At 48.6% G+C, this 144,179-nt stretch overlaps 2 protein-coding genes and 1 pseudogene across 2 annotated transcripts; all 3 read left to right on the forward strand.

The window, feature by feature from the left end:
* The first annotated feature begins 44,585 nt into the window (after nt 1–44,585).
* Nucleotides 44,586–103,542, forward strand: LOC144126209 (uncharacterized). The gene is made up of 4 exons (XM_077660236.1): nt 44,586–44,822; nt 44,914–45,582; nt 103,012–103,194; nt 103,531–103,542. Exons 1-4 carry the CDS (start codon nt 44,586–44,588, stop codon nt 103,540–103,542), a joined length of 1,101 nt encoding a protein of 366 aa, XP_077516362.1.
* A 942-nt stretch (nt 103,543–104,484) lies between these two features.
* Nucleotides 104,485–109,890, forward strand: LOC144126212 (uncharacterized). Its single transcript, XM_077660252.1, has 4 exons — nt 104,485–104,677; nt 107,907–108,043; nt 108,735–108,865; nt 109,830–109,890. Exons 1-3 carry the CDS (start codon nt 104,485–104,487, stop codon nt 108,834–108,836), a joined length of 432 nt encoding a protein of 143 aa, XP_077516378.1. The 3' UTR covers nt 108,837–108,865; nt 109,830–109,890.
* A 104-nt stretch (nt 109,891–109,994) lies between these two features.
* On the forward strand, nt 109,995–110,637 carry LOC144126217 (uncharacterized; annotated as a pseudogene).
* The last annotated feature ends 33,542 nt before the right edge of the window (nt 110,638–144,179 follow it).

Consider the following 144,179-nt stretch of genomic DNA (forward strand, 5'->3'; position numbering starts at 1 on the left):
CTCGGCAACGTTAGACTTTAATCAACGTAATGATAAGACAGCCTTCGTAAAAGATGTTCTACAATAGATCATCTTCACACTATCAATCAGGTGATAGAGAAATGTGCAGAGCATAACCAACCCCTTTGATTAGGACAAAGCATATGACGCAGTGGAAACATCAGCAGTCATGCAGGCATTGCGAAATTAATGTGTAGAAGAGACTTTGTGAAAATAGCGAAAGGTACCTATAGCAACTACAAAACTGCCATAGTCGTCCATAAAATGAGCAATAAAATTTCACTGAAGAAGGGCGTTAGGCAGGGAAACACTATCGCGCCAATTCAATTCACCGCCTGTTTACAAGAGGTATTCCAAGGCCTGAATTGGGAACAGTTGAAGATAAGTAATAATAGAGAGTACCAAAATAATCTGCAATTCGCTGATGATATTGACTTGCTGAGTCACTGAGGAACTGCAATGCATGATCATTGAGTTAGACAAGCAGAGCAGAACGGTGGGTCTAAAAATTAACACGCAGAAATCCAAAATAATGTTCAACAGCCAAGCAAGGCAACAGAAGTTCACAATTCGCAGCGAGTTGCTCGAAGTGGTAAGGGAATACGTCTACTTATATCAGGCACAGACCGCTGATCCGTACCATGAGAGGCAAGTAACTAGAAGAGCAAGAATAGGGTAGAGAGCATATGGCAGGTTCTCTCAGATCACGAATAGCAATTTACCAATATCAGTCAAGAGAAAAGTATACAAGACATACATGACTTGTATGTTACCAGCACTCACATACGGGGCAGAAACGGAGAATCTGACGAAAAGAGCTCAGCTTAAGTTAAGGACGACGCAGCGAGCTATGGAAATAAAAAGAACTCTAACGTTAAGAGACCCGAAGAGAGCGGAGTGGGTGTGGGAACAAACGCGGAGTTAGCGACATCCTAGTCAACACCAAGAGGAATAAATGGGCCTGGACAGGGCATGCTTTGGGAAGGCAAGATAACCACTAGCCCTTAAAGATAACTGAGTTAGTTCCAAGAGAAGGCAAGTGTAGCAGGGACATTAGAAAGTTAGGTGGGTGGATGAGTTTAATAAGTTTGCGGGGATACGGTGGGCGGAGCTGGCAAAGGAGAGGGCTAATTGTAGAGACATGGGAGAGGCCCTTTCCCTGCAGTGGGCGTAGTTAGGCTGATTATGATTATGCATTGTCCCTATATGGTATGCTTGAGTCTTAACTTTCTAGAATGCCCGAGCACCTTCAATCGGATTATCATATAGATTTACACTAATCCGCCCGCCGCTGTAGCTCAGAGGTTATAGCGCTTGGCTGCGGACCCTAAAAGCGCGGGTTCTATCCTGGCCGCGGCGGTAGAATTTAGATGAATGCGAAATTCGAGAGGCTTGTGCACTGTCCGATGTCAGTGCACGTTAAAGAACCGCAGGTGGTCAAAACTTCCGGAGCCCTTCACTATGGCGTCCATCATAGCATGAGTCGCTTTGGCATGAGTGCCCCGCCGCGGTGGCTCAGTGGTTAGGGCGCTCGACTACTGATCCGTAGTTCCCGGGTTCGAACCCGACCGCCGCGGCTGCGTTTTTATGGAGGAAAAACGCTAAGGCGCCCGTGTGCTGTGCGATGTCAGTGCACGTTAAAGATCCCCAGGTGGTCGAAATTATTCCGGAGCCCTCCACTACGGCACCTCCCTCTTTCTTTCACTCCCTCCTTTATCCCTTCCCTTACGGCGCGGTTCAGGTGTCCAACGATATATGAGACGGATACTGCGCCATTTCCTTTCCCCCCAAAACCATTTATTACTATTATTATTACTGCGCCATTTCCTTTCCCCCCAAAACCAATAATTATTATTATTATTGGTGCAGCACCAAAAGTCTAAAAGGTTGCCGAAGTTTCTGGGGTGGTGCTATATTAAAAAAATTCGACAGCCTTTTGAAGTTTTCGGCTGGGCTAACTTCTAAATTTTGGGTGTTCATCTGACACGTGCCATGGTTGGCAGGTTAAAACTCGGGTGCGCAGGTTGCCGCCTGGCAATTGGGCTGGTTGTAATGACGTCAGTATGCCACCTGACCTCTCTCGACTGGTCAGGAGATATCGTTATGTAGAAACCGCAAATTGCAAGAATAGAATTTAAATGCTAACGCAACAAAAAGGATAATAAAATACATGTTCGTCAATTCTACTTCCATTAATTCGAAAATGTGGATCATTTGAACAGCCCTTCTGGTCCCCTCAAAGGTATTCGCACACTATTAACGCGTAAGCCTTTCTTGGTTCATGAGTGGCGTGGACGGTAGTTTAGACGGAGGTTTGTGGACGGAAGTTGTTAGCGCAAACTCTCAATCATAAGTTGTCGATAATAAGCTGTACCGTTCATGAGCAACATATAAGTAGTCATATGAAAAAAGAAAACACGAGAAATAAAGATAAAAATAAAAAACTAAAGTGTAAAAAATAAAAAGAAAACCGAAAATAATATAAGGAAAGTAAAAGGCAAAATAGTTAAAAAGCGGAGCAAAAAAAATAGAACACGGAAAGGCTTTCATATTTCCGCTCTCAAGCAGACTTAAGTACAATCCTGTAATTTTGTATGGAGCGGCACTCGTTAAATCGAATGAGTTTTGCCGCGACTCAGCTAATTCGGACGGACGGCGGAGCTCTCATGGCACAGGGGCAGAGTTACTGCGCACAACACGCAAAAGGTGTCGTGGTGTTGGTGTTGAGTGAGCGATTCAGAATCGTGGCCGCTAGAGCACGACTGGCGTTTTGGCAGAACCGAAATCAAGAAGCCTCCTACCGTCCGCTATGGTCACCAGTCGAGGAGGAACGGCGGGAATCATTTTAGTCTTGTGCGGCGCTCCGCCATTTTTTCAGTGTTTGGATACTAGCCTAGTCTCAGCGTTCTTAGTATCATCGCGAAACTGCAACTGTTTTAAACTACGTCATGCGCGTATGCACACAAGGGGAAGCTTCTGTTCTTGCGGGATGAGTGGAACACGGTTTTTACCCTAAGTGTTCGACAGAACTGTAATGTGTTGGTTCATCCTACAGCGTCTGCACGCTGCACCATTTGGCGGAACTAAAAATAATTCTAAGGGCACTTACGTTTTCTTACGTGGAGGAAATGTGAAAGCGAGTGTTTCGAGGAAGGAAAGGTTTGGATTATGAGGGTTTAACGTCCCAAAGCGACTCAGGCTATGAGGGACGCCGTAGTGAAGGGCTTCGCAAATTTCGACCCCCTGGGGTTCTTTAACGCGCACTGAAATCGCACAGTACACAGGCTTCTAGAATTTCGCCACCATCAAAATGCGACCGCCGCGGTCGGATTTGAACCCGCGTCTTTCGGGCCAGCAGCCGAGCGCCATAACCATTCAGGCACCGCGACGGCTGAGGAAGGAAAGGACGCAGTAGATCTAAAATCTCAACATCACGGTGGTTACCTCAATCGCGCCTTCAATCATGTGACTGAAGATGCATATGTCATCGGTCTGAACCCCTGCTGCAAGCGTCTTACTTCATATCTCGAGTCCCTGGTAGACACCTCAACCGCACCGAAAGGGAAAATGCAGTCTCAGAAAGCATGTAATTGAAGCTGGATATGTAATTAGCTTGGTTTGATCATAGAAGGTTGTGGCCAAGCAATACACCAGGGTGGCCACATTCTGCTCTGGTGAGAGAGAGCGTAGTCGGTTCTGGTCACCGAGATCAGGCCACACTCCAGGCCTGGTTATGCAATTCCATCGACACGCGGATTTTTTTTTGAAACCCGGTGGAGAATTGCGTATCACCAGGATTCTAACCCCTGTCCTCTTGCACGCGAGGCGGATGCTGTACCTCTACGCCACCGCTGGCTTCCCCTGGTATCATGAATGCCTTCTTCCGCAAACGTGAAAACAGGAAGTGGACCTAGAAGAACCCCAATGGTGAGACTAAAAATGAAATCGACTTCATACTATGTGCTAAACCTGGCATCATTCAGGATGTGGCCGTCGTCGGCAAGGTGCGTTGTAGCAACCACAGAATGATAAGGTCCCGAATTAGCTTAGATTTGAAGAGGGAACGGAAGAAGATAGTGAAGAGGAAGACCATTAACGAGTTAGTAGTAAGAGGGAAAGTACAGGAGTTTAGGATAGCGTTGCAAAACAGATATTCGGCTTTAACTGAGGACGACGATCTTGATGTTCATACAATGAAGGTTAATCTTACATCAATAATTACTGAGTGCGCAGTAGAAGTAGGCGGTAGGACAGTTCGACAGGATACCCGAAGGCTATCTCAGGTGATGAAAGATCTGATTAAGAAGCGCCAAAGCATGAGGGCGTCTAACCCTACCGACATAATAGAACTAACAGAGCTATCAAAGTTAATAAATAAGCGCAAAGTAGCCGACATAAGGAAGTTTAATATGAAGAGAATCGTGCATGCTCTAAAGAACTGAGGTAGCCTATAAGCAGTGCAGAGGAAACTAGGCACAGGTAAAAACCAGATGTATGCATTAAGTGGCAAGCAGGGCAATGTCATTAGCAATATGGATAAGATAGTTAACGTAGCCGAACAGTTCAACACAGATCTGTAGAGTAGCCAATGTAATGAGAGTGTTAATGAGAAAGACAGCAGCGCACAGCAATGCGTCATCCCGCCAGTAACAAAAAATGAAGTAAAGAAAGCCTTAGGAGCAATGAAAAATAAAAAAAAGCAGCTGGGGAGGATAAGGTAACAGCAGATCTGTTGAAGTATGGAGGAGACATCATGTTAGAAAAACTAGCCACCCTGTATACCCAATGCCTTACGACCTCGACTGTACCAGAAGCTTGGAAGAATGCAAAAATTATCTTAATTCATAAGAAGGGAGACGCGAAGGACTTGAAAAATTACAGGTCGATCAGCTTACAGTCCGTTGCCTACAAAATATTTACTAATGTAATCGCTAGTAGAGTCAGGGCAACGTTAGACTTTAATCAACCAAATGATCAGGCAGGCTTTCGTAAAAGATATTCCACAATAGATCATATTCACACTATCAATCAGATAATAGAGAAATGCGCAGAATATAACCAACCTCTATATATATAGCTTTCATTGATTACGAGAAAGCATTCGACTCAGTGGAAACTTATCAGTCATACAGGCATTGCGTAATCAGGGGGCCGAAGAGCCTTATGTTAAAATACTGGAAGATATTTACAGCAAATGCACAGCTACTATAGTCCTGCATAAACTTAGCAACAAAATTCCACACAGTAAGGGCGTCAGGCAAGGGGGCACGATCTCGCCAATGCTATTCACCGCCTGTTTACAGGAGGTATTCCGAGGTCTGAATAGGGAACAGTTGAGAATAAGAACAAATGAAGAATACCTAAATAATCTGCGATTCGCTGATGACATTGCCTTGCTGAGTCACTCAGGAGGTGAACTGCAAATTATGATCAATGAGTTAGACAGGTAGAGCAGAACGATGGGTCTAAAATTTAACGTGCAGAAAACCAAGGTAATGTTCAACAGTCTAGCAAGGGAACAACAGTTCACAATTGGCATCGAGAGCCTGGAAGTTGTGAAGCAATACGACTACTTAGGGCAGGTAGTGACAGCTCATCCGGATCATGAGAGGGAGATACCTAGAAGAATTAGAATGGGGTGGAGTGCATATGGCAGGTTCTCGCAGATCATGAGTGGCAGTTTACCAATTTCCCTCAAGAGAAAAGTGTATAATAGCTTTATCTACCCGGTACTCTCCTACGGGACAGAAACGTGGAGGCTAACGAAAAAAGTTCAGCTGAATTTACGGGCAACGCAGCGAGCCATGGAACGAAAAATGATAGGTGTAACGTTAAGAGACCGGAAGCGGGCAGAGTGGGTGAGAGAACCAACGCGGTTTAAAGACATCCTTGTCGAAATCAAGAGAAAGAAATGGGCTTGGGCAGGGCATGTAATGCGAAGTCAAGATAACCGCTGGTCCTTAAGGGCAACGGAGTGGATTCCAAGAGAGAGTAAGCCTAGCAGGGGGCGGCAGAAGGTTAGGTGGGCGGATGAGATTAAGAAGTTTGCATGCAAAAGGTGGATGCAGCTAGCAAAGGACAGGGTTAATTGGAGAGACATGGGAGAGGCCCTTGACCTGCAGTGGGTGTAGTAAGGCTGATGATGATGATGCAATTGGCCCGAACTCCTCTCGCATGTTAGCCTCATCATGGCTGAAACGGTTAAGCTATATGCAAAGACAAATGCTGTGGCACCACCTAGAAGGAGGCGTGTCAAACAGTTGCTCAAAAAAATTGTAGAACGCTTAAGCTCCGCCTTTAAGACGGGTACGCGACACCGGGTTGCAGCGCTGCCAGAAATCCCACACAATGCCATCGCCCGTTCGGCGCGACGCCTTGCCCGTGCAGTCCAACGTCAAAACTTAATAGAAAAACAAAACAGATGCAGCCAACAGTGTTTAAAATCATCGTTAAAAATGCAAAATGTGTCTTGGGCTTGCTTTTTACGGGTGTTTGTGTTTTATGCCCAGATTTCAAGACAATAAAATTGTTGCAGCAACAGCGAGTGCCCGCGGTGGCCAAGGCAATACACAAAACTGCTGTTGGTGATGAGAGCAGCTGTCGCAGTTCTTTTAAGGAAGCAATTTGAATAAAAAATGTCGGAGCTCGGCGAATGAACCGAATATCCAACTTTAATTTTAAACCACTCACTTCAGCCACCTCTTGTACAGCAGCGGGTACATAGCCTCAACGACTGCTCCACCCTTGGGCTCCACCGTGTAGCTGCGTCGCTGCTCCTTTGAGCTTTCGCTCCTTTGGTGAAAAGAGGTGCCTTTGCTGAAAAGACCTTCGGGAAATGCCGTGTGACAGGGGTATGGAAGACGTGCGTTCGAATTCCCCGTATCTTCACAAAATTTGTTATATGGAGTTTCACGTGTTACAACGACAACAACGCCAGAAAACGCCGACACCAGCTTTTCTGCTGCACGAGCTCCTCGACGCTATGGCGTTAGTACTTTGGCGTATGTAGTCGGGAATACTGCCACCACACTGATGCCAACCAGTGATGATATCGCTGTGACTTAGTCTGAACCTGCCATATTTGTTGCTCAAAACAGCGTCGTCGCTTCGGCGGATGCAGTTTTGCACACCCCCTCCTCCCCCGCCACACTTCTCTTTCCACCATTCTTCCTCGCTCCTGTCTGCTCGTTACAGCGATTGCGACTCAACTCAGGAGTGGCGTCATCAATCTATAAATTCTGCGTCATTCTGTCACGTCCTCTCGCACGCAGGCGGCCCCTTTTATATTCACATCTAGATCCCAATTTTCTTTTCTTACTTTTGTTTTAATGTGACATGAGTCATGATGTCATATGCTCGATGACGTCATATACCCGTTAGAACTTTGCGGACACTTCCGGCGTCAACATCGCCATATAATGCTTTCGCATTCAAAGCGTGTTATTAAGTCGGAAATTTGTCACCCTAAGCAATCAGCGATTACCGATTATATCAAGACATAAAAGTTCGTGGGTGGGAGACACTTTGTCATCGCTATGGTTTACACTCGGTTAATAAGAACAATTTCTTCGGTCCTGTGAGTAGGGCGCAGGGAATTACGATGTCATTCACCAGCTTAGTGGTTAACAATATCTATCCTTTTTGTGATGTTCATTAACATTTATAATACAAAGCCAGCGATGGAACCTTTGAAGCGACAGCACTTATACGTCCAGTTTCTTGTCTGCGAAATAAAAAAAACAAATATTGCCGCGACTGGGATTTGAATACGCTGTGGCGCGAAAAGATAGGCTTCGCTGGCCAGTCGTCCAGAAAGCAATGCTATCGACGTAGCTGATCACGTCTCGTATTAAATTGCAACGCACTCTCGCGCTGTGCATTGCACACCGTAAAAATCACGAAACACATCAGCGTAACCTCAATAAAAGCTTAACCTCAGCCTATTATCGTCTACAGACGTACCAGCGACCAGCAAAGAAAAACCGTGAACAAATAAGGCTAAACGTGTCGTTCAGCACGTGTACTCATTATTAACTATGGTGAAACCCTACCATTTTCTCTACTGGAAAAACAATAACTACCAGCTAAAGGTTCGCAGAATCGGTCTAAGTTAGTTTATACTGCACATTTTGAAGCACAGCGGTCTTTGCACATTACTCACACTCTACAAATCGATCGTTTCTGAATAAGACCACATACCGTTAAAGATAACGGCTGTGCGTTATTCCACGACTAGGGGGCCGTTGCGGAAAAACAGCAGAGCTGCTTGGGTTACTTCAACTCAGCGATTCAAAGTATCTGCTAGTTTTCTAATTATCTTCAAGTATATTTGCTTAGAAAAAGTTGATTTCACGTTGACAATGTGAACGAGCGGTAACGAGAGGCAAGAGCGACGAATACAGAACAGTGATAATTGACAAGTGTCCACGTCAAACCTGAGAACGAGAACATCACTCAAAACAAAATGCCTGCGCTATTTTTACGCATTTCGCTAGACATGAAAACTATATACATAGAGCATAATGAAGAGAGGAGTGATAAACATGAAAGTATATACACCGAACAGATAGTTGGAACGAGCACATATATAGTGATTGACAGCAAAAACATATGTAATGTGTTTAGGTGCATATATACTATACAGTGAATAAACGTGATTGGCTGTGTTTTTGACGCGCACTGTCTGATCACAATAAGCGATAGTACGTCAGAATTACGGCCCGGCTACACGAACCAGATAGGCCAAAAAACGACCATTGCACGCCCGTTCGAAACACACTAAAGGCAAGACCACTGTCGACGGAGCTCTTCCTCCCCAAGGAAAAGTAGCTCTTCCAAAAGGAAGCTTAAAAGCCCCCACGAAGGCGCCCCATGATGCAGAAAAAGAGCAAGGCGACAGTGTTCTAACACAACCACTTCACCGCTGTCGCACTAGAGCGCAAAAGCACCAGCAACATTCACCAGACAGGCAAAGTGGCCTCGAAGACAACGACTGCTCGCGAAAAAATCGTCGCACTTCCATAACTCAAAATCCGGCATGTACCGGCCTCCATAAAGCACGGGCCACAGCAGATTCTTGATCCACGCGGCGGTTTGACTACTGGAGAGGGCAGGTAGGACACTTCGCTGTCCTGTACAACACCTCAGCCTTTCAGGCGGTCTCGAGGAGGCGAAACCCTTTTTTCCAGGCGACACCATCAGTTTGAGACAATGCTTACGCAGTCTACTAATGCAGGTGCCGCAGTGATCTCATAATTTTTTGGTGTAGTCAGGGATCCCTTGCACATATGACTTCTATGCATGTATCACATTCAAAGCTGTTGAAGTTCATGGGAACAATAAGTAAATAAGTAATGTGGCAAGTTCTGTGAGATATGCAATTGGTGTTAAGCTTATCGCCCTCTACACAGCCATTGGATATGGCTTTCCATCACCATATTTAATAACTGAATGAAAAATCAATTGAATAAGTCAACCCCTTGGTATAGCGCTCGATCAGGCGGAAGGTTTTAAGCAGCTGTCTGGTGTGAAATGCAGTTGCAATTGGATGCTGTAGTTCTGGTCTTGTAAGACATAAGTTAGGAGCCAATGCTCAAACATGCCGCCGATGTTATGCCTGTTTGATGGCTTTCTTGAGACCAAGGATTTTCTGGTAGCCTAGCCGTTCGCTGTCTTTGTTGCACCTGCATTATTAGCGTGTTTTGGAGCTGTGCGATTGCAACTGTGGATTTCCAGAAAATGTGCAACTTGTGAGCTGTGTAGCTGAGCAAGGTTATGCATTTTTCTTGTGCTGTGTAGCACCTCCATCTTAAAAGAAGTCATAACCGCAAGGTTTAAGTTGCTTTAACAATAGGTGAGGGTTTGAATCACATTAAAGAGTTTCAGCTCTCAGTTTCACTATTTTGTTCCGTGATGTGGGGAAAAAATTAGGGAGTGTATTCTTTTTTCGTCCTGAGACAGGACCAACATGCTGCGGGCGCCATGAAAAGTGACCTGTGAATTCAGCCTCAAGGTCATGAGCAATAATTCAAGTAGAACTTTTTGCTCGGCTAGTTGGTGCATGTTACTAAGAAAAGAAGCGCCAACAGAGACAAGACGTAAGAACGTAAAAAAGTTCTACTTGAATACCTTTCTTATACAGTGGGCCCTTCGTTACGTGTTTCCTCTCCTACGGCACAACAGTCTGCCCTCGTCGCAAACATCACAAGGTCAACCTGCCGTGCCAGGTACATTGCGTTCTGTCTCAAGAAGGGCCTGGTTTCAGGTGAATTCATCGCTCTTTTCGGCGCCGTTCGGCCTTCCTACAGCCACGTCAAGCGGATGTGTAGGATCTTACGATCGGAATTGTGGAGGCAAGTGCGGCTCTATGACGACTGTCTACGTGTCGCATGTCACACTGGAAACCCTGAATGGATCGCCGAGAAAACGTTCCGTGCATACAGGAAGCTCGCAGCTCAGGCTGTAGAATTCTGGTGGTGCCATATGCTGAATAACACACCTAAGGCACCTGACCAGAAGGACTGCAGTGCTGAAGTGAAGGTACTGGGGCAGGCGCAAGTCACGGAAGAAGTGAGCCGATTTCTGGTGAAGGGACCGAAGTTTAGCCTTGCACCTATGACTGTGGCTCACGAGCTTCTGTCATTGAACAGGCGTGTGTCTGGGAACGCTTCGCCGGAGAACCGTGAGAGATGGTTGTTGGACGGAGTAGACGCTCTGTCAAGGACAGCTTCGGAAAAATCCCCAGGGGGCCAAAAGGAGTTCAACACCGTCGTCACTTTTTTCAAGGACAGAGGCCTGCGGTTATTACAAGCAGAAAAAGAAGGAGGTTTTGTGGTGGTACCACCGGGATGCCACAAAGAAAAGTCCTGCTCTGCAGTGGAAAAGAATTTCGCTGTGACAAGTCTCAAGCCGGGAAAAGTGAGATCTCGAGCAGTCACCCTCGGTAGGAACCTGGATTTGGAAAATATTGCAAATGCTATAAGTAAGTGCAAGGAAAAGACTAAGCATGTTTTTCACTGCCAAGACTCATAAGGTAGATGTACCGTTCCATTGCATTGTGAGCGAGCGCGAGTCTTGGTAACGCCTTATTAGCCAATTACTCCTAGAACATCTGAATTCACTTGTTGTAGAGGATCCCTTTGCAACGAAGGAGTCAACTGATGTAATAGACTTTCTTCAGACTTGTGGAGCTATAGGCAGCGTTTTCTCGGTCGATGTTAAGGATCTTTTTATTCTATTCCCCTAAAAAGAATAATTCCTAGCCATTCAGTCTTGTATCGAGAAAAAAGGTGCGGTGTCATTTCAAAATCCAGAGGGAATGTCAAAAGATAGTTTTCAAATGTTGTTGGAATTCTACCTAAGTGCCACGGTGGTCGAATTTGAAAATCGGGTCTACATTCAAAAGAAAGGTAATTGCATAGGTTTTTGTGTGGTGCCTATTTTAAGTAACATTTTTCTCTCAGCCGTTGATGAACTTTTGGACGCTGTTCTGAACAAAGGGAAAGTTCTGAAGGTATTTAGGTATGTCGATGATTTTCTAGTCTTAAACAAACAGGAGCCAGCGACATACCCTGACACCAGGAATGATATTCTAGAAGTATTTAGACAGCAAAACCATGGATTGGAATTTACCTGTGAACATCACGAAGGCAAAAAGTTGCAGTAAGCACTTGTCCGTGTGACTTCTTACGTCTTGTCTCTGTTGGCGATTCTTTTCTTAGTAGCAATAATTTAAGCTCCAAAATTTGCAGTGCAGCTTGGTACTTAGAACACGTTTTCATAACCTTCGCTCCTGTCTGGGACATGAGTGATAGTGTTGGATATTTTTTAAAATATTGAATGCTCTTTTTGCTACCGCAATAATGATATTGCAGGTTTTCCCTTTCTAGCCACATTTTGAACTTTAGATAAACTTATTTGGCTCCTTCTCTAGTCACTTGCGGTAACTTTCTTCTTGTTTTATCTTTACACTGTTTGTGGCACCTGTGCTTCTTCCATCTGCCATGCTATGATAAATGAATTAATCATTTCCTTCTTTTTGGCCTCCAGGCGGTCGAGCAGTGTTGGTGGCTGCATGCACGTTGCCTTCTCTTCAGTACTACGGCTGGGAAGGCTACGTCGCGGCCACTCGGGAGATCATCGCAACCACAGGCAAAATCATTAGGAACTAAGCGTTGCAAAAGGCAAATAGAGCAGTGGTGCCTCTGCATTGATTTCAGGACACTTGTTAATATACTTATAGGCTTAACAACATTCAAGCTGCTTGGTTTGTTCATGCAGGCTATGCGCAGTGCCTCGCATTCGAGTGCTGGGCTCCCCGGACGTGAGTGTGGTGGCCGTTAGTCCGGATGTGTTTGTCATCTTCCAGTTGTTGGACAAGCTGTCGCACCACGGTTGGACCCTCAGCCAACTGCAATACCCCTCGGGCTTCCACGTGTGTGTCATGCTGCCGTATGCGGCTGAAAATGTGACCAATCAGTTTGTCTCCGACTTGCACGAGTGCAATGCAGACGTCATGCGGGCATTCCGCTTGCCCAGCAGAGGAAGGGTGAGATGCAGCAGCTTTTGTTTATTTGAGCTTAATGCAACGTCCGCTGGTGACCAATTGCAAGGTCTACGGCAGAAAGTTAGAACTGCCTTCACTTTTGTACTGCTGTACACATACTTTCTTCCTTCATCGCCCTTAAAAGTCACTGCCGCATATGTGGCTATAGCTATCTCTTTTCTTTCACCAAGCACGGAAACAAAAGAAAGTGCATGCCATGGAACAATAGCGCAGACGGTTCTATTCGTATGCTTTAGGTATTGAAACCTGTCATCAGCGGATGTCTACTTTGCACTGAACTTCCTCTGCACCTCATGCACTTCTGTTCATTTTGTGCAGAAAAAGGAATCAGGGCCCATATCCCAACTTGGGTCTCTTTCGCAAACTTCTCTTTTCGTGACACCTCATTGGCCGAAAGGGACATTTGCAAAAACGACTCTAGCCAGGACACGAGCCGTCAATTTTTTTGTGGTGAAGGAAATGAGTGACCAAGTGTTTTCTATCTTCAAAAATATATATGCATCATTGTTTGTGAGTGCAAACTTTACATTAGCTATAACATGCAGACATTGCTAATCAAGTTGATTAAAATTTGAGTTAATTGGCTGCATAAAATTTAGCGTGATTATCTTGGTAACTGATGGCTGCCGCAGCTAGCAGTTTATTTAGTTATTTATAGGTACTTTACAGGCCTCCAGAGAGGCATTGTGTAAGAGGGGTCAAATACAGAAGTTTCGCTAAATAGGTAAGAAAAAAAACATAGTAAAGTAGATCAAAACACAAAAACAGGTGAGTCCAGATACGTATCGCAATACACAAAACGTGATAAAAGTAAAAAAACAACTATGCGTCATGTCACAAAAATAAGGGAAATGCACAAAAAGGTATACAAAGGCAAAAGAAAGTATATCAGGCATACATGAGGAAAGCTGCGTATCAACAGAACTAAAGAGTCAATAGTCTCAAGCAGCTGTAAACGAAGTTATATGAATCGTGACTATATTAATGACGTGTTAAGCGTTATCAATGAAGTGCTTGAGTAGTTGTTTGCGAAAAATGTCATGATTACCCTGCGGGCCAATGCAGTACGGAAGATCGTTCCAGAGACGGATGGCACACGGGAGTGATGAGGAGTTTAAAGCATGTGTGTTGCCTTAAATGCGGGCTTAGCTGTAGTTATTATGTAATCTATGTGATAAGTAGGAGGGACGTTGCAGATGTGCTGGCGGCGAATCAGTGGCATGGAAGTGTTTGTGAAAGATAGATAAAAGGGCAAGGTCGCGAGGAATTTGCAAAGAGTGGAGTGAAATTTAGATCTTTAGTTGGGATACACTTGACTGATAGCAGTAATTTTGCGAAATGAAACGACAAGCCCTTTTCCGGACAGCTTCCAACTTCTCTGTTAGATATTTCTGATGAGGTGACCAGATGGACGAAGCGTACTCTAGCTGCGGTCTGACAAAAGTAATGTAGGCTTGTTTACGTACGTGAGGGGTAATGCATTTCAGGTTACGGCGAAGGAAACCTAGTGACCAGGAAGCATTAGCGAAAATGGTGGTTATGTGTTCAGCCCAAGAAAGATTTGGTGAAAGATGGACGCTTAGATACTTATGCTGCGTAGTCCGAGCCAATGTATCGTTATTAATGTGGTAGGGAAAATCCGAATTGACTGATTTTTGGCTAGAAGAAATTATCTTACACATAGAAATGTTTAAAGTCATTAGCCAGGTTTTACACCAGTCGTTAATGCGATTGAGGCCACTTTGATGTGCAAGGTGATTGCTCATAAATTCTTTTTATTGGTCTTTAATTAATGCTGCCGTCAGCAAATATGCGTATTCAAGATAAGATGTTTACTGGCAGGTGAATAATGTAAATAAAGAATAGCAATGGACCGAGGACGCTTCCTTGCTGCACGCCCGATGTAACGTCGGCGAGAGGAGAGGAATAATTATTAACAACGGTGAGTTGCTGGCGATTAGAAAAAAAATTACGAACCCATGGGCAGAGTTAAAGAATCTAATTTGAGCGCAGAAAGTCGGATTAGCCGGAAATGTGCTACCCGATCAAATGCTTTGGCAGAGACCAAAAAGATGCAATCAGTTTGTAAGTTACTGTTCATGTTGAAGTGTTCATGTTGAATAACTGCGTCTCATAGGAAAAGCCTTTTCTGAAACCATGCTGCTTAGTGAAAAAAATGATTAGATTCCAGGCGATTGTAGATATCTGATACGAAAATATGTTCAAGCATCTTGCAACAAATGCAGGTAAGTGAGACGGGGCTGTAGTGTTTGTGCGAGTGTTTGTTGCAGGTTCTGAAAACCGGTACAACCTTTCCTATTTTCCAATCGGTGGGGAGCTCACCTGTAGATATTGACTGCACAAAGATATGAAGTAAGATGATGCTGGAGACAGAAATGGTACTTTTAGTAGTTTTGAATTAATTTCATCAACACCATGGAAGAGGATACTTTAAAGTTATCAGGTGTACTATGCCATCGAGTGTTATGTCAACTGGTGCTGTGTAGGGGTAATCAAAATCTGGTACATAAGGGATGATAGAATTATCTTCTTCGGTGAAAACAGATGCGAAAAACGAGTTAAATGCTCTAGGACAGTCAGCATCTGAGTAGGGGGTGTTGTTAATGTCATGTATTGAGATATAATTACTGACGCTGTTCTGACGGATTGTTTTCCGGAACTTGCTTGGATTATTCTTAAGTAGCGCAGGAAGGTCTCTTGAAAAATATTCATTTTTAGCGTCACAAAGGGAGGAACAATATAGGTTTAGGTAGGTTTTATATTTGCCCCACGCGCATGGCGTACATTCGTGCTTTGCATTTCTGTGCAATCGTTTTTTTCTTATTTCTCATGCGTTGAAGCTTTCTTGTAAACCAGAGGTTAGATTTGTCATTTGATAGCGTGACAAGTGGAACATGTTTGCCTACTACAGCATTTCCCAATCAATTTAATCCAAACGCCAGAATATTTAATCTGAGTGCCATTAAATTTAATTCAGGTGCAACACAAATTATTCTAAGCGCCAAAGCGTTTAATCCAAACACCAGCGAATTTAATCCTCATGCATTCTCACACTGGACCCCTCCAACTTAAAACGCTGTCTACAAATCCCAGACGCGTTATTGATCAGTTATTACTGACGAAGCATTAGACACCCAATGAGCAAGTAATAATAACAACTTTTTTAATCATGAAAAATAAGGGCCGGGTATTTATACCACCCACCACATCAACGGAATTACGGGGTGAGCGCGAAGCATATTGCAGATATTCATCTGCGGTGTCCTGCAACTCGCATCATCATGTCACAACCTTTGTTATCCTGATAAGATGAGCGACTCACTCTAAGGTTATGACTAAGATAAACTCCCTGTGATCAGGCGATAGTCAACTCACACGACTTCGCATCACTTGCAACGTCCCACATTCTCAACCAAAGTAATGAGGGGTATGGAACGAGACATGTCGAATGTAATGACGCTATTACTTCGACACACTTTAGCTAGCACATTCACTGTGTTCCTACATGACACTAATACACTGCACAAAGATGTGCAATTCTTCCCGCCTTATAAAATCACGTGACTTTCAGGAAAGGAGAGGCACTTTCGTCACCCAACATCATTGGTATCGGATTTCTCCAGACAATACGGCTGTTATTTGCACACAGCTATTTCGTTGAGTCCACTCTCCAGTCTCACGCGACATGCAGTATAATGCATCACATCAAGTCGCTATTGCAATGTTATTGCTGTCGCTAACTCTAAATGCTTTCACTGCGTGATTACAAGTTGTGTCGTCACAAGGAGCCTACTTTCATCATGACGGGACGTTATGGCAACCCTGCAGGGGGTTGCAAGTGATGCGAAGTCGTGTGAGTTGACTATCGCCTGATCACAGGGAGTTTATCTTAGTCATAACCTTAGAGTGAGTCGCTCATCTTATCAGGATAACAAAGGTGTGACATGATCATGCGAGCTGCAGGACACCGCCGATACATAATTGCAATATGCTTCGCGCTCACCCTGTACTTCGGTTGATGTGGTTGGTGGTATAAATACCCGGGCCCTATTTGTTATGATTAAAAAAAGTTGTTATTACTTGCTCATTGGGTGTCTAATGCTTCGTCAGTAACAACTCATCGATAACGCGTCTGGGATTTGTAGACCGCGTTTTAAGTTTGAGGGGTCTAGTGTGAGAATGCATGAAGATTAAATTCGCGGGCGTTTGGATTAAATGCTTTGGCGCTTGGATAAATTTCGGTGGCACCTGGATTAAATTCAATGGCACTCAGAGAAAATATTCTGGCGTTTGGATTAAATTGAGCGGGCAATACTGTATTTCTGCGAGCTTGTCTTTGAAAAGAATTCAGGTAACTTCTACTGACCTGTCTTCAAAAGAGGGCATCAAGAGTTTATCAAACAACGCTTGAAGTTCATCATTTATTCTATTGTAATCTCCTCTGTTATAGTCGCGAATCCTTTTCCTCGGAATGCCAGTGAACGGGATTGGAATGTTAATTGTCAGTTGAAGTAAATTGTGGTCGCTCAAACTGTCTAAGAATCTTATGTCACACACTGTGTCAGGGGCTGATGTAAAGATGAGGTCTAATGCATTAGAACAACGGGTGGGTTGGGTAACTAGTTGAAGTAGGTTGAAATCTAAAGTCAAATTTGTGAAGCTCGGTGAAGCAGTACAAGGGGATGAAAGCCTTGCCCTGTCGATCTGTGGAAAATTAAATCTTCGAGTAGATAAGTTACATCAACCTGGAACAGCTTAAATGCCCTCCTAAGGCTTAAACGTGGTTTATCTGCAAATGAGTCATTGGAGTTCGGTGCGCGGTAACAGTTGCCCATTAAAAGTTTGATGGAGGAAATAATGCAAGCTGTCCAAATGAACTCAAGATCGGAATCGGTATATATAGGAAATCATGCGAGCGATTTTTTTATTACTGAGAGTACGCCCCCGCCTCGCTTATGAATGCAATAACGCCTGCATATATCATATGAGTTGGAGCCAGAATGAACTTCGCTGTCTTTTATATCAAGATATAGCCATGTTTCGGTGAAAGCTAAAATATCGGAGTCACTGTCTTCGAGAAAAGATGAGGCATGAGCGCTCTTGGATAAGATACTTCGGATATTAGTCAATGATAGTGACAAAGGGGAAGATATGACAGGTGTAGTTTTTTTGTAAATGCGCGTACTATTGCCTCGTATGAGCTACTGATCTAACTGCACGACAGCATCAGTAGCGACATTGTAGATGTACGTTTTTGAGCCCATGCGCAGTTTATCAACTGATAACTTATACTTCAATTTATGCTGCTTTGCGAAATCGTTCAGCTTTGCCCTTGCCTTGCGTGTTGTAAGCGAAAAATCCTCACGGACTGCAAAATCTTTTCCCTTAAGTTTAGGCCCTGATGACACGATAAGTGCTTTGCCCTTAAAAAAGGTCAACTTTGCATTTATTGGTCTCCACTTTTCAGCTATATATTTCTCCAGCCATTGAACCCGCTCAAACGGATGACTGGTAGCGGTAATTTCTTTTCCGTGAAGAAGTTTATTATTTTCTAAGACATTGCCCAGTCTTCATCTGATTCATCTTATATTCCGAAGAATAGACGGCTTGAACGCCGCATCCTATTTTCCATATCGTCACACCTTGACGCAATGGCTGTCAGCTGATTCGAGACGCACACTATGTCGGCATTTTTTCTTCCTCTGTTGAACTACGTGATGCGATGGCTGCTTCTAAGGTCTCTACCTTAGCACTAAGTAGCCGCATTTCGTTTTCAATTTCTGCCCCTTTTTCTTTGGCACCTTTTATCTCCTCCAGTTGGAGAGCACAACAGTCTTCAAGTTTACGGATCGTTTCAAGGGCCTCGGCAAATGTGTCAGCTTCGCCTTTAGACATGGGACCGGGGTTGGATTCGGTTGGTTTATGGGGTTTAACGTCCCAAAGCGACTCAGGCTATGAGAGACGCCGTAGTGAAGGGCTCCGGAAATTTCTACCACCTGGTGTTCTTTACCGTGCACTGACATTGCACAGCACACGGGCCTCTAGGATTTCGCCTCCATCGAAACCCGGGTCTTTCGGGCCAGCAGCCGAGCGCCATAACCACTCAGCCACCGCGGAGGCTGGGGTTGGATTCAACGTCACCAGAGAGCATTAGCAAGATTTTGCACAAGCCGGAAAAAAGACACTAAAAACGGGAACATTCGCTTTAACATGTCTTCAAGAGCAGGTGGGCAAGACACCGCCAAAAGACAGCAATTGTTACTCTTAACACAAGTCGCGTTGTTCAAGTAACTAACCTGCAACATCAAGCAGCGTGAGTGCATCATCCCAGATGCGATGTAGTGCCCAAAGTGTGCGCTTGCTGGGTTGCTCTTATACTGCGCGCCAACCGCCTCGACGCTGGGGTTGTAGATTCGGGTTGCTAGACCAAAGGGTAGCAATCTTCCAGAAGTGGCGCGTTTCGACTGGAATTCGGAAAAACCTGTAGCAGGTACGGTGACGGGAGGTGGCCTGGGTGAAGGAGCCATGAACTGACCATCCAGGTGAGAGTGACCTGCAACACCAAGCAGCGTGAGTGCATCATCTCAGTTGCGATGTCGTGCCCCTACATATTTTTTTTTTCTTTTGGCCCTCCGTATTTTGATGGATTTTTTACTCGTTTTCTGAAAAAGATGGTTTAAAACAGGGTTATGAGCAGTATATATTATATGAGGATTTTCTGGCATGAACATAGATCAGGTCTGACGTAATAAGAGCTCTTCTTAGTGTACCTGGCTGTTTCTTTAAAGGAGAGGCACACAAAAATTTCATTTCAATGGAGGTGCACTGTTCACTGAGTAGATTGGAATTTTGGTACTGCATTGCGAATTTTGCCCACCTACATCAGGAAATACATAAAGGCTCATAACCACTGACGAACAGCTTTACTCATCAGTACTGGCATCATATTAGGTATTATATATATTTATGCCTGCCCCATACTGTATTGTATTAAATATTGGATGTCACATTGGTGCCAATTAACTGCGAGTGCTGAGCGTCAGACACTGCGGAAGGATAAATTCTTACGCTGGTTGCTGTTAGATGCCGTACCTAACAACTTTTTTAGCTGCCGTGGTTTTTTCTATATCTGGCCGCAAAAATGTTTAAGCCAATAATGTTTGTTTTGCTGCACGCTGCAATTTATGGAAGAGCTCAAAGCATCCCTGATTGTTCTGTAATTGAAGAACAGGCATGTGCCTACATTGATGCCTTCTACAGCGTGCGTTATTTTCCATCAAGCTAACCTGGCACTAGTTTATTCTTGGTGTGCCTTCACCTGTTAGTATTAGTCTCACCCCAAGTGGCAAGAAGAAGAGTACATTACCAGAAAGTTTCTACCCTTCAATACAATGACCATCTTTTCAGCATGCGTGTCCAACCACAGACACCACATGGTGATGCCTCTCATTTCTGAACTGTTTAATTTTTTTCATTTCTAAAGCGATAGCTGCTCTAGTCGTATTCAAAGCAGCCAGTGGCAAGCTGCACTCGAACTGATGCTGCACACTCGCGGCACCATCGCGGAACTTTATGAAACTAGCGCAGGCGGTGCAGCCAAATCGAAGAGAACTTGGCTCGCACAAAATACTTGAAATTAAAAATAAATCACCATTTTCAGTCATCACGACAGCTCAAAAATGTTCGCATAAGCCACTCATACCATGACCGCTGCCTACATGACACATTCTAAAACCCGAAATTTGGCGCAGTTTAGTTGATAAATCTTTGCAAAAGCGCACTTTGCTTTCGCCTCAAGATTCAGGCGGAAGCAAAAGTCACATTGTATTCAATCGTGCGAGCAGTCGTTTTATTAAAGTAGTAAACACGCTTGCAAAAACTTCACCTTTAAAGCCTTCGAACAGGTTTTACAAGAGCTGAAAGCGTATTTTGCTTGCTTGCCGCTGCAGCCAAGCATAATGTTGCCAACGCCAGTTGAAAATTCAAAATAGGCTTTTGGGGAAACGAAGTGGCGCAGTATTTGTCTCACATCTTGATGGACGCCTGAACCACACCGTAAGGGAAGGGATAAAGGAGGGACTGAAATAAGAAAGGAAGAAAAATGTGCTGTAGTGGAGGGCCCCGGAATAATGTCGACCGCCTGGGGATTTTGAAGCGAAAAGCTTCAATACGCCAGTCAACAAAGCGCTTCGCGCGAGCTGGCGTATGTCGGAGCACAAAAGACGTCACGCACCGCGCAGGTGGCCGCCGCCGACTCTCTCTCTCTCTCGCTCCATAGTGACTACTTCACATGCGCCACTAGTAGCACTGAGACACAGGTGTTCCCCCGCTCTCTTTCTTATTTCCCTCTCTCCTTTATCCTTTACATTACGGCACGGTAGGGGTGTCCACCGATATATGTTCCATTTCCTTTCCTCAAAAACCAAACAAAACAATTGAGCCAATGGCGTTCATAGAGTTCTTTGGCGTTCATAACTTTGTAAAGGACGTTCATTTTCACGGAAGGAAAGGCGCACACCGGCTCCGTGGCTCAGTGGAGACCTCAATCTCGCTTCCAAATACGTGGCTTGGTGTTCAACTGCAGAAAGCCTGCTTTGATTGCGTTCCGCACACTGGATATGCAGCGCACTCTCCCTACCACCCTGGGAGCTGGCATGCAGCGCTAATGCATTCTGGCCACATCTCGCTCTCTCACCACCCCCACATGTACCAAAACACGAATGAGGCGTCCGCATATCCAGGGAGCCAGTTATGCGCCTTTCCATTACTCAAAGCCATCGCCGTCTACAACATTGTCAACGGCAACTACAATGAACACAGTGAACGCCGAAATCTTTCGCTTAGTATATCCTGGATTATCTGAGCTAATTGACATTAATCTTTTAACGTGCACTGACATCGCACAGCACACGGGCGCCTTTGCGTTTGGCCTCCATCGAAACGCGGCCGGCGCGGCTGGGTTCGAACTTGGGTACTTCGGATCAGTAGCCGAGCGCCCTAAACAATCAGCCACCGCGCCGGGAGCCTAATGACATTGAAAGTAGGTTTTTTGGAGAAAGGAAATGACGCAGTATCTGGTTCACATCTCGGTGCACACCTGAACCACGCCGTTAGCGAAGGGATAAAGGAAGGACTCAATGTGGAAAGGAACCAAGGGGTGCCGTAGTAGAGTGCCCTGGAATAATTTAGACCGCCTGGGGATTTTTAACGTGCACTGACATCGCACAGCACACGACCGCCTTTTCGTTTCCCCTCCATCGAGCCTAATGCTCTAATGCTGTGTTTCTACCGCACAGTATTAGGTTGTAGTGCCGGAAAGGACAACACATAGCAAGCGAAACGGGACAGGCGCATCCCTTTTCTCTTGCCATGCGTTTTCCTTTTCGGCGCTAGAACCCTTTTCTGGATACTTGCAACAACTAGCCCCCCAAAAAGTATTACTCAGTTTAAGAAGGGGTTCGTTGTCCAGATAAGCATCGGTAAGGTCGTCACCAGGGGCACGGGAAGTGAGTGCGCGCACGCCTGCGTCTGCAGCCTCGTTTCCTGGTAGGCCTTGGCAGCCCGGAGTTCAGACTAAGTAGCGTAGCGTAGAAAATCTGTCCTGTGTCGCGTTACGAAGTATTCCACGTGCTGTGAGGGAGACCCAACCAAGCTTGTAATTTCGTCAAGCCCCTCGCGAGTCGGATAGGATACATTGTGCCTGAGGGTGAGAGGCCGCCTGGACGATGGCCACCTCCTCAGCGTGAGTTGCGCTGAGCCAGTCCACCTGTCTTTAATGGTGCATGACTGCCGCCGCGTACCACCCCCTCCTGGAGCCCTGCAGCGGTGCGGGCCAGCGACCTCCGAATGAAAGACGCCGTGTTTCTCGCCATAATCGCGGTTGGCGGCGTCCGCCCGCGCCTGCCGTCGGTCATTGTGGTCTCATTTTCGCAGGAAGGGGTTGAACGTGAATGACGCATCTCCACAATACCGGCGCTCGTGTCCTTTCTTCGGTGTGATAGCTGTGTTGAATGTATATCTTGTCGAAAAGGCGACGACCGAACAAATTCTTCTAAAATTTAAACACGTCGTCAATCACTAAAAAGACTCACCGCAATTACCCGAACCCTCTCAAAGGGCTGGGGAAAGCAAGTCAGCGTCTTCTGCTGAGGCTCTTCAAATATACACTGCTGTGCCCGGCAGTACTGACACACTTCGTCCCCTCCTTTTCTGGCCTCTGCTAATACTGTACGGAGGTGGCTGACATTTACCATATGGTGTGGATATGCCAGAGCAATCCGTCCCTCAGCCCTCCCCCCCCCCCCCCCCAAACCCAACCCGACAGGACTAAGAGCCTACCCTGCTCTGCTGCCACGACCTCCCAGCAAAAGGCCATGGTCCGGCGTACCCGAGCAGCGGAATAGAGTCAAATGAAATCTCGGAATAGGAGCCTCACCTAGTTCTGTGAGGGAGGTGGCACACTAGGGGCCACCTCCGAAACAATTTATCTCTCTGTATATGTAATAAATGATTTTCGCCATCACCACCAGCAGTGTTAAGCACTAAAAATGGCTTTTGTCACCTCGCACATGGCTTCGTTACTTTGCCCGTCTGCGGGTATAAGTTTTTTTTCCTGGTTGCTGTCTCGCCGGGCCCCCGGATCCCATCCCGGCTTCCCCGGAGGTCCCGCCAGCTGAGCCGCTGTCCGGCGCCGCATCTCTGCCGTGGCTGCCCGGGTGAATGGCCCTATCAAGGTAGTCCCTGCTCCAGCTCAGCGCCAGACCAAGGCGCAGTGATTCCCGTTCAGTGTGCCGGAACCTGTTCTGGTCGACACTTTCATCGACACCATCGAGGAGGTTGTTAGAGTCGGGGGCTGCAGTATCTGCAGCACCTTGGTGGCCTTCGTTTCCTGGTTGCAGTATCGCCGATGGCACAGGCTGTTATAAAGATGGTGGCGAGGGGCTCTAGGCTTCTTGTAGGAAAAGAAGTGCCACTGCAGCAGATGGGAGCTCCAGTGGTTTGCGTGACAGTCAACCGTTTAACCCTGAACGACAGCAACGAGAACCTCGCCGCTGCGCTTTCAGCCTACGGGAAAGTACGCTCCGTGACGGAGGTGGACGTCTAGTCGAAGAGTCACGTCCAGAACCGGACGCGGCTGGTAAAGCTCGAGATGACACGGTCGCCGCCTAATTTCCTGGTGTCCGGAATGGGCGTCATGCACGAGTACCGAAGAATGAAGAGGGTCAAATCCTGGTGTGGCGGTGAGGGATACCTCAGCGCTGCGCGCTCGGCGGTGCGGCTGTTACGGCCACATCGCCTCGAGCTACCGCATGGCGTCCAAGCGCAGCGGCGGCGGGCAACCGACGTCGGACTGTATCCTGCCGAGGTCCTATGCGGCGGCTGCCAAGACGCCCCAGGAGCCTGGTGATCAGCCGAGGCAGGTGGAGACTCCTCAGGCGGCTGGCGGTCCTGACGAGCTCGGAAAGGATGCGGTGGGGGACGACAAGTCGTCCAAAATCACGTTTGGGGCCGCCTCCGACGTGGGTTCCTCTGTCACCTTCGACGACGAGTCGCCGAAAGAGGAGTCCGTCGACGGGTCCGACTCGGGGGTGTATACCTCGGAGCCGCCCGAGTCCAAGACAGCCCCGCCCCATCGTCGCAGGCGCACACAGGACAGCACCACCAGCCCGACGTGCGCCGGTCGGCGCTGGCGCCTCACGCCGCCTGCGCCAACCTGGAGTCCCTGATGAACGCCGCGTGTAAACTACGCCCGCCAGGCCCCATCCTCCTGGACAAGGAAGGCCCCTAGTCAGGTGCTACGGTCACAAGGCACCCTGGCACTGCGAAGCCGACACGCCTGAGTGCGGGCCGCGCTGTCAAGGCAGATGGGAAAAAGCGGCAGCTCTCCGCCACATATAGCAGCGCATCTTCCTCGGGCGTCTCCGCGTCCTATGAGAAAGTGCGGAGGGCCGAAGACGGCGCCGAGACGAACTTCTTGGATACCGGCACGTCATCATGATGGCGTAGCTCTCAAGGCTTCTCAGCCGCTCACTCCTTCTCCTGTGCTTGGCTGTGGCGCTGCTTTGTTGGTGCCACTGATAGCCACTGCCTATTGCCCCCGAGTTAACGGCTGCTCCGGCGTTGCCGCGCTGCTGGTGAACGGTGAACTGCGCATGTGTTGGGAGGTGTGCCAGTGCGTGTGTGACTGTGCTTTCGTTGGCATTGCTATGCGCGCTACAAAAACTCTCTCCCAGCCCGCAACTCTCAGCGCCGTCGTGCTGCCGTCACCCTGCTTCCAGATGGAGCCCCGACCCCGAGGTCCGTCTCTAACCCGAGAAGCCCCTAAACGCTGGTGTGTGGTCCCGCACACGGACGTTACCGCATGGACTCTACCGTGAGTCCATAGCCTTTCTTCTTGTTTTGCGGTTTAAGTAGGCCAGATTTTGTCTTACTGTTTTCGTTCCTTTCGTTCCCATTATGTAGGCGGTTTCATTTCGTTAACAGACTAACGATGTTGTGGAGTGGGCGTGGTTTTTCTCACGCCAGCCTACAGAGCACGTGGGCATTGCACTTATGGTGTCGATGGTTGTGTGATCGCAGTGAACGTTTTCCTGAATGGGTGAAGGACTCGTACCGTCAGCGTGTACGCGCCTGTAACGCGTAGTTTGACGAATTTTTTGAGTCCATTGCGTCGCAATTCCTTGATGACGTGCCCCACGTGGTGCTCGCTGACTTCAATTGCGTCCTAGACTCAATGCGTGACATCAGGGGGCCGGGCCAAGGTGCTGCGAATTACTATGGCAAGGAATTAGGCAAGCTAGTACGACAACTTTCCTTGCTAGACGCGTGGGTCGCGCTTCACTGCCACCAGTTCCTGGTCACGCTGTCAGCGGCCAGGGAGCTAATAGGTTTGACGAAGTCTACCTTCCCTGCGCTATGGCTCCGTGCCTGTCTGAGTGCGAGGTAATTCCTTTACTGCAGGGCGTTCGTAGTTTAAGTGACCACAGCCCAGTCGCACCACGGGCCCCCTTACGTGGCGCATGGATGTTGCCGTATTGTGCGATGAGCAGTGCCTTTCGGAAATTTGTGTCGAGTAGTCGACATCGATTGCTGGGGTAAAGGACTTTACTCCATTACCTTGGGACTCGTTGAAGGCCTTCTGGAGAGGCGTTCTCATACGCGCAGGGAAGGTGCGACGCGTTCGCGTTACCTCTGCGCCGAATATTGTTTTACGCCGTCTGCGCATTGTGAGTGAAGGAGGGACTCTCGCGATCGCGGATCTTTGGAGACATTGCGCGCGCGGTATCACCGAACTATGGAGGAGAGAGCTCGCGTTTGAAGCGTATGGCGGTGGTTCGCGTTTACCGCTGGAAGACTCCGCGAACTCTGCTACGCGCGCTCTCTGGGTCGGAAGGGCGCTGGACGGCCACGAATTGACGAGATGCTCCAAAAAAATGTTCCGACTTCGTTGGCATCTTCGTAAATTCAGCGTGTTTTTGGCTCCCACTTTGCGGAACCTTTCGTGTCGCGTGGGCTCGGTGAGCAGAAGGGTTACGAGATGGCGGTCACAGCTCTCTTCCTCGGCTCTCTGGGGAGGCCCGCAACTCGCTTTGCGCTCCGGCCACATGGATGGATGGATGGATGGATGGATGGATGGATGGATGGATGGATGGATGGATGGATGGATGGATGGATGGATGGATGGATGGATGGATGGATGGATGGATGGATACGACTGAACCCTTTAAATCGGGCGGTGTCTCAAGCCATCTAGCCATGACTTATGAAATTTTAATCTTCTCTTGATTTTAGCCACCAATCAGATAACATTCGCTTGGTTACTTCTACCAGCTTAAAAACTACTTTCCCTTCACTGTCCTTTAACCCCAATGCGTTGGATAAATCAGCCAAGCTGCTTTCCACTGTAGGGCGAAGACCTTTAAAGAAAAGTATCAAGTGTTCAGTCGTTTCCTCCTCCTCTCCGAACGCAACGAACAACGTGTCTATGTCGTGGTACCTGACTCTATATGTCTTAGTCCGCAAAACTACCGTCCTGGCCTCAACCAAAAAAAAGCTTCCCCTACAATTATCATAGATATTTTCTTTGGCAATTTCCTGCTTAAAAATCCTGTATGTTCCCAGTGCTCATTTCTTCAGCATTCCTGTTTTCCGCAGAGCCCTCTCTGTTTTTATTAACCGATAATTTCTGATTTTCCTCCTACTGCTGTCCAGATATTTGCTTGTCAATTTTCTAGCTCGCTTTTTCCATTTCGTATCAACATTCCTTATAAACAGGTATCTTAAAACTTCCCTAGCCCACTGCTTTCCCCCCGTTTTTCTCAATCGCTCTTCGAATGCTATCTTACTACTAGCTTCTCAGCTCTCGAACGACGCCCATCTCATACCACCTTGTACCCCCTAATTTGGAGTATTGCCATGTGCTCCCAAAGCTAGCCTCCCTAAGCCACGTTGTTTAATTTCTACCCTGGCTTGAACATCTGGTCTCATGCACTGGATCGCAATACCGAAAGTCAGGTTAGGATCCATCATCATCATCATCATCATCATCATCATCAGCCGTACTACACCCACTGCAGGGCAAAGGCCTCTCCCATGTCTCTCCAATTAACCCTATCCTTTGCCAGCTGCATCCACCCTTTGCCTGCAAACTTCTTAATCTCATCCGCCCATCTAACCTTCTGCCGCCCCCTGCTACGCTTACTTACTGCAGCGATGGCGTAGAGGTAGAACATCCGCCTCGCGTGCAAGAGGACCGGGGTTCAAATCCTGGTGCCGCGCAATTCTCCACCGGGTTTAAAAAAAAAAAAAATCCGCGTGTCGATGGAATTGCATAACCAGGCCTGGAGTGCGGCCTTATCTCGGTGACCAGAACCGACAACGCACTCTCTCACCAGAGCAGGATTTGGCCACCCTGGTGTAGTACTTGGCCACAACCTTCTATGATCAAACCAATTAGGATCCATCACCCCTTTCCAGATCCCTCTTACTACTTCGGACCTATTGCAATTTCACAGTGCCCTATTTTTCATGACAGCTGCATTCCTACTAGCTTTATTCATCACATATTTTTCATGCTCTGTCAGATACTCAGCACCTTTATTTATCCACACCCCCAGATACTTGTACTCATACACTACTTCTAGCGTGAACTCCTGTATCCTATGCTCGCCGACCTCATCATTAAATATCATGACAGTAGATTTTTCCTTACTAAACTTGAAACCTAATCTATCTCCCTCTGTACCACATATGTCTACCAACTTCTGTAAATCTTCCTTGTTGTCAGCCATTAGGTACAGCGCTCCTCGAGGGCGATGAATCAAACAACCGCTCCAGGGCCAGACGGTTGAGTAGCTGGCTTTTACAGCACGTTTTTCGACGTTCTAGGAGGACTGACGCTTTCCGTAGCGAACAGCCTGCTCGAATCCCTGCAGAAACCTGTCTCCTTGCTGTTGAAGGAGGGCATGCAACCATCGTGTCCTGCCTCTTTGAGGTCAATAGCCCTCCTCAACAGTGACTATTGGTTGGTGGCCACGCTTCTAGTCCGATGGATGATGCATCATCTAGAGGAGCTGATAAGGCCGTACTGCAGTTTTTCGCTGCGCCTGGCAGATCCATTTTCGCCTCGCTCACACCCACGAGGGATGTCATCGTTTATGCCTGCGAGAAGCAGGTTAACGGTACGTGTCTTCGTATACTTCGATCAGGCCAAAGCGTTCGATAGCGTAGAGCACTGTTATCTCTGTGCTGTGGTGCGCTGCTTTTATGCTTTTGAAAGTCAGACGACTTTGCTGCCGCCATTCAAAGTTTTCATAGCGGTCTGACAAGCCAGCTCTTGTTGAGCGGTGCTTTCGCCGATGAGTTTTGCGTAAAACGGGGAGTACGGCAGGCCTGCCCGCTTTCGCCGGCACTCTTTGTACTGTCGCTCGACCCACTGTTGCGCAGGATGGTTTTGGATAGGCGGATCCGAGAATAACCTATGGTCAGTTAGCAAATCATTGTAATCTCCGCATAGATTTGGGCCCACAGGCCGAACGGCTGTCCCCTTTCTGCAGGGCGGTGGCCGGCATGAAGGTGGTACTAAACGCCGACCTTCCAGATGACAAGGTTGCTGATACCGCGGCCTCGAGGATCATCGAGATGGTGGCCTGCAGTCGACTAACGCCCGATGAGCAGCGAACGTCAGCCGCTGCGAAATGGATGCGTATGGTAGATAGCCAGATTACCAAAAGAAGGGCTGGATTTTGAGTGGCATAGGCGGTCTGGAGTTCTCCCCACGCGCCAGCGCCTAGCCGCATGGGGAATTGTTCCGAATGAACAGTGCGCAAACTGCGGAGCCCCGAGTCGCTAAGTTATGTATTTCACGCAAGTGTTGCAGCGCGCAACATGTGGTGCTTCGTGCAGCGAAAAGAGCAATAAACTTTTCTTTGCATAGATTTGGTGTAGAGGCGGGCAAACGCACCGCACATAGTTCCCTTAGCCCGTCTTTCATATACTTTATAGGTTATTTGGCTTCTTTGTACAGTGTTTACTGCATTGTTACCTCACACGGTCGCTCGGCCCGCGTTAGACAGGAATAGCCTTTTCTTTGTGCGTGCGTGCGTGCGTGCGTGCGTGTGTGTGTGTGTGTGTGTGTGTGTGTGTGTGTGTGTGTGTGTGTGTGTGTGTGTGTGTGTGTGTGTGTGTGTGTGTGTGTGTGTGTGTGTGTGTGTGCGTGCGTGCGTGCGTGCGCGTGTGTGTGTGTGTGTGTGTGTGTGTGTGTGTGTGTGTGTGTGTGTGTGTGTGTGTGTGTGTGTGTGTGTGTGTGTGTGTGTGTGTGTGTGTGTGTGTGTGTGTGTGTGTGTGGCACCACGCGCGCTAGGCAATATGTTTTTTTATATGTTTTTTTACTTCCTCATCTCGATGGCACTTTGTATTTGACTTGTACCTGAACGTCACCCCTTCGATGTCCGTCTTGAATGTTTGGAAGTCCATAAACTTCTCTTTGTGTACCTGCTGTGCGTTATTCGTCAATTAGGCGGTTATTTGTAGATACCTTCCGTTCGCTGCGAACAGTGTCCTGTCTAAACGGTGCTATGTCGGTAGGCGGGTGATAGGTTAGAGAAGGTCGGAACCATACAGTTTTTAAAATTTAGGTGGAGGGAAAGCTAGGAACGCTGCATTTCAGCCACTATAGACGAGCAAAGCATCATGAGCCGCTGAGAAATATGGTAAGGAATAGTTGGACAATTTGTGAAACACAGAGTGGTGTTAATGAGGTGTGCCATCCTGACTACACTGTTTTCCGTGTGTGCGTGCATGCATGCTGTTGCAGAGAAGAGTACATATATCAGGTGTTCTTCAGGATTGTGTTGGAAATTTCTTATTGTGGTTGGACTATTATTGGCATGCTTTCATGTCAGCCTGGGTCAGAAATGGTTTCGTCAGTGGACAACGTCTCTCTATCTCTCTTAACCGGGTGGGTTTATTACTGCTAAATCTCAGGAGACGCTTGACAGTGTTGTTCCGGAGTAGCTGATGGGTTGTCCATCTACTCATCGAGAGGTCTGTGGCCGTGCCGTGTAGCATTTACTATTAACAAAGCTTTTCCTGAAGTTCTGAACGACACTAACCTGGAAGTTTGCTGGCATATATAAGCCTTTAACATCTCCTTTTTTATTTTTTCGATATGTTGCGTGTTTCGTGGAGTGTTAGGTTTTCCTGTGTAGCTGTTTTAACTGTAATTTATTTTTTTATCCTTGAATTCAGGCAGCATGAAGGCTATACGACCTCAGTCAGCATGCTCGATCAAGCACTGCTCTCTTCAGACTACTGAGGCAAATGCTGATGCCAGTAAGACGTTTGCCAAAACGCCAGCGTTCCCCGGAAGGAAGCTCGAGGAGGCGAGAGCGACAGGGTACAACTACGACCCCAGGACCAGGACTCGACTTCTCCTGCCCTTCTCCCCCCACTCCCCAAAATTTTTGCTGTGACAAGAGTGGCCACGTTGTCAACCCGCCACACGGTGACGTTGCAGGAACACTTCACATAATCAACCACTTTGAAGGAAAACCAAACGCACTTACCGAAAGACACGGGTTCGATCCCGGCCGCGGCGGTCGAAATTCGATGGAGGCGAAATTCTAGAGGCCCGTGTACTGTGCGATGTCAGTGCACGTTAAATAACCACAGGCGGTCGAAATTCCCGGAGACCTTCACTACGGCGTCTCTCATAGCCTGAGTCGGTTTCGGGCGTTCAACCCCCATGAACCATAAACCAAACCAAACGCAGTTACTCTGGTAACTTTGCAGTGTCGCCAGTAAACTCGTAAAAAATGTCACAAGCAGGGAACACTTCACAGCATCCACTATGAGTGGACACAAGGGGCTTGGCATAAAAGCCAGTTGTCAGTATTTACATCCACTCGGTAAGTCCACACAAGTGCGTTGGTAGAAATGGCATTATGAAGACCGCAGCGCTGGGGAGCACGGTCTGGGGAACACGGACACCAAATGCGCTATTCAAGTACTGCCTCCTTTGTGTTGTCAGTGTTGCCCAGCGCTGCAGTCTTCATAATGAACAACCAACTTGCCCAATCAGGTATCCTCATCAAGAAATGCCGGTTGTCAACTTTTCCTAAGTCTAAAGAAGCAGTAAAATGGGCCCAAATGTGATTTCCTAACATATGGGCCTTTAAGCAGGAGTGAAATATGAATGCTTCACACTGTGTAGTAGAAGCCTGTTGAACCTAAATCATTTTAGCCAAAAAAAGTCAGTGATGCAGAAAGGGCATATGGCGGCTGTGTTGACTCGTGTGCAAACTGCACGAGCTTTGTAAACTGATGTGGTAGGTAGATACCACGGTTTGTCTCGGTGACACGGCAGGCAGTTTCTCTGATCCGTAATCCAACATACTTTTTATGCATCACCCTTGTCAGGGTGATCACATGGTGCGGATCCTCAGCATGGTGTGCATATTCTTGCAGTATGGGCTTGTGATGCTGCAAAAATTTTCTGAATTTGTGCACAAATTGTCTGAAGAACACGATTTGCGCACCCAGCTATCTGAGCCCAGTCCCTAATTTTCAGTGTTTCTTCACAGTCTGAGTACTTTTAGATCTTTTCTGACTTGTGCATTTGCTGTGCGATGACTAGGGGCTCCCCAATCACTGGGAGAAGCACGTCGAGCGATCCTCTCGGCGCTCGGCGCCGTACCCGCACCGACCTGGAACTTCACCGCCGGCTGGGCTTGATGCTGCACCCATGGTAGCAGTGGCAACCGCTGCTCCAGTGGCGACTGTAGCTCCAGCCGCAGACCAAGGCACAGAAAACAAGAGACTGCGGGAAGAACATGACATATGGTGTTCCGTGCACTCCCTGGTAGTGGTGCAACAAGCTGCGCGTTCCACTCAAAGGCGAAGCTTAAGTGTCCTCCAATTTTTATGCGAAGCATAATAGGGACACTACTTAGCTCAACCATAGCCCAGCCTGGCGCGGCTGCGACCACCATTGACCTTTAATGACACGCTTGGTGTGACGTCATAGCCTAACTCCTGCTCCTCCCGCTAGGGGCGCTGCAGCCGAGCATGTGGTCTGACGTCAAGCCAGCTGTGGAGAAACGGGGCACAACTCGCGCGGTCGCCGCGCGGCCGCGACCACCAAGGTTAACTCCCGCTCCTCCCGCTCCTCCCGCTAGGGGGCGATTGTCGTCGCGGCATTATATATAAGAGCCCCGCTCCTCACGCCGAGGCAGTCATACAGCTAGATGCCGCCTACAGGCAGGGAAGCTCGGCGGAATGAAAAGCGTAAGCTACAGCGAGCCACCGAGACTGATGAAGAACGAGAACTACTCGCCAAGCGTCGTGCCCAGTATGCAGCAGCTCGATGACAACGTTGACGTTGACAAATCTAGTATGCTTCGCATCCTAGGCTTAACCTTAGCTAAGCCAGGCCATTTTGTTATTTTCATTTGCCCTACGGCGCGGTTCGGGTGTCCATCGAAATATGTGAGACAGGCGTGATTGCCTTTCCTTAAATTGTCCCACGGGAAACGCGTCGCGCCGAACGGGCGATGGTGTTCCGTGGACGCCTAGGCTACTACTACCAGTACTCCTTGGCAACGCTGCAACACGCTGTCGCGTCCCACTCTTAAAAACGATGCTTAAGCGTCCTTTTTTTATTTTTTTATTTTCGTTTCATTTTCGGTTACTTTTTGTTTGTTTTTGTTTTAGTTTTTGGTTTACTTATTGGTTTTAGTTATTGGTTTACTATTTTTATTTTTAAATTCTGGTTTATTTCATTACATATACGTTACTTAGAGAACTGATGCTTAATCAACTTTCACATTTTGTTTTATTTACCACACAACCTATGATTGACAGTTCTTGCGGAGAACTTACTTCCAAAACTTACGTCTAAAACTTCCGTCTACAGCTTCCGTCTTAAATTTCCATCTATAGCTTCCGTCTAGAACTTCCGTCTATAGCTTCCGTCTGCAACTTTCGTCACGCCACTTATGAGCCAAGAAAGGCTTACGCCATAAAAAGAGCAACAGCAGCGGGGCGGCGGCCGCCCCGGCGCGAAAAGATAAGAACAGGTTCTTGGCTTGAAGGATAGCTCGCGACAATTGTTCCAACCCAGTGACCGAGTGATACAGCTTTTGTGGATAGGAAAGGATAGGAAATGTTTTAATGTCCAACTGAAAGAGGGTAGCCAGGGGGCTAACCGCTTAGACGACGGCCGAAAGGTCTTTTCTTTCGGCGGCGGCTTCGCCCAGTCGGACGAGTTGAAGCTGACTCGGCGAGTCGAAGATGTTGTTGTTCGCCTATCAAAAGATGGCACATACCCACACTGAGGGATCGGCCAAGAATAGGGTGCCTATTCACCTGAACGCAGTTAATAAAAAGGAAAAGCAGGTGGGGGCGCAACACCGGTGAATTCTTCGTCATGAACAGAAAAGGGATGAGAGTTTTGATTTCATAATTATAAGAATAATAATAAGGAGAGTTATTAAGTATTAATGAATAAGTCAAATTGAAATAATTGATAGAAATGAAAAGTTTGGAACACTTAGCAAGGCAGTCGGTGAGATTCTATCAGGAAACATAGAACAGCGGTACAAACAGATCTGTGGCTGAACCCAAATGTGGTGGCGCCAAATGATAGCAAGAGCGGGCTGCTCAAACTAGGGCCAAGATTATGCAAGAGCTCCTCCAGCAACCTTTTCTTCAGAGAGTTGAATCGGCGACAATAAAGCCAAAAATGTTGTATAGATTCAGGCTCAGGGCAAAATGCACAAAGGGGAGAGCACCAAACCCGACTTGTGTAAATAGAAATTTAGAGGGGGGATGCGGCAGCGCAGCCTCGTCAGTGATACTTCAAGCTGCCGAGAGCAACAAATTTTCCTGTTGCAATGATATTTAAGGTGCTCATAATCCGCCGATGTTAAAAGTGTTGTGTCTTGCGTGCTTAAAAACGCACGTCGCCGAAATCTAGATGCTGTAATATAGGCTGTAGCCGGGATGATTGGCAATACGGGGCCGCTGAGGGAAGCCTTTGCGAGATTGTCAGCAATCTCATTCACTGTCACACTGCTGTGACCGGGAACTCATATTAAATGAACAAGGCTCAAATGCGGAGGAAGTAGGGACAAGAAAGTTGTTAAAATGGGACTGCCAACATGTGCAGCGACGGACGAACACAAAGATAAAGAATCAGTAATTACTGCAACAGCTGTAATAGAGGGGTCTAGCTTGCGTAGAGCAAGTACAACTGCTAGAAACTCTGCGTGAAAAATAAGGGTGAAATCTGGAAGGCGCAGTGAAAAGGACCTGTCTAAATGCGAGCAAAATATTCCCACACCTGCTTTTTCATTGCATTGCGATGCGTCAGTGGCTATTGCTATATCTGTGGGTAGGGTCCTCAGATGAGCTTCTAGAAGACCATTTAGAATACTCGGTGGCAAAAGTTTTGAATTTTTTGGGAATATGTCGTCGAAAACAATGTGAATAGCGGGCTCATCGCGAAGCGCAGGAAGGATATCATAAATGTTTACATCTAAAGGCCGAAGTAATCTTTGCACAAACACTACCTGAGGGGAATTGAAACGAGACCAGGGGACATCAAAAAAGGAGGTCGGCTGACCACAGAAAATGCTTTGGGAACGGTGGAAATGGGATATATAGATCCTGAGGTATGTTTGCACAGTTAAAAATTGAAATCGTGATAAGAGTGGCGGAATGCGGGCTTCAAGGTACAGCACATTGATAGCCACATATTTTGGAAGGCCGAGGCACATGTGAAGTGCTTCCCTCTCTAAAAGGACGAGAGGACGAAGTTTATATGTAGCCGAGCATGAAAACAACACTGATCCAAATTCTAAAAATGGCCTGACATACACAGTGTAGATCATTAATAACGCATCTCTGTGCATGCCGTACCGGTGATGACATAATCTCCGTAACATGCCCACAGCACGAGCCCCTTTCGCCGCGACATGGTCAATGTGAGGTCGCCAGGTGAGTTCGTTGTCATAAATTACCCCTAGGTATTTTAGGGATTGAACCTGCGGTATTATTTATAACTGGCAAGTGAGAGAGACCACTACAGGAGTGTATAGAGGGAAAACAAGGGTGGCGCACTTGCCAACATTTAAATTCAGGTGTAATGCGCTCAACCAGTGCTCAAGTGTATTCAAATATGACTGCAACAGACCATACAGGGAATGTATATCCGACGTAGCCGCAAGACACGCAATGTCGTCCGCATAGACGTAAGTGCGTATATGGCGGAGGAGAGGAATTGAGCTCAACAGAATATTAAAGAGCACAAGAGAAAGAACAGCTCCTTGCGGTACACCTTGCGTTTGTCTGTACCTCACTGAATGAACACCGTTATGGACGCAAAGAAATTCCTTGTTATAAGGAAATGCAGATATCCATGCAACTATATGATCTGGAAATTGAAGAGACTGTAGCCTATGTATCAGGATGGAGTGTTCTACACTGTCGTAAGCTTTGACGACGTCTAACGTAACCAAAGCCGCGACCAGGCGTTGACGACGAGCAAGGAGAATTCTGCTCTCAAGATCGGCATGTACATTCCATATCGAACACCGTGGCCGGAAACCGAGTTGGCACGGGCTGAGTATAGTTTTGCGGTTCACAATAGCTGACACCCGAATTAGTAACACCCTTTCTATCAACTTTACCACGTTTGATGTTAAAGAAATTGGCCTAACATTATCCAATTCATAGCCTCCACCCTGATTTTTAAGTAAAGGGAGCACCTTGGAAAGCTTCCACTCAGAAGGTAACCAAGCGTGTTTGAGAGAGTAGTTTATTAGGTGAAATAAGGAAGTCGAAGATAACTAGTAAGGTCTGCCATTGGTCTTTTTTCTTTTTACCTCGTCCCTTCCGGGGGGGATGAGGACATTCCCATAGTGTGTGGTCCATTTTGGGCCTTAGTTAGCAGTTTGCGCATTTTTGTGAAAATTGCCCTGGGTACATCAGACCCCAAAGAGCAGGGTTTGGAAAGGTGCAAGTTTGTAACCGGCGCCAGTTGATGGCTTGGTATCTGGTCAAGGATCGATCCGCTGGAGGAAGTCTAGCTCGTTGCACAAACGATAGCGCTGTGTAATTTCTCTGTATGGCACCATGCGGTCCCTTTGTGCGAAGACCAACTCGCTCCGATCCGCTCTGAAGGAAAAGCCTCGGGCGAACTCGTGGGCCGTCTCATTACCGGACAGCGATGCGTTCGCTGTTGTCCAGACTAGGGTAATTTTCCGGTCTATAACATGACGGCTTAGAACTGTATTCGTTAGAGGGGAGACCCGGCCCCTGCTGAAATTTAGTATGGTATCTTTGGAGTCACTGATGATGTACCTGGCTTTTCTTCCTACACAGGCAAGTGCTATGGCAGCTTCCTCGCAGTATCTGGGTTACCCGAGAGTATGGAGGCAATTATTTTGAGTTGTTTATTATTGACGACCGCGAGGGTCATCGTGTTCTTACCAACCAGCGTTCGAAGGCACGTCTTTGTTTCATTCTTCAGTGCGCAACCTGCGTCGAGGTCAAATGCATACGATGACACATTAATGCTTTCGCCTTCATAGAATGTAAACATTTTTTTAGAAGAAACACTTTCCGAGTCAATGTGGTCTGTGTAGCCACAGCCTTGAAAGCTATTCCTGAGTGAACAATAAATTTCTTTCAATTCACTTTGATTTTAGGGCAGTGCCCGGTTTCATTACAAAATTGATGTAGCACTTAAAGGGAAAGTTACATATGAAAGGAAAAACCCCCAGTTTATTTTTATAATATCTGAATATAAACCCTTGATTTGCTGATGCACGTCAGGAACTTTTGTGCGCTGGTGAAGGTAGCATGCTTTACGAAACTGCTTGGGAAGTAGATTATTTCGCAGCCAGGAGAGGTGAAATTATGAACAGAAGCGCTTTTGTGCGCTGATTACAATAGCGTAACTTACCAAGTAGGTCTTGAAGTGGAACATTTAGCATACCGTTTCTTTCAAACAAAGAAATGAAGTGAGAAGGCGGACCTCTGTAAAGAGAGAATTACAGAATACGTCCAGCCTTCCTACTTGCTTAAGGACACATCCTGCACGACGAACCAACACCTCAACTTTTCCATCACGATCAGTTCAGTTTCAGCTTAGTTTTAGTTCAGATTCGGTTCAGTTTCTGTTCAGTTTGTTTATTTTTTTCTTGCTACAGAGAGCAGTGGGCCCGGCCCAGCTCACAAAGCTATACTAAGGCCCAGCAGCATATCTAAACTGCCTCTTTGGAGTTCAAATAACACCGTTCTCGCGCTCTCAACACTGGCAGTCCACCATTGCGCAATATTAATTCAAGCAATTAACTACTTACCCCTAAAATAGAGGAGACACAAAAGCTTTTTTTTCAAAGCGCAACGAACTTGCAGCTGCAGCAGCTGCCACCCAGGCGATGGTCAATGAGAAAAAAACTCTTATCGATATAGACTATACCTCTGACAAAGACTGCAATATCAAACTTACAGAACTCCTGAATTTGACGCAGAAGTCGAATTCTTCGAGTTATTTAACCACCTTCTGCATGCACTCATTCCCCAGATGGCCTCCCCTGCAATGAAACGGCGTTGCTCTTTTGTAGCTGTTTTGAAGTGCGGTTGTTTTCTGTAAACGTACATTGTCTTCGCTGCTGCAGCATGATAGCGTTTGTCTGTCTGAAAATAGTGAATTTTTATGGCGCAAGGACATCTGCAGCCAAAGAGCGCCATTGCACAAGATATTTTCGTTTCATCAAAGTGGGGTCAAATACGCTTTTCCCAAGAATTTCACCCTTAATAAGCCGAACAGCAGGCGAGGAGAAGCTTGTACACGTTGCATCACCGGTAAATACGCGGTGGCACTGGGGATCGTACCCCGCCCCTCCCAGGTGCGATGATTTATCTGTCTACTGGGCAACACTGGTAACCGCAGCGTTGGACCGCTGTAGAAAAAGCAGAATAAGTTTTCGCTGGTCGAACAGGTTATATCTATTCGAGATGTTCGGGTTTCTGAGTAAGGTGATGGAGGGTTTTAAGTTTCGTTTTGTAGCCGGTTTTAGGAGGTGTATAGCCTATTTACAAAATATTGCGTCGTTTTTGAGTGTGGTCACTTTCTTAATAAAGAGTAAAGTTTTGTGTCTTATCTCTTATTATAGAGCGGCGAACCGTATGAATTAACCATGTGATGACAGCCGCCGCGGTTGCTCAGTGCTTATGGTGGTCGGCGGCTGACCCGCAAAACGCAGGTTCGATTACGGCCACGGCAGTTGCATTTCGATGCTAGAGGCCCGTGTACTGTCCGTCGTTAGTGCACGTCAAAGAACACCAGCAAGGCCGTAATTGCCTGAGCGATTTACTACGGCTTCCTTGATTGTCTGAGTCGCTTTGGGCCGTTAACCCTCATACACCAAACCAAAACAAACCAAACAAAACAGCTTGATAAAATCCACTAAGTCGATGGTTAAAGTTGAAAGCGCAAAAAATTTTCCAGTGGATGCTTTCAATGTTAGTCCTTAATTTGCCGCTGAAGCAACGCAACTTTGAGCGCCACTCTTGTTAGTATGCTTTACGAAGGTGATATGGAAAAAAATATCGATTAGCCCAGCGAATTCTTGATATACAATGCGAAAGCGAGATTAGGTCTCCACTCAACCACGGAGCCGGTTGTGCGCCTTTCTTTTCGTGAAAATGAGCGGTCCTTGCAAAGTTGTTAACGCCAATAAACTCTATGAACGCTGTCGGATAACTTATTTTGTTTGGTTTTTGAAGAAAGGAATTGCCACAGTAAGCGCCTCACATATCTTGGTGGAGGGCAAGAGGATAGAGAAAACTGACAACTGAAAGTTGGATTTTGAAGAATGAAGGCAAAACGTTAAGGCGCCCGTGTGCTGTGCGATGTCAGTGCTCGTTAGATACCTAGGTGGTCGAAATTATTCCGGAGCCCTTGTCACGGATCTCCCCGGAGAACACTCGGACAGAAAGAATGGACTAGGCGACAGGTGTACTCACACAAACGCACATTTAATACACCCTATGTGACACACACTAGAACACAAAACTAACAAAACTAACACAAAACACAAACACTATAAATACACATATATATCATATATCAGTGACGTCACCAATTAATCAGCAATTGAATAGATCAGCAACGTCACCAATCAGTCATCAATTCGGTATACTAATGACGTAACAAATCAATCTCCACTTCTGTATACTAATGACGTCACCAATAAATCACTTATATCGATTTATTATGGTGGTCGCCAACTTCAATTCCTCGGACTTAGAAAACTTCATGCCGAAGGGAGGTCGTAGTAGACCCCAAGAAATCAAGAAAGTAGAGCTAGCGTTCTTAAAAAAGAAAAGAAATGACAATGTAACTATCTCACTTCTCGGAGACCACCTAAACCGCCCCGCATTTCGATGGAGGCGATATGCAGAAGGAGCTCGTTGGTGGTGGTGGTGAAAACTTTAATGGACACACGGGAGTTTAGGACACGCAGGTCCTTGTGCCCCCGCACAACCCCACTGCACTCAAACGTTCATGTCCCGGAGGCTCATGACGCTGGCTGCCCGGCCTGTGGCGATGGCTTGCTTGGCCGGGTCCTCGGAGCGCTGTAGGATCTCCCAAGCCTCCCAAGTGGTAAAGTGCTCCAAGCCCTGCGGGAGAGGATCCGACGGGCAGAGGAAAAGGATATGATCGAGAGTGGCTTTGGGGTGCTGGCAGAGGGTACAAGAGGGGTTTGCGTGGACTTGGTGATAGCGCGGGCGTATAGAAGGGGAGGGTAAGGTGCATGTTTGGAGCCACCTCTAAATTGTCTGGTGATAATTGTCGAGGGAGGGCTGGGGTGGGTGTAAAGCCGACGCTCGGCTTAGCAGGCCTCCGTCAGATCACTAAACGAATGCATGCGCTCCCGTGAGAACCCTAGACCGGAGGCCGCTGGTGCCCGGATGAGAAAAATTCAGGCTAAAGAGTTGGCAGCCTCGTTTCCCGGATTCCCGGAGGGGGCAGGCACCCACGTGAGATCCATGAGGCGGGGCGGGTGTGCGGCGAAGGAGTTGAGTATGCAAAATGCCGGGACGTGAACTCTCCCACAAGCAAAATTTAGTATGGCAGTTTTAGTCTGATAGTGGATACTGGGCCTCCGTTCGCGTAAAGGCTAGGGCAATGGTGGCCTCTTCAACCTCCTCCGAAGTGGCAGTGGGGGACATTTGAAGGTAGGCAATAGGTTGCAGGCAGGGGTTCGTGATGGCTACAACCGCGTCCTCGCCTGCGCATGCGGCATCCACGCACAACGCATCCGGTTCCATGTCATAGTATTTGTGGAGCGCCAGTGCGCGACCTCTGCGGTGGGGTTCGTGGTAGGTGGGGTGCATGTTTTTGAGGAGAGGTTTATTCATGTGCGTTGTGTCTGCATGTTAATAATCCTTGGGCGGTGGAAATTATTCCCGAACCCTTTACTATGGCACATCTTCATCTATTATCTATGTGATTCCCACCTTCATCCCTCCGCGGCGGACTCATCGTATTATTGTTTTTTGAGCAAAATGCCACAGAAACTGTCGTGGTCAAAGTAATATAAATGTTATAATGATATTAATTGGTTTTCGGGAAAGGAAATGGCGCAGTATCTGTCTCATGTATCGTTAGACGCCTGAACCGCGCCGTAAGGGACGGGATGAAGGAGGCAGTGAAAGAAGAAAGATGTGAGTTAGTGGACGACTCCGGAATAATTTCGACCACCTGGGGATCTTTAACGTTCACTGACATCGCACAGCACACGGACGCCTTAGCGTTTTGCCTCCATAAAAACGCAGCCGCCGCAATTGAGTTCGAACCCGGGAACTCCGGATCAGTAGCCGAGCGCTCTAACCACTGAGCCACCGCGACGGGTGGTCAAAGTGGTGGTGGTAGTGGTTTTTTATTAATATAACAGTAAAAAGGAAGCAAATGTTTTTTGCTAGCCCCGGCATCTGCCATCAATACTGAAGCACCTGAGCTGGGGAAGCGGAAATAAAGGATAGCTGGAAAAATGGAGAAATTAAATGAAAGAGGTTAGGGGGCAAGAAGAGAGGATAGGGGGAGAAGTAATATATACAATCTATTTACACAATAAGAAATGTGTACATGTTGTGCGTCTGATTAGCTGCTTTTAGAGGAATTAAAACACACGCGCACAGCACTGTGTTGGAAAAACTGGAGTGGGGCATCCAGTTATTAATCGTTCAAGGTAGAACTCGCGGAGCGTTCGGTCACTGCGTGTAACTACCGACGAAGAACAGACGGGACGTCAAGTCCGTGTGTTAGAGGAATGCACACAGGCTCACCAAAGATCGCTCACGAGTACGCGCACTGCCCTGCGGCCACAATAACGTCTTGATGGAGTCTGGTAGTATGCCCTGCGCCCTATAGGCACCAAGCATATCGCGACGAGCATCGGCGAACGCGGCACAATGAAGGATCAGGTGTTCTAGTGTTTCCACTGCCCCGTATTCGTCACACATCACTCGTCGCGATTCCGTGACGCTCCCGTCGTTGCCCGGGCCACACGCAGCCAATGAGCGCGCGGGGGATCGTTACACGTTGTGACCGTGTAAGTGCGCGACAACCTGTGATATGGTCGTAGATGGTCGTGGATGGCCGCACGCACGTCCTCCAGCGCAAGGGGCAGATCCCTGGCAGCTAATTGCTGTGCAGTGGTCGCGAGGTCGTCAGTTTCTTCGTTGCCGGCGATGCCGCAGTGACCGGGCACCCCGTGTGCACGCACGGCGCAACCTCTCTGCGCGAGGCGCTCGATGCGCGAGCGAATTCCCCGCACTAGTGGGGTACCGCGGCCGTTGGATTGCAGGCGGCTGAGGGCGGCGCAGGAGTCCTACAGTAGAGCACTCCTGGGCGCAGGAGGGCCGATGGTGAGCAGCAGGTCCAGCCCGAGCAGGACCCCCATCAACTCGAGAGGAACGCAGCCGCCGCCGCGAGAGGACGTCAGTGCAGCGGCTCCACCAATTTTTGGCTGGAGCCACGGATCTTCGACCGCAACCCCGTCAACACAGCCACGTTTGGCTTCACGAAGTCGACAGCTACCTGTGCATACCTCTCGCACATAGGTGGGTCAAAATTTAGGCCTTTTAGGGCCGATCTTCACTTGGGCATCGTGGCGGCGGCGCTAGGCCTAACGCCTACGCCGGCGGCCGGCCGGGAGTGAGTCGCCCACCCGCGGCAAGATGATTTCGCCAAACCTACAACTTGGCTACGACCCGGACGCCATGGCCTGGTCCGAGATTCCAGCAAATCCAGCGCCTGATAGCCCGGACTCTGCGCCCATCAAGAACTTGAAGTTATTCAAGCTAGTGGAACGCCGCTCCCGCAAGCGGAACGCTAACTCCAAGAAAGCGGACGCCACGTCGCCAGGCCGCTCAACACGACACAACGCTGCTGCACGCGCTGCAGCGCTTCACGGTGGGCCCCAGGAACCTGCTTGGAAACCAAAGCCGCTTCCGCGGCTTCATCCCGAAGACATCGTTATCATCCTGAAGCCCCGGGTGACCGTCGCTCTGAAGGATGTCTTTCAACATGGTGAGCTGGGAGCAGCGTTCGCGGCCTACCTGGGCACCAAGGCCGCAGCATCGTTCAGCCTGCTCCCCACATGGGAGCAAAACCTGATCGTGGCAGGCACCCGAGAGCCGCACGTCGCAGACAAGCTACTGCGCGACTTCGAACTAACAACACCGAAAGGCCAGCTCCCTATGTACGGCCACTTGAAGCTCACTGGTGACGTGTGCTGCGGCGTCATCACCGTGGCCAAGCACGAGACCAGTGAGTCCCTGCAAAACAAGATCCAGTGGCGTGCTGGAGAGCTTGCCGATATCCGCAAGCTTGGAACATCAGACGTCGCGGCGCTCACCTTCGTGGGCAAGGTGGTGCCGCGATACGTTCATTACAACTCAGAAGTCACCCTTGTACGTGCATATAAGAAAACGATCCCGGCCTGCGTGTGGTGCGGTACTGTGGGACACTGAGCGGACACATGCCCCTGCCCGGATCAAAATTGTGGCCTTTGTGGCCGTGCGGTGGCGACCGTCGACGGGGTGAAGACACCGCATGAGTGCACTTCGTCCTGTGCAGTCTGTGGGCAAGCCCACGCCACCAACTCTCGGGATTGGCAATGGTTGCGGGCCGTGTTCTCTAGGAGCACTGAGCGGCGTTCCACGGAGGCTAGAAATTTCCTGGGGTAGCCGCAAGTCGTCAACTCGCAAGTCGCCATCCCCTATGTGCCTGGTGTAAGCGAAGCACTGGGACGTGTGTTGCGCTCGTACGACGTGCACGTTGCCCACGTTCCCACCCACAAGTTACGGCACGAGCTTGTGAATGTGAAGGAAAAGCTGGAAAAGGAAAAATTTCCGGGCGTGGTGTACCGGATCCCTTGTGCTGAGAGCGATTATGTATACATAGGCGAAAGCGGGAATTTTCGAAGGCGCTTGAAAGAGCACAAGAAGGACGTAGAAAACCAAAAAGTAGTTGCCAACGCTCTTGCGGAGCATGCCGTATCAGCAGGACATCGTATCTGCTGGAATGAGGCCTCTATTATCGCCAAAGAAAGAAACGGGCTTACACGCCAATATGTTGAGTCGCTGGCGATACAAACGACTAAAAAACACTTAATCGCAATGACGGCAATCTCCCGCTAGTGTATGCAAGATGCATCGGACGATTATTGAAACGTATTTAAGAGCCGGGTTTTTTAGTAAAGCCTTCAGTGAACAAGGCTGCCGTAAGGAAGTCGAAACGTGGTTTATTGACACAAGCCTTTGGTCGGCGATTCATGTATTTTTGTTTTCCTATGACGCTACTACCCGACCAGACGAGATTTCGTCCAACCTTAGACTTCATCCAGGTACGACGGTCGTATGGCCAGCCTTTCATAACTCAAGTCCGCCAGTACGTTTCAATGACCGTCCGACTATCTTCATTTAGGGACCATTTAGATTTAAACCTCGCCTGCAAGGCCAGAAACCTAATCCCCAGATCGCTCCGCTTGCTGCGACCCGTCGACTCCGCTTTTGGACACAGCGTCATAGCAAGAGCAGAACGTCAGTTACTGCAGGCCAGGATCCTAAACTGCAAAGACATAATCAGGTGCCTTCAAAATCAACTCTTCTTTGCTCGTCGCCGCCTCGAGTACATATGCACAAACGAGTTCGCGAGCATCCAGCTGCATACCAACTACAAAGCTAGCCTTCAGTCTCAACAACGACAAGCGGCTCACAAGAACAAGATGGTGAGACTGATGCCTGCCACGAGGAAGCCAGCTTTGCTAGTCGCCCAGTCAGCACGAGCTCCACAGTCCACAATCTGTCTACCTACAAGCCTACCCAATCCGAGCTAGCAGTTCTTGAGCTTGGATTAAACTTCAACGCTGGGTCTGCTCCGGACGCAAGAAAGGTAATTTGCGCTGTTGAACGTGCAGTGATGAAAGTTGAGGGCGGCCGCCGCGATGAAGCTCGAACTCGAGTTGTGAGCATCCTTGCCAAACGGCCGACCCGACAGGCCTCTCACATGCTTCCTGAGGAGCGCAACGCAATAAGAAGCCTGCGCAGAAACCGGGAAATTGTTATCCTTCCCGCCGACAAGGCCAATGCTACCGTCATCTTGAACAGCACCGACTACGACAAAAAAATGATGGAACTCCTCAAAAGACAAGAGCACGTACATCGCACTGAAGAAGGACCCTATCCTGAAGGTAGAACGAGAGCTGCAAAAGCATCTTGCCTATGTGTTTCGCTTCGTACCTCCTCAGCACAAGGCACTCTACTACCGAATCCTTTGTCACAATGGGTCTGCTCCTGCTTTATACGGCCTTCCGAAAATCCACAAGGAGGGCGTCCCTATGCGACCGAGAGTGGATTTTACCCGTTCGCCCCTATGCCAGCTGTCGGGCTACCTTCACCGTGTCTTCGCGCCGCTAGTAGGAAAAGGACCCACATTCATACGCAACTCGTTTGACTTCACTGAAAAAGTGCGTGACGCCGTGGTGGAGGATGACGACATCATTGTGTCTTTTGACGTTACGTCGCTCTTCACCAGCGTCCCAGTCGATCTAGCGGTAGATGTTTGCGCGGCTGCCCTCCAAAATGACGAGAAGCTCAGCGAAAGAACACCCCTTGAGGCACAGGACCTGTTACGGTTGTTGAAGTTTTGCCTCAAAAACACGTACTTCGTTTTTCGAGGTTCGTTCTACAAGCAGGTGCACGGAACTGCAATGGGCGCTTCCATTTCTGTCACGGCCGCCAATCTTACCATGGAAGCCATCGAAAACCGGGCTCTGGCCTCCTTCCATCCCCGACCTAATGTGTTCCTGTGGTACATCGACGACTGTTTTTGTATAGTCAAGAAGGACGCACTTGCCGCGTTCACCAGGCACATTAACAGCATGGAAAAGGCCATACAGTTCACTGTCGAGGAGGAGGTTGGCAACCAACTACCATTCTTGGACGTGTTAGTGGAGGGAGTGGGCCATAACCTCTCATTTCGAGTGTTTAGGAAGTCGACCCACACGGGCAGATGCCTACATTTTAACTCAGTGAACCCGGCCTGCCACAAACGTGCTGTTGCGGCTTCACTCATCGAAAGGTCGAGAAAAATTTGCTCACGAGATCAAGACCATGCCTCGGACCTGGTGCAAGTGCGCCGTGAGTTGACGACTTGCGGCTACCCCAGGAAAGTTCTAGCCTCCGTGGAACGCCGCTCAGTCCTCCTAGAGAACACGGCCCGCCACCATTGCCAATCACATGCCGCCATCCCCTATGTGCCTGGTGTAAGCGAAGCACTGAGACGTGTGCTGCGCTCGTACGACGTGCACGTTGCCCACGTTCCCACCCACAAGTTACGGCACGAACTTGTGAATGTGAAGGAAAAGAAGGAAAAGGAAAAATTTCCGGGCGTGGTGTACCGGATCCCTTGTGCTGAGTGCGATTATGTATACATAGGCGAAAGCGGGAATTTTCGAAGGCGCCTGAAAGAGCACAAGAAGGACGTAGAAAACCAAAAAGTAGTTGCCAACGCTCTTGCGGAGCATGCCGTATCAGCAGGACATCGTATCTGCTGGAATGAGGCCTCTAGTATCGCCAAAGAAAGAAACGGGCTTACACGCCAATATCTTGAGTCGCTGGCGATACAAACGACTAAAAAAACATTTAATCGCAATGACGGCAATCTCCCGCCAGTGTACGCAAGATGCCTCGGACGATTATTGAAACGTATTTAAGAGCTGGGTTTTTTAGTAAAGCCTTCAGTGAACAAGGCTTCCGTAAGGAAGCCGAAACGTCGTTTATTGACACAAGCCTTTGGTCGGCGATTCATGTATTTTTGTTTTCCTATGACGCTACTCTCTGGCCAGACGAGATTTCGTCCAACCTTAGACTTCACTTGATAATACACCAATTTCCGCGCAAGGCTACACAGCATGGTCCCAACAGCTGCTGGCACACCTTTCCTCGCATGAAACACACATCCAGCTCTCAGAGGCGGTCACGGACGTGGATAACCACCTTCTACACCTCTGGGAAGCTCGTTGCAGCCTCGTCCGCCGTTGGCGACGGCAAAAACACAATAGAAAGCTTAAAGCTCGAATTGCCGAGCTTACCCAGAAATCGGCAGAGTACGCGGCCCAACTCGCCGACTCCAACTGGGTAGATAGATGCAACACGGCCGCGCGACAAATGTCCAGTCGAAACACGTGGCGTCTCTTTCGAGCCTTAATCGACCCAACCCAAACAGGAACCGAAACACAAAAACATTTGCAGCGAGCCATGCACGCTTTTCCCGGCAACACGACTCAACTGGCACAGAAACTTCGGGACCAGTATCTGTGTACAGCCCAAGACCCCCGTGGATCTGCGTACTCTTATGCAGGCAGAGAAAACACGGAGCTGGATCAACCTTTTCAGCTCCATGATCTGCGGGCGGCTCTCGCCAAAATGAAACGGGGCACTGCGCCAGGACGGGATAACGTCACCGTCAAGCTTTTGACGAACCTGCCCGACTTGGCATACCAGTCCCTCCTGGAATACGTCAATGCGATTTGGCGCGAGGACACCCCCCTGCCAATGGAATGAAAAACGGCTTTGGTTACTTTTATTCATAAAGCTGGCAAACCAAGTGACACAGATAACCTCCGCCCCATCTCTCTCACCTCATGTGTGGGCAAACTAATGGAGACGATGGTGCGGGATCGGTTATCTACATATCTTGAACACAAACATGTCTTTGCGAGCACCATGTTCGGATTCCGTCCACACAGATCCGCACAGGATGTCCTCCTGCAACTCAATCGGGAAGTCCTTGACCCCCTCGAATGCCCCGATAATGACCGGGTAGTACTCGCCTTGGATCTTAAAGGGTCATTTGACAATGTAACACATGAGATAATACTGACTAACCTAAGTCACACCGACTGTGGCCTCAACACATTCCGATACATAAGCCAATTTTTAATGGATCGTCATTCCTACATTCGAATTCAAGATAGAGAGCATGGTCCTTACCTACTCGGCATGCGGGGAACCCCTCAAGGCGCGGTACTTTCCCCGCTGCTTTTCAATCTGGCCATGATGCACCTGCCGGCCCAGCTGGGTGGTGTCGCCGGCGTGCAGCACGCCCTGTACGCCGATGACATCACTCTGTGGGCCACACAGGGCAGCACAGGGGACATTGAAACCAGCCTGCAAACAGCGGCGACGATAGTAGACCGCTACGCCCGCCGCTGCGGTCTTCAATGTTCCCCTCAAAAATCGGAATTTGTGCACCTCCGCCACTCACAGAAGTGCACAACTAAAATATCTCTTTCTCTTGAGAGTGGTCCCATACACGAAAGTGATGAGATACGGGTACTCGGACTCTACATCCACAAACACAGGCGGCCAGACACAACATTGGCCAAACTCCGTAAGGTGGGGGACCAGGTGGGCCGCATGGTCCGCCGGGTTTCCAACAAACGCGGAGGGTTACGAAGTAAGGATGCCTTGCGGCTGGCAAACAACTTCGTAACTAGTCGAATTCTCTATTCGACTCCTTATCTCCACCTACGGAAACAAGAGGAGGACGCCCTTGAGGTCAACCTTCGCAAAATTGTTAAACGTGCCCTTGACCTCCCCATCACTACTTCAAACAGCCGGCTTATGGTCCTTGGGGGGGTGAATACTTTCCGGGAGCTCCGGGAGGCGCACCTTACAAACCAGTACACGCGCTTGTCGCTAACGAAGTCGGGTCGCCGCCTTCTTGCTCGACTCCATATCCAACACAGCCCTCCAATGGAAGATAGGTTTCACATCCCGGAAAAGTGGAGACGTGCCCTCCACGTGCGGCCTCTTCCAGCAAACATGTCACATGAAGACCATAATGGTCGGCGCCTGGCACGAGCGGAAGCGCTAGTCCGATATTATGGCAACAAAACAGGTGTATACTACGTGGACGCCTCCGGCCCTCACCACAGGGGATGGTACACGGCCGCGGTAGTTCACAACAGCAACACAGTTAACGGCCTCAATTTCAGAGCCCGCAGTGCAACACAAGCAGAAGAGGTCGCGATTGCTCTCGCGGCCTCCCATTCCAATTCAAAATACATAATCACCGACTCGCGAGGGGCCTGTCGGAATGTCGAACAAGGCTGCACTCCCTTCCTAGCCTATCGAATATACCAAAATTGCATACGGTATACGGACCCCGCACACCGTCACCTCATATGGGCCCCTGCTCATCAGGGATTGGCAGGAAACGAGGCAGCAGACGAAGCCGCCCGCGCGCTCTCTGACCGGGCTGTTTTCTCCTCCCCACCTGATCAGGAACCCGATTTTATTCCGGTCTATACGTTCAAAAATATCGCAACCTCCTATCAAGATAGCCATCGCCTTTACCCTAGCCCATGTAAAGGCCTCAAGAAGACGGATGAGCGGCTCCTTCTCCGCCTCTTCATTAATACATTGCTGTGCCCGGCTGCCCTAAAACATTTCGACCCCTCCTTTAGCGGCAACTGCCCGCACTGTAGCGCGGTGTCTTCGGACACCTATCACATGGTGTGGGCCTGCCCCTCCAACCCGGCCATTCCCCCCATCCCCAACCCAACCCGGCAGGACTGGGAGGCGACCCTGCTCGGCTGCCACGACTTACAGGCCCAACAAGCCTTAGTCGGGCGCGCCCGGGCGGCGGCTACCGCCACTGGGGTCCCAAACTAGGGACCTCCACCTAGTGTTTGTAAGGATCGGTCCCTTAGGGCTGATCCAAACACCTCCTGTCCGTTCTGAATAAATGTTTTCACCACCACCACCATCAACTCCGCCGTGGTGGAGGAGCTCAGGAAGGTTGCGTGTTGCTGGCTGTGTAGACGCAGGGTGGGGATGGTAGCCGCCGCTGCAAGGGAGCAGCGGTCGCGGGTCACTGAGCCGTCGGTGTACACGAGGAGATGGTGCTGGAGCTCCTCGTGTATGAGGGCTCTGGCCAGCTTCTGCACAGCACAGAGGTGTGTGCTCCGCTTTCCCGCAATGCCGACGATCTCTCGCTGTACCTGCGAGGCAGCAGGCCTGGGCGCGCAGGAGCCGTAGGGGGGTGGGCCATGTGTCAATTGCTCATACTCGAGCAGCGCTGCGCCCATTTGTGGGCGCGGGTGCGAGCGCATACGCTGCAGCAGCGAACCGCCGTTTGGTGCGCGGTGAAGCCGGTCGATGTGATTCAGTGCCCTGCGCGCTGCTTGGAGCTCAAGTCTCCACGCTCCTTCCTCGGCTAACGTTGCGGCGCACTGCTAGTTTTTGGGCAGACCTAGGCATACGCGCAGGGACTTGCGGTGCTGGAGCTCGAGTTTCTTCCAGCACGGCTTGCGCACCATGACGAGCGGCAGCGCATAGAGCACCACCCCCAAAGCTGCGGCATTGTATAGCCGCAGCGCGGCTTGTTGGGAGATGCCCTGGCCTCGAGCGGTGAGCTTCTGCTCGGCGGCTGTTATCCTCTTCATTTGCTGACAGGCCTTGGTCGCCGCAGGACGGAAGGAAAGGCGCCAATCGATGTGCAGGCCAAGGTACCGCACCAATTTGCGCTAAGGACTCGGAGTCTCGTCCAGTGACAGTGGCGCGAGGTGCGCGCGCGAGCGCGAAACGCAGACCATGGCCACCGATTTGTCTGCGCTCAGCGACAGACCAAGGCCGCGCAAGCTGGCATCGATTGCGGACAGGGTTCCCTGAAGGCACCCCACCCCGGCACGCGGAGCACCTCGCCCGGTGGTTCCCGGCGCCACAGAGCTATGTCGTCTGCATATATGGACATGTACACATGGTATCGGCCGCTCGTGGGGAGGAAGGCCGGCACCACCGACATGGCACTTTAAACAGAAATGGTGATAAGACAGAGCCCTGCGGCACGCCCGTGTCCACCAGGCGAGGCTTGGAGAGCTTACCCCTTACTCGTACGCGCATGGTGCGACCGCTCAGGAAGCCATGAACGTATCGCAAAAGGCGCCCGCTCACACCGGCCCCCTCAAACACCGCGAGAATTGGTCCGCGGTAAACGTTGTCATAAGCGCCCGAGACGTCCAGTGGTAGCAGCAGCGCAACCTGGCCTGCCACCCTCGCATGCACCAGCGTTGCAACAACGTCCGATATAAAATCAGCCGTGCACCGCATCCCACGGAAACCCGTCTGCAGCTCGTCAAACAAATCAGATTCCGCAGCCCGCTCGTTCAGACGCTGCAACGCCATATGCTCCATGAGCTTACCTGCCGCCGATGTTAATACCACTGGCCGGTATCCTCTCAGTTCCGTAGGTGGGCGCCCTGCCTTTCGGATGGGACAAATGACCGCGGTACCCCAATTCTCCGGTAGTTCTCCGCATTCCCACACCAGGTTGATCTGCTGCTGGAGGATCTGTTGTTGCTGCGCATCCAGGTTTCGCAGCATCTGGTATGTCACCCCTTCCGGTCCGGGCGCCGAGCGGCGGCGGCAGCGCTGCAGAGCATTGTTCAGTTCCGCCGCAGTGAACGGCGTATCACACGGACCTTCCCAGGCGACGCGCGAGGGACTGGCGTCGCTTCTGGGGCTCTCAGGAGCAGCTATATTAGCGGCGTTTGCGGGGCACGGCGGCGCGAATCGATCGGCAAACCGCCCTGCCAACTCTTCAAAGCCGAGACCGTTGGAGATTGCGAGGACGGCCAGCGGTTGACGGTTTGCTTGTGGTTCCGTGATGCGCCGCAGGGTGTCAACAGCCTCCGCGAGCTGACATCTTCCTCCATCCTTTGGAATAGTGAAGCCCACTACCGGTGGTATAGCTTGTTGGCGTGGCGACACGCTGCCGCGTCCAAGCGGTTGTAGACAGTCCAGTCGGCGGCTCTGTCAGTACGTCGCACCCGTCGGTCTGCGCGATCTCTCTTCTCGCGCAGATTGAGCAGCTTCATATCAGGTATGGGCTGCCCTGCCCTTAACTCTGCTCGTTGGGTGGCTGCGAGAGCGCTTCGGACAAGTCTGGAAAATAAATGTGCGCTAGTGGCCGCCGCCTAGTCGACCACCCGCCTGAACGCACTCCAGTTGGTAATGGAGTAGGCACGTTTGGGGCGCGCCTCCAATGCAGTGGGTTCGATTAGGATGGAGTAATGATCCGAGCCCTAAAGAGATGATGATCTGCGCCATGTCGCCTCGATGCATCTGGATGCGAAGGCAACGTCTATGAAGGTGCCGGTTGTTCCGCGTAGTCGAAAGGTGGGCTCGCCGGTATTCAAGGGGGTGAGTCCCAGCTGCGTTGCTGCGCCGTGCAGGTCGTCTCCAGGCGCGGAGTGGCGCGCACTGCCCCACGCACTATGGTGGGCGTTAAAATCAGCACGATGATTTGGCGCGGGACACAGCACGAAGACACAGCACTAAAACAGAGTGCGTTGCAGGCGACAGCTGGACGCACATAAACACTGGCCACCGACGTGTCAACACCACCGACGCGCACGGTCACCACCACGCACTCCTGGTCGTCAGATGTCGCCGCCGCCGAGCCGATGAAGGTGTGCTGGGCGTCCTGTCGCACGTATATCACGCACGCTTAATTCCCGGGGCGATGAGATGTGTCACAGCAGGGCACTACGGCACAGGTGGGTTCCTCGCACGTGGTGGCTGAGTGGTAGCGAATGTAGCCAGGTAGCCGCACCTGGGGATCCCCGTCATGTGAACGTACGTACGTCTCCAGCAGCGCGATAACTTCCGGCGAATCCTGTGCGATGCGAACTCGCATTTCGGCGTACCGCGCTGCAAGTGAGCGCAATTCCACTGCAGGATGGATAGTATGCGGGAGGGAGTCCGGCAGCTAGCCACCATGCTGGCTTATCTGTGCGGCAGCACCCGCTGCTTCTAAGCAAGCCCGGTGTCCATCGGTGCCCTCCGGGAAAAGTGCGCTGAGGTCGCGCAACGCCAGCTTTAGGCGCGCGATCTCCGCGTCCCGTGCGTCAGGGGGCTCGCCATGAGAAGCGGCCGCAGGCTCGGGCCGCGCTCTACGGGACGCCGGGCAACCGGATCGTCGCTGCCGCTGCCGGCGCTGCCGTTGCTTCGGTTGCTGCTGCTGCTGGGGTGCTCCCCTGATGGCCTGCGCATAAGAATGCGCGAGCGGCATCTGCTGATGTTGCTTGGCTGGGGCCGCTGTTTCAGCCTGGACGGCGGCTCGGACAATCCGCCGGGACAACGGTGCCATGGATGTGACCATTAAAGTGGCCACGTGACACTCTCTCTGCCAGTGCGGGCACGCTGGGTCAATGGCTGCGTGCCGCCCTGCGCAGTTAATGCAGCCGGGCTGCTCGCGCAGGTACCAGGCTCGTGCGGCCCAACGCAGCGCGTGCATCGGGCAGGAGCACGACACACCTCAGTGGCACGCCCGAGGCTGGCGCACTTGACACACTGGAGAGGCCGGGGACGGCAGGGGCGGACCGAGAGCCTGCGCTTGATTATGGTGATGATCGCCGGTGGTGTCGGCGCCGCAAAACGGAGAGCGAGTGTGCTTCCCGATAGAGACGCCGATACCATCGGCATCGTTGACTCCGCCGCCGCTAGCAGCTCCTCTCCCGTCCTGTGCCCGTCCACACCGAAGACCAGGCCGGAGCTTTGGTTCCGAGGTGGAAGCTCCTTGGCGCAGACCGGCACGCCGCGGATGACGGCTGTGGCTAGCAAGGCCTGGAGAGCATCGCTGCTCCCCGCGTCCACTGCCACCACATTTCGCCGCATGTTTACCAGGACGGCGAGGACGCCCGGACGGGATCCGATCTCTTTGGCCAACTCCCAGCCTTGTTCCCTGGTGAAGGCGATGCCCCGGTTCGCCGGCCGAAACAGGACCGTCCCCACCAGGCTGGACGGGATCTCAACGGCAGCCGCGGCTCGCTCCAGGGCTGCTCACCGACGCCGCTGCGCCTTGGTAGTGATGGTACGCCACGGGACCAGGCTGGACCCAGTATCAGCGTCGCCGCTGTCTGCGGCGCATTGCTGCGGCGCGCCGCGGATTTGGGCGCGCTCGCTGCCAGCAGACGAAGCCCCAGCCGCAGCCTGGTCTCATGCGGCGGCATTTTGCGAGGTCGCACCCGGTTTTCTTCCGGTTGCCGTCGCCCCAGCAGCAACAGCAGCAGCATCAGCTGCAGGCTGGAGGTGGGCTCCATGGGGCTCGTGCTGGGTAGGCCTTGCTCCTTTGAGCATGGAGGGAGAGGGAACAGTGACGGCGGGGGGGGGGGGTGCTTCGAGCTTCCCGCTTGGCCACCGCGATGTATCTGTTGGTTTCCGCGTCCCTTTCCCCCTCGGATCCCGTTGAGCGTCGCCGTCTCCTGAGAACAGACTCGTCCATCGGGGTGCACATGCTTTCCTCGGCTGCAGGTGTCCGCGTTGAGCCCGCAGCAGCAGCATCAGAGGGAGAGAGCATCACAGCCGGTTCCCCAGGAGTAGCAATGGCGGCACAAAGCGTAGGGGTGGCCAGAAATGGCGGGGCGGGAGCCGTCATGGAGTCCTGCGTCTGGTGAGCAAGTGCCATGGCATCCCTCAAGGCTAGAACGCGTGGGTCTGCCGGCAACACTTCCAAGGTCCCGATGGCGGACTCGAGGCAGCCCGAGGTGGTGATGAGAACCGCCGTCAGGCACCTCACCATGTCCCGCAGATCAGCGATCTCGGCCTGCATTCTCCGAATGGTTTAGGACGACCTTGATCTGGATGGCGTTCGTCTCCGTGATCGTGAGCGTGAGCGGCCTGCCCTTCGCTGCTCATTGTCACCGCCGAACGCAGGCCTTCGCTCGATCACGACGTCTGTGGCCTCCATGAGGAGACCCCGCAGCGCCGCGAAGCCTTAGGCCCTGCGTCCGAAAGAGCGGAGAGCTGAAAAACACGTCCGCTCGCTTCGAGAACCCGCCGAAAACCATCAAAGTACCGACAAAACTGGTTTTAGGGAAAGGAAATAACGTAGTAGCTGTCTCACATATCTGGGTGGACACCCGAACCACGCCATAAAGTAAGGGCAAAGGTGGTAGTGAAAGAAGTAAAGACGAGATGACGTAGTGGTCGTCTCCAGAATAATTTAGACCACCTGAGGATCATTAAGTAGCTCCCACGTCGCACAACACACGGGCGCCTTTTAAGTCTTGCTTCCATCGAAACGGATTCGCCGCGGTCGGGTTTGATCCAGGGTACTCCCGCTCAGCATGAGGAAATTTTCGAAGTTTACCTCTGCGAGTAGAGCTCCGATCTAAAAAGTATGGAAAGGACGAAGTAACTCGCACTTCTCAGTATTCCCTTAATCTGCGCGATGTTTAGATGGCGAAGCTCAAAAGCCCGCGTGCTGTGAGATATAATTGCATGGATGGATGGAGCAAAACAACTTTTATTAGACGAAAAAAATAAATCTTCCAGAGTGGTCACCTACTGGTCCAGTAGTCCACGGGCTGGTGCTTCACATAAAGCCCGATCCACGAGCCATTTCTAGCCGGCGGGATGAGTGGTCCATAAAACAGGCTCCCAGGAAAAATGAGTGGGATTGGGGAAATGAGTACTGCCTCTGGGGGAGGACATTTCCAAAGGTAGTAGAAAAGTGTGGATCTGGGCACGCCGTGTAACAATAAAAGGGAAGCTGGGGTGAAAGCATGACAGACAGTAGGGTCACATAAAGAAGCCCGACTGTGATTGTCGCCATGTGGCGCTGGATAAGGGCGACATGGTACTGTGAGGTGGAGGCAATGTCAATCTTCGAAGTTTGTAGAATGCGGTGATTTTTAAAGGTCCCTAGGTGATTCCGGGGCATTCCACTACGGCACGTTCACACGTACATAGCTTCGCCATGGGAGTGAAAGTAGAACCACAGAAACGGGTGTGGTAGTGGAAGGCTCCGGAATAATATCGACCTTCTCATACCCCCTCACGGCACATCTGAGGTATCCACCGGCAGTGAGACAGTTACGGTGCGTTTCCTTTCACCTTGGCAAATTTTTACGTTCAGTGGGTCGCACGAGGCAAAGGGTTGCAGTCGTGTGTGGTTGTATCTATATCGCCTTAGAATAACACAAATGTGGAAGCCATTCCACCTCCCCCTCCACATCTGGCACGAGCACAACGGGACAAGGTTGTGCCATTGGCCGACATATCCATGAAAGCTCCTCTGTGCACTCTCTTAGATTGTCTTGAAGTCCGCGAACTGCGCCGCCTGCTTGTGTGATGCTTGAAATACGTGCACTCCTGCCGTGGTACTGGCCAAGGCTTCTAGCGCATCGTTCCTGCTTTCGAAGCGTCGTATTCAGCATTAAACAGGGCAAAGCTTTGCTGACACAAAGTGCAGCTTAAATCCGACTGTGGTGCCTGCTCGTGCCCCCCACCCCTCCCCCCGCCACCTAATACGGGCAGTGCAGTTTCGGCTACTATAGTCGGGTACATCTTAAGTCTGCAGTGAAGCTCCGCCCACATTCATGACTGGCGCACAGAATTCCTACACGAGAAAAATGTAGGCCGTTGTTAAAACTTCTCTTGTCACCTAAACAAGAAGCTAACCATGAGAAAAAGTTATTAGCTCTAGAATTTTGATACCTGGCTTGTTTAATAAAGTCAAATATTAAAAAGCTTATTTCGTTCACCTTTGTGACTGGCTAGCGGAGTAATACAGTACGCCGCGGACCGTGGCCGAGTGTTAACAACTGCTGTTTTTTTAAGTTGTATCCTACTATAGGCTTTGTTCCGGTGCAACGCCAGCGGTGGGTATGGGTTGGCCGGAGCCCATCCTCTGGGGATGCGAAACCGCATGGGAGTGGCAGCGACTTCCAAGCGACTGTGAGGGCCACTCACGCTCGTGCGGTCCGATGCCTGAGCGGAGGCAGGCCTGGAGACACACCCTGGCTGGGCTTACTCGGCACGGAAGGCATGCACAAAGTTCAAAAGGTTTTCCAATACATGCAACTTGCATGTATTGCATGTATACATGCACGCGGGACTTGCACGTCTGGCGACCGACGCGCCTGTTTCTCGTTACAGAGAATCCAGATCCGCGCGGGGAATCACCGCATCCATGCTCTTTGGAAGCGACGCCTCGGGGAAGCGGCCTCAGGGCTGTCTGCGGGGCCATCGAGGTCATTGCGGGACGCCGAGGTAGGGGCGTAGTACGACCAGTGCGAAAACCTTAACTCACCCTAAGTCACGTTATTGGTTTGTGGCCCGGTCAGCCTAGCTTTGAATACTGCCTCCTCAGTAGGCGTGGAGCAAGTTAAGGGAGTAAATAAGTGAATGGTTGGTTGGTTGGAAGCACAGCTGAGTCCCACTGGAGGTGTTAGGTCCTGGTGCCGAGGGCCGGAGGGCCGATAGACTGACGACCTAAGCCTCTATTGGCCGGATCACATCACACATACTTGTGGTGTCTGAAAAACCGCGAGAAGCGCTCGACGGTTAGTAGCTGGCAGGTTGGAAACAAAACTCTGAAAGTCGTGGAGGGGCCCGAGATAATTGACTTTGGGTTAGGTTCTCCAGTCTCTGGCGGTCAGAGCCCGTTAAGTTTTGTGGGTGGTCGGGCATTCCGTGAGCAGAGCCGCACCATTGAGCAATCTTGGCGTCCACCCCCCCCCCCCCCCCTGTCCTGGCCAGTCAGGCCAGCAATGGAGTCAAATCATTCGAAGGTATCAGAGCAAAAATCTCGCTCTCCCCATTCCCATCCATATGCCCATAACCTCTTTCCGGGCAGCCATAGAACGTATACATTTCACGCATCCTCTCCGCTACGTCCCAGGGGAGACCAGGGGAGTCTCCCCGGGCCCGCTCCCTTGGTTCTGGTTCGCTATGTAGCTTTTCCCCTCGCCCTCATTTTTTCCAATTTTCCTCACCTACGGGTGGTAAAATTACCATTGCCCTCGTGCCTTTTCTTTTATCTTCAAATTGGATTAAGCCAGTTATAGGTCAGGGGTGCAGGTAGGGACTGATTTATTTTCAATGTTTTTAGGTTGCCCCAGTCTAATATATGTCCTTGATAAGAAAAGTAACATCTGAAATAAATAATAAGTTTTGCCGGGAAATTATTATAATAATGTAATTCATTACATTGCTAAAATGCTTGACCATAAAGGTAATGCATTCAAATTCGAATATCCACAGAGTGCAGTCAAATTACTGAAATTCCAGTAATTGTGTTACTGCTATCTGTATTCCACACCAGCGCGCTTAACGAAAAGGCACAGCACGTATTTCTCGCGTTGTCTGCGGCATTAACCCGCTTGCGCGCGTTGCATAGGTTGCACTAAAATGGCTTTTTTCTGTTTGATGTGCATGCCAAGCACTTATGCAAAAAAACTGAGAGCACTTATGTCAGCTTACGTGGAGGAATTGAAAATTCAAATAGGCACCCCGCAGGGTTCGGTAGGTTTCCGTTCAATGAGGCCATGATACGGCTACCGATGAGGCAGGAGGGGATACACGGCTTAAAGTTCTGCATGGCTTCGGACGACAACACCATGTGGATGACGCGTGCAAACAACGCGCACATTGAAAGTGCGCTACAGAGGGCCATAAATGAGGTCGAAAACTACGACAGATATAGGGGTTTGCAAAGCTCGCCGCAGAAGCCACAACTTCTTTTTATAGACCTCTGCATCAGAGAGAAACTAGATCCATCCCTAGCATCAAACTACAAGCGCAAGAGACGAAGATGCCTCAGGTCGAAAAAAATCAGAAATTTATGCTTGATTATACAAAGAAACGGGTATAACGATGACGCAATAACTAAGATAGAGAACTGCGCACAGCAAACGGCGCGTCTCATACCGCTGATTAACAGCAGGAGACACGGCATGAAAGAGGAAAGTCTAGGGCTGCTACGGGCCTTCGTAGTTAGCCTTTTCTTGTATGCTGCCTCCTTCCTCGATCTTAAAGTAGCAGAAAAGAAAAATATACATGGAATTATCAGGTGGTGCACGAAACGAGCTCTAGGGTTGCCCATCCATACATGCACTCGCCGCCTTCTAGAGCAAGGCATGCACAATACCCTTAAACCGCGGTGGCTCAGTGGTTAAGCGTTCGGCTACTGATCCAGAGTTCCCGGGTTCGAACCCGACAGCAGCGGCTGCGTTTAGATGGAGACGAAACGCTAAGCCGCTCGTGTGCTGTGCGATGTCAGTGAACGAAAGATCCCCAGGCGGGCGAAATTATTCCTTTTACCTCCAATACGGCACTTCTTTCTTCCTTCCTTCCTTCCTTCTTTCACTCCTTTCTTTATCCCTTCCGTTATGAAGCGGTTCAGCTGTCCGCCGATATTTCAGGCAGATACTGCGTCATTTTCTTCCCGCAAAACGTAACTTAATTTAAATTACTGAAGCTGTAAGAGCGTCCCAAACTGAACGCTTAGCCGGGACCACTACCGGCGCAGCCATTCTTGAAAAACTCCATATAGGTCGAGACAACAGAACAACCACCAGATTCGACATACTCGGAGAAATTCAGGACAATATAATCACACCGCCACTATTCATGAATATGCATCTTATTCATTCATCATTCATCTAGAGTCATGTCAACGTGAGGATACATTTTCAGGACATGTCTTGCGGACACAACTGAGCCCTATATTGCTCCCGCAATAAGAAGTGGTTTCACTGCAGAGAGGAACCTTGCCCAAGAGAAGCGTTTGTTTCGAAGTGTTTTCAATGCCTGTGATTGATTTGTACTACTTCAGTTATCATGCCTGACCCCCGAAGGTGTGCTGAAACATGCGAATGTAGCACGCGCTAAGATCTTTGTTACAGAACGATTAAATCATTTCTCAGGAAATGTAGCCATGAATAGATCTGAGTTCGCAAACTGCAAACTCAGTGCACGGGGCCAAACGGGCAGAAGCGCTCGAGAAACGCTTCCGCTCCTACAAAGACGAGGAGGTCTAAGTGGACGCCACTGAGTGTAGTAAGAACACGATTACGCTCGCGGTCGCCAGTAATAAACAAGACAAAATAAGTCTCTCTGGTAACCCAGGGACTGCCGAAAAGCCTGCCTTAGCCCTGGTTTCTCTAGCAACAAAAGCAAGGTATATCATTAAGTTGTCATTCAACAATTCAGGAAGGGCCGAAAACAATTCTAGGCTGTCGTGTAATAGATCGAAAAATTACACTAGTCTGGACACCAGCACATGCATCCCTGCCTGGTAATGAGACGGCCCAGGACTTCGCCTGAGGATTTTCCTTCCGGGCCGATCCGAGTGAGGTTGTCTTCAAAGACAGGGATCGCATGGTGGAAAACAGTATTACGCAGCACTAACATTTTCAAAGAGCTGGCTTTCTCCATCAGATAGATCCTTGATCAGATACCAAGCCATCAACTAGCGCCGATTACAACCTTACACCTTTCCAAATCCGGTTCTCTGGAGTCTTATGTACCCAGGGCAAATTTTCAGACAAATGCTCAAACTGCGAACTTTGGGCCACCTTGGAAGACATACTATGAGAATGTCCTCAAGGCTCCCGGGAGGGACGAGGCATAAAGACGAAAGACCAATGGGTGGCCTTACTATTGAGCTCTGACGAGGCGACTTAGCTACAATTCGTCTCACTGTCCGAAGCCGCAGCCTAGTGTCAAGACCTTTCGGCCATCGTCTAGGCGGGTTGCCCTCTGGCTACCTTTTCTCTGTTGGACAATAAAGTTTTTGTATCCTCTGCTATCGAAAACATGTGTTTTGAGGAAAGGAAAGGGCGCAGTAGCTCTCAGATCCCGACATCATGGTGGACACCTCAACCGCGTCTTAAAGCATGAAAATGAAGGTGAATATGTCATCGGTCCGACCGCAGTCGCAATTCTCAGAGAGCATGCAATTGAAGGTGCATATGTCATTAGTACGAACGACTGTCGCAATGTAGCCTCCAACTTGATCAAACATGTAGGCTAGGGAAATGCTATGAAACCACCCGGAATGCTTACGACCAATTGTTGGTCAAAATTTTGGTGAAAGTAGTCGTGAACACTGCCACCAGATTCAGGTCAACCAGTGATGACATCGCTGGGATTTCATCTGCAAAACTAACGCATTCATTCTAAACTAACTGTTGCCTAAACCAGCGCCGTCGCTTCGGTGGACGCCGTTTTGCGCCGCGCCTCTCTTTCCGTTATTAATTAGTGATGGTCATGTTTATTTCCTTTTTTTCAACCTTACTAAATCATTTTTCTTAACTACAATAAATATTTATTAATTGTTCTACTAATTAACGATGTGACGACATCATTCTTTATCACGAAATATAACACCATTTATTTGTTACTCATCATCATTAAACTGGAGTGCCGCATTAGACAGCTCCAAACCGGGTCTTAAATCCTGCAATACTAAAACACGTTGACCTACATTCACAGGCGGTTGCAAACTCTGCGGGCAGTATGCTGACCTATACCACATTGTATGGGCCTGCCAGTACAATGCATATACAGCCGTTATAAGTCAGCCAACTGTGGAGGGCCGGGATGCGGCCCCGTCCAGGTCTGACCTGGAGGCCCAGCGGGCCCTGGTCCAGAGAGCACGGGCAGCAGCGGCTGCCGCAATAGGGTCTTCCACAAAGTGTAACAACCATCCCCCCCCCCTCCCCATTCCGAATTCAATGCAGTGCAACAATAAATGTGTCCTATTCCTACTACAAACTCATTCAACTAGAGTGACGTCTTCGTGAGGACACAATTTTCGGACATGTTTTGCGAACACAACTGAGTCATATATTGCTTCCGCAAAAAGAAGTGGTTTCACTGCAGACAGTAACCTAGGCCAAGAAAGCGTTTGTTTCGAAGTGCTATCAAAGCCTCTGATTGATTTGTACTACTTTAGTTACCATGCCTGACCGCCGAAGGTGTGCTGAAACATGCGAATGTAGCGCGCGCTAAGATCTTTGTTACAGAACGATTAAATCATTTCTCAGGAAACGTGGCCATGAAAAGTAGCTACTCCATGAGAACAGCATAGGAGAGTGCTGTTGAAGAAAGTAAAGGCGCAGGGATTGAAAAACTTTATTGCCGCTAAAGTATTTCACCATGGCGCCCGTGTGCTGAGCGATTGCAGTGCACGATAAAGATCCCCAGGTTGTCGAAATTATTCCGGAGCGCTCCACAACGGCACCTCTTTCTTCCTTTCTTCTTTCACTCCCTCCTTTATCCCTTCTCTTACGCCGCGGTTCAGGGGTCCAACGATATATGAGACAAAGCGCCATTTCCTTTCCCCCCAAAACTAATTATTAATGTAATTAAATACCTCCCCCCTCCAAAGGTGGGGTCCTCATTCGAGGACCGCAGCTGCTTTCGCTGTCTTGCGAGCTCTCTCAGTCACCTTAGACTGTTCTTTAGGCTTTGAGGACAGCGCAGCCTTCCACTGCTTCGGTGTTGGTGTATTGTTTATTGGCCCATGTAACGTGGGGTGTATAACGAAGGGGAACTACGCACAGACACTAGATGATATGCATCGAGAGTAAGGCACCAAAGAGTCTTCAGGAGGACCTACCGTTCTCCCCAAAAGCCCTAGTTGTGAGCAGTCAATTCCCTGGATAGGGTAGGATAACTTTATTGAACTCTAGCGCAAGTGCTTTTGTGTGGTTTAAATGAGTCCATCTCCGCAACGGTCGGCTACCCCTATTTCAGGGCTCCGCTGGATGCTGCCGTCAGCTGAGCTCGCCGCATCAGACCGATTTGGTCACCACGGCAGTCGCTGGAGAACATACCCTCCCATTACTCCGCACTTGGATTTGGTATAATTGGAACGACGTCGACGTTTTGGCATGCCTATGTTATTTATTATAGTGTAGGTTTTTCATGGCACCACGGGCACTTGCTTTCGTAAAGTGTGGGGTGGAATTTACGTAGCGTGTTTAGGTTCAGGTATGACCCCGTTTGTAATTGTCTCCGTGAGACAGCCTCCTCTGTCCTCAATGATTTGTGCGGTGGTGGGTACCCCATAATGCGGCCTTTGTAGTTGTTTAGTATGGCTGAGCATTCCTGCTGTACTGTCAGGGTTTCCTCAACGTCGTTGACATTGGATGCTCGGTAGTTAGTATATCCTCGAGCTACCCTGTCCGCCTTTTGGTTTCCTCCCACCCCCCGTGTGCCACGGTACCTAGATGATCCTATGTTTCTTCGGGTTTGGATCTGGCTGTTGTGTCATGCAGTCTAGAGAGCGGAGTATGCGAACACTCGGTGACCGACTCTGCGGCAAAGAAAGTTGTGGCAGGCTGCTTGTGAGTCAGTAAGAATTGTCAGTGACCACCCAATCCAATAGCCCTCCTCTGCCGCTACAGCGACGGCCGCCTCTTCAGCCTCGTCTATCGTGCAGTCTTACAATGAGGCGCTGGTAATTTCGTGTAATTCTGAGTTGACTACAGCTGCCACTGCGTTGTTGGTGTCTTGTCCCCTGGTCATGGATCATGTGGCAGCGTCCACGTACACTGTTGACCTTGTATCCCGGGATGCGTGTGTTTTCTGTACGCGGTCGGCCCTTACCTCTCTGCGGCCTTTGTGGAGGTAGGGGTCTATATTTCTTGGTTTAGGTGACATCCTGAGCGTGCTCCGGTACTCATCGGGGATCGTTTCGGTTCGCAATATTTCCCGACTTTGCTCGGTGTAGCCGATATTCTTTAAGAGAGCTCTGCCGGTGGGGTTCTGCTGCAGTCTACGCACTTGGGTGACGTGCTGCGCTTCCCGTTGTTCTTCGAACGTGTTGCGCACTCCCAAGGTTAGGAGGTTTTCAGTTGAGGTGTTATGGGGTAGTCGAAGCGCTATTTTATATTCTTTGCATAAAATGGCGTCCGCCTGTTGTATTTCACCCTTGATATGGTTGTAGTACGGGACATTGTACATCACCCGGCTAACCACTAGGCCCCTGACCAACTTGAGTGTGTCTTCTTCGCGCATACCATTACGTATATGTGAGATGCGCGCAATCATGCGGGATGCCTTTAATAGCGCAAGGTTATGAGTACAGCGTTGATTTGACTGTATTCACATCCCTAGGACTCGTATGAATGTCTTCTCTGGTATTGGTTCTGCTTCGATGTAGACTTTTAGTCGAAGCTCTTTACTGGTAGGGACTGTTCGGCTCTGTTGTCCTCTCCACATCGGTAGGAGGTCAGATTTTTCGGTCGAGCACGCTAGCTCTCTTGATTTGACGTAGTTTTCCGCGCGGGTGGGCGCTTTTTGTAGCCTATCCTCTTTTACGCCGAGTGAGACAGTATTAGTCCATATGGTCATGTCGTCGGCATAAATCGCATGATGTAAGCTGTTGATTTTTTTAGTTTTTTCGCCAGTCCCATCATGGCCACGTTGAATAGCGTGGGCGAGATGACGGACCCTTGAGGTGTTCCCTTGTTAGGCGTTCGGAACTTCGCTGACCGAAGTTCTCCTATGCCGTTGGTTGCAATTCTGTTTTATAGGAATTCTTTGACGTAGCTGCGAATTCTTTGCCCGCCGTTCAGGTCGTCCAGGCCCGTAGGGATTGCTTTGTGGCTCACATTGTCAAAAGCCCCTTTGATGTTTAGGGCTATTATTACGTTTTCTCTGTCCCTAGGAACGTTCTGAAGTACTTCTTCATTTAATTGAAGGAGTACGTATTGAGTTGATAATTTTTCTCTAAACCCGAGCATCCTGTGATGAAATAGATCGTTGTTTTCCATGTAGTGTTGGTCTCTGCGTTACGACTCGCTCGTATAGTTTTCCCTGCATGAGGTAAGGGAGACCGGTCGGAGGTATTCTGTCTACAGTTCTTTGCCTGGCTTGGGTATCATCACCACTTCGGCATGTTTCCACTCCTCGGGGACTGTTTCAGCTTCCAAATGCTTGTTGAGGAAGTCGGTCAGTTCGGCGACCAGCTCATCATCGCTGAGGTTGCGGGTGTGTGCGTTGTTGATCTTATCCGCACCCGCGACCGTATTTCTGGTGGCGTTTTGTATGGCGGCGTAGACCTTTTCTCGTGTGATGCGTCTGTCGAGATTAGCGTTATCGTCTCCCCAGTACTCCCCAATATAGGCGGTGGGTTCGTGCTACCGAAGCTTTTGGTGCGCACTCTATCGAGGAGTTCCGAGTCAGTGCCCTCGAATTTGTGAATGAACCGTTAGATGGCTTGATTGTTTTCTGCTTTTGTGTTAGTCGGATAAAGGAGCGCTCTAAGGATATGCCAAGTCCGTGTCGTGCTTAGCGTCTCACTAAGAGAATCGCTGAATTGTTGATAGTTTTGTTTTTCCAGTTGTGGGAAGTATTCCTCTGCTTTCGCTGTAATTTCGGCGAACTTAATCTTGAGTTTTCTGTTAAGTTTTTGTTTTTCCATCTGCTGGTGAGACTGTGATTAGCATCTCAGAGTTTCAGCAGCCGAGCGTCCAGCTAGGGTGTTTGCGGCTTTCGGTTTATGCTCTTGGTGCACTTTTCTTGCGTATCGCTTAGCATGGATCCCTATTCCTCTATCGACTGTATGCGATTCTCGGTAAGGTTCCTGTCGCATGCTTCTCAGAATGTATTCCAGTTCGCTATTTTTACCCAGCCCAACTGGCGCCTCAGGCTGTCTGAGGTTACTTGCGTCTTACGTATGTAGTGGTCACTGCCGATATTTTTCAATCGGTTGTCCCATTGTGTTTGTCCGCTTCCTCTTACGAATGTGAGGTCGGGTAGGTGTCGATATGCTGACGCTATTTCCATCCCTGGTAGGGGTTGCTGGTTCGGTGAGCAGATTGCAGTTGAAGTTACCCGCAACATCGGCTTGTGTTTTACCTTTAATGCTGGCTTTCTGGTACCCCCAGATCTTGTCCATGGCGGTGAAGTCCCACAAGTTGATTGGCGTATTGTTTTTCGCTAGTTTGCGGGCACCGTGTAAAAGTTCAAAAATTTTTGCTTTTCTTGGCTTCGGCGGGCTTTACACGTTGACGATGAATACACTTTTTTCCTTTTGTTTTTCGGTATGATCTCTACTATAGCATGCTCTATGTCAGTGTCGGCTATGCTGTCGTGATTGATGGCTATGACTTCCTTGCTCACTGAGATTGCTGTTTTTCCCGTCATGTGGCTGTCGTAGCATGTTTATCCCGTGATATTGGGTGTCGCGCCCCTTTCTTGAAGTGCGATAACATCAGGCGGTGTCAGTGGTGACGGTATGAATTGTTTCTTGCAATAGCTCTTGAGGTTCCAGTGACATCTGTCTAAGATGTCTTGTTTGCTTCAGTTCGTGTGAGCCATAATTTACGTTCATGAGCTAGTGGAATTGTTCATTCCTTGGGACGTAAATGGATTGACGAGAGCTGCTGACGCAGGCCGGTTGTATGCCTTTTCCTTGATGTTCTCAGTGCGTTTCTGTTTGCGGAAGGCGCTTCTCAACTCTGCAAGTTGGCCTTGTACGTGATACATCATCTGTTGAATCATTTGCTGCATCATCTGTTCTAATGCCACTTTGAAGTTTGAGCTCTCCTTGTCACTCATTTACATCTAGGAGTGCGTTTGTGTAGCGTTCGACAGCGGGGGCCATTAGATTTTAGCTCGCGAACTATCTTCCCGAGTTCCACATTTTCGCGTTCCAACTTGTTTTGTTTGACGCGGGCAAGTTCTAGCTCGCGAATAAGTGCTGCTTTCTCGCGTGTTCATGCTCAAGGTCATGGTTGCGTCCGTTGTTTGTATTGGTGTTGTTTTCGCTATCTGTCCCACCCGAGTGCGGAGCAACCCCAGGAGCATCGGTTCTCCAGCTCACCTTGTTGCTGCTTTTCTGGGCGGATCCGGTTTCTTCGTTCTTCCGTTGCTGGTTCCCGCCATTCGTCCCCGCAGGCAGCGGGAAGGGGGGGGGGGGGGGTCAACGACTGGGACAGCGAGCAGCTCCGTGATGCCTCCCTCTCCGAGCTGAACCACCGCGGCCGTCTGCTGCGGTCACCGCGGGTGCGGCGTCTGCTGTCACCTCAGCTGCTGGTGCTGCTGTTTCCGCCTTTATCGTTGCTGAGGGTGGTCATGGCTCGCTGGCTTTTGAGTTGCTTTAGTCGTTCGCGGCAGTCCTTGGACCCGGTAAAGTGGGCTTCACCACAGAGGACACACTTGGGTGTGCAGGAATGTCCAGTCGGTGGGTTTCGCGTTCTGCACTGGCTACACACGCGCACATTCGGCGTGGGGCACACGTCGGAGCGGTGGCCTTGCTGGAAACAAACATAACACACTTGTCTCGTGGGAAGGTACGGGTAGCATGCCGTCTCGCCCCCGTAGTAGATAACGTATTTTGGGATAATGGGGCCGTCAAAGGTGATGACGGCCGTGTTGGTTTTTCCTAACATCCGGGCGCTGAGTATGCTGACTTCTTGCGGTGTCGTCCCGGGATCAATTCCATTTATCAAGCCATGCTGGACATATTCCAGCGCGGCAACGCAGGTGTTCATCTCAATTGTGCGTCCCTCAAATCTGAGGCTGGAAATGCACTTGACGAGTTGTGCAGCTGGCTAATGTCGGGTGCTTACGATTATGACACTAGATCCCTACCAGACTCTGATGATGAAATCATCTTTGCATTTGTGGTCGCACGCTGCGACAAACAGCGCGGGCTACCTGGTGGGTGTGAAGCAGTCTGGCAGCCAGTCCCTTCTTCGGTCATGGGATAATTTTGAAGTCGTTTTTAGGGAGCGGAGGCATCCTACGCCTAGGCTGGTGTCGCATTCCTTGTCCGTTGGCGTTTTTGATGGCGGTGGCTGGCCCTTCGTCGGTAGGGGTAACAGGAGTTGGGTTTTCCCAGCCGGGATTGCTTTGGGTGGTAGGGTTGTTTCCGGCAGCGATTTTTCTGCTTTTCCTTTGGAGTTTCTTCTGGCGTTTCAACAAGGCCAATTCTCAGCTGGCAAAATTGCCGTAAGGGTTGCGCGGTTCCTGCATAGCGGCTCCTGCACACATTCATCCCGCAAATGTGCGTACGACTCGTTCATTCCACAGAAAAAAGGTTAAGTACTTCACATGTAAAACCAACGTGCTCAAGAACTTTTTCCCTGGATGACACGTAACTGGAATGCACTGGATGCCCAATCTGTTGAATGCCTGACTACTGATGCGTTAAAAAACAAAATGCATTGTAATCTGCTCTGAGACTGTTCTTGTGCCCCGTATTCACCTTTTACACCCATGACACATTTTTTCCCCGGTCACAATCAAACTCTGTATAAGGAACCGTGCAAATTTTGACAATGGAGACCATCTGTTATCTTGAAGTGTGCTTTCTTGTTATACGTACATATTCTGCATGTTCATGGCCACCCACTCCTGCCCAACACCTTGCATAAGGTCGGCAGTACTTGTAGAATAAATAAATAAAATAATATATCGTTGGACGTCTGAACCGCACCGTAAGGGAAAGGATAAAGGAGGGAGTGAAAGAAGAAAGGAAGAGCTGCCGTAGTGGAGGGCTCCAGAACAATTTCGACCACCTGGGGTTTTAACGTGCACTGACATCGCACAGCACAAGGGCGCCTCAGCGTTTTGCCTTCATTCTTCAATATCCAACTTTCAGCTGTCAGTTTTCTCTTTCCTATTGCCCTCCCTTCCTTTATGGCGCGATTAGCGTGTCCATCGAGATATGTGAGGTGGTTACCGTGGCATTTCGTTTCCTCAAAAACCAAACAAAACAAGTAACCCGACGGTGTTTTTAGAGTTTATTGGCGTTGACAACTTTGCAAAGGCCCTTCATTTTCATGAAAAGAAAGGCGCACAACCGACTCCGTGGGTGAGTGGACACCTAATCTCGCTTTCGCTTTGTATATCATGAATTCGCTGGGCTAATCTACATTACATTTTTTGTTCTGCTGCCTGCTGGCTGAGCTACTTGGATATCACCTTCGTAAAGCATACTATCAAAAGTGGCGCTCAAAGCTGCGTTGCTTCAGCAGCAAATTAAGTACTACCATTGAAAGCATCCACTGAAAAATTTTTTGCGCTTTCAACATTAACCATGCACTTAGCGGGTTTTATCAAACTGTTTTGTTTTGTTTGGTTTGGTTTGGTGTATGAGGGTTAACGGCCCAAAGTGACTCAGACAATGAAGGAAGCCGTAGTAAATGGCTCAGGCAATTACGGCCTTGCTGGTGTTCTTTGCCGTGCACTAACGACGGACAGTACACGGGCCTCTAGCATCGAAATGCAACTGCCGTGGTCGGAATCGAACTTGTGTTTTGCGGGTCAGCCGCCGAGCACCATAAGCACTGAGCAACCGCGGCAGCTGTCATCAAATGGTTAATTCATACGGTTCGCCGCTCTATAATAAGAGATAAGACACAAAACTTTACTCTTTATTAAGAAAGTGACCACACTCAGAAACGACGCAATATTTTTAAAATAGGCTATACACCACCTAAAAACGGCTACAAAACGAAACTTACAACTTTCCATCACCTGACACAGAAACCCGAATATCTCGAATAGATATAACCTGTTCGACCTGCGAATATTTATGCTGTGTTTTTTCTACAATCACCGGGCACCGTTCGGCAGCTCGCCTGCTGCAGCGTATGCGCTCGCACCCGCGCTCACGAATGGGCGCGGTGCTGCTCCAGTATGCGCAATTGACACAAGGCCAACCCCCCTACGGGTCCTGCGTGCCCTGGCCTGCTGCCTCGGAGGTACAGCGAGAGATCGGCGGCATTGCGGGAAAGCGGAGCACACTCCTCTGTGCTGTGCAGCAGCTGGCGAAAGCCGTCATACACGAGGAGCTGCAGGGCCATCTCCTCGTGTACACCGACGGCTCACTGGCCCGCGGCAGCTGCTCCCTTGCTGCGGCAGCTACCATCCCCGTCCTGCGACTGCACAGCCAGCAACACGCAACTTTCCTGGGCTCCTCCACGACGGCGGAGTTGATGGGGATCCGGCTCGGGCTGGACCTACTGCTCACCCTCGGCCCTCCGCCGCCCAGGAGTGCTCTGCTATGCGACTCCCGCGCCGCCCTCAGCCGCCTGCAATCTAACGGCCGCGGTACTCCACTAGTGCGGGAAATTCGCTCGCGCATCGAGCGCCTCACGCAGAGAGGATGTGCCGTGCGTGCACAGTGGGTGCCCGGTCACTGCGGCAGCGCCGGCAGCGAAGAAGCTGACGACATCGAGACCGCTGCACACCAACTGCCTGCCAGCGATCGCGCGTGCGTGCGGACGTGCGTGCGGCCATCCACGACCATCTCCGAAAGCAACACCCCGACCCACGCATCGCAGGAGGTGAGCGCATCGACAATATCACCGGCTGTCGCGGACTTACACGTTCACAACGTGCAATGATCTTCCGCGCGCGCATTGGCTGCGTGTGGCCCGGGGAACGACGGGTGCGTCACGGAATCGCGACGAGTGATGTGTGCGACGGATGCGGTGCAGTGGAAACACTAGAACACCTGCTCTTTCACTGTGCCGCGTTCGCCGATGCTCGTCGCGATATGCTCGCGGCCTATAGGGCGCAGGGTATACTACCAGATTCCATCAAGACGCTATTGTGGCCGCAGGGCAGTGAGCGCACTCGTGAGCGAACATTGGTGAGCCTCTGTGCATTCCTCGAACACACGGGCATGACGTCTCGTCTGTTCTTCGTCAGGTAGTTACACGCAGTGACAGAACGCTCCGCGCGTTCTACCTTGAACGATTATTAACTGGACGCCCCACTCTGGTTGTAGCCAACACAGTGCTGTGCGCGTGTGTGATTTAATTCCTCTAAAATGAACTAATCACGCGCACAACCTAGTCACATTTCATATTGTGTAAATAGTTTGTACATATTACTTCTCCTCCTATCCTCTATTCCTGTCCCCTCACCTCTTTCATTTCATTTCTCCATTCGGTCTGCTATTCTTTATTTCCGCTGCCCCAGCTCAGGTGCTTCAGTATCGATGGCAGATGCCGGCGCTAGCAAAAATCTTTTCCTTCCTTTTTACTAATATTTTAATAAACAACCACTACCACCACCACCTTTTCTACATCGGTCCAACGCTGCGGTTAACAGTGTTCCCCAGTAGACAGATAAATCCTCGCACCTGGGAGGAGCGGGGTTCGATCCCCAGTGCCACCGGGTATTTACCGGTGATACAACGGGTACAAGTTTCTTCTCGCCTGCTGTTCGGCTTATTAAGGGTGAAATGCTTGGGAAAAGCGTCTTTGACCCCACTTTGATGAAACGAAACTATCTTGTTCAATGGCGCTCTTTGGCTGCAGATGCCCTTGCGCCACAAAAATTCACTATTTTCAGACAGACAAACGCTATCATGCTACAGCAGCGAAGACGATGTACGTTTACAGAAAACAACCGCACTTCAAAACAGCTACAAAAGAGCAACGCCGTTTCATTGCAGGGGAGGCCATCTGGGGAATGAGTGCATGCAGAAGGTGGTTAAATAACTCGAAGAATTCGACTTGTGCGTCAAATTCAGGAGTTCTGTAAGTTTGATATTGCAGTCTTTGTCAGAGGTATAGTCTATATCGATAAGAGTTTTTTTCTCATTGACCATCGCCTGGGTGGCAGCTGCTGCAGCTGCAAGTTCGTTGCGCTTTGAAAAAAAGCTTTTGTGTCTCCTCTATTTTAGGGGTAAATAGTTAATTGCTTGAATTAGTATTGCACAATGGTGGACTGCCAGTGTTGAGAGCGCGAGAACGGTGTTCTTTGAACTCCAAAGAGGCAGTTTAGATATGCTGCTGGGCCTTAGTATAGCTTTGTGAGCTGGGCCGGGGCCCACTGCTCTCTGTAGCAAGAAAAAAATAAACAAACTGAACGGAAACTGAACCCAATCTGAACCAAAACTAAACTGAAACTGAACTGATCGTGATGGAAAAGTGGAGGTGTTAGTTCGTCGTGCAGGATGTGTCCTTAAGCAAGTAGGAAGGCTGGACGTATTCTGTAATTCTCTCTTTACAGAGGTCCGCCTTCTCACTTCATTTCTTTGTTTGAAAGAAACGGTATGCTAAATGTTCCACTTCAAGACCAACTTGGTAAGTTACGCTATTGTAATCAGCGCACAATAGCGCTTCTGTTCATAATTTCACCTCTCCTGGCTGCGACATAATCTACTTCCCAAGCAGTTTCGTAAAGCATGCTACCGTCAATAGCGCACAAAAGTTCTTGACGTTCATCAGCAAATCAAGGGTTTATATTTAGAGATTATAAAAATAAACTGGGGGGTTTTTCCTTTCATATGTAACTTTTCCTTTAAGTGCTACATCAATTTGTTAATGAAACCGGGCACTGCCCTGAATTCAAAGTGAATTGAAAGAAAATTATTGCTCACTCAGGAATACCTTTCAAGGCTGCGGCTACACAGACAACATTGACTCGGAGCACTATCGTTTGTGCAACGAGCTAGACTTCCTCCAGCGGATATATCCTTGACCAGATACCAAGGCATCAACTGGCGCCGGTTTCAAACTTGCACCTTTCAAACCCGGCGCTCTGGGGGCTTATGTACACAGGGCAATTTTCTAAAAAATGCGCAAACTGCTAACTTAGGACGAACTTGGACCACACACTATGGGAAAGTCCTCATGCCCCCCGGGAGGGACGAGGTAAAAAGAAGAAAGACCAATGGCAGATCTTACTAGTTACCTTCGACTCGACGAGTCACCTACAACTCGGTCCGACTGGGCGAAGCCGCCGCAGAAAGTGGACCTTTGGGCCGTCGTCTAAGCGAGTAGCCACCTGGCTACCCTCTTTCTGTTGGACATTAAAACATTTCCTATCCCATTCTCTCCAGAAAAGCTGAATCACTCGGTCACTGGGTTGGAACAACTGTCTCGAGCTACCCTTGAACCCAAGAACCTGTTCTTATCATTTCCGCCGTGGCGAGGTGGGGCCGCCGCCCCGCTGCTGTTGCTCTTTTTAAGGTGTAAGCCTTTCCTGGCTCATAAGTGGCGCGACGAAAGTTTTAGACGGAAGCTGCAGACGGAAGTTTTAGACGTAAGTTTTAGAAGTAAGTTCTCCGCAAGAACTGTCAATCATATATTGTGTGGTAAATTAAACAAAATGCGAAAGTTGATTAAGCATTAGTTCTTAAGTAACGTATATGTAATGAAACAAACCAGAAGTTAAAAATAAAAATAAAGAATACAATAATAATAAATAAAACAAAAACAAACAAAAAGTAACGAAAAGAAACGAAAATAAAAAATAAAAAATTAGAGGACGACTAAGCTTCGTCTTTAAGAGTGGGACGTGACAGCGTGTTGCAGGGTTGCCAAGGTGTAGCAGTAGTAGTAGTAGCCAAGGAGTCCACGGAACACTATCGACCATTCGGCGCGACGCGTTTCCCGTTGGACAATTTGAGGAAAGGAAATCACGCCTGTCTTACATATCTCGGTGGACAGCCGAACCACGCCGCAGGGAAAATGAAAAATAGGAGGAAGTTTAAGCTTCGCCTGTAAGAGTGGAACGCGACAGCGTGTTGCCGCACTGCCAGGGAGTGCACGGAACGGCATCTGTATTGTTCTTCCCGCAGTCTCTTGTTTTCTGGGCCTTGGGTTGCGGCCGGAGCTACAGTGACCACTGGAGCAGCGGTTGCCACTGCTACCATGGGTGCAGCATCAAGCCCAGCCGGCGGTGAATTTCCAGGTCAGTGCGGGTACGGCACCGAGCGCCGAGAGGATCGCTCGACGTGCTTGTCCCAGTGAGTTGGGAGCCCCAGGTCATCGCACAGCAAATGCACAAATCAGAAAAGATCTAAAAGTACTCAGACTATGAAGAAACACTGAGAATTAGGGACAGGGCTCGAATAGCCGGTGCGCTAATCGTTTTCTTTTTCAGATAATTTGTGCACAAATTCAGAGAATTCTTGCAGCATCACAAGCCCATGCTGCATGAATACGCACACCATGCTGAGGATTCGCACCATGTGATCGCCCTGACAAGGGTGACGCAGAAAAAGTACGTTGGATTACGGTTCAGAGATATTGCCCGCCGTGTCACCGAGAAAAACCGCGGCATCTACCTTCCGCATCTGTTTACAAAGCTCGTGCAGTTTGCACACGAGTCAACACAGCCGGCATATGCCCTTTCGGCATCACTGAATTTTTTTGGCTAAAGTGATTTAGGTTCAACAGGTTTCTACTACACAGTGTGTAGCATTCATAATTCACTCCTCCTTAAATGCCCTTAAGTTAGGAAATCACAGTTGGGCCCATTGTACTGCTTCTTTAGACTTTGGAAATGTTGACAACAGGCATTTCTTGGTGAGGATAGCTGATTGGGCAAGTTGGTTGTTCTTTATGAAGACTGCAGCGCTAGGGAGCACTGAAAACACAAAGGAGGCACCCCTTGAATGGCGCATTTGGTGTCCGTGTTCCCCAGTTCGTGCTCCCCAGCGCTGCGGTCTTCATAATGGCTTCTTTTGTTTGGTTTTTGAGGAAATGAAATGCCACAGTAACCGCCTCACATATCTTGGTGGACACCTGAACCGCGCCATAAAAGAGGGGAGGGCAAGAGGAAAGGGAAAACTGACAACTGAAAGTTGGATATTGAAGAATGAAGGCAAAACGCTAAGGCGCCCGTGTGCTGTGCGATGTCAGTGCACGTTAGATCCCCAGGTGGTCGAAATTATTCCGGAGCCCTCGTCACGGATCTCCCCGGAGAACATTCGGACCGAAAGAATGGACTAGGCGACAGGTGTACTCACACAACACTGGCGTTGATGGCGGCGTCGCTTGCTGTGTCGTATAAGCTCCCCATCCAAGCGCCCGAGGAGGTGATGCCGGTGTCGTTGGCGTGGGGGCATCAACTGGATGGGTGGCAACAACGCGATGCCGTAGAACGCGAGCTCACCGGAGCAATAGCCAGCGTCGCTCTCTTCCAGCTGATGTGTCCCTGACCCGCCGGAGCCTCCGCTTCTCTGCTGTTCTCCCGTGCCTCGCTCTCACACGCCCTTTTATAGCCTCGGTGTTAGTCCACGTAAGCCTTGTTGTCGTCTTCTTCTCTTCTCCACCAATCATCTCTCTCCACCTCACCGAATGCTTCTCCACCAATTACCTCTCTCCTCCTCACCGAATGCTTCTTCCTCTTCTTTATTCTTCGGTTAATTCGCGTCGTCTTCTTCACACCTTTTTCCTTTAAAATTTAATTTAGGCTCCTTAATATATGTGACAAGGGCCCCCTCTCAAGAGTTTTTTCATGAAAAACATCTCACGTCACCCTCATCTCCAAGCCATCCACCCAACCCACTATCTTCTGTGGCGATTCTGAACCCATCACACACCTCAACGGAGAGGACCAGCACACACCAAACGCACACCACTAATACAGCACACCAAATTGTGTTTTCAGAACACTAACACACCACTGCCGTCGTCCGTACAGAGTCCTCAAAAATATGTCGATGTCCACAACACATCTCTTGCATAATCACATAATACCAACAACAGAAACAAGATAAATTCCAGAGATACATTAACACAGCAACAACAACAACAAATCAACACCAAAAAGATGCATTCCAGAGATAGCTAGAGCTGTTTGATTCTATTGCAAAAGTACGGTTCCTAATACTCTGTCTGGTACTTCACTGCGAATACGAAATTCTTTATCCAATGCCAATAGCCATTCTTTGAAGCGGTAGGCCGATGGCTGGGGTCTTGCCCAGAGCTACTGGACCAGCTCTTTCCTTCGGAACTGTGCGCTGGCACACATCACATGAGCGGACAAAGCGCTTAACGTCACTCTGAACACCTGGCCAAAAGAACTCCTCGGTGATCCTAGACACCGTTTTTTGAACACCCTGGTGTCCGGCCATAATGGCGTCATGTCCTAAGCGTAGCACGGTCTCTCGCATATCTCTTGGTAACACCAGCTTTTGGACCCGCCTTCCTGAACTAAATATGCATTCCCTGTGCAGAAGACCATTTACCAATTGTTACTCGAATGACGTCCGACTCTTCTTTCTTTTCACTCTCTCCCCGACTCTTTCGAAGCAAGCCATCAAGCTCGGGTCTTATTTTTGCCTAATTGCAATTTCGCCCGTTGTTACGCTCAGGCACATCGTAACAGGAGTAGAGAGCGGACGCTGCGTTGCTCGGGCTGTCGCTTGAGCTCTTGTCTCCACTGCCGACGAGAAACTGACTGCATCCGTCTGAGCTGTCGCAGTCCTTTTCTCCTTTGGATATTCTTCAACATCAAGCATCCTCCACTCGGGGTCTTCGACACCTCTTGCACCCCTAATGTTCCGCAAGATGAGATCTTAAATGGGTTGGTCTACGCATTTTGCCACTACCTGTCCAGTATAATATGGCGTGGACACTAGAATCCTTGCTTCAGGAAGGTACCTCACTCTGCTATCTACAAGAGTGACGACCGATGCTTCCCCTGTAAGATCGTCGTCCTTCACCAGGCTTCTACGAACCGAGAATTGGCTCCGCTGTCTCTTAGCAGCAATATAGGACGGTCCCCTATATGCCGAACCACCACTGGCATTGCTGCTTTCGACTTGGGTGTTCCACTCACTGCCTCATTTTCCAGCGGCGTTTGCTCTCCTTTCAACTGTGGAACTTCGGATGGCGTGACAAGTTCTACCCTTGAGTCGACAACGCATGCAGCTCGGTCCTGCGTTCTGTATCGGCACTCATCCAGAGTATGACCCCTCCTCTTACAACCTTGACACACAATCTGTGTTTTTTGGGCAGCACTACTAGTTCGACAGTCAGCTGCACGGTGTCCCACCTTGCCGCAGAGAAAACTCCTTAATGGCGCCTTAGATGCACCGCCATATGATCTTGGTTGTGCCGCACCTTTCTCTAAGGTCTTTTTCGTTTCCTCCTTTGCCTTACTCAAATTGCTTAGCCTTTGAGCCTCGAGAAATTGGTCTGCAGTGTCGGCGAACTCTTCAAACGAACACAACTTTCTTTCTTTCAGGAATTGCGCCAGCTTTGAGCTGCAACTCGCTAAAAATTCCTCTGTGACCAGCTTGTCACGCAAACCTTCAAAACTCTTTTCTGTGTTTGACATATCAAGACACCTATCAAAATAGTTGGTCAGCCTGCAGGAAAACTGCTTCGTGGTTTCCGAATCCTCAGGTTTCGCGGTGCGAAATCTCACGAAAACCCTCTGCCGTAAGCCTGAATCTTTGGAGGAGTGCCTTTTTGACTTTCTCGTAGTCCATGGAATCAGCAGCAGGCATCCTTCCAAACACATTCAGCTCCTCTCCGACTAAACACATGCTTAATGCCGTGGCCCATTCACTGCACTCCCAGCCTTGCCCCAAAGCTATCCGCTCGAGTCGTTGCAGATATGCGTCCAGATCATTTCTTTTGTCATCGAAAGGAGCCATCAGCTTCCTTGGACAAACTCTGGCCGGTCTAGGAGATTCTGTACCCGCTAAGGAACGCTGCTCATTGTCCGTGATCTCCTCATATCCTCCCGCGACATGCGCCTGTTTCCAAAAAATAAACTCCTTCTCCCGTTCTATCCTTCTTTTCTCCTGTTCTTCTGCCTCGCGGGCTCTTCTCTCTGCCTCGCGAGCTCTTTTCTCTTCTCGCTCCTCTGCCTCGCGAGCTCTTTTCGCCTCGCGTTCTTCTGCTTCACGAGCGTCTGCGCGTGCTTGCGCCCTTTCCTCTCTCTGCCTATCTTCCTCTTCTCTCTTCCTCTTTCCCGCCTCGTCATAGAGACGCATCGCCTCTTCCTTGCTTAAACCTAGCTTGAGCGCCAGTTCTAACGTTTTTGCCAAATCCATACTTTCTGCCATCGAGAAATCGGAAAAATCCGAGACAAAGCAACAAGAAAAAGTAAATGTATCCTGGCACAGGCTCGCCACTTATCTTTGTCGCGGATCTCCCCGGAGAACACTCGGACCGATAGAATTGACTAGGCGACAGGTGTACTCACACAAACGCACATTTAATACACCCTGCGTGACACACACTTGAACACAAAACTAACAAAACTAACACAAAACACAAACACTGTAAATACACAACCCGCCGCGGTGGCTCAGTGGTGAGGGCGCTCGACTACTCATCCGGGGTTCCCGGGTTCGAACCCGACCGCAGCGGCTGCGTTTTTATGGAGGAAAACGCTAAGGCGCCCGTGTGCTGTGCGATGTCAGTGCACGTTAAAGATTCCCAGGTGGTCGAAATTATTCCGGAGCCCAACACTACGGCACCTATCTCTTCCTTTCTTCTTTCTCTCCCTCCTTTATCCCTTCCCTTACGGCGCGGTTCAGGTGTCCAACAATATATGAGACAGATACTGCGCCATTTCCTTCCCCCAAAAAACCAATTATATATAAATACACACGACCCGGGCACACTGCTACCAGCGTCTACTACTAGCATTCTACTATTAGCGGTCGGCATTCGTGCTCACGGTTGGTTCGGTGCGGCTGCGGCGTTGTATGGATCCCGCAGCCGACGTCGAGGCGGCGTTCGGCGTGCTTGGGCTGGCGTTGCTGGCGGCGTCGCTGGCTGCGTCGTATAAGCTCCCGGTCCAAGCCCGTGGAGGTGATGCCGGTGTCGTTGGCGTGGGGGCACCACCCGGATGGGTGGCAACAGTGCTGGAGACACCCCTGGCTGTAGCAGGTGGTAGCGTCCTCCGTTGACTCCCCGGAACGGGCTCAGGCACGGCAGAAAGTCCACGATGCGATGTCGTAGAAAGCGAGCTCACCGGAGCAATAGCCAGCGTCGCTCCCATCCAGCCGATGTGTCCCTGACCCGCCGGAGCCTCCGCTTCTCTGCTGTTTCCCCCTGTACCTCGCTCTCCCTCGCCCTTTTATTGCCTCGGTGTTAGTCCACGTAAGCCTTGTCGTCGTCTTCTTCTCTTCTCCACCAAACATCTCTCTCTACCACACCGAATGCTTCTCCACCAATCACCTCTCTCCACATTAACGAATGCTTCTTCTTCCTCTTCTTATTTCTTCGGTTAATTCGCGTCGTCTTCTTCATACCTTTTTCCTTTAAAATTTAATTTAGGCTCCTTAATATACTGTGACAGCCCTCCACTGCGGCACCTCTTTCTTCCTTTCTTCTTTCACTCCCTTTTTATCCCTTCGCTTACGGTGCGGTTCAGGTGTCCGACGATATATTCATTTTATTTATTTATTTTACAAGTACTCCCGACATTATGCAAGGTCTTGGGCAGGAGTGGGTGGCCATGAACATACAGAATATATACATATAAAAAGAAAGCGCACTTCATGATAACAGATGGCCTCCATTGTCAAAATACGCACGGTTCCTTGTACAGAGTTCGATTGTGGCCGAGGAAAAAATGTGTCATGGGTGTAAAAGGTGAATACGGGCCAAAAGAATAGTCTCAGAACAGATCACAATGCATTTTGTTTTTTACTCAGGAGTGCGTGTGTGAACGCATCAAGAGTGGAGCATTCAACAGTTTGGGCATCCAGTGCATTCCAGTTACCCGTCGTCCTGGGAAAAAGGGAGTTCTTGAGCACGTTGGTTTTACATGTGAAGTCCTTAACCTTTTTTCTGTGGAATAAACGGTTCGTACGCACATTTGCGGGTTGAATGTATGTGTTTTTGTTTATTCGTGTTTTGTCGCTGGACTGTAAGTGAAAAACATTAATCTTTCTGTGTACCGGCTTGATTCCAGTGTTTCTAAGTTAGCAGTCTGTAATAGACAGGTGGGGTCATAATAGTCTAAAGCAGTTGTAAATGAACCTCGCTGATTTGCTCTGAACGTTTTCAAGTTTCGCTATGTTTATTTTTGAGAAAAGGTTCCATACGGTGGCTGCGTATTCCAAAATCGGTCTAATGCATGTTCTGTATGCTAGTAGTTTTATTTCTGGCGGGAACGTTCCGAGGGTTCTTCTTAGATATCCCAGTCGCTGCATTGCTTTATTTTTAATATATTCTATTTGCTGGCTCCAAATAAGGTCAGGTGTGATTATGATTCCCAGGTACTTAAAACTTGACACTGTTGCTAGAAAATGGTTTCCGATGTGGTATTTAAAGATTAGCGGTTCTTTCTTTCGAGTTACAGTCATTGCAACAGTTTTTTTGGTGTTAATAGCATTTTGCGATGTGGTACACCAGGTCTGTAATTTAGCGAGCGATGAGTTTAAGGTTTCTTGTCGTGAGAAGCAGATAATCCAAGGTAGATTATGCAGTCATCTGCAAAATGCTTTATTTTTACTGGTATGTCAGCAGTGATATCGTCAATGACGACGAAAAACAGGAGCGGCCCCAAAACTGAGCCCTTAGGGACGCCCGACTCAACTGATGAAAAATTGCATAGCACATTGTCGACACTGACGGCCTGGTATCTTTAAGAAAGATATGCTTGAGTCCACACGAGTAAGTTGACATCAATCAATCAATCAATTATATTTCCTTAAAGACCTCTTTTTAGGGGCATTACATAAGGGGTGGGTACAACGTACGATATTATTTCAAGTTGGTTGGAAGAGAAGAGCGCGTGGCGGCGTACTGCAGCCACATTTCGTTGGCTTGCTAGCACGTGATAATATAGCACGCCCAGAATCTATGACGGTTACGAATGGCCAGCTGTGACTGCAACCAGGTCAAATGTAAAATCTGCAATCTGTAAAATCTGGAATCTGCAATCTGTAAAATTGTATTCAGGGGACACATAAACTTCGCTAAAGGTCGAGACAGGACAGTGTAAAAACTAAATGCCGATATACTTAAGATTCATACATCCCTGGGAGTCCTAATACTCGTCCTGGCGCACTGGTGCAGCGGTTAAGCGATGCGCCACTGCCACATGCTGGAAGCTGCTCCCAGCCGGAGGTTGCGCTGCCCGAGCGGCCAGTCGTTTACTGCCACATGCCACCGTAGGCAGTTTGCTAACTATCCGGTGGGCAGGTTGCGATGCCGCTGCAAGGTCACGTGACGTTGGGGGCCCACGTGCCTCCTAGCGTGTTGTCTGGTGAGTACCTTCCTGTGACACGTTCGTAATTATTTTGCTCACAACGCCGACGCAGATTTCCTGGTGAATGGCGCCTAATGCTATCGCGTCAAAACTTGGCAGCCTTTTTAACCACAATCATAAGGAAGAATATGCTATATATAGTCTTTAGGTTTCCTGCTATGACATTTAACGTAAGTGTCTATTGTTCGTCTTGAGATTTTCCCGCAAAATCTCCGTGTGTAACCGGTTGCATGCATTTTGACCTGTAGCGTGCCAGATGCTTGGAAGAACGCTGACAGTACCTTAGTTCTTCACAACGTAGACGCCAAGGACTTGAAAAATTACATTCGATCAGCTTGCTGTTTGTTTCCTACAAGGTATTTACTAAGGTAATCGCTATTAGAATCTTGGCAATGTTAGACTTCAATCAACCAAATGATAAGATAGCCTTCGTAAAAGATGTTCTACAATAGACCATCTTCACACTATGAATCAGGTGATAGAGAAATGTGCAGAGCATAACCAACCCCTTTGATTAGGACAAAGCATATGACGCAGTGGAAACATCAGCAGTCATGCAGGCATTGCGAAATTAATGTGTAGAAGAGACTTTGTGAAAATAGCGGAAGGTATCTATAGCAACTACAAAACTGCCATAGTCCTCCATAAAATCAGCAATAAAATTGCAATGAAGAAGGGCGTTAGGCAGGGAGGCACTATCCCGCCAATGAAATTCACCGCCTGTTTACAAGAGGTATTCCAAGGCCTGAATTGGAAACAGTTGGAGATAAGTAATAATGGAGAGTACCAAAGTAATCTGTGATTCGCTGATGATATTGACTTGCTGAGTCACTGAGGAGAGGAACTGCAATGCATGATCATTGAGTTAGACAAGCAGAGTAGAACGGTGGGTCTAAAAATTAATACGCAGAAATCCTAAGTAATGTTCAACAGCCTAGCAAGGCAACAGAAGTTCACAATTCGCAGCGAGTTGCTCGCAGTGCTAAGGGAATACGTCTACTTAGAGCATGTACTGACCGCTGATCCATATCATGAGAGGCAAGTAACTAGAAGAGCATTAATAGGGTAGAGAGGATATGGCTGATTCTCTAAGATCAAGGATGGCAATTTACCAATATCCCTCAAGAGAAAAGTATACAAGACATACAAGACGTGTATGTTACCAGCACTCACATATTGGACAGAAACGGGGAAGCTGAGAAAAACGACTCACCTTAAGTTAAGGACGACGCAGCGAGCTATGGAAATAAAATTAAGTCTAACGTTACGAGACCCGAAGAGAGCGGATTGGACGTGGGAACAAACGCGGAGTTAATGGCATCCTAGTCAAAACCAAGAGGAAGAAATGGGCCTGAGCAGGGCACGCATTGGAAATTCAAGATAATCACTGGTCAAATTTATGGAGTTAGTTCCAAGAGGAGGCAAGCGTATCAGGGTCGTCAGAAAGTTAGGTGGGTGGATGAGTTTAAGAAGTTTGCGGGGATACGGTGGGCACAGCTGGCGAAGGACAGGGTTAATTGTAGGGACATGGAAGAGGCCCTTTCCCTGCAGTGGGCGTAGTTAGGCTGATTATGATTATGTATTGTCCGTATATGGTATGCTTGAGTCATAACTTTATAGAATGCCCGAGCACCTTCCGTCAGATTATCATATAGATTTACACTAATCCGCCCGCCGCGGAAGCTCACAGGTTATGGCACTTGGCTGCTGACCGTAGGCGCGGTTTCTATCCTAGCCGCGGCGGTCGAATTTCGATGAAGGCGAAATTCTAGAGGCCAGTGCACTGTCTGATGTCAGTGCACGTTAAAGAGCCGCAGGTGATCGAAATTCCCGAAGCCCTTCACTATGGCGTCCCTCATAGCATGAGTCGCTTTGGGACGTTAAACCTCCATAAACCAAAGTAAACCAAACACTAGTCCAACCTAATCCACAGTAATTCACCTACTTATAGCCTGGAATGTGATTTATTCCATTTTTGGGGTGGAAAAAAGATTGAAAATTGAATTTTGGGGAATGGAAATTACGCAGTATCTGTCTCACATCTCGGCGGGCACCTGAACTGCGCCGGAATGGAAGGGATAAAGGAGGAGTGAAAGAATAAAACAATAAAAAGGTGCCGTAATGGAGGTCTCGGGAATTATTTCCGCCACCTGGGGTTCTTTAACGTGTACTGACATCGCACAGAAGACGGGTGCCCTTGGGTTTCGCCTCCATCGAAACGCAGCCGCCGTGGTCGGTTCGAATCCGGGTACTCTGGATCAGTAGCCAAGCACCCTAACCACTGATCCACCATGGTGACCTATATCCTAAAATTTGGGTGTTGCCCAGCACCAAAACTCCAAAAGGTGTTCGAAATTTCTGGGGTGGTGCTATATTAAAAAATTTCGACATGCTTTCGGAGTTTTCGGCTCTTCGAACTTCCAAATTTTGGGTGTCCATCTGACACCTGCCATGGTTGGCAGGTTAAAACTCGGGTGCGCAGGTTGCCGCCTGGCAAATGGGCTGGTTGTATTGACGTCAGTATGCCACGTGACCTCTCTCGACTGGTCAGGAAATGTTGTTATATAGAAACCGCAAATTGCATGAACACAATTTAAATGCTAACGCAACACAAAATAAATAATAAAATACGTGCTCGTCAATTCTACTCCCATTAATTCAAAAATGTGGATCATTTGAACAGCCCTTCTGGTCCCCTCAAATGTATGCGCACACTATTAAAGCGTATGCCTTTCTTGGTTCATGAGTGGCGTGGACGGTAGTTGTAGACGGAAGTTTGTGGACGGAAGTTGATCGCGCGAACTCTCAATCATAAGTTGTCGATAATAAGCTGTACCGTTCATAAGCAACATATAAGTAGTGATACGAAAAAAACACGAGAAACAGAGATAAAAATAAAAAACTAAAGAGTAAAGATATAAAAGAAGAAAACCGAAAATAATATAAGGAAAGCAAAAGGGAAAATAGTTAAAAAAGTGGAGCAAGCAAAAGAGGACACGGAAAGGTTTTCGCATTTCCGCTCTTAAGCAGACTGAAGTACAATCCTGTTATTTTGTATGGAGCGGCACTCGATAGATCGAAGGAGTTTTGCCACGACTCTGCTAATTCGGATGGACGGCGGAGCTCTCATGGCCCAGGGCCAGAGTTAATGCACACATCACGCAAAAGGTGGCGTGGTGTTAGTGTTGAGGGCGATTCAGAATCGTGGCGCTAGAGCACGAGCGGCGTTGTGGCAAAACCGAAACCTAGAGGCCCCCTACCGACCGCTATGGTCACCAGTCGAGGAGGAACGGCGGGAACCATTTTAGTCTTGTGCGGCGCTCCGCCATTTTTTCAGTGTTTGGATACTAGCCTAGTCTCAGCGTTCTTCGTATCATCGCGAAACGGCAACTGTTTTAAACTACGTCGTGCTCGTATGTACACAAGGGGAAGTTTCTTTTCTTGCGGGATGAGTGGGACACGGTTTTTATCAGAAGTGTTCGACAGAACTATAATGTGTTGGTTCATCCCACAGCGTATGCAGGCTGCACCATTGGCGGAACTGAAAAAATTTTAAGGGCACTTCGGTTTTCTTACGTGGAGGAAATGCGAAAGCGTGTGTTTCGAGGTAGGAAAGGTTTGGATTATGAGGGTTTAACGTCCCAAAGCGACTCGGGCTATGACGTACGGCCTAGTGAAGGGCTCCGGAAATTTCGACCTCCTGGGGTTCCTTAAAATGCACTGACATCGCACAGTATACGGGCCTCTAGAATTTCGCCACCATCGAAATTCGACCGCCGCGGCCGGGATCAAACTCGCGTCTTGCGGGCCAGCAGCCGAGCGCGATGACCACTCAGCCACCGCGGTGGCCGAGGACGCGGAGAGGACGCAGTAGCTCTAAAATCTCAACATCACGTTGGATACCTCAATCGCGCCTTCAATCATGTAACTGAAGGTGCATATGTCATCAGTCTGAGCCCCTTCCGCAAGCGTCTTACTTCATATCTCGAGTTCCTGGTCGACACCTCAACCGCCCCGAAAGGAAAAATGCAGTCTCAGAAAGCCTGTAATTGAAGCTGGATATTCAATTGGCTTGGTTTGATTATAGAATGTTTTGGCCAAGTACTACATCAGTGTGGCCAAATCCTGCTCTGGTGATAGAGTGCGTTGTCGGTTCTGGTCACCGAGATCATGCCGCACTCCAGGCCTGGTTATGTAATTCCATCGCCAAGCGGATTTTTTTTTTATAGCCGGTGGAGGATTGCGCCGCACCAGGATTAGAACCCAGGTCCTCTTGCACGCGAGGCGGATGCTGTACCTCTACGCCATCGCTGCTTTCGCATGGTATCATAAATACCTTCTTCCGCATACGAGAAAACAGGAAGTGGACCTGGAAGAGCCGCAATGGTGATACTAAAAATGAAATCGAGTTCATACTATGCGCTAAACCTGGCATCATTCAGGATGTGGCCGTCCTCGGAAAGGTGCGTTGTAGCGACAACAGAAAGATAAGGTCTCGAATTAGCTTAGACTTGAAGGGGGAACGAAAGAAGCTAGTGAAGAGGAAGACCATTAACGAGTTAGCCGTAAGAGCGAAAGTACAGGAGTTTAGGATAGCGCTGCAAAACAGATATTCGGCTTTAACTGTGGAAGACGATCTCATGTTCATACAATAAACGATAATCTTACATCAATAATTACGGAGTGCGCAGTAGAAGTAGGCGGTAGGACAGTTCGAGAGAACACCAGAAAGGCATCTCAGGTGAGGAAAGATCTGATTAAGAAGCGCCAAATCATAATTTCATCTAACCCTACCGACAGAGTAGAACAAACAGAGCTATCAAAGTTAATAAATAAGCGCTAGGTAGCCGACATAAGGAAGTTTAATATGGAGAGAATCGAGCATGCTGTAAAGTACGGAGGTAGCCTAAAAGCAGTGAACAGGAAATTAGGCATAGGTAAAAAACAGATGTATGCATTAAGAGACAAGAAAGGAAATGTCATTAGCAATATGGAGAAGATAGTTAACGTTGCCGAAGAGTTCTACACAGACCTGTACAGTAGCCAATGTAATCAGAGCGTTAATGAGAAAGACAGCCGTGCACAGCAATGCGTCATCCCGCCAGTAACGAAAGATGAAGTAAAGAAAGCTTTAGGAGCAATGAAAAGGGGAAAAACAGCTGGGGAGGATAAGGTAACAGCAGATCTGCTGAAAGATGGAGGGGAAATCGTGTTAGAAAAACTAGCCACCCTGTATACGCAATGTCTTATGACCTCAACTGTACCAGAAGCTTGGAAGAATGCAAACATTATCTTAATTCATAAGAAGGGAGACGCCAAGGACTTGAAAAATTACAGGCCGATCAGCTTACTGTCCGTTGCCTACAAAGTGTTTACTGAGGTAATCGCTAATAGAGTCAGGGCAACCTTAGACTTCAATCAACCAAATGATCAGGCAGGCTCTCGTAAAGGGTATTCCACAACAGATCATATTCACACTATCAATCAGGTGTTAGATAAATGCGCAGAATATAACCAACCTCTTTACATAGCTTTCATTGATTACGAGAAAGCATTCGACTCAGTGGAAACCTCCGCACTCATATAGGCATTGCGTAATCAGTGGCTATAAGAGCCTTATTTCAAAATACTGAAAGATATATATAGCAACTGCTCAGCTACTGTAGTCCTCCATAAAGCAAGGAATAAAAATCCAATAAGGAAGGGCGTCAGGTAAGGAGACACGGTATCGCCATTGCTATTCACCGCCTGTTTACAGGACGTATTCGGAGGGCTGAATTGGGAACAGTTGGGAATAAGAGTGAATGGAGAATACCTAAATAATCTGCGATTCGCTGATGACATTGCCTTGCTGAGTCACTCAGGTGGTGAACTGCGAATCATGATCAATGACTTAGACAGGCAGAGCAGAACGATGGGTCTAAAAATTAACATGCAGAAAACCAAGGTAATGTTACAAGTCTAGCAAGGAAACAACAGTTCACAATTTTTCAGCGACAGCCTGGAAGTTGTGAACGAATACGTCTACTTATGGCAGGTAGTGACAACTGATCCGGATCATGAGAGGGAGATAACTAGAAGGATAAGAATGGGGCGGAGCGCATATGGCAGGCTCTCGCAGATCATGAGTGGCAGTTTATCAATATCCCTCAAGAGAAAAGTGTATAACAGCTTTATCTTTCCGGTACTCCCCTAAAGGGCAGAAACGTGGAGGATAACGAAAAAAGTTCAGCTTAAGATACTGACAACGCAGCGAGCAATGGAACAAAAAATGATAGGTGTAACGTTAAGAGACCGGAAGCGGGCAGAGTGGGTGAGGGAACCAACGCGGTTTTATGACATCCTAGTCGAAATTAAGAGAAAGAAATGGGCTTGGGCAGGGCATGTAATGCGAAGGCAAGATAACCGCTGGTCCTTAAGTGCAACGGAGTGGATTCCAAGAATAAGTAAGCGTAGCAGTGGGCGGCAGAAGGTTAGGAGGGCGGATGGGATTGAGAAGTTTGCAGGCAAAAGGTGCATGAAGCTGGCAAAGGACAGGGTTAATTGGAGAGCCATGGGAGAGGCCTTTGCTCTGCAGTGGGTGTAGTAAGGCTGATGATGATGAAATTGGCCCGAACTGCTCTCGCAAGTTAGCCTCATCATGGCTGAAACTGTTAAGCTATATGCAAAGACCAATGCTGTGGCACCACCTAGAATGAAGCACGTCAAACGGTTGCTCAAAAAAATTGTAAAACGCTCAAGCTCCGCCTTTAAGACGGGTACTCGACACCGGGTTGCTGCGCTGCCAGAGAGTCCACACAATGCCATCGTTCGTTCGGCGCGACGCCTTGCGTGTGCCGTCCAACGTCAAAAAGAGATAGCAAAAAAAAAACAGATGCAGCAACGGTGTTTGAAAACATCGTTAAAAATGCCAAAGGTGTGTCGGGCTTTGCCTTTTACGGGTGTTTGTAATTTATTCCCAGATTTCAAGACAATAAAATTGTTGCAGCAACACAGAGTGCCCATGGTGGCCAAGCCAATATACAAAACCTGCTGTTGGTGATAAGAGCAGCTGTCGTAGCTCTTCTAGGGAAGCAATTTGAATAAAATATGTCTGAGCTCAACGAATGAACCGAATACCCGACTTTAATTTTAAAACACTCTGTTAGAGATGAGGGGTCCTTGAGTGTGCTGACTTTCAGCGCCGCAGGTCCTTTCTGCGAATGACGTTGTCGGACTTGGTTATGAAGGAAACTGTACAGGGGGTTTATTTCCAATTTTTACAAGATTTAGGAACCCATTTGAGGGTGATGGTGGATGGTCGGAGGATCTGAGAAGATCTGAGGATGATCGAGGACTCCTTGCTCTTGGCACTGGTCGTCTGGTTTTAAAAAGGGTCAGGTCCCTAGGATTCCCCAGGTTCGAGGAGTTTTTCGCCAGGTTGGGCGTGGCTTAGCTTGCGCTGTCGTACACACACACACCACTTCACATAGGGACACGCTCACGTCACATGTCTCGCCGGAGAGAGAGGGTGCCGCTGCACCATCGCCACCACCAGAGCGAGCGTTGTCGCGTCCGAACGACAGTTCTCACGCTGTCAAGCCGGACGCATCTTCCCGGAAGTCCGAATGGGCGAGGCGCCGGTGAGACGGCACAGTAGAATGCGTGAGCTACCCCTGCTCGGGTCGGCGGTCACTAACTGCTTCCGTAGCAATGTTTACAAACGGCTGCAGAGTCGTCTGTCTCGAATCCAAAAACCCAAGCGGGGACAGGCCGTGGGAACGATGATTCCTAACGCCGTGCAGAGACCCCGACTGCAGGTGTCCCGGGCCGACTACGCTGTTGAACCAGACGGGCTGTCGCCAGAATCCTTACAGCTCCTCCGCGGCCCGAAAATCTAGAATGTCCAGCGTTGACAACCGCTGGGCGGGAAGAGATGAGATGGCGTCCGTGTTGGTCCCCTGGATTGCAATATCAGCGCCACCAAGGCAGAACCCAAAGCACCACCAACAAAGGAAAGCGCAGGTGGGACGTTCCAAACAGCAAAGCACTGCCCCACCCGCAAGCGCTCGGAATTCGCCAAAGAATCACCAGGCTTCTTTTATTGACAACAATACTTTTAAAAAAGTCCTCTTTAAATTTGGGTTAATTTCGTGCCGACAGAGCGCGAAACATCCCCTTTTGAAATTGCCACATCCGGATTACTCGGAACAAAGTTAAAAAAAAGACACGCACACAGGAGGAGATTCCTCTAAGTTCTCCCGCTTACATCAGTCTGCTCAAGCCATCAACATTTCCGTGCAGGTTCCCCTTCTTATAACGCACCGAGAAATTTTACTGTTGGAGAGCCAGACTCCATCTGAGCAAGCGATCATTTTTGGGGGACATCTGTCGCAGCCGCGTTAAAGGACAATGGTCAGTCTCAAATACAAACTTTTCTCCGTACAGGTAACACGACAACTTCTGCGCTGCCCAAACTAAACATGCGTACTCTTTTTCGGAAGTGCTGTACGCTTTTTCTCTACTGGTCAGCTTGTGGCTGATGTACAGAATTGGGTGTTCTTCATGGTCGTAGCCAACTTGGCTTAATACAGCACCCAGTCGTCTATCGCTGGCATCACACTGAACTATAAACTTTTTCCCATAGTCAGGAGTCCTGAGCAAGGGACGGGACATGAGTGCTTCCTTCAGGCTTTTGAAGGCGTTTTCTTTTTGGTTACCTCAACTTACGTTAGAACGTGCTCCCTTTCGCAAGGCGTCAGTTAAGGGAGTAGCCCGCTGTGAGTAGCAACGAATATGTCGCTGGTAGTACCTAACTAATCCAAAAAAGGAGCAAAGGTCCGTTTTCGTCCGTGGTTGCGGAAATGCTGCGATCGGGGCAATCTTTAACTCGGATGGGCTCATAGTTCCCTGGCCTACAACGTGGCCCAAGTACGTCACGTGAGCGCAACAAAATTTACACATTTCTGCTTTCAATGTCAGTCCAGCCTGTCGTAAACTGGAAAACACGGTCTTTAGGTGTTCTAGATGCTCTTGCCAGGTTTCCGAAAAAATAGCGACATCGTCTAAATAAGGGAGTGCAAATCACTGCATGTCCTTCAGTACGATGTCCATGAGTTTCGGGAAGCTGTAGGGGGCATTCTTCAACCCAAAACTAAGCATTAAGGGACGAAAAGTGCCCGCTGGGGAGATGAAAGCGGCATACCTGCTCGCGCTTTCTGAGAGGAGAACTTGCCAATATTCCCGTACGACATCGAGGGTGGAAATGAATTTCGCGCCGCTCACACTTTCTATCCTTTCCTCTATGTTGGGAATCGGGTATAGCTGATCCCTGGTAATTGCATGAAGCTTTCTATAATCCACGGAGGGACGAGGATCTTTCCCTGGGGTCTCAAGAAGAATTAGCGGTGAGGTATAGTCACTTTCCGCTGGCTGTACAACCCCTAACTCCAACATGCGCTAGATTTCCGCGTCCATTATTTCTTTTTGCCGCGGTGATAACCTGTAGGGTTTCGACCGTACCGGCTCACAAGAGGTGAGCTCGATTTCGTGCGTCAGGAGGTGATTCTTTCCCGGGCTACTGCTAAATAGGTCAGCGAATTCGCTCAACAACTGCTTTAGCGTGTCGACCTGGGTCCCGCTTAGGAAATCTGCATTCACGGAGAGAGCCAGAATGGTCTCCACGTTGTCAATAGCGTCCGCACCTCCCTTCTAACCCTGACTCTCGCTGTCCAGCTCTTCTGGCTTGCCCACGCGCTGTCACACATCGCATGATTTTAAGTAGCGTTCTGCATCTTTGAAACAAACCGGCGAATTATATTCTATTAATAGCCTGTCCTTTGTTTTATTGATTCCCAGATGTCCTGCCCAGCCATTTCCGTGGCAGAGACTCAGAATGTCCGCTCTGTATTTTTAGGGCACGAACAGCTGATCAAATATTTTGCCTTTTCTGTCCTGGTAGTGTCGGTATAGTAAGCCTCCCTTCTCATGCATCGTTATGTTGCGTCTCGCGATGCCCTCTTTAGCTGTATGGTGGAGTATTTCCAAAGTGGGGTCCGGCTTCTGTTCTCATATTAGGGACTCCCTGTTCACCTGCACAAGGCGATGAAAACTACGCGATGCTGGAGATAAAACGGATCCTTCAGCGTTTTCTGACTCCTCTACCGACTTAGTGGTTGAAGTCCCTGGTCGCTCATCTGCTCGGTCAGCTGTCTGGCTTTCATTCCTCGTTGGTTCCCTTCCCTCCTCATTTGTTTGCACGATATGCTGGCTGGTGCATCTCTGGCTACCTGAGGTGTGGGAATCTGACTTAGTTGAGATGAGAGCTGGCGAGTTTTCGACCTTGTCAAAGCCTGTATTACCCCGCTTCCGAGCTTCTGGCCTCTCATGCGTAGCAATTGGTCTGATCGATTTGAGAAGAGGTAAGGATACTGAAGTGGCACGGCCTTCGAAACTGCGGCCTCAGCGATTAGCTCTCCAAACTGTCCGCAAATTCTCACTCTAGCTATTGGAAGGCACACACTGTGTTCTTCTACTGCCTGCTTTATCCACGAGACTTCTCCCGTAAAATCGCCCGCTGGAACGTAAGACGGATGGACAACGTCCATCGTCGACGCGCTATCACGCTAGCACTCTGCACGGTTTCCCGTTAACGTGCAGCTCGTTCAGGTATGGCTTAAGGAGCTCTAGATTCTCGGCGTTATCCTCGACGCACGAGAACACAAAACGTTGCTTTGTACACTTGGCTGGAAGGTGCCCGACACCACTGCAGTTGTAACAACGAAATGGCCTACTAGCCTCAAACTAATTTTTTTTTTTCGCGGCTTTGTCTGCTCCCTGTCTCTTTGCATGTTCTTCACACTTTTCTGGCGCTATATTTGTTGCCTCCGTATGCTCCGAAGTTTTAGCACTTCGCCTCTTTCTGCTAGGCCCTTTATCTCGCATCGCGTTTCGAGCGTGTGACGCGCCTTCTTCAGTGCTCAACCTTCTGCGCGAAACGTACTCCTCTGCTAGCTGAGCGGCCCTTACAACTGTGTCGACTTTTTCCCTGTCTTGAACCCACAGTTTCACCACTTGAAGAATGCTTCGGTAAATTGCTGAAGGCAAAAACACTCGATGATTTTGTCCGGCTTTCGTAAACCTCGGCTCCTTTTTGTAACTCTAGCAGATTCGTCTTTAGGCCATACGCGAAATCCGGATAGTCCTCGCTATCGTTTTTCATTGTGCTCCTGAAGCGCTGTCGGAAAGCTTCGGCTGACAGCCGGTACCTTTTTAGCAGGCTGGCTTTGACTTTTTCGTAGTCAGCTGCGTCTTGTGTGTTAAGTCTCGCTATGACTTCAACTACTTCACATGGCAAGAGTGTCAGAAGCCGTTGCGGCCATGTACTGCGAGCAAATTTCTCCCCTTCGCAATTTCTCTCAGAGTTTCCCAGGTACAATCCTATGTCCCTTCCAATTTCTTAGGGCTGCATGAATCTGTTCATTCCATATTGTCACGTAGTGGTGACGGCAGTCGAAGCAGCCATGAAGACGGACGAAAGGGTCTTCTAAAATACAACTTTTTATTGGGCTGACTTGCACCGAAAAGGGACTGAATCACTCGGCGGCGGCGAAGCGACAAGCGTGCTCGGCGGTCGTCGAACAGAATGTCCGCCGCTGTCGGCCGTGCTCAATTTAAAGCTGATTGCGAGCTTTCGAGATAAAGCGTGCAAATTTACTAGAACATTCCGGAACAGCATAGAATCAGCTCTGCCTGGCTGCGATCAATCGAGATAAATCTAGTCGCGTCTTGCGTCGCAAAGAAAGCGATAAGATGGTGTGGCGGCAGATTTGAAAAACGAACACTGCAAATATTCGCGGCATTACTTCCCTATAAAAGACGCATCGACCCGAAGCATTAAAACAAATAATGCGACTAGTAAGAGAAAAAAACGGATGTTCCGAAAATAGAGCATGGAAATGCAGCGGCCTTTAGCGCGCATAATACGGCTTCAGACGGACTACATGGACAACTTCTGGTCATACGCAGCGTCGCTGGGATGCAGACATTGTGTCAGGGATGGCTTCATAATCCAGTTCACCTAGCCAACGAAGAACCTTGTACGGGCCGAAATAGCGGCGCAAAAGCTTTTCACTCAATCCACGGCGGCGAATGGGCGTCCACACCCAGACTTGTATTCCGCGTTGCGTCTTCGTAAGTTGTAGCGTGTGGCGTCGGACGGCTGCTGATCTTTGATACGTAATCGGGCAAGCCTTCGAGCTTCTGCATGTTGAAGGTAGGCGGCAACGTCGACGTTCCCTTCTTCTGTAACGTTGTGCAACATGGCGTCTAGCGTGGTCGTGGCCTCCCTGCCATGGACGAGTCTATAAGGCGTCATCTGGGTGGTCTCCTGGACTGCGGTGTTGTAGGCGAAGACGACGTAAGGCAGGATGACATCCCAGGTTTTGTGTTCGGCATCGACATACATGGCGAGCATATCGGCGATGGTTTTGTTCAGGCGCTCGGTCAGTCCGTTGGTCTGCGGATGGTATGCAGTTGCCCTCCGGTGGCTGGTTTGGCTGTAGCGCAGGATGGCTTGCGTTAGTTCCGCCGTGAATGCTGTTCCTCTGTCCGTGATGAGCACATCGGGGGCGCCGTGTCGAAGAAGAATGCACTCCACGAAAAATTTGGCGACTTCTGCTGCTGTTCCGTTCGGTAGGGCTTTCACCTCGGCGTAGCGGGTCAGGTAGTCGGTCGCTATGATGATCTACTTATTTCCAGATGTTGACGTTGGAAAAGGGCCAAGCAAGTCCATGCCGATCTGCTGAAAGGGCCTTGAGGGAGGTTCAATGGGGTACAGAAATCCTGCTGGTCGTGTGGGAGGAGTCTTTCGTCGCTGACAATCTCGGCAGGTTTTCACATAGTGTGCGACATTGGCAGACAGTCGGGGCCAGTAATAGTTGTCTTGAATGCGGCGGAGGGTGCTAGTAAACCCGAGATGTCCAGCTGTCGGCTCGTCGTGTGAAGTCTGTAGGACTTCGCGGAAACAAGTAGGTACAACAAGGAGGCAGGCTGTTTTGCTCGCTGCAAAGTTCTTCTCGAGGACCCCATTCTGCACACAGAAGGAAGACAGTCCTCGCTTGAATGAAGCGGGGGGTGAAGATACCTTGCCTTCCAGGTACTCGATGAGGCCTTTTAGGTCTGGGTCCGAGCGTTGCTGCTGAGCAAAACAGCTGGGGCTGATGGGTCCCAGGAAGGCGTCCTGATCGTCGTCCGGCGGCGGTGCACCTACAGGGGCTCGTGAGAGTCAATCGGCATCGCAGTGCTTGCGTCCGGACTTGTAAACGACGGTGACGTCAAACTCCTGGAGACGCAGACTCCATCGAGCGAGTCGGCCAGAGGGGTCCTTCAAATTGGCAAGCCAGCAGAGCGCGTGGTGGTCGCTGACCTCCTTGAACGGTCGTCCGTAAAGGTAGGGGGGGAATTTCGACGTAGCACAGATGATGACAAGGCACTCCTCAGTTGTCGAATAGTTAGCCTCGGCCTTGGAAAGGGAACGGCTAGCGTATGCAATGACTTTCTCCAGCCTGTCAATTTTTTGAACGAGGATGGCGCCTAGCCCCACGCTGCTTGCGTCGGTATGAACTTCAGTATCGGCGTTTTCATCAAAATGCGCAAGGATCGGTGGGGACTGTAAACGACGCTGAAGTTCCTTGAAGGCTTCTTCTTGCGGCGCTTCCCATTTAAACGGCACGTCTGCCTTCGTCAGTTCGGTCAGGAGCTCGGCGATGCGCGAAAAGTTTTAAACAAATCGTCGTTAATATGCGCACAGTCCGTGAAATCTGCGCACTGCTTTCTTATCGGCCGGCGGTGAAAACAGTTCAATATAAGCTGTTTTCTGGGTGTCTGGGCGTACTCCTTCCTTGCTAACGATGTGGCCTAGAAACAGCAACTCTTCGTAGGCAAAGTGGCATTTCTCTGCTTTCAAGGTTAGGCCAGACGACTTGATTGCGTCTAGTACCTTTGCGTCTAGTACTAAGTCTTTTGAGGTGCTCTTCAAAGTTCGAGGCGAAGACAACGACGTCATCTAAATATACCAGACAAATCTGCCACTTCAGGCCTGCCAGCACTGTATCCGTTAATCGCTAGAACGTCGCTGGTGCGGAACAGAGACCAAATGGCATCATTTTGAACTCAAACAGCCCATCCGGAGTGATGAATGCTGTCTTCTCGCGATCTCTTTCGTCGACCTCAATTTACCAGTGGCCGCTCTTGAGATACATCGATGAGAAATATTTGGCGTTGCAGAGGCGGTCCAGTGTGTAGTAGATGCGGGGAGGGGGTGGACGTCATTCTTTGTTATGTTGTTCAAGCGGCGGTAATCCACGCAGAATCGAAGTGCGCCGTCTTTTTTTCTCACTAGAACAACCGGTGCCGCCCATGGGCTGTTTGAAGGCTGGATGATGTCCTCGCGAAGCATTTCTTTGACTTGGTCCCGGATGGCTTGTCGTTCTCGTGGTGACACACGGTAGGGGCTTTGACGGAGAGGTTGGACGTGTTGATCCGTTATAATGCGATGCTTGGCAATTGGCGTCTGTCGCACCTTCGGCGATGTCGAAAAACACTCACTGTCGTTTTGAAGCAGTTTGCGGATCTGGTCGTGTCTTTTCCGGTGCAGGGCTGGGTTGATGTCGAAAGGTGGCGAGTTCTCTTGGTCAGGCGAATCTTTAGCGGAGGGGTCGGAGAGGGCGAAGGAGTCTCGTACGTCGGATATTTCGTCGAAGAAAGCAATCGCCGTTCCTCTGTTAATGTGTCGGTATTTTTCGCTGAAGTTAGTCAGCAGTACTTCGGCCTGGCCATTGCGGAAATGTGCGATGCCTCTTGCGATGCTGATTCCTCGGTCTAGAAGCAACTGCATGTTCCCCTCGATGACGGCTTTAGCTTTAATGGCTTTCGTGGCGCCTAGGGTCACGATAACGCTTTATCGGGGTGGGACACTCACTTCTTTCTCCAGGACACTATGTGCAACGTGATTTTCCCCAGTTTTCATCGAAGCGATGGTTTTGTCCGTCGAAAGCGTGATCTGCTTGGATCGGAGGTCTATGATAGTCTGATGCTCATTAAAGAAATACATACCCAAGATGACTTCGCGGGAGCATTGCGGTAGCACAACAAAGGTCGCAGGATAGGTATGTCCTTTGACAGTCAGTCGCGCTGTGCATCGTTCTGATCGCATAAAGAGGTGGCCCCCTGCGGTGCGAATTTGTGGGCCGTCCCAAGCCGTTGTGACTTTTCTCAGCTGCGCAGCGAATGTTCCATTCATCACCGAATAATCGGCTCCTGTGTCGACTAGAGCGGTAACTTTCCGGCCGTCGATAGTCACTTCTAAGTCGGAGGTCCTGACTCCTTCATTGCATGTCGCTCTCGACGTCGGGTCACGGTTTCGTCGCGTATGCGAGTCGCGGGTGGGGCGTGTGATCGAAGCTCTTCTGGGTGGTGGCGTCGTTTTCAAGGCAGCCTGCGTCGTGGTCGGGGTTCTCATTGTGTGCGGCGTCGGTGCAACGAGTGCCGGTTCTTCATGCGGAGTCGCGGGTACAGCGTCTCCATGAGGCGTGGTCGGTGGAGGATCTTCGGCGTTTCGCTCTTGAGCAACCTCACCTCCAGAGGTTGCTGCCTTTAGTTTCCCCTACGAGCGCTGGGAGACCTTCCTCGTACCGCGGCTGCGTAGCTGCGGCGTGGCGAGGCAAAGCGCTAGGTTGACGGCGATGGTGAGCACGAAAAGCGGTTCGGCGTGTACGCTTCTCGACGCAGGTACTCGTCGATTTCCTGCGGACGTTGTCCGAAGCGTGGTCGTGGGGCGTTAACGGCAAATCCTCGAAGACCGATTCGTCGGAACGGGCAGTGACGAAGAATATGGCCGGCCTCACCCCAATGGAAGCACAACGGCCGGTTGTCAGAAGTCCTCCAGGCGTCGCATTTCCTGGGGCTTGAGCGTCGGTCATACGCAGGGCGGGCGGGGGCTGGGAGTCGGCGTTGTGGAACAAGTAGCTCATCTCTGGGAGGACGGGGGGGTTGTCGTTGGGGCTGATCAGTCCTTACTGCAGCGTCGTAGGTCATGGCCCGGGGTTCTGTGGCCGTCGAGGTGCCAAGTGCCAGTTGCACTTCTTCCCGTACCACGTCCACCAGAGTCGCTGCTTGTGGCTGTGGAGAGGATGGCAGTAATCGGCGTAGCTCCTCTCGAATGATTTCGCGGATAACTTCCCGCAAGCTGTCGCTGGTGGTGGCCGGCATGTCCGAACAGATTGCACAGGCAGAGGAAGGGCGGTTGTACTGCCGAGCTCGGACGTCGAGGGTCTTCTCAATCGTGCAGGCTTCTTGCATGAATTCCTCGACTGTTTTTGGCGGCTTGCGGACGAGGCTGCCAAAGAGTTGTTCTTTTACGCCGCGCATTAAAAACTGAACCTTCTTTTCCTCGGTCATCCCGGGGTCGGCGCGGCGAAATAGGTGCTTCATCTCCTCGACGTAACCGCGGACGGGCTCATTCGGAAGGTGAATCCTGGACTCGAGGAGTCGTTCGGCTCTTTATTTCTTCACGACACTGGTGAATACCTTCAATAGTTATCTCTTGAATAGCTCCCATGCCGTAAGGGACGACTCGTAGTTTTCGTACCACGACCGTGCGGAGCCATCCAATGAGAAAACCACGTGTGCAATTTTTGCCGCATCATCCCACTTGTTGAATGACGCCATGCGCTCAAATTGATCCAACCATTCTTCAGGGTCTTCGCCTAGGGATCCATTGAAAGTTGGCGGCACCCGCGGGTGCTGTAGTATGATCGGTGTCGACATCTTCGGTGAGGTTGCGGTGCTCGTAGCAGCGTCTTTTCGGTGTCTGGGGCGGTCCGGCAGTTTCCCGAACTCACGCTCTTCTCCCTGGAGACGTCGGCTGGCTCGTCCTCGGTTGCGAAGCGCTGAGGGCTGGCTTCAAGACTTGAAGGTGGCGTCAGGAACATGGCAGGCTACCCAGCACCTCCACCAGATGTCACGTAGTGGTGACGGCAGTCGAAGCAGCTATGGAGACGGACGAAAGGGTCTTCTAAAAGAAAACTGTTTATTGGGCTGACTTGCACCCAAAAGGGACTGAATCACTCGGCGGCGGCGAAGCGACAAGCGTGCTCGGCGGTCGTCGAACAGAATGCCCGCCGCTGTCGGCCGTGCTCAATTTAAAGCTGATAGCGAACTTTCGAGATAAAGCGTGCAAGGTTACTAGAACATTCCCGAACAACGTAGAATCAGCTCTGCCTGGCTGCGATCAATCGAGATAAATCTAGTCGCGTCTTGCGTCGCAAAGAAAGCGATAAGATGGTGTGGCAGCAGATTTGAAAAGCGAACAAACACTGCAAATATTCGCGGTAATATGATTATACATCGCTAGCTCTTTCAGGAGACTCGGCTTTCGTACTGTCGCCTTTTTTTCGACTTTCATTTTCAAGCTGCAATCCCTTTAGATTTCTTTCTTCTTTTTCAGCTTCCCACTTTTGCTTTCCTTCTCCTTTTCCCATTCCACTTCCTTTTTTCTTTTTTCCTCCTGATCGGCTTTCTCTTTGCGTGCTTTTTCTTCCCGTACCAAATTCCACGTATCTACCAGCTGATCGTCCGCTACGTGTTTTCCAATTGTCTTGCATATTTCAGGATTTGTAATTTTGCCCTGTTCTTCTATTGACAGTTCCTCGCATAACAACAGCAAGTACGGCTTTGACAATTTCATAAGGTCCATGACAACGCTTTCTTCCCTTTAGCAATGCTATCTTCAAAATGTGGTGAGACTACTCTTTCTCAATTGACATACACTTCCCTGTGATTATAGATTATTCTCTCAAAATCTGGTGCCTGGCGAATCCTATAGCAAAATGCCGAAACGCTTACCGATTCAGAAATTATGATGTTGCACGGTTCATCCCAGCTGCTGCCAACCAGTTGTTAGAGATGAGAGGTCCTTGAGTGAGCTGATTATTTCAGCGCCTCAGGTCCCTTCTACGAATGACGTCGTTGGACTTGGTTAGGAAGGAAACTGTACAGGGGGATTATTTACATTATTTACAAGATTTAGGAGCACATTGGAGGGTGATGGGGGAAGGTCAGAGGATCTGAGATCTGAGGATGATCGAGGATTCGTTGCTCTTGGCACTCGTCGTCCGATTTAAAAAGGGTCCGGTCCCTAGGATTCCCCAGGTTCGAGGAGGTCTTCGCCAGATTGGGCGTGGCCTAACTTGCACTGTCGTACACACGCACACACCACTTCACATAGAGACACGCCCCCGTCACATGTCTTGCCGGAGAGAGAGGGTGCCACTGGACCATCGCCCCCACCAGAGAGAGCGTTGTCTTCGCGTCCGAACGACAGTTCTCACGCTGTCAAGCCGGACACGTCTTCCGGAAAGTCCGAATGGGCGAGTCGCCGGTGAGACGGCACAGTAGAATGCATGAACTACCCCTGCTCGGGTGGGCGGTCACTAACTGCTTCCGTAGCAATGTTGTTTACAAACGGCGGGAGAGTCGTCCGTCTCAAAACCAATAACCCAATCGGGGACAGGCTGTGGGAACGAAGATGCCTATCGCCGTGCAGAGACCCCGGCAGCAGGTGGCCCGGGCCGACTACGCAGATGAACCAGACGGGCTGTCGTCAGCATCTTTACAACTACTTCAGCCACCTCTTGCACAGCAGCGGGTACAAAGCCTCAACGACTGCTCGACTGCTCCACCCTTGGGGTGCACCGTGTAGCTGCGTCGCTGCTCCTTTGAGCTTTAGCTCCTTTGGTGAAAAGAGGTGCCTTTGCTGAAAAGACCTTCGGGAAATGCCGTGTGACAGGGGTATGGAAGACGTGCGTTCGAATTGCCCGTATCTTCACAAAATTTTTTATATGGAGATTCACGTGTTACCACGACAACAACGCCAGGAAACACCGACACCAGCTTTTCTGCGACACGAGCTCTTCGACGCTATGGCGTTAGTACTTTGGTGTATGTAGTCGGGAATACTGCCACCACACTGATGCCAACCAGTGATGATATCGCTGGGACTTCGTCTGCACCTGCCATATTTGTTGCTCAAAACAGCGTCGTCGCTTCGGCGGATGCAGTTTTGCACACTCCCCTCCTCCTCCGCCACACTTCTCGTTCCATCATTCTTCCTCGCTCCTGCCTGCTCGTTACTGCGATTGCGACTCAATTCAGGAGTGACGTCATCACTCTGTAAATTCCGCGTCATTCTGTCATGTCCTCTCGCGCGCAGGCGGCCCCTTTTATATTCACATCTAGATCCCAATTTTCTTTTCTTATTTTTGTTCTAATGTGACATAAGTCATGACGTCATAAGTTTGATGACGTCATATACCTGGTGGAACTTTGTGGACACTTCCGGCGTCAATATAGCCATATAATGCTTTCGCATTCGAAGCGTGTTATTAAGTCGGAAATTTGTCACCCTAAGCAATCACCGATTACCGATTATATTAAGACAAAAGTGCGTGGGTGGGGGACACTTTGTCATCTCTATTGTTTACACTCGGTTAACAAGCACAATTTATTAGGTCCTGTGAATAGGCCGCAGTGAATTACGATGTCATTCACCAGCTTAGTGGTTAACAATATATATCCTTTTTCTGATGTTCTTCGACATTTATAATACAAAGCCAGGGAAGCAACATTTGGAGCGACAGCACTTATACGTCCAGTTTCTTGTATGCGAAATAAATTAAACAAATATTGCCGCGACTGGGATTTGAATACGCGGTGGCGCGAACAGATACGCTTCGCTGGCCAGTCGTCCAGAAATCAATGCTATCGACGTAGCTGATCACGTCTCGTATTAAATTGCAACGCACTCTCGCGCTGTGCATTGCACACCGTAAAGATCACGAAACACATCAGCGTAAACTGAATCAAAGCTTAACCTCAGCCTAATATCGTCTCCAGACGTGGCAGCGACCAGCAAAGAAAACCAGTCAACAAATAAGGCTAAACGTGTCGTTCAGAACGTGTACTCAGTATTAACTATGGTGAAACCCTACCATTTTTTCTACTGGCCAAACAATACCTGCCAGCTAAATGTTTGCAGAATCGGTCTATGTTAGTTTATACTGCACATTTTGAACCACAGCGGTCTTCGCACATTTCTGCTAGTTTTCTATATATCTTCAAGTATATTTGCTTCAAAAAAGTTGATTTGACGTTGACAACGTGAACGAGCGGTAACGAGAGGCAAGAACGACGAATACAGAACAGTGATAATTGAAAAGTGTCTACGTCAGACCTGAGAACGAGAACATCACTCAAGACAGAAAGGCTGCGCTATTTTTACGCATTTCGATAGTCATGAAAAGTATATGCATAGAGCAGAATAAAGAGAGGAGTGATAAATATGAAAGTATATAAACCGATCAGATAGTAGGAACGAGCAAATATACAGTGACTGACAGCAAAAACATATGTAATGTGTTTAGGTGCATATATATAATACAGTGAATAAACGTGAATGGCTGTGTTCTTGACGCGCACTGTGTGATCACAATAAGCGATAGTACGTGAGAATTACGACCCGGCTATACGAGCCATACAGGCCAAAAAACGGCCATTGCACGCCCGTTCGAAACACACTAAAGGCAGGACCACTGTCGACGGAGCTTTTCCTCCCCAAGGAAATGTAGCTCTTCCGAAAGGAAGCTTAAAATATCCCCTCGAAGGCGCCCCTGATGCAAAAAAGAGCAATGCGACAGTGTTCTAACGCAACAGCCTCACAGCGGTCGCTCTAGAGCGCAAAAGCATTAGCAACTATCACAAGACACGCAGAGTGGCCCCGAAGACAACGACTGCTGGCTAAAAAATCGTAGCACTTCCATACCTCAAAATCCGACATGTACCGCCCTCCAAAAAGTACGGGCCACAACAGATTCTTGATCCACGCGGCGGTTTGACTACTGAAGAGGGCAGGTAGGACACTTCGCTGTCCTGTAAAACACCTCAGCCTTCCAGGCGGCCTCGCGGAGGCGAAACCCTTTTTTCCAGGCGCCACTTGAAGTCGGCCACGTTTCTTGCTAACCTTCAGTTTCACACAATGCTTACGCCTTCGTCTAATGCTGGTGCCGCAGTGATCTCATAATTTTTTTTTGTGCAGTCAGGGATCCCTTGCACATGACTTCCATGCGTGTATCACAATCAAAGCTGTTGATTTTCATGGGAACAATAAGTAAATAAGTAATGTGGAATGTTCTGTGAGATATGCAATTGATGCTAAGCTTATCGCTCTCTGCACAGCCATTGGGTATGGCTTTTCATCACCATATTTAATAACTGAATGAAAAAGTCAACTGAATAATTCAACCCCTTTGTATTGCTCTCGATCAGGCTGAAGGTTTTAAGCAGCTGTCTGGTGTGGAATGCAGTTGCAATTGGATGCTGTAGTTCTGGTCTTGTAAGACATAAATTAGCAGCCAATGCTCAAACTTTCCTGCGATGTGATGCCTGTTTGATGGCTTTGGTGAAACCAAGGAAGTTCTGGTGGCGTAGCCTTTCGCTGTTTTTGTTGCACCTGCATTATTAGCGTTTTTTTGGAGCTGTGTCGTTGCTACTGTGGATTTCCAGAAAATGTGCATCCTCTGAGCTGTGTAGCTGAGCAAAGTTATGCATTTTTCTTGTGTTGTGAAGCACCCGCATCTTCCAAGTCAGAGCAGCAAGGTTCAATTTTATTTAACAATAGCTGAGGGTTTGAATCACATTACAGAGTTTCAACTCTCAATTTCACTATTTTGTTCCGTGACGTGGGAAAAAAATTAGGGAGTGTATTCTTTTTTCGTCCTGAGACAGGACCAAGATGGTGCGGGCGCCATTAAAAGTGACCTGTGAATTCAGCCTCAAGGTCATGAGCAATAATATAAGCTCCAAAATTGCAGTGCAGCTTTGTACTTAGAACAGGTTTTCATAACCTTCGCTCCTGCCTGGGACATGAGTGATAGTTTTAGAATTTTTTTTACTCCTGAATGCTGTTTTGCTGCCGCATTAATGATATTGCAGGTGTTCACTTTCTAGCCATATTTTGAACTTGAGGTGAACTTAATTGGCTCCTTCTCTAGTCACTTGCGGTAACTTTCTTCTTGTTTTATCTTTATTCTGTTTGTGGCACCTGTGCTTGTTTCATCTGCTATTCTATGATAAATGAATTAATCATTTCCTTCTTTTTGACCTTCAGCCGGTCGAGCAGGATTGGTGGCTGCATGCACGTGGCCTTCTCAGCTGTACTATGGCTGGGAAGGCTACGTCGCGGCCACTCGGAAGATCATCGCTACCACAGGCAAAATCATTAGGTAGTATGCGTTGCAAAAGGCAAATAGAGCAGTGTTGCTTCTGCATTGATTTCAGCACACCTGTTAATATGCTTACAGGCTTAACAACGGTAACCGCTTTCATTTGCAGTGGTCTCCGAGACTGGCTTTGCTGGCTCTCAAGTCGCGTATGGTTGTTTAGAGAACATTCAAGATGCTTGGTTTGATCATGCAGGCTTCGCGCAGTGCCTGGCATCCGAGTGCTGGGCTCCCCGGATGTGGGTGCGGTGGCCGTTGGTCCGGATGTGTTTTTTCATCTTCCAGTGGTTCGACAAGCTGTCGCACAACGGTTGGACCCTCAGCCAACTGCAATACCCCTCAGGCTTCCACCTGTGTGTCATGCTGCCGCATGTGGCTGAAAATGTGACCAATCAGTTTGTCTCCGACTTGAATGAGTGCAATGTAACATCATGCGGGCGGGCCTTCCGCTTGTCCAGTTCAGGAAGGGTATGATGCAGCAGCTTTTGTTTATTTGAGCTTAATGCGACGTCCGCTGGTGACCCATTGCAAGGTCTACGGCAGCAAGTTAGAACTGCCTTCACTTTTGTACTGCTGTACACATGCTTTCTTGCTTCGTCACCCTTAAAAGTCACTGCCTCATAGGTGGCTATAGCTATCCCTTTTCTTGCACCAAGCACAGAAGCAAGAGAAACTGCATGCCATGGAACAACTGCCCAGACGGTTCTAATCGTATGCTTTAGGTATTGAAACCTGTCATCAGCAGATGTCGATTTTGCACTGAACTTTCTCTGCACCTCATGCACTTCTGTTCATTTTGTGCAGAAAAAGGAATGAGGGCCCATATCACAACTTGTGTCTCTTCCGCAAACTTCTTTTTCGTGACACCTCATTGGCCGAAAGGAACATTTGCAAAGAGGACTCAAGCCAGGACACGAGCCCTCCATTTTATTTTGTGGTGAAGGAAATTAGAGACCAAGTATGTTTTGGCTTCAAAAATATATACGCATCATTGTTTGTGACTGCAAATTTTCCGTTAGCTATAACAGGCAGACTTTGCTAATCAAGTTGATTAAAATTTGAGTTAATTGGCTGCGTAAAATTTAGCGTGATTATCTTAGTAACTGATGTCTGCCGCAGCTAACAGTTTCTTTATTTATTTATTTATTTATTTACTGGTACCTTACAGGCCTCCAGAGAGGCATTGTGTAAGGGGGTCAAATACAGAGGTTTGCGCAAGATAGGTTATTAATTAAAAAAACATAGTAAAGTACAGCAAAACACAGGAAACAGAAGAGTTCAGATAAGATATCGCCATTTACAAAACGTGATAAAAGTAAAAACCAACTATGCGTCATGTAACAAAAATAGAGAAAATGCACTAAAAGTTCTGCAAAGGCAAAATAAAATATATCAGGCATACATGAGGGGGACCCGTTTTTTTCACGGAGTTAGCCGATGGGCGGAGCTTGACGTCACCTGAAAAAGTCACGTGGGCACTCCGCGGTAAAAAAAAAAAAGAAGGAAAAGAAAACGAATTGCGCGAACGCGCGCGGTGTGCACCTCTGCGTGCCAGCGGTTGTGGTCACGTGGTTATTTGTTAAAAAAAATAAAAAGGCTGTTTCTGCGCTTGCGCCTGTGTTGCGCGCGTTGAAAACGGAACTTTGAAACGCGCTCACAGTGGGTCCTGCGCGGCTTCTCGCGCGTTGAAAACGGAACTTTAAACGCGCTCACAGAGTGTCCTGCGCGGCTCTTCGAGTTGAGTAAAAGTTTGAGATGATGGACCCTGATTCGGCGGACGACCCACAAGACGTGATTATGAAGGAATGCCTCCGAGATCTCAAGAAAACTGGTGACAAGTGGACTGGCTATTTGCAGTCCCATGAAGAGCTGCAAGCGTTCGAGAAGAAGTTAGCAGCCGTTCATGTCCAGTTTTCTACGACGTCGTCAAGGAATCACAAGTGTGGGGCATGTGAGTACTCTTGAAGTATGAAGTATATATGCTCTACTAATGTAACGTGACGAACTAGCGATGTTCACGAGTACATATATGTACGCATTTTATATATAGTATAATGCAGCCACCACGGTGGCCTAATGGTTATGAGGCTCGGCTGCTGACCCGAAAGGCGCGGGTTCGATCCTGATGCGGCGATCGAATTTCGATGGAGGCGCAATTCTAGAAGCACGTTTGCCTTACGATCTCGGTGCACGTTAAAGAACCCCAGGTGGTCGAAATTTCCGGAGCCCTGCGCTACGATGTTCCTCTCATAGCCTGAGTCGCCTTCGTTAACTGGCCGAATATTATACTCGCTGTGTGTTCGATCAGCCATCTTATTGTCACGGTCTTGTTATAGTAATTACGCAGCAAAATATTTACAGCTTGCAGATGGGATTTCAATGATACACAAGATCTGAACCACTCTTGCTTTTTTTTTCTGGGGTGAAGAAAGGGGGGCGGAGTAGAGATCGTTCTCGTATATAATAGCAGGATATGTATATAGCACAAACCATCCAAACAAGTTGATCCACGCTTAAAACTTCTCACCAGAAAGTTAGAAGTCGTAATTTATAGTTGTAAAACCTTTTTCGTCATGTTGCATAGCAAAATTCACTCTGAGTAACAAAACTGCCTAAAACCGCAAGTCACTTAATTCAGAGAAAGATCTTTGGAACCTAAAATTTGCAAGATTCGGAACACTGGTTTGTTTGTTTTTTTGCAAGTGTCAAGCTGGTGTGATTAGCCTGTTTTATGTGCTAGATAGATTCTTGGGTAGATGTAGTTGGGTTTGCGGGCCGTGGGGCAATGGGTTATCCACATTTCGCCCCGGGCGCCGCTGACTTGGTCCTTGTATGCAGATTTTTTTTTTAAGCAGCTCGCCGCGTGGCCCACAGTCCGGCGACGGTCGCCCGGCCGTTCTAAAACAAACAGAGCAAATGCTGCTGGCAGAGGGCTGCCGAGCTAAAAAATAAAAGCAGTAACGGCAGCGAGGGGTGCCTGAATGGGACCCGCTCCATGCCTGCGCAGTGCCTGCGTGTCTTGCACCCCGGCGCATTGTTTAGGTCCGTTTTATGGCTTTTCGAGCGCAGTGTCAAAGAAAGCTTTGAGGACGTAGCTTGAAGAATGAAGCTCTCTTGGAAGGCTACTGGCGGGCCATCCTCTGGGTGCACGTGCGACGGTCGTGCAGCTGGATGTCGGTTAATGAGCTGTGTTTGCTCTGCTTCTGGCCAGCGGGGCTCAGATGCCACCCTGTATCTGTTTTTAGAGCACCGGCTGGTGGAAGTTGCGCTTGTGTGTATTTTGTTGTCATGTTGATGTTGCTTTTGGAGTTTGTGGAAAAGTTTGATCGACTTCTTGGAATGCTCGCGGTCCTCGCGGGCAAACAAGCTCGTGGGCACCGGTGTGTCATTGGTCCCTTCAATTTAAGAGAAAATGCTCCGATTGGCTTTAAGAAGCTCATTCCTGATTGGTCGCTAAAATGGTCCCCAGGATGCTGGGGAAACGGATTTAAAGAGGCGTTTTGGCACCAAAAGGGGCTGACTTGGGCAGGGGCTCTTGGTGGAGAGTCGGAGTCGTGAGAGTACGGACAGGGCCAAACTTTGCGCTGGCCACGTTCCGAAGAACGAGGAGCCCCTATGTGTAGCACGAGTCAAGTCGGTCAGGCAGGACAGTTTCGTAGGGGCGAGCTTTGGCCTGACGCTCCTGATCGTTCTTGATGGCAGCGACCACACTGGTCGATGTGTAAAATATGTAAATGGTTTAATAGATAAACCAAGCTGTACATTTCTGCCGAGAAGTTTGCCTACGCCTCATCTTCCTCCTGCAACGTGTCGCGCCCAAACGGACCCCTAGGGCCCCTAAGTCTAACTGGTGTCTCTCAGAGTGTTGTGACATTCCTTGTGTGCTACGAGGTACATTGTTCGACGGCGCGGCGTAGACGGAAACCCAGGTATTTCTTTGTGTGTGCTACGAGGATCCACGTTCGACGACGCGGCGTAGACGAAGGGACCCGCCGCCGTGACAGCGGCATCATCAATTACCCAGCCATGCTCTTTGAGTGACGACCAGAACAACCGGACCCGCCGCCGCCGCCGCGGGGAAACAGGCTTTATCCTCCCCAATTTCCGGGCACATTCCAGGACAAGGGAGCTGTCAGCGGGCCAGAGCGCGCCGTACCACAGCCGACGCTATGCGCTACCGCGAAGACAACATTCTTTCCCTCCTTCCCCTTTCGACGTGGGCTATCGCTGGGAAGGCACCCACAGCTTCCCGCCGTGCCTCGTGAACAAAAGCGCATTCCCAGAAGGGCCGTGACGGACACCTGTCATGGCGGACAGGCAGTACTCGCCAAGAATGTGGAAAGACAGGCGCTAGTGAATTAGCTCCGAAGAGAGAGCCTGTGTATACTCTCACTTGAGAGAGAGTGGTGGCGTTTTTGTTGTTTATTTAGTTTGTATTGTTAACAGACTCTGGGTTCGAGGCTAAGCCCAACCCAAGGGGTGGTCCCCATCTCGCATGTTATTTTTCATTGGAGAATTGATGCTTTGGGCGGGCCACTGAAAATGACCGCCCTTAGTCCTTTGTTAATCAAGTGCTTAAAAGCGCATGTAAACGGATGCAGTCCAGTCCAGTCTGAGCTGGGGCTCCATGCTTAGCATGTAATGTGATGCTACTTAGGCACTAACCTGCCCGGTCGATGAGTAAAGTAGTGCAAAGTTTGTTCTTTTGTAAATTCAGTTCTGCTTTTTCCAGTTTAACTCTCTGTATATGTATGTTGTAAAATTATGCTCTGCTGTCATCATCTACAAGCTCGCCTCCTGTTCATCTTCCAAGCCGAACGACACTAGAGGAAGGGTTTGTGAACCATCCTCGAAGAAACGGACGACTATTGAAATTCTACTGCATACACGCTCAGGACGACATCGTTCGCCAAGAGGGCCTTCAGCGCCGAAGCCCGACGGCGTGCAGCTTCTGCCAGCAACCGCTCGAGCCCAACTCCGGAGCCACTCCATCGCCCCCATGAAGTCGTCGGCACGTAAGCTCGGACGCCCCAGCCTCTGATGTATAACCTTAATCATGTGTAATTATTGAATATACCTGTTTGTTTAAACTGAGCCATACGGTGTCTCTTTGCCTCTCCGTCCCGTGTGGACCTGCGCATTATGGGGGTCATCACAGTGTACTTTTTCCCTTTACCCAGCTCAACTGATGTTCTCTTCAAACCGGGGTACAGTGCCTGTTTCTCTGGACATGCCGTTTCAAGTCGTCCGACAAGTGGACAAGGACTGTGTGCTTGGAATTGATCACCATAAGGACAAATGTGAAAGCACTAGCACTGTAAGCACCTTGTGATCCAAACAATATTGTAGAGTATTAATGACAATAACAATCATTGGTGCAGTTATTTTTTATTTAATTGTGTACAGGCTGATGACACATTTGGCATATGTTTTCATTAAGCAAATGATTATATTAAGTATTTCTAAAAATGAGTCTCGGTTTAGTGATTAAAGTTTAGCTTCAGCACAAGTCCTGCATTCATGGGCTGAATCCCATGTTTCGACAGTAATTCATCTTATATGCATAGTCGCGTTATGAAGCCATTGGAGATTGTATGGAGGACCATCCAGGGTCGAAGGGCAGCCTGGTCGAAGGGCAACCTGGGCAAAGAGCACCAACCCGAAAGATGGGCGAGTTCTACGAATGATGTCAGCAGCTGACGCTGCCCGTCTAATTTCCTTGTTTGCCTACAAACGGGAGTCAGTTAACAGCAGTTTCTGAATTATATAGGGCAGCGCACGCAGCTGTCTATATTAAAGCATTTCTTAAGCAAAACAGACCATAACGTTTTGCTACTTTCTGGTTACAAATAGGGTAGTGTTTTGGAGGCAGAAAATTTTTAAAATCCTCTAGCTAAACATGGCAGACCCTGTGCATATGAACTACATAAAATCTGCAGTAAGGTACTGATTTCATTGCAATAACGTGCACAGACAGTGGTAATTTTCATGTGTGGCTATGCTTTTAGGCACAAGATCCAACTGACTGGTCCAGCGAAGTCTTTTGCAAAAAAAAAAGATCAAGCTGCAAGGAACCAAGAAGAAGGGGTGCACTGCAAGCATGCATCTAAAGTGGATCAGCATGTACCCAGAATTCAAGGTTGGCCACTGTTCACGCATTTTATAGAACAATGCAGTTAAGAACAAGTCTTATCTCCGAGTTGGAAAAACAAGAAGAATAAATTTATAATTAGGTACACAGAACATACTGCACAGCATTTTCAGACACATTTCAGACCAATACTTTGACCAATAGACTTTTCAAAATTTCAGTGTACAGCTCGTTTTTGCTGAAACTATGGCCTATGGTTTTACGCTTCTCTTTTACAGCAAAAGCTGTTTATGTGAAGCTCCTCATAGCACCTCACTGAAGCACCAGTTATATTAATTAGATGCGGAAGAAGCAGTAGCTCTCGCTGGATATTGCACCAGGTGTCAGGCCTTAGCCTTTTCTTTTTATGTGTTTAAAAGTTCAGCTATGTGCTTTGCCTTATATTTTAATTTATAATACTTCCAACATTAAAGCATAAAGCTTGGGCATTGAATATGCATATTTTATCATGACCATTTATGTATCCACATAGTATGATCATGCACCAGATTGTACCGTAAGTTGATTAATATCAAAAAATCAAGTTTATGCTCTGCTTTCACTGCAACACACAATTTGCACATTCTCATCTTTATACTTGCCATGCCTTTTGTAATAATCATTTGTTTGCTAAGTTTAGGGATCCTGTTGAACAGGAAAACAAATTAAATCAGTTTCTTTTACTTGTAATAATAAAACCTTCTTGTAACCTCGAGTTCATCCTAATCGATTAACAAGAATTGCTATGTGGAAAAAGCAAGCCTAGTTAACGTCATTGGAGGCATGAACAAAGGCATTTAGAAAATTCATGCTAAACCACATTTCTTTCACTTGGCCCCTGATAAATTAATTATTTTGCTGTTTAATTTGTCAGAAAGGATCTTTTCCACATAAAAGAGTGAGCATTTTTTATTGTGTTGAACTCTTATTGTGATCAGATTTTTATGTGTTCATTATTCTGCTTGCATTTCAGGTTGACATCCCTCAACACACAGGGATAGGAAAATCTCTGCAAATGAAGGAGGCAAAAATAAGAGAACTTGAGGAGCAAAAGGCCTATGTAAACTGCAGAACCGAACAGCGCATCTATGTGGCAATCTCGCCCAAGAGTTTCCACCATGCTCATCAATTTGGTGAAATGGCAGGCTTCAGCCAGACTGTAAACAAAGCTGTGTCGGCACGAATTCGGGACCTTGTTTGTGAGGGCGTGACATCGGTACAGGAAGTGAAAAACTGTCTTGACTATTACGTACAAGACGTTCTGTTTGGAGGGAAAAACAAGCCATCAAGAAGCTGCAGAGCATTCTTCCCAACACAAGAAGACATACACAACCACATACAGGCTGCTCTTCGCAGAGATAGGTTTAGCTCTCTTGATCAAGAAAATGCTAAGCAGTTAATTGATAAATCAGAGAGAGGAGCCTGATAGCAAATTCTTTTACAGATAGTATCAGAAGAAAACTGAACAAATCAATAGCCTTCCAAGTGATGACGTTTTGGAGCAAATGGAGCAGGAATGCGAGGAAACGCTACTGTTTTGTTACCAGTCAAAATTTATGAATGAAATGCTCATAAAATATGGACAATCAGTTTCATGCCTGGATGCAACGAACAAAACGACAGACTATGCTCTGCCACTTTTCTTCATTGTCGTGAAGACAGCACAAGGCTACATGTGTGCCGGCGTTTTCATAACGCAATTTGAAACGAGTGCCTGCGTCGCAGAGGCCCTTGAAGTGTTCAGGCAGTGGTGCCCCGACTTAATCCGCAGTATTGGATGATTGACTATAGTAAGGCAGAAATCAATGCCCTTCAGAGCAGCTTCCCCCAAAGCCAAATCACAATTTGTGATTTTCATAGAGAGCAGGCATGGGGAAGTTGGCTAAACAGGTCCGAGAATTGCACTGTTGCAAAAGATGTCCTCTTTCTGCTGCGAAGAATAGCCAATGCAACCTCTGAGGAAGAAATGAATCAATGTATTAATGATCTCAAAGCATCTCGGCATTGGGAAAATGAAAAATTCAGATGTTACATTGACACACATTGGCTGAGAGTGAAAGAAATGTGGGTGCGTGCATATAGGTTAGGCTATGATGTAGTGCTGACGACAAATAATGGCACTGAAGCACAAAACAAAATCTTGAAGCAGTATTACATCAAAAACAGCCATGGCAGAAAGTCTTTGGCAATGCTGATCTCTACACTTGTCAAGCAATTTCTGCCTGACAGACAACATCAGCATCAAAGGAAGGTAATGAGCCTGTCATCATCGTACCGGACATACAAAAACAACATCCCAGAATATTTGCACAACCGGCCACCAGCTTTTATTAAGCATGTAATGCAGAGGATGTTCACTGCATGCGAGTACACGCATGAAGACATCAAGAGAAAATCTGCGGTAGGGCAGTACCTCGTACAGTTGCAGTCGTCATCCAGCTGGCACACGGTGGATTTTGCAGGGCCGAACTGCACGTGCATGGATTTTGCAGCAACAAAGTTTCCGTGCAAGCACTTTTGTGCAGTGTTCAGGCTGACCGAGAGTTCATTTTCTGACCTTCCTGAAAGCTACCTGAATCGGCCTCATGTTGCTGTGACAGCCTGTGCTACTGCTGATGACCAAGAAAACGAACCAGACAGCCAGGAAGGGCATGGAGGAGGAGCAAGTTCGCATGAAGTGACAGCTCTCAGCATACCTCTATGTTCTTCGAATCAGCTGAAGATGAAGCGAAACAACTTTCGAAGCATAATGGAGAAGTGTGGCAGTCTCCTTTTTTACTGCAGCGATTCTTCAGCTCTAGACAAAGCAGCAGAAAAACTGGAGGAAGCCTATTCTCTTCTTGCACAATCAGTTCCGTCTACCAGCGGTCTGTTCATCAGAAACTCCCCAACAAAAGGCTGTTCAGGCCAAGCATCCCACGCTTCACAGAAGGATGCTGTACGAGCAGCACCTAAGATTTTCCAAACAGAAAGGACGAACAAGGAGCACTGGCGCACTAGAGGCCGTGTTGGGAAACAGGCAGATGAGCTGCGCAAGACCATTAATGTTAACCCCTTAGAGTAAGGAATCACTCAGTGGGGCACCATGATGCAAGAGAAAAATTTCACAAACAAGGAGCAATGATATCTGGAGCTTAAAGCACCTGGCCATGACAGATGCCATAGTACAGGGCTCAGGATAAATTTTCATAACCAGAGGGTCTAGAATGCGCTGGCATTGCACAAAATAGAAGAATCGTCGCATCTTGTCCTGGCTGAAATGTTGTCACCTCAACTGGGATTTAATCTGCAATGCCATGCTGAACAGCGGAGTGCCTGAGCCACTACAGTAGGTATTTACCAGTAAAAGTGGTTGCTATGGGACCAGCTGTACCGCATTTCTTAGGTGTGTAGCTTATTAGGAGAACACATTATTCATATAGTGAAGATGGAGGATAGGAGGATGCAATTCAAGATTTCTTATTCATTCTTGGCCCAGTTTAACCACCATCATGAGATACTTTTTCCCTCAAGGCTGAACCTTCTTATGCTTAAGAGTCAACAAATGGGACAATTTTTGACATGGTAATAATCCTATTATCTTGACTATGCCCTCAGTTTTGGTGAACCACCAGAGTGTTCTGCAATAGAACTACAGGAAGCTTTGCCTGCATCTCTATTAAGGCCTACTCCCTGCTTGAGCCTTGCTACGTCAAGAAATCAGTCTACTGCATCTGTCCACCTCGGCTTGTGGGCCTCTCCTACTAAACGAGACCATTCTAGCACTGCACCTGGACCTCTCGGCAAGGCTGTAATGCATAGCCACCTGCTAACGCGATTCAGGCTTCATTGTTATTTAGTCACACTGTGTGTCAGGAAGTGGCAGCTGTACCAATTCAACTTTTCCTCTGTTCACGTGCTCCCCTTATCATGCCATGTAAGCTTGTACAGCGACGACGCCACATGCCTGCGGCTGAGTTGTCACGCTCATCTTTGCTGGAAGCATCCAGGGTTAGTTGGTGGGTGCATTAATGTACTTCTTCAGACTTTGGGTTGCTGCTCCTCTAATTCATATAGCAGTGTCATGGACACATTTAATGAAGCACAGAGGGTGCTTCTCAATTCATCACACACTCTAACCTGCTACTTGGATAATTCCCCACAATGGCCTTTTTCTCCCACTCCCTGCAGTCTTCCCAGGCTGTCACCGTGGTAACACAGTAAAAAAATATCATTCACACCTTGCACAGCATGCTTTGAATATACCTGGGCAGGTCTCCGTATCAGATGTTTAAAAACCGTCCGGTCTTTGCACACTCGAATCATGGTGAAAGTTGCAATGCCTAAAAATTATATTCAACATCGTTTACAACCAGATAAAACTAGATTTCCAGACATACATGCAGTTTAACACGTCATGACCAACCCAGATGAAACACAAGGCGATTTTGGTACCTCAATACCGGACCAATGCGGACACCAGTTCCTTCCCCCCCCCAAGGACTATTGCAAGTGGAACGGGTTGCCAAATAAGGTGCCTGTCAATGTCCGAATCTATTTTAGCAGCCGTTGTTCTTTACTTGTGATTGCTTTGCATTCCTTGTTATTTCAGAAGTGCCAAAATTTGCTAATAAATGTTGATTTTTCGCTGTATAATTTTGTTGTTTTTGTATTTTTCTTGTTATAGTATGACAATGATTTGTAAAAAATATAACTTGAAATGCTATGTAATTGCTCCTGTCTTAGCTGCCAAAAGGTTGCCGGCAGTGCTGAATAAAATAAAAATAGAATAAAATAAATGCAGCTTTGTATAGCTTCCCCGATGAGTCATGAAATGCAGTGGAATGCTTGTTCAGTTATCGGAGAGAAGAAAGCTAAAGCAGATTTCAGTGCACTGGCATTCATTCTCGGCAGTCTTCAGACAAATCTCCAGGGAAGAAGAGGTCCTGCGTTCACAACTCCAATCTTATTTGTTGACAATGGATAAGGTCCAATGTACTCTATGTAAAGGGATATGAAGACAGCAAACAGGCACAGTCTCGTGTAAACCTCATATCAGTACCTCTTCAATTACTCTGTGTATTCAGCATGTATAGCCGAGTTTTGGCTCATAAGGAATGGCATACAAACTTTATTTTAAACCTATTGCTTTCGGGCTGCCTCACGTGAAAGTCGTTCAGTCAAATCCATTTACAGCCAGATTCACTGGTTTTTATCGACGGGTGTTTTCTCGGAGAAACAGCAAAGGGAACAAGCACATATTACATTTATTATAGCTGTATAGGCACTGAACTTGCTGCTTTGTAGTTACATGACTGTGAACACTTTTTGACATCCTTTTGTCTTGTCTTGAACCGTGGTTTACTAAGCTTTCTTCCTTCTGATAATGTTTTGGTGTTCCTGGCAGCCAGGAACTAGCTGAAAGGAGTGCCTGCACAAGTGAATTGTCTACAGCCCGTCGCAAGTGCCCGGAGCACAGTAATGCAAGTCCCGCAACCTGAAAGAGTTCTGCAACTAAATGCTGTCATATCACTTACTGTTCCATCATGTATTTTGACGTTTGAAGCTGAGTAAAGGCGCGCCTAGTTAATGCAAGTTCTCTTGGCAACACATCTTCGAGATATGTGCTGGGGCTTTCGAATTTCTGCACGTAAGGAGACTCATGTGCACCCCTTAATTTTTATTACTAAGGCTTAACAGCGCCAGACAGCGCGCTCAGACATACCCTGCCTGGCCTCTCGGCATGGCTCGGCTAGCTGTGGCTAGTTTCCGCAACTCGGTGACTCGGCTCATCTCACATCTGGCCGGTCGTTCTCCGGCCGCGGTAGGTCGCGGCAAGCGCGACATTATTTAGATTTTTGTTTTGTGACGTCGGACGACGTCAAGCTCCGCCCATCGGCTAACTCCGTGAAAAAAACGGGTCCCTACATGAGGAAAGCTGCGCATCAACAGAACCAAAGAGGCAATAGTCTCACGCAGTTGAAAACGAAGTTATATGAATCGTGACTATTGTGGGATACACAGGTATCCCCTCCTCGTCCCCCGCGCCAGCGGCGACCGTGACTTACACGGGCGCGCTGGCCACCAGGAATGTGGAGAGAAGGCACCCCCGCGACTCTGCTCATTTCCGCCCCAGCACTGACGTGACGTCACGGCAGCGCGCTGCCTTCTGCGGAGAGGGTAGCACGCCTAAAGCCCCAACTCGATGGACACATCCTACGCGTACCGGCGGAGCGCCTACGCGCACGGGCGTACGCTGGATCCTGTCTGCGCATGCGCAAAGCGCGACGCGCGCGCAGGCGCGAGCAGGGGCAGATATCTGTCCATGTCAGATATCCGCGCCTGAGCGCGAGCGCTTGCGCGCGCGTCGGAAGCGGGGTCCGGTTTACAATAGGAGGACGGCGGGGGCTCTCGGGGACTCTTTTCTTTATGGCTTGAACCTATCCCAGGTTCCTGAAACTTTTCTTCGCGGTTTAAGTAGTCCTTTCAGTGCCCCCCAAATCCCCTTACTTCACGCTTGAAATTCCTTCGGTCGGCTCGAGAGGGAGAACGCCCCAACACAGGGAGCATGGAGGTGTATGACTTTTTTCGACGCTTGGCACGGCGCGGCGCTGGGCGCGTAGGCGCTCCGCCGTACGCCTAGGATGTGTGCATCGAGTTGGGGCTTAAGCTTGACGGCAACGATTTGCTGCCAGGGAGTCAATGCCCGAAGGGATAAAAGGGGGGAACGGGCGGCGGGAAGCGACGCTCGCTGCCGGACCTCACCTAAGTGCCCCACGGACCCCTTTCGCTGCCCGCTGGCCCCCGAACACCAACGCCGGTCGACGTCAACGACCTGGTGAGCTGCTGAACATATATTTTACGGATAGAACATTCTTCCGCAGTGTGCTTTACCTCGCGTTAGGATAATAAACTATTTCCTAGCGTGCCCTGCCGTTGCCTATTTCGTCCGGACCTGCGTGGCTGCGACTCTGCGCCACGGGTTGGGGAAACGTGTTGCGTACTTGAATAACGCCTGCGTGTAGCTTGCACGGAAGCTCGCCTTCCCGGCTGGCTGGACGCAGAGTGACCCCATATCTTGTCGCCCGAACGTGGGGCGAACTAGGCAATCGAGCAGTGACCTTTGTTGGAGCGAACGACTAACGTCGCCCTAACAAAGGATGGCAGCCGACAGGAGTGACTTGCAGTCTTTGTTTATGCTGTCAGAGCCAGCGGCACATAACCAGGGCTCCCTACTTGACGCGTCGTTGGAAGGGTTTGAATTTGTGAATCTTGGGCGTTCCACGCGGAATAGCCGAGGAAAATCCCCTGACGCGTTGGTAGGACTTGGGCCTGGCATCGGGGGCTCCACATCGGGCGCCTCGCCGCTCCGCGGCGCGAACAATGAAGCACCTAGGCCTCATCATTGACGATATCAGCGGCTGCGCCCAACTCCGGGGGCGTTAGTCCGCAATCATCCGAGGTGCTCTTGCAGAACGCAATGCAGCTTATGCAGAGTCTAGCGGGTATTTTGCAAAACAATTTGCAAGCCCAGGCCCAGTCACCACGTGTTAGGATAGACTTGCCTACCTACACGGGGTACCATGACAGTACGGGAGCAAACGAGTACCTCGACCGTCTGCTGCATTATCAGCAAGTGACAGGAATCGCAGACGCCGAAATGCACGCGCGTGTTGTGCCTGTTTCTTTGACGGAGCAAGCGGCCCGCTGGTACCGACTAGCCGGCAACCGAGCGAGGACAATGGAGGAGTTTTGCGCAAGCTTCCGCGGCGAATTTCTTCCCGCAAATTAAGAGTGGCGTTTGAGGAGCGAGCTGGAGCTCCGAACCCAGCACCCCGACGAGTCTCTGTTAGAGTACGTCCGAGCGATGGACGAACTTTATCGCCTCGCTGACCCTCGCGCCACGAACACGGAGAAAGTTGAGCGTGTCACGAGACAAGCGCACCAGACTTTCACGGCTTACCTGAGAGGAGTCAGGTTCAGAGATTTGGATGAGCTGGCAGCTGAGGCGAAGCGCATTCAGGGAGACATCCTCTCTGCGCGAGCGTATCGGCCGCCCCCACCCGCATCGCTGTCACTTAAGCCGCGCTGCGCGTGGAATGGCAGCTCAGTGCGCAGTCCATCTAGAGCTGAAGCGTCAGCACAGTTTGCTGACGAGCGTGTCCCAAGGGGTTGGAAATTGTCCGACCGCGCTTTGGACCCATTCAGCTACGCGTTGCGAACAGCACACACTGCCGCAGAGCGGAACGAACCGAGGCGAGATCGCGGGGCCGACACGCGGCCCCCACCATCCGCGCCGCGAGTTCGAGATGACCAACCGGAACGGGGCGACCAGCGCCTAGCCCGCCGGGGCCCGGGCAACCGTTGCTACCGGTGCGACCGGCCGGGGCACTTCGCCCGCGAGTGTGGCCTCCCTCCCGCCCGTGACCAAACACGGTCGGGAAACGGCCAAAGCCGCCGGTGATCGACCTTCGATCCCGCGCGGCATACACAGAAAACCCTGGTTTGCTAGCTCCTTTGGAATGTCGCGTCGGAAGTTCTGTTGACCTGTCAGCGCCGTTCATTGAGCTAACGATAGCTCGAAAGAAATTCACCGCGTTACTAGAGAGAGGAGCAAGCGCTTTTCTGTTCGGTGACGAGGTGTTAAACCATCTCCGCGAGAACCAAAACCCGGCTGAGAGAGTGCGATACCACTTTTCGCCTCGCGAGCGGCACAGCGCAATCAAGCGGTGCAGCTAGGATAGTGGTTCGCTCGGAAAGACGCATGCGGCGACAACGCCTTGTTCATCTTCCCTGTTTATCTGTTCCTGTAATTTTTGGACGAGACTTCCTAGCCAAGATAGGTATTGTGGTAGACATCAGCAGCGGAGGCTACAGGGAGCGCACGTCAGGCGCCTTGAAGCCTTTCGCGAAAGCGCCCGCGGCGTTGCAGACCATTCGGACTCCGAACGCGGCGCGAGGGGGGGGGGGGGGGAGACCGTGACAAATCCACTCTGCCAGCCCGAGATCCAGGAGGCGAGCGGACCATCGCCGCTGAGGGAGAGGGCAGGGAGAAGGTTGCCGCGGTAGAAAGCTGCTCTGCCGCGCACGAAAGGTCAGCGCACCCCTTGTTGTCGGAAGTGAACAGCGTGACGGAGAGGGAGAAGGCACGTTTGTCATCGCTTTTCTACGAGTACAACTCGACATTCACTGACCGCCCGGGCCTCACTGCCCTAGTCAGGCACCTGAATAGACACGGGTGACGCACTGCCTTGGAAGTGCAATCCTAGACCAATTAGCTTGGCCAAGAGAAAAGCACTGGACAGCGCCTTAGACGAACTTATCGACACTGGCGTTGTTGAGAGGTCTAACAGCCCTTGGGGCTTCCCGGTAGTCTTGGTTCCAAAGAAAGACGATACATATCGACTTTGCGTGGGCTACCGCAAGCTGAATGAGGTTACGAGGAAAGACGCCTACCCTCTACCAACCATTTTTTCCCTCGTGTCCAACCTAGGTGGGGCGAAGTACTTCACAACGCTCGATGCTAGCCGCGGATACTTTCAGGTTGAAATGAATGAGCGGGACAAGGAGAAAACTGCTTTCACTTGTCACCGAGGCCTTTTCCAGTTCAAGAGAATGTCTTTTGGCTTGGTAGGAGCACCCGCTACTTATCAGCGCCTAATGGACCGTGTTCTGGGAGATGCGAAGTGGCAACATGCGCTTGTGTACCTAGACGACATCGTGGTGTACTCGAAAACTTTCGAGGAACACCTGCGCCACTTGAGGGACGTCCTACAGAGGCTGAGGTCCGCGGGAATCACTTTGAACCCGAAGAAGGCACAGATCGCCGCGACCCTAATAACACTGTTGGGGTTCACGACCGACAGAGGCCGCATTCTGCCGTGCGACGATAAGCTTGAGGCTTTGCTTAAGTTTCCGTCGCCCACAGATATAGCCGGTCTCAGGCGCTTCCTGGGAATGGCGAACTTTTATCGCCAGTTCATCCCAGATTGCGCAGCGCTGCAGGCGCCTTTGACAAAGCTTTTGAAGAAAGGCGAGCGCTGGAGTTGGGGTCACGAGCAAGAGGTTGCACTGCGCAACCTCACCAAAGTGCTCGCTGACACAGCTGAGTTGCAGCTACCCGACCTAAACAGGGAGTTTGTGATTCAAACCGACGCAAGCGACCTGGGCTTAGGAGCAGTGTTGCTTCAGGAGCATGAAAGCGTTCTCCGTCCGGTAGCTTTCGCGAGCCGTTCGTTGACGGCGGCAGAGAGAAACTACTCGGTGACAGAGAAGGAATGTCTCGCGATAGTTTTTGCTCTGCGTAAGTTCGACTACTACGTCGATGGGGTGGCATTTGTGATCGAGACGGATCACATGCGCTCACCTGGCTGAGACGACTCAGCGAGCCGAACGGCCGCCTAGCGCGTTGGTCCCTGTTGCTGCAGCGTTGCTACTTCACCGTGCGCTACCGAAAAGGGAAAAACAACGCTGTGGCTGACGCACTCTCGCGAGCGCCTGTTCAGTGCGAGGAAGGTCACGCGACCGAACGCCCGACAACCTGAGAGAGTGAGGCACAGACCCGAGCCGTAGCCCATGTAAGGAACGCGGACCAACCGTTGATCCAGGGCGAGAGCGTGAACCACGTGGACTACGCGAGTTCCGTGGGGATTGTGTTCAGTAGAAAGGAGCTGCTCGAAGCTCAGCAGAAGGATACTTTTTGTCGAAAGGTGTTCGACGGGCTCCGGGAGCCGGGCGGCAGGGCCGCCGCGCACACGGAGACAGTTGGTTTTGCTGTCGGTGCGGAGCGCATGGAAGCAGCTGGTAGTGCTGTAAGCGCGATGGATTCATATCTGCTGGATTCTGACGGCGTTCTGCTGAGGTATATCCCCTCCGAGAACGACACAACGAGGCGTTCAAGGTGATGATACCGCGAGTATTGAGAGCAGCACTGTTACGCTACTTTCACGACTCGTGCATCGCTGGGCATGCAAGCGGCCCCAAGACTTACACTAAGATGTGTCGCTTTGCTACCTGGCTTGGCATGAAAAGGGACGTACTACGCAACGCCCGCTCGTGCCATGTGTGCCAAAGTGTGAAGCCCCGAGGCGGACGACCACCCGGCCTCACGCACCCGATTAACAGCCAGACTCCCTGGCAAATCGTGGCGTGTGACATCATGGGACCGTATCCTATGAAATCGAGTAGGAACAAGTTCTTGCTGGTAGTCACGGATCACTTCAGCAAGTGGGTTGAACTTTTCTCTCTTAGAAAGCTGACGGCACGAGTGATCATGGAGAAGCTGATGGACGTATTCACCAGGTTCGGTTTCCCAGAGCAGCTGATAACGGACAACGCGTCCTACTTCACTGCGAAGGTGTTCGTTGATTCGTGCGCTGCACTCGGCATTAAGCACAAGAAAACGACCACCTATCATGCTCAGTCGAACCCCACGGAACGAGTCAATCGCAACGTTAAGCATTTGCTTGTCGCGTACTCTGAGAAGCACAAAGATTGGGACTCCTATCTGCCGGAGATCGCGTTTGCTTTGCGTTCGACCGTTAACCGCTCGACTAAGTATGCGCCGTCTTCTCTCAATCTGGGTAGAGAGCTGCTAAATCCGATGGACCGGATTCTATCGGACAGCAGGAAGACGCCAGTCGCTTCGTCAGCACGAGTTGAGTACGCGACGCAGCTGCGCGCTAAGATGACGGAGGCCTTACGCAAGGCTTGCCGCTACCTGAGCACCGCTAGGGCGCAGCAGAAAGCACAGTACGTGACTAGATGTTTGCGAAAGATGCCATGATTACCCTGCAGGCCAATTCAGTCCGGAAGATCGTTCCAGAGACGAATGACACACGGGAGTGATGAGAAGTTTAAAGCATGTGTGTTTCATTAAATGCGGGCATCGCTGTAGTTATTATGTAATCTATGCGATAAGTAGGAGGGACGTTGTTGATGTACTCGCGGTGAATCAGTGGCATGGACGTATTTGTGAAAGATAGATAAAAGGGCAATGTCGCGACCAATTTGCAACGGGTGGAGTGAAATTTCGATGATTAGTTGGGATACACTTGACTGATAGCAGTAATTTTGCGAAATGAAACGACAAGCCCTATTCTGGACAGCTTCCAACTTCTCTATTACATATTTCTGATGAGGTGACCAGATGGATGAAGCGTACTCTATCTGCGGTCTGACAAAAGTAATGTGGACTTCTTTACGCAAGTGAGGGGTAGTGCATTTCAGGTTACGGTGAAGGAAACCTAGTGACCGGGAAGCATTAGCGAAAATGATGGTTATGTGCTCAGCCCAAGAAAGGTTTGGTGAAAAATGGACGCCTAGATACTTATGCTGCGCAGTCCGAGTCAGTGTATAGTTATTAATGTGGTAGGGAAAATCTGAATTGACTGATTTCAGGCTAAAATAAATTATCTTACACTTAGAAATGTTTAAAGTCATTAGCCACGTTTTACACCAGTCGTTAATGCGATTGAGGTCACTTTGAAATGCAAGGTGGTCATTAGTACTCTTTATTGGTCGATAAATAATGCTATTGTCAGCAAATATGCGTATCCAAGAAAAGATGTTTACTGGCAGGTCATAATATAAATTAAGAAGAGCAGTGGACCGAGGACGCTTCCTTGCGGCACGCCTGATGTAATGCCGGAGAGAGGAGAGGAATAATTATTAACAACGGTGAATTGCAGGCGATTAGAAAGAAAATTACGCACCCATGAAAGAGTTAAAGAATATAATTTGAGCGAAGAAAGTTTTGATATTAGTTGGCACTGTGCTACCCGATCAAATGCTTTCTCAAAATCCAAAAAGATGCAATCAGTTTGTAAATTACTGTTCATGTTGAAGTGTTCATGTTGAATAACTACGTCTCACAGGAAAAGAATTTTCTGAAACCATGCTGCCTACTGATGGTTTGGTTTAGGGGGGTTTAACGCCCCAAAGTGACTCAGGCTATGAGGGACTCCGTAGTGAAGGGCTCTGGAAATTTCGACCACCTGGGGTTCTTTAACGTGCACTGACATCGCACAGTACACGGGCCTCTAGAATTGCGCCTCCATCGAAATTCGACCGCCGCGGCCGGGATCGAACCCGCGTCTTTCGGGCCAGCAGCCGCATGCTGCTTTGTGAAAAAAATGATTAGATTCCAGGTTTTTGTAGATATGTGATGCGAAAATATGTTCCAGCATCTTGCAACAGCTGCAGGTAAGTGAGATGGGGCGGTAGTTTTTGTGCGAGTGTTTGTTGCCGCTTTTGAAAACCGGTACAATCTTTTCTATTTTCCAATCGGTGGGGAGCTCACCCGTAGATATTGACTGCTTAAAAACTTGAAGTAAGATGATGCTGGAGACAGAAGTGGTATTTTTTATTATTTTTGGATTAATTTCATCAATGCAAAAGGAAGAGGATATTTTAAGGTTGTCAGGTGTACTATGCCATCGAGTGTAATGTCAACTGGTGCCAAGTAGGGGTAATCAAAATCTGGTACATACGGGATGGTAGAATTATGTTCGCTGAAAACAGATGCGAAAAACGAGTTAAATGCTTTAGGACAGTCAGCATCAGAGTAGGGGGTGTTCTTAACGTCATGTATTGAGATATCATCACTCACGCTATTCTGACGGATTGTTTTCCAGAACTTGCTTGAGTTATTCTTAAGTAGCGAAGGTAGGTCTTTGGAAAATATTTATTTTTAGCGTCACAAAGTTCGGAAGAGTATAGGTTTAGATAGGTTTTATACTTACCCCACGCGCATGGCGGACATTCGTGCTTTGCATTTCTGTACAATCGTTTTTTCTTATTTCTCATGCGTTGGTGCTTTCTTGTAAACCAGAGGTTAGATTTGTCATTTGATAGCGTGATAAGTGGAACATGTTTGCCTATAAGTTCTGCGAACTTGTCTCTAACGAGAATCCAGTTAACTCCTACTGACCTGTCTTCAAAAGAGGGTATCCAGATTTTATCAAAAAACGCTTGAAGTTCATCATTTATTCGATTGTAATCTCCTCTGTTATAGTCGCGAATTCTTTTCCTCGTAATGCCAGTGAACGGTAGTGGAATGTTAATTGTCAGTTGAAGTAAATTGTGTTCGCTCAAACTGTCTAAGTATCATATCACACACTGTGTCAGGGGCTGATGTAAATATGAGGTCTAATGCATTAGAACCACGGGTGGGTTGGGTAACTAGTTGAAGTAGGTTGAAATCTAAAGTCAAATTTGTGAACCTTGTTGAAGCAGTAGAAGGGGATGAAAGCCTTGCCCTGTCGATCTGTGGAAAATTAAAATCTTCGAGTAGATAAGTTACATCAGCCTGGAACAGCTTAAATGCCCTCGTAAGGCTTACACGTTGTTTATCTTAAAATAAGTAATTCGAGTTCGGTGCGCGGAAACAGTTGCCTATTAAAAGTTTGATGGAGGAAATAATGCAAGCTGTCCAAATGATCTCAAGATCGGTACCGGTATTTATAGGAAATCATGCGAGCCATTTTTTTATGACTAAGAGTACGCCCCCGCCTTGCTTATGAATGCGATAACGCCTGTATATATCATATGAGTTGGAGCCAGAAAGAACTTCGCTGTCTTTTATATCGGGATGTAGCCATGTTTCGGTGAAAGCTACAATATCGGAATCACTGTCTTCGAGAAAAGATGAGGCATGAGCGCTCTTGGATAAGATACTTGGGATATTAGTAAATGATACTGATAAAGGGGAAGAATGACAGGTTTAATGTTTCTGTAAATGCGCGTACTATTGCTTCGTATGAGCTACTGATCTAACTGCACTACAGCATAAGTAGCGATATCGTAGATGTACGTTTGTGAGCCTATGCGCAGTTTATCAACTGATAACATATACTTCAATTTATGCTGCTTTGCGAACTCGGACAACTTTGCCCTTGCCTTTCGTGTTGTAAGGGAAAAATCCTCACAGACTACAAAATCTCTTCCCTTAAGTTTTGGCCCTGATGACAGGATAAGTGCTTTGTCTTTGAAAGATGTCAGCTTTGCATTTATTGGCCCCCGCTTCACAGCTTTATATTTCCCCAGTCGGTGAACCCGCTCAAACGGATGGCTGGTAGCGGTAATTTCAAACTTTTCCGCGCAGAATTTTAGTATTTTCTCCTCGGAAATTGCCAAGTATTCATCTGATTCATCGTCTATTCCGAAGAAAAAAAGATTTGAACGCCGCATCCTATTTTCCGCATCGTCACACAATGGCTGTCAGCTGATTCGAGACGCACACTATGTCGGCATTTTTTTCTTCCTCTGTTGAACTACGCGATGCGATGGCGGGTTCTAAGGTCGCTACCTTAGCACTAAGTAGCCGAATTTCGTTTTCACTTTCTGCCTGTTTTTCTTTGGCACCTTTTATCTCCTACAGTAGGAAAGCACAACAGTCTTCAAGTTTACGGCTCGTTTCAAGGGCCTCGGCAAATGTGTCAGCTTCGGCTTTGGACATGGGACCGGGGTTTGATTCAACATCATAATAATAATAATTTGTTTTGTGGGAAAGGAAATGTCGCAGTATCTGTCTCATATATCGTTGGACACCTGAACCGCGCCGTAAGGGAAGGGATAAAGGAGGGAGTGAAAGAAGAAAGGAAGAATGAGGTCCCGTAGTGGAGGGCTCCGGAGTAATTTCGACCACCTGGGGATCTTTAACTTGCACTGACATCGCACAGCACACGGGCGCCTTAACGTTTTTCCTCCATAAAAACGCAGCCGCCGCGGTCCAGAGAGCATTAGCAGGATTTTGCACAAGCCGGAAAAAAAGACACTAAAAAACGCGAACATTCGCTTTAACATGTTTTCAAGAGCAGGTGGGCAAGACACGGCCAAAAGACAGCAATTTTTACTCTTAACACAAGTCGCGTTGTTCAAGTAACTAACCTGCAAAATCAAGCATAGTGAGTGTAGCATCCCAGGTGCGATGTCGTGCCCGAAGTGTTCTCTTGCTGGGTTGTTCTGATACACTGCGCGCCGACCACCTCGAACGCTGGTGTTGTAGATGCGGGTTGCGAGACGAAAGGGTAGGATTCTTCCAGAAGTGGCGCGTTTCGACTGGAATTCGGCAGTCTCTAGCAGGTTCGGTGATGGGAGGTGGCCTGGGTGAAGGAGCCATGAACAGACCGTCCAGGTGAGAGTGACCTGCAACATCAAGCAGCGTGAGTGTTTCATCCCAGGTGCGATGTCGTGCCCCTACATATTTTTTTTATGATAGCCCTTCGTATCTTGATGGATGTTTTAATTGTTCTCTGAAAAAGATGGTCTAAAATAGGGTTATGAGCAGCATACTTTCTCTGCAAGGATTTTCTGGCATGAACATAGATCAGGTCTTACGTAATGAGGACTCTTCTTGGTGAACCTAGCTCTTTCTTTAAAGGTGAGACACACAAAAATTTAATTTCAACGGTGGTGCACGGAGCACTGAGCACATTGGAATTTTGGTACTGCATTGCGAATTTTGCGCATCTACATCAGGAAATACTTAAAAGGCTCATAACCACTGACGAACAGCTTTACTCATAAGCACTGGCATCATATTAGGCCTTATACATATTTATGCCTGCCACATTCTGTATTGTAATAATTATTTATTTATTTATTTATTTAGCAATACTGTAAGCCTTTGACAGGCCTATACAGGCAGTGGGTTACAAAGGTATTCACAATGTACAACACTTTGTAAAATATATTAACACTAGAACATGTTATCTGAAACAGAACATCATTCCAACCAAAATCAAACGGTAGAAAAGACAAAAAAAAAAAGGTTCCGCGTTATGGCACTGAGTGAAACAAAGATTCTACCTTATTGACAAAGCAAGACACAGAATCGTCGTCAACAACATCCCCCGGCAAAGAATTCCAAATCTCTACGGACGACGGAAAAAAAGTATTGCACCGTGTGACGTATGGCCGGATGTGCTTATCATGATTTTTTCGTTTAGTGTGACGGTGTGGTGGTTGCAGATACTGATCTTTATTGATACGGAGCGACCCATGGTAAAGCATGAAAAGAAACTTCATGGCGGCAACGCGACGCCTGCTCGCAAGTGTGGGAATGCCTGCTTGTGTTCTAAGAGCACTGACACTTTCAAACCGGGAGTATTTCGTGTAGATAAATCGTAGTGCTTTATTTTGCACCCTTTCCAAGCAATCTATCAGGTACTGTTGATGCGGGTTCCAGACTATGCTACCATACTCCAGAATTGGTCGGACTAGAGTTTTGTAGGCTTTAAGTTTTACTTCAGGAGGAGCCTTGCCTAATTTTCTTCGTAAAAATCCTAGTGCTTTAAACGCTTTTGCACAGGTATTGTTAATATGTACATCCCATTTCATTGTGCGTGTAAGTGTTACCCCTAAATACTTAACAGTGTCTGTTTGGCTGAGAACGGACCCCCTTAATGTGTAGCTAAACCTTAACAACGATTTTTTATGACTTACTCCAAAATACTTAGTTTTTTCTGCGTTTATTTTCATGCCCCACGTTTCGCACCAGAGAGCAATGTTAATTAATGACAGATTGAGTTTCCATTGATCCTCGACTCCCCGCACGACTGTGTAAATCACACAGTCGTCAGCAAAAAGTCTGATTTTCACTCCATTGACAATACAAGAGGTAACATCATTAATATATATATAAGGAATAATAAAGGTCCCAGGACGGATCCCTGCGGTACACCTGAAATTACTTCGAGGTTCTCCGATTCATTATTATTTATAACTACATATTGGGTGCGATTTGAGAGATAAGCTTCTATCCATGCTATTACTTCCGAATTAATGCCAATGAGCTTTAGTTTGTGGATTAATTTACAGTGCACAACACGGTCATAAGCCTTAGAAAAATCAATAAAAATGCTGTCAACTTGTTCTCGGGAATTGATTGCTCTCGTGAAGTCATGCGTTATTTCTAATAATTGCGTGACTGTGGACAGCCCTTTTCGGAAACCGTGTTGGGTCGAATTCAATAAGTTGTTTTCTTCGAAGTAACTCATAATTGCTTTGTTAATAATGTGCTCCATAAGCTTGCAACAACCACTTGTAAGCGATATTGGTCTGTAGTTGTCAACTACTAATTTGTTTCCGTGTTTATGAATGGGTATTATTTTCGCGCGAAGCCAGTCAGCAGGGAGGTGGCAGTTTTCAGTGACTCGATGAATATAGTGTGCAGGAAAGGGGATATGTGCTGCGCATATCGGTTCAAAAACAGATTTGGGATACTTTCTGAGCCGGATGATTTTTTCGTGTCAACCTGCAGAACTAGGTTTAGTACGCCTTCCTCAGTTATTATTATCTCGGGCATCAAAGAATCAAAAGTTGTCTCAGCTATGCTTACCGCATTTGTTCGCGTGAAAACTGATTGGAAGTACGTGTTGAAGGAATTGGCTATTTCGTGTTTGTCCTCGACGACTATGCCAGCAATTTCTAATTTTCTGGTGTGGTCTCTTAGTTCCGCCAAATATCGCCAGAATTTCTGCGGTTGTGTTCTCAAGAAATTTGCTAATGTGTCGGTAAAAAATAACCTCCTTGCTGCCCTGATCTCCAACCTCAGTTGACTTGACAGCGCAACCACCTCTAATCTATTGCCTTTTCTTTTTATCTTTCTACGCAATTTTCTTTTCAGGTGAATTATTGAACGTGTTAACCACGGAGCTTTGCGTTTAATTCTTTTATGTCTTGTCGGAATGAAGTTGGATTCGCAGTGCGCAATCGCATTCTTTAGTTTTACCCACAGGCTGTTTACGGACACTGGTCCTCGGGATTCTCCGGTTGAAAAATCATCTAGCGCTATGTCAAGGAAGTCTATTACACTCTCATCTTCAGCCCTGCTGTAGTCTTTCACTGCTTTCATCGAAGAACTTTTACGGCGTTTATTATCCGCGCTGAAGTTACAGCATGTTAATACAAGCATCTTGTGATCAGAGATACCTTCTTCTATTGTTATTACTGGATTTAATGATTCTGACAGGAAGGCAAGATCAAGAAGTGCGTGGGAGTTTCCTTGCACTCGAGTAGGTTATTTAACAATTTGTGTCAATGAGAGACTGAACATTATATCTAGGAGCCGCTCACAGCTATGCACTTCTTTATTTCCAATCGTCATTGTATCCCAATCAATTCCCGAGAGGTTGAAATCCCCGCTTATCAACAGTTTAGTCCGGTCGTTGACTTTGCTATGTAAGAAGTCATGCATTTTCGTAAGATAATCTTCAGTCTCCCCAGGACGTCTGTATATGGCACCTATTAATATCGAAGATTCGTTAAATCTTAAATTGCACCAAGTACTTTCATGATTAGCTATTCCGGGGTCTTGGTGGAATGTCAGACTTTGTTTAATGGCAATCGCCACCCCGCCTCCCCGGCCATCACGATCTGAATGAAGTAGCAAGTAGGAGGGAGGGATTATTTCATGATCGTCTATACTGGAATGCAACCATGTTTCTTTGATTATGACCACATCGGGGGAATACAACAGCAAAAGTTCTAATTTGTCAGTTTTATTGACAATGCTTCTGGCATTAAAGCTTAAAATTGTAAGTTGTGCTGTAGTATTCTTGTGTCAGTCCTGCTCACTTGTATTGCCGTTGACAGTGTTTTGCTTTCGATTCACTAAAATTCGCTTGTTTTCTGTGTCGTCCCACACATACATATCATCATTAACCTTGAGTTTGCTAAACACTAGGGCTACCTTATCGCCTTTCGAGCGCTCGATTTTAGATGATTCCCACAACTTTCGACGCGTTTCTCGGACACTTGCCGAGAAATCCTCTGATATCGATATGGCACTGTCTTTCAACTTGAAGCAAGTGCGCAATACTTCCATCTTTTCGGCAAAATTGTAAAATCGCAGGAGAACTGGTCGTTCACGGCGGGCATTTTTAGAACCAATTCGGTGAATTCGTTCTACAGAACGGACCTCGATGCCCAGAATGTCTTTAAATGTCTCTTTTATGACTGCTTGTTCCAGTGCTGCTCTATCTTCTTTAGCGCCTTCCTTTAAACCGAAGATGACCAAGTTATTCCTTCGACTACGATTCTCTAGATCGTCGATTTTCCTGTTTACTTGTGTAAATTCTTTTTCCATGTCGCTGACTGCTTTCACGCATTCTTTTACCCTTTCATGGTCTTCCCTCAATGTGGCGAGTGATGCTTCCATTTCGGTCAGCCTACGCTCCACACTTTGCAAGGCATTTTGTAAAGTAATTTGTGACGCCCTAATCTCTGACACCATAGCGTGTATCTCATCCAATTTATCCGGACCGGGGTTCTCCTCTACGTCACCGCTGAGCTTCAGCAACAGTTTGGCTACACAGAGCATTTCACTGCAACAGCACAACAAGCACTGCGGGCTCGGCAGCACAACAAGACCAACGCAATTGCTCTTTACAGATTCGACATTGGACCATTTGTCACTAACCTGAAGAACGAAGAGCACACAATTTAGCATTGTGCGCCGATCGGTGCCGCCGAGCCCACTGAGTCGTCCGCTGTGCTGGATCTTTCTTTTAAAGGCTTCCCACGAAGTCCCGGATGACGCAGGTGTCCCGGATGTCACACCGAAATCGTGTTCCAGCCGGGGGATATCGTCCACGTGCTTCTGCGTTGTCGGCTTTAGTGCCAGCATGATGACCGGGCGGCACATTGCAGCGTGTCCTGTTGAAGTTGGCAAAGTGTATCTGCCCGAGGGTGGTGGAAAGATGCCATCGCCGGGTGAGCCTATCGCCACGAATACCTGAAGAACGAAGAGCACACAATTTAGCATTGTGCGCCGATCGGTGCCGGCGAGCCCACTGAGTCGTCCGCTGTGCTGGATCTTTCTTTTAAAGGCTTCCCACGAAGTCCCGGATGACGCAGGTGTCCCGGATGTCGCACCGAAATCGTGTTCCAGCCGGGGGATATCGTCCACGTGCTTCTGCGTTGTCGGCTTTAGTGCCAGCATGATGACCGGGCGGCACATTGCAGCGTGTCCTGTTGAAGTTGGCAAAGTGTATCTGCCCGAGGGTGGTGGAAAGATGCCATCGCCGGGTGAGCCTATCGCCACGAATACCTGAAGAACGAAGAGCACACAATTTAGCATTGTGCGCCGATCGGTGCCGGCGAGCCCACTGAGTCGTCCGCTGTGCTGGATCTTTCTTTTAAATGCTTCCCACGAAGTCCCGGATGACGCAGGTGTCCCGGATGTCGCACCGAAATCGTGTTCCAGCCGGGGGATATCGTCCACGTGCTTCTGCGTTGTCGGCTTTAGTGCCAGCATGATGACCGGGCGGCACATTGCCGCGTGTCCTGTTGAAGTTGGCAAAGTGTATCTGCCCGAGGGTGGTGGAAAGATGCCATCGCCGGGTGAGCCTATCGCCACGAATACCTGAAGAACGAAGAGCACACAATTTAGCATTGTGCGCCGATCGGTGCCGCCGAGCCCACTGCGATGTCACGTTGGTGCCAATTAACAGCGAGTGCTGAGCGTCAGACCCTGTGGAAGTATAAATTCTCATGCTGTTCGCTGCTAGATACAAGACCTAACAATTTTTTTAGCCAGCCGTAGTTTTTTCTATATTTGGCCACAAAAATATATATGCCAATATTGTTTGTTTTGTTGTACGCAGCAATTTATGAAATAGCTCGAAGCATTACTGATTGTTCTGTAATTGAAGAACTGGCATGCGCCTACATTGATGCCTTCTATAGCGTGCGTTATCTTCAATCAAGCTAACCTGGCACTAGTTTTGTCTTGGTGGGCCTTCACCTGTTAGTATTAGTCTCACCTCAAGTGGCAAGAAGAAAACATTACCAGCACGTTTCTGCCCTTCAATACAATGACAATCTTTTCAGCATGCGTGTCCAACCACAGACACACTTGGTGATGCCTCTCATTTCTGAACTGTTTTATTTTTTTATTTCAAAAGCGATAGCTGAACTAGTATTCAAAGCAGCCAGTGGCAAGCTGCACTCGAACTGACGCTGCACGCTCGCGGCACCATCATGGTATTTGATGAAACTAGCGCAGGCGGTGCAGCCAAATCGGAGAGAACTCGCCTCGCACAAAATACTTGAAATAAAAAAAATTAATCACCATTTTCAGTCATCACGACAACTCAAAAATGCTCGATAAGCCACTCATACCATGACCGCTGCCTACATGACACATTCTCAAACCCGAAATTCGGCACAGTTTAGTTGATAAATCTTTGCAAAAGCGCACTTTGCTTTCGCCTCAAGATTCATGCGGAAGCAAAAGTCACATTGTATTCAATAGTGCGCGCAGGCCTTTTATTAAAGTAGTAAACACGCTTGCAAAAACTTCACCTTTAAAGCCTTCGAACAGGTTTTACAAGAGGTGGTGGTAGTGGTTGTTTATTAAAATAATAGTAAAAAGGAAGGAAAAGATTTTTGCTAGCACCGGCATCTGCCATCGATAGTGAAGCACCTGAGCTGGGGCAGGATAGCAGGCAGAAATAAAGGATAGCAGGCAGAATGGAGAAATGATATCAAAGAGGTGAGAGGACAGGAAGAGAGGATAGGGGGAGAAATAATATGTACAAACTATTTACACAATAAGAATTGTGTCCAGGTTGTGCGCGTGATTAGTTCATTTTAGAGGAATAAAATCACACACGCGCACAGCCCTGTGTTGGCTACAACTAGAGTCGGGCGTCCAGTTATTAATCGTTCAAGGTAGAACTCCCGGAGCGTTCTGTCACTGCGTGTAACTACCTGACGAAGAACAGACGGGACGTCAAGCCCGTGTGTTCGAGGAATGCACAGAGGCTCCCCAATGTTCGCTCACGAGTGCGCGCACTGCGGTGCGGCCACAATAGCGTCTTGATGGAGTCTGGTAGTATGCCCTGCGCCCTATAGGCCGCGAGCATATCGCGACGAGCATCGGCGAACGCGGCACAGAGAAGGAGCAGGTGTTCTAGTGTTTCCACTGCACCGCATTCGTCACCCACATCGCTCATCGCGATTCCGTGACGCACCCGTCGTTCCCCGGGCCACACGCAGCCAATGCGCGCGCGGAGGATCATTGCACGTTGTGACCGTGTAAGTCCGCGACAGCCGGTAATACTTCGAGATCACTTTGGAGATCACTGTTTATTTCGCTTTTTGCCATTACAGAAAGCGTGGGTGACGAAATAAAAGCGGTTCACAATAACCGCTTGACGGGCTTCGTCACCCGAAAAAGTCGACGATGACAGCAGCGGCAGTTCTTGCGGCATACAAATAACAATTCACATCTCAAACAAAACAGATTGTGCTATAATGCAGGTAGGGGGTTAGATATTTAAACAATGACAAGAAAAGAAAAAACGGTCGACATATGTATTTCAGTACTAATACAACCTCATCAATAAAATATCACGAAGGGCACGAAAAGACATTGTGTTTATATTGTTATAAAGAGAAGAGTTCAAACATCTTGGTAGTATATATTTCAGCATAGCAAAACCATAGTTTGTTCTACATCTGGGTACCGAAAACATTTCAGCGTTTCTAGTGGTATACTGCGTGTTGTATGGTACCAGATGCACAATACGGGAAAAAAAGGGGTCATCTCTTGCAGTCTGTTTTTTATAAAAACAGGCAAACCTGTACTCAAACAACCTAGGAACTGGAATTATGTTGTATTTTTTTCGAATGGGGCGAGTTGGGGCGTCATAGCAAGAATTTGTAATGACTCGTAGCATTTTCTTCTGTTGAAGAAAAAGCTTTTGCAAATTGGACACTGTAGTATTTCCCCATACCAAATAGCAGTACCCTAAGTATGAAAAAAAATGCATAGTAAAGGTCAAGTTTTGTCTTTGTAGGTAAGATATATTTATCGCGAGAGACGATACCTAAGAATTTAGAGAGCTTGATTCAGACCTTGTTTATGTGAGCATCCCATGACATTGACGGGGTAAAGTCTACGCCAAGTGATGTGAATGATTCAACATATTCAAATTGTGCGCCACTGAAAAAGATAGGTGGTGCATTCTCTACCAACTTGCCCTTAGCATGAAATATTATCGCCTTTGTTTTTTCCTTATTTACTGTCAAGGAGTTTGAGGATGACCATTCCTTCAGAGCAGTCAATACTAAGTTCGCTGAATCGGTTAATTGGTTAATGTCAGTGGAGGAACAGAACAAAGTGGTGTCATCAGCATAAATAGTAAATTTTATCTCGTTGCTTATATTAGTGATGTCATTTATATATAAGTTAAAAAGTATAGGACCCAAGAGACTACCCTGTGGCACTCCATTTGAAATTTGTAGGACATCAGAGCGGCAGTTATTGATGACAACATATTGTGAACGCGAGGACATATATGACTTGAAAAGGTTGAGGGCATGGCCACGTATACCATAATGTTCAAGTTTTGCAAAGGGGGTGTTATGATTGAGGGTATCAAACGCCTTGCTGAAATCTACGAAGATTCCAAGAGTGAGCATCTCGGATTCAATATTACCTAATATATATTCTTTTTGATGAAGTAATGCATGCTCTGTTGATTTGTTCTTGGTAAACCTGTATTGACAGTCAATTATAATAGAGTGCTTTAGAAGAAAATTATGAGTTCGATGATGAATTACGCGTTCTAGCCCCTTGGAGAAGAAAGGTAAGACCGATATGGGCCTGTAATTACTTAAATTATTTCTATCCCCCTTTTTGAAGATTACTGCCACCCTAGCAAGTTTCATATCAGCAGGAAAGTGGGCTGTAGTGAGCGCCGTGTTATATATATATGCATTAAGCAGGGAACTATTGAAGGCAGGACATACTTTATTGGGCGACTCTGGAGATCGCAAGAGTCTAAGCCAGTCGTGTCTCTCAAGTTTTTTTAAAATAGAGTACACTTCATTTTCATCTGTAGGTTCAAAGAAGAGGGATTGTGAAAGTTTATCACCCAGAAATTTTGAGAAGTCAGGGCTGTGATACCGACTGCCAACGGTAGTAAAACATTTATTAAAAGCACCGGCCAAACGAGACCCACTCAGGTTAGTTCCATCAACTACTAAACTTGTCATGTTATTTGGATGTGTAATTCTATTCAGAAGTAGATTAAGGCGCTTCCATTTCTCTTTTTGGCGATTGGAGAGTTCCTTACCAAAAAGGTTATTGTGGTAAGTGGTCCTAGCTGTTTTGAGTTCTTTGTTCAAAGAGTTCCGAAATGCTTTAAAACGGGGCAATAGCGAAGTATCCCTAGTCCTAATAAATTCAGCAAACATACTGTGCTTCTTTTTTACAAGTCATAAGTCTAGGGGACATCCATGGTTTGCGAGCGTTTTTCGGCAGTTTTACTTCAACAGTAGGAAAACATTCGTGATAGATTGGTAAAAAGAGTCGCAAGAAAGCTGTGTAGGCAGCATCCGAGTAGGTGCTTAGGAAAACAGGTTCCCAGCCTACTAGCTCTATGCGACTTCTGTGACCGTTGACAACCCGGCAAGTAACGACTGAACCGCACTAATTAAAGCCAAACTGCGCGTAAGACTCGTTCGGGCGGCGGGGCCGCGCGCGCGGGAGCCTCACAAAGACGACGCTCTCTCGGTGGCTTTCACTTTCACACTGACTTTATTTGCACGGGTCGAAGTTTGACACAAAACACATAGATACAAAAGGGAACAGTGGGAAGGGGAGAAAAGAAGGCATCTCGAGCGGTTGGCCTCGGGCAGTCGGGAGAAAGAGAGATAGAGAGCCACTTGTGACCTTGGTCAGACCCGGCGCGAGGGCGGGTGTCGCGTTGCCCCACGTTGAGCGTCTTCCCGTTCCGTCCCTTCGGGGCCGTCTCCTATTTTCCACATCCTCCCCCGCAATGAGCTATTTCGGCTCATTGAGCTCTGCGTGACACGTCCCAACCTTGAAGTTCGAGAGGGAAAAGGGCTTGCACTGGCCGAAGCATCTTCCCTCTGTTTGGGAGCACAATCTTGCAAGCGCGCACATTACCGTTCCTTCCTGGGAAGGTCTCCTTGACTCTCGCCATCGGCCACATCTGGCGGGGCGTCCGTTCGTCGCCGAGCAGCACAATAGCGCCTTCCTGTATGCTTCGCTGCTATGTAGGCCGGGTGAAATGAGCGGACCTCAGTTCTAAGAGATACTCCCGCCTCCACCGTTTCCAAAACAAATCCACAAGTGCGACGAGGTACTTCCATTTTCTTTGCAGCGTTCCACGCGTCGACTTCGCAGAAGTGGCCGCAGTCGTGGACGGCAAAGCTGTTAGCCGTCGTCCAACAAGGAAATGAGCGGGTGTTAGAGGAGCTGGCTCCCCCGCATCCGAGTGGACATATGTGAGGGGACGGGAATTTACGACCGCCTCGACCTCTGTGAGAACTGTGTGGAGGCTGTCGAAATCCAGGCTGCTTCTGCCGAGTGTTTTGCGAAAACACGTTTTCACGGTCCGAACCATTCTTTCCCAGAAGCCGCCCCACCAGGCCGCTCTTTCCACAATGAATCTCCAGGACATTCGGTGTTCGCTGAGATATGCCTGGACCTCTGTTCGCCTCGATGCCCGAAACATCGCTGCAATGTCTTTTGACGATTTTTAAAGGTCAGAGCGTTATCGGAATAGATTATTTTGCACATCCCGCGTCTGGAAACAAACCTTCTGAGAGCCTTCAGGAAAGAGTTGGATGTGAGGTCTCTCACGAGCTCGAGATGGACTGCTCTGGTTGTCGCGCATGTAAAGAGAGCGATGTACGCCTTGCGAGTCACTCCATTTTCACTGCAGAATAGCGGCCCCGCAAAGTCGACACCTGTGATCTGGAAGGGGTCAGCCTTGGTGACGCGTTCAGGTGGAAGAGGGGCTACGGGTTCAGCTGCGGGACGGCAACTTTGTCTCTGGCATGGAACGCAGCGCCTAATCACCGACTTTATTGCTTGTCTTCCTCTCAGCACCCAGTAGCGCTCACGGAGGTGGCATAGGGTGTCTCGCACTCCAGCATGCAGCAAGCGCATGTGCTCGCGAGCGATGAGCAATAATGCGAACCGGTGTGCGCAAGAGATTACTACTGGATGTTTTGTTTCTTCCTCTTCGGCGCTATATTGGAGTCTACCGCCTACCCTGAGTAAACCATCAGCATCGAGGTAGGGGTTGAGAGCTAGGGTGGGCGATCTCGTGTCGAGTGGAGTTGACGACTGAAGTGCGCCTATTTCCTTCGAGAAGCTTGTCATTTGTGACAGTCGAAGCCAGTAGTTCTCGGCCTCCGCCAGTTCTGGTGCTGTTAACTCTCCTTCTGGTTTCAGTGAGGGGTTCCGAGAGTTATGCAGAAAGCGCTGAATCCAGGCTGTTACGCGAAGGACTCTGGTCAAGGAGCTGCTGTTTTCAATATCTAGCAAAGGCTCCGATGCACTGCAGCTCACTGTATTGAGCACTTGCACGACTCTTTCCTCCTCTGCGCAAATCTTGCTATCGATCTGTGGCAGAACAGTGGGGTACACTGTTGAAGTCTTCAGCCAATCAGGTCCGGTCCACCAGGTTTTACTGTCAATCAAGCTGGATGGCATTATGCCCCTTGTCAACAAGTCCGCGGGGTTTTCCTTTCCAGGGCAATGCCTCCAGACTAAAGGATCCGTCAGAGATTGAATCTCTTGCACTCGGTTGGCAATGAAAGGTTTCCACCTCAGAGCAGAGCTCTTTATCCAGCTCAGTGAAACAGTCGAGTCACTCCAGCAATGGACTGAAAGAGCTGCCACATTCATCTGCTGAATAAGCGTTTTGGCCAACCGAGCTCCAATTAGAGCCCCCATTAGCTCCAACCGCGGCAATGACAAGCGCTTTAACGGAGCCACCCTTGACTTCGCCATCAAAAGGGATACAGTGAAGCTCCCGTCTTCATTTTTTGTCTTCACGTAAGCTACGGCACCGTAAGCTTTGGGGCTGGCATCACAAAAAACATGTAGCTCCGGCTCGGCATGTTCTCCCTTCAAGGCGATTTTGCGAGGCACTGAAATGCAGCGAAGCTCAGTAAGCTGCTGGCACCAACTGTTCCATTTCTCTAATACGTCTGTTGGCAGCTTCTCATCCCAGTCTGTACAGCGCTCCCAAAGGGTTTGAAACAAAATCTTCGCTGTAGTGGAGATCGGGGCGAGGAAACCGAAAGGGTCGAAAATACGCGCTGACGCTTGTAGCAAAGACCTCTTCGTATCCTGCCGCGTTCTCAAGAAATCTATTAGGGTGTTCATCTCAAACACGAAGTCGTCAGCGTGAGGCCTCCATTCGACACCGAGGATCTTTGTCGTCGGGAGCTCCGGCAAGCTGCCTCGTGCGTTATCACTTTCTAATATCATCGTTGTAAGCTCTGCCGCATTCGATCGCCACTTGCGCAGATGCATGCCGGCCTTGTTCATAATGCACTGCGATTCTTCACAGATCCGCTCCGCCTCCTCTATGGTGTCAGCGCCCGTCACTAGATCGTCCACATACAGGTCATTTTTGAGTACATTCGCAGTGCTTTGATAATTGTCTTGCATGAACCCTATATGGTGTTTGAGAGTTGCCGCAAGCAAAAAGGGACTCGATGTTGCTCCGAACGGCACTCTCGTCATACGATACGCTTTGACAGGGGGCAGAGGTTCCGACTGCTTAGGCGCTCGTTCATACCACAGAAAACGCAGGGCGTCGCGGTCACTTTCGGCGAGCTGCACCTGGAGGAATGCCTTTTCTATGTCTGCCATGATAGCGATGCTGTGGGTTCGGAACCTGATTAGGATGTCTGAGAGATTTGGATTCAAATTTGGTCCCGCAAACAGAACATCATTGAGCGAGAGCTGACCTTGTGCGCTCGAGGACGCGTCGAAAACAACCCTCAGCCTGGTTGTCTCACTTGTCGGTCTGACAACGCCTCGATGCGGGAGGTATTAAATAGGTCCCTTTGGGGACTCACCATTTTCGTTGACCTCCTCGGCGTGTCCGGAAACCAGGTATTCTCGCAGCGCTTGGTCGTAAGCTTGCATGATGTCGTCACTTCTCAGCAGCTTGGCTGTTAATGACCGAAGCCTCTGCGCAGCTACCCCTTTATTGTCAGCTAAATCTGAAGCATTGTGTTTCCAGGGCAGGGCCACCTGATAACGACCATCTCTGTAAGTGACGGTTTCTTGGAAGTCTCTAAGAACTTCGTCTTCCTTGTTTGTGGCTTCTCTGTCGACTATCCCAAGGTGTTCCAGCTCCCAAAATGATTTCAGCTGTCTGGATAGGACGTCGTTGTCCTGTTGGGTGGTCACAAAGATGCGCATGACTCCGGTGGTTGTCGTCAAACACGTCGTCACCGATGTTTTAGAAACTATACCTTGTAATGTCCACCCAAAGATGGTCTCCACGGCAACGAGCTTGTCGCTGACGCGCTTGACTTTTCCGGTGGTGATGTCCCCGTATAGGTCAGCGCCAATCAAGATACAGACGCCGGTGTTCTGTCGATGGTCGCCAGGAGCCAGATCAGCGAGCTGGAGCCCTTGGTCTGCAGCCAGGCTGATAGCGGAGGCGTCCGGTGGTTGTAGAAAGTCCCCGGAAATCTCAGGAACCTCGAGGGCCTCGACTCGAATTGTGTTGTCGTTATGCCGGCTTCGTAGCCATAACTCGACTCTATTGCACGTTTTGATGCTTGGCTTCGTGGTCCCAAAGGTGTGAATGGCGAGACGTTCTTCGCCCACCACTCGAAGCTTAAGACGCCGGGAAACTTCTTCTTTTACGAAAGTTCGTTGGCTGCCACCGTCGAGAAGTATTCTAACCAAGGCGCGACTCTGTTTCGCTTCTGCCCAGGCTTGTGCTGTCTGCAGGAGCACGCTCGGAGTGGAGTTAGTCTGTGCCATCTGTAACGATGACTGCACGGTAATCTCAAGAGGTGCAGGGACGTTTCTTGCATGAGATGGTGTCGGCCTGTTTAACTCGCAGACGCCTGTAGCGTGCCGGGCGGAACATTTCGCGCACTTAAGCCACTTGGCTGATCGGCATTCGGTTGCCCGATGGTTCCTTTTCGCGCATTTGAAGCACCTTCAATCTTTGGCCATGATTTCCTTCTTCATTTCTAGCGGAACGCTGACCACACAGTCCTGCGGAAGGTGATCTTCTGCACCACAAAATGAGCACTGCGACTCTCTGCCTTTTACAGCGAAGACTGCTGCGGAAGGTGTCTTTCCCTTTAGACTTGAATCCCTCGGTTTGAGAACAGTGCTCTGCGACTGGCGGCTGCTGTACTGTGCTCGTTCTCTGCTCTCCACTTCCATTCTTAAGAAATCTAGGAAATCTTGGAGTTCGTCTTGGGGACTGGCTTTAGCGGTAGCTTTCTCCCGGCAGTATTCAAGGCACAGCTGATCAGGAATGCTTTTCCTTAAGACAGTCAGCAACAGCACGCCGTACGTACTCGATGTCACTCCCAGTGCCTCGAGGCTTCGGACTCCCGACTGGATTTCATCATAAAGGGTCCTAAGCCTTTCCGTGTCGTGGAGGTTGTTTACCGGGCGAACACCGAGCAACCGTGACATGTGTTCTTCGATTATGACGTCTTCTTTCCCGAATCTTTCCGTCAGGGTCTTGATCGCTACTGCGTAGTTTTCATGGCTTAGGGATAGCCCTTCGATAGCCGCGGCCGCCTTTCCTGTGAGGTAACTCGTCAAGTACTGGAATTTAGCGATTGCTGAAAGAACTTTATACTTGTGAATTGTTGATTCGAACTGATTCCAAAATCTCTGCCATGATCGCAAGTCTCCGCTGAACTTAGCGATTTCCAGCTTCGGAAGTTTAGTAGTTGCTGACGGTAGCTGGCTCCTGGCGATGCCGGTGTTCACTGAAGACTGCGAATTAAGCTCGGGAAGAGCCCCCGTTACTGACGGAGTTGTCGATCTATCTTCGCTCGAGGTTTGGTTACGTAAGGCTCTTTTGATGCGTGTTTTCGTGACGCTGATTTTCTCACTGAAGACAGATACGGCTGCCAATTCGGCGTTGAGTTCCTGCAGGTCTACCCTCTTCTCGATGCTCTCATTAACTGCTTTAAGTTCTTCTGATTGCTCGACAAGGAGGTCAAATTGTTCTTCCAGCTCACCGCTCTGGACTGCAGGCTCTTGTAGGAGCGTGGTGGCTGCTGTGATGATCCTGTCGATCGCTTGTCGTAGTGCGGCTTGCTTCTTCTGGAGTCGTTCCATGGCGTTCTCGATCACTGTTAACTAAGTTTCCCGGATTTCGGCACCAAAAATGTTATTTCTTCTGAACGTTAGAAACTGTGACCGTTGACACCCCGGCAAGTAACGACTGAACCGCACTAATTAAAGCCAAACTGCGCGTAAGACTCGTTCGGGCGGCGGGGCCGCGCGCGCGGGAGCCTCACAAAGACGACGCTCTCTCGGTGGCTTTCACTTTCACACTGACTTTATTTACACGGGTCGACGTTTGACACAAAACACATGGATACAAAAGGGAACAGTGGGAAGGGGAGAAAAGAAGGCATCTCGAGCGGTTGGCCTCGGGCAGTCGGGAGAAAGAGAGATAGAGAGCCACTTGTGACCTTGGTCAGACCCGGCGCGAGGGCGGGTGTCGCGTTGCCCCACGTTGAGCGTCTTCCCGTTCCGTCCCTTCGCGGCCGTCTCCTATTTTCCACAACTTCTAAATATTTCAAGGTTTTTCTGGGAAATACACTGCCGAAGTGGACTAAAGGTTTGTGCTGGGAGGGGTTTAGTCTGAACGCGCTGAAAAATAGGCAGATGGTCACTGATGTCTACTGCAAAACGCCCTGCGGTGGGAGGCACATCATAATTTGTGATGAAAAGGTCGATAATGATATATGAAGTGGAAGTTATGCGTGTTGTGCTATTTATAACGTTCTGGAAGCTAGCGGCTTGAAGCAATGTTGTGAATTCTTGTTGTGCAGGACTGTTAACACACATGTCTATATTAAAATCACCTCCTATACAAGATAAGAAATTATCTGACAAAAAAGTGATTTCTTTTTCAAAAACACGAAGGAACTCATTCATATTGCCTTGTGGGGGGCGGTAAACGACGGTGATTGACGGCTACATTGGACTGTAAGCACTTCAATATTCTCGTCGCTCAGACTGTGTTCTGATGAGATATGGCACGAATAGCTTTTTTTTACTAGAAGGGCGACGCCCCCACCACGTTTTGAGCTTCGGTTAAGAAAGAATGCATTATATCCTGGAAATCGAATAACGTAACTATCGAAGCGATACCATGTTTCAGATAGCATGATTACGTCGAATGTACACAGAAAGCTTGACAAAAAACTGTTCAAATGATCCGTCTTATTTAAGGCACGCTGCATGTTCAAGTGTAGCATTTGCAAACATTTACCACACTTATTGTTTCTTAGGGAGCAGTTGAACTCCCATGGTGTGAAAAGGGGCGTTTCTTCGATATTAGTCTAAAAAACGGAAAAAGATGCATCTGCTGAGCGACCAGTTACTATTCCATTTTTGGCAAATCATCGCGCAGATACAGGCGAATGACGTTGGATCCATTTTGTTATGCGTGCGTAAATAGCCCCATTTCTTTTCCACACGTACTTCCAGTCAACTTCTTTTTTCTTTGCTAATGCAGCTCCAAGAAGTTTTTGTTTTCGGGTGTTGGGTGTTCGTTGACATAGATTGAAGCCGTGCCTTCCAGTCCAATATCCTCGACAGTAAGCCGCATCTTTTTTTGATTTCTGCAGCATATCATCACGCTTGGCTTTGGATTTGAACCTAACAACAATGTTATATTTATTTATTTATTTATTTATTTATTTATTTATTTATTTGTGATACCCTCAAGGTACAAAGTACATTTCAGAGGGGAAGGGCAGTTGTTAACAAGAAAAATAAACAAAGCACAATTCATACAAAACTATAGAACAACGGAGGCAGGATAAAAAGAAGTGAGCAAAATGAACACGGAACAGATTAATAAAATAGTTTAAGAACAATACTAATACGTGGAGAACACAACACTCCAATAAAATATAAAAGCGATCATTATGTAATCAGAGTGGTAAGTATTCTTCTAAATTGAGTTGAATCAGTGATGCTAGTTAATGATGCGGGTAGGGAATTCCATTCTTTAGAAGTTAGCGGAAAATATGATTGCGCACATGTCACTTTGTTACAATGAGGCACTGTGACCTTGTGTTGATGATCACGACGGTGAGAAATGAACGGTGCTGGCTGAATCCATCGAGAGCGAAGTTGAAAATTGGAGTAGAAAATCTTATGGAATAGGCAGATGCGGAAGTGCTTACGGCGGGTAGCTAGGGGCAGGAGGTTTAAAGACTTTTTCATTTGGGTGACGCTAGATGTACGATGGTAATTGCCTAAAATGAATCTAGTTGCACGATTCTGGACAGTTTCCAGAACCTGTGTCAGTGAGACCTGTCCAGGGTCCCATATAGATGAAGCGTATTCCATTTGCGGTCGTACGTAGGTCATGTATAATAATGATTTTAATGAAGATGGAGCAAGTGTAAAATTTCTTCGAAGATAACCAAGCGTTTTGTTTGCTTTAGATGCTATATGTTCTATATGAAGTTTCCAGGACAGGGTGTTAGTTATATGTATGCCAAGATACCGGTACGATCTTACGCTTTCAAGGGGATGACTGTGAAGAAAATAAGGAGGACAAGTAGTATTTGAACGTGAAACTCTCATAGATTTGCATTTTTTAATATTTAGTTCCATTTTCCAATTATGACACCAGTCTAGTATGTTATTAAGATCGACCTGGAGAGAGCGAATATCGGAATCGTTAGTTATTTTACGGTAAATCACGCAGTCGTCGGCAAACAAACAAATCCTAGAGTTAACAGTAGCAGGCAGATCATTAATATAAATCAGGAACAGTAAAGGGCCAAGGACAGATCCTTGAGGAACCCCAGAACCAACTGGCACGGTAGAAGAATTAGTGTCATTAGCATGCACAAACTGAAGGCGAGAAAAAAGAAACGCGCGAATCCAGTTCAGAACAGAAGGGTCAATATTTAGAATGCTGAGTTTATATAGAAGTAATGAATGGTTAACTTTATCGAATGCCTTAGCGAAGTCGAGAAATATGCAGTCTGTGGAAAACGCGGAGTCTAAGTAGAAGTGCAGATCATTAGTAAAGGAAAGTAATTGGGTTTCACAGGAGAAACCTTTCCGAAAGCTATGCTGAGTCAGAGAAAAGAAGCTATTATCTTCATGAAAATTAACAAGGTGAGTGAGAATTATATGTTCCATTATTTTGCAGGGTATTGATGTGAGAGAGATGGGTCGATAGTTAGATGGGTTCTGTTTGACACCGGCTTTATGTACAGGTATGACCTTAGCAGTTTTCCAGTCCTCGGGTAGTACGGCATCATGGTACGACTGTGAAAATATGCTTTCCAAAATGATAGAGGTATATTCAACAGTATTCCGAAGAAATTTGCTATTAATGCCATCGATTCCGCTAGAAGATGTTTGTTTTAAATTATTAATGATCGGTATAATGCCATGAGAGTCAAACACAATTGGATCCATACAGTAGTAGTTACACGATTGGAGTTTGGGATGGTGGCGATCAACGGATGAGGAAGAAAATGACTGGACAAAAGAGTCATTTAGTGAAGTGGCACAAAGATGGTCCGGAATGGGATTTCCAGTTGCTGAAAGTAATGACACTTTGTCGTTAGTGCTAGGTTTTATTATGCTCCAGAAGCGTTTAGGATTAGACTTTAAGATGTTCGGGAGGGTTACATTAAAAAAAGAAAATTTAGTAGTCTTTAGTGCACGGGAATAGGCTAAGGCAGCTGATTTATATGCAGTCCATCGCTCAGGTTTTAATGAATTCCTAGCAGTTCGAAAAAGTCTTTTCTTTTTGTTAGAAAGGCGGTTTAAATATCGATTATACCATGGAGCTTGGTTATTCGAGTAGACGCGCCGAAGAGGAATATGTCGGTTAATCAATTCAGATACCTTATTTCGGAACATGCACGAGTTAGTTTCCACCGAGCGCTCGAGGTAATTAGGCAAGAATATGTCTAGAAAAGAGCTCAGTTCATCATTAATAGCAAGAAAATTAGCCTTGTTGTAGTCCCTAATATTTTGGAGCGGTTTGATGAAGGTACGTGTTCATGAGTTAACGTGAAATGTAATACATCCTGGTCGCTCAGGCCAGGCATATGTATTACAGGTGACGTGCAATCTTCTGCAGTCGTTAATACAAGATCTAGAAGAGAGGATGAATTTTGAGTAACACGTGTGGGTGAAGTGACGATTTGTGTCAAGCCAAAGTCTGCGCAGATGGTGATAAATTGATTAGTTTCTGCGCTCGGTGGGTTAGAAAAAGGGAACGTGTGTGACCAGATAATGTTGGGATAGTTGAAGTCCCCCAAAAGTAGAATTTGTGCGCTGGGATATCGAACAGTGATT

Source organism: Amblyomma americanum, chromosome 1 (assembly GCF_052857255.1).
Source record: "Amblyomma americanum isolate KBUSLIRL-KWMA chromosome 1, ASM5285725v1, whole genome shotgun sequence".
In the NCBI taxonomy this organism is placed as follows: Eukaryota; Metazoa; Arthropoda; class Arachnida; order Ixodida; family Ixodidae; genus Amblyomma; species Amblyomma americanum.

Excerpts from the sequence above, each read along its gene's own strand:
- LOC144126209 (XM_077660236.1), top strand. The coding sequence starts at position 44,586 with ATGAAAGTTGAGGGCGGCCGCCGCGATGAAGCTCGAACTCGAGTTGTG. Across the intron at positions 44,823-44,913 it reads TCCTCAAAAGACAAGAGCAC|CACAAGGCACTCTACTACCG; the intron begins GTACATCGCACT and ends GTACCTCCTCAG. Across the intron at positions 45,583-103,011 it reads AGTTCACTGTCGAGGAGGAG|TGGTTCGACAAGCTGTCGCA; the intron begins GTTGGCAACCAA and ends TTCATCTTCCAG.
- LOC144126212 (XM_077660252.1), top strand. The coding sequence starts at position 104,485 with ATGGACCCTGATTCGGCGGACGACCCACAAGACGTGATTATGAAGGAA. Across the intron at positions 104,678-107,906 it reads GAATCACAAGTGTGGGGCAT|CTCAACTGATGTTCTCTTCA; the intron begins GTGAGTACTCTT and ends CCCTTTACCCAG. Across the intron at positions 108,044-108,734 it reads AATGTGAAAGCACTAGCACT|GCACAAGATCCAACTGACTG; the intron begins GTAAGCACCTTG and ends CTATGCTTTTAG.